The 138,141-nt window shown below is 43.4% G+C and overlaps 1 protein-coding gene across 4 annotated transcripts; it reads left to right on the forward strand.

Moving 5' to 3' along the window:
• The first annotated feature begins 33,196 nt into the window (after positions 1–33,196).
• Tnfrsf19 (TNF receptor superfamily member 19) lies at positions 33,197–121,500 on the forward strand. 4 transcript variants are annotated; one of them, XM_013141096.3, is made up of 10 exons: positions 33,197–33,781; positions 49,367–49,465; positions 51,404–51,514; positions 66,645–66,823; positions 81,711–81,796; positions 112,916–113,080; positions 113,949–114,074; positions 114,152–114,254; positions 114,836–115,242; positions 118,720–121,500. In XM_013141096.3, exons 2-9 carry the CDS (start codon positions 49,397–49,399, stop codon positions 115,212–115,214), a joined length of 1,218 nt encoding a protein of 405 aa, XP_012996550.2. In that variant the 5' UTR covers positions 33,197–33,781; positions 49,367–49,396; the 3' UTR covers positions 115,215–115,242; positions 118,720–121,500. The 4 variants fall into 4 exon arrangements, with proteins under 4 accessions (XP_012996550.2, XP_003477293.2, XP_005007076.2 ...); XM_003477245.5 differs by having other exon boundaries at positions 33,198–33,811; XM_005007019.4 differs by lacking the exon at positions 33,197–33,781 and adding an exon at positions 40,897–40,917.
• The last annotated feature ends 16,641 nt before the right edge of the window (positions 121,501–138,141 follow it).

Here is a 138,141-nt window from a genome sequence, read left to right on the forward strand (position 1 = left end):
CAACAACCAGCATCATATTAAATGGCCAAAAAATGAAGGCCTTTACCTTAAAATCAGGCACAAAACAAGGGTGTCCCTTATCACCATTCTTATTCAATATAGTACTGGAAATATTAGCCAGAGCAATTAGACAAAAGAGAGAAATAAAATGTGTAAAGATAGGAAAAGAAGTTAAATTATCATTATTTGCAGATGACATGATACTACATAGAAGACCCTCAAAACTTCATTAAAAGACTCCTAGATACAATAAATAAATTCAACAATGTAGATGGATAAAAATCAATACTCAAAAATCAATAGCATTTCTATACACTAACAACAAAATCACGGAGAGAGAAATAGGAGAAGCCACACCCTTCACACTAGCATCCAAAAAATTAAATACTTTGGAATTAATCTCATGAAAGAAGTAAAAGATCTACACAGGGAAATTATAATACCCTGAAAAAAGAAATTGAAGATGATCTCAGAAAATGGAAAGACATCCCTTGTTCATGCATAAGAAGAATAAATATTGTAAAAATGGCCATTCTCCCAAAACTGTTATACAGATTCAATGCAATCCCAATGCAAATACCAACAACATACCTCATAGATCTAGAGAAATCACTCCTAAAACTCATCTAAAACAAGAAGAGACCTAGAATAGCAAAGGCAATTCTAAGCAGCAAAGGCAAGGCAGGAGGCGTCCCAATCCCTGACTTGAAGTTTTACTACAAAGCTACTGTAATAAAATCAAGATGGTACCGGAATCAAACCAGAGCTGAAGATCAATGGAATAGATTAGAAGATACAACCACGACTAGAAACACATTCAGCCACCTTATCTTTGATAAAGGGGCCAAACATGTTCACTGGAAGAACGACAGTCTCTTTAATAAATGGTGCTGGAAAAGCTGGCTCTCCATATGCCGAATGCCGAAAACTAAAACTAGACCCATGCCTATCACCATGTACTAAAATAAAATCTAAATGGATCAAAGATTTGAATATTAAAAAAGAAACACTAAATCTGTTGGAAGACAAATTAGGTAGAAATCTTGAAGACATAGGGGTAGGTAGAAAATTCATGAACAGAAATCAAACCACATGGAACTACTTCACAGAATCAATAGCTGGGATCACATCTTATTAAAAAGTTTCTGCATGTCAAAAGAAATCTCCAGCATAGTGAAAAGAAAATTGACAAACTGGGAAAAAAATCCTAGTGAACTATCCCTTAGACAAAAGACTTCTGTCTAAAACATATAAAGAATTAAAAAAAAAAAAATCAGACCACCGAAATTCAAGGATCCAATCCAAAAATGGGCATCTGAGATGAATACACAGTTCTCAGATGAAGAAATACAAATGGCAAACAAATACATGAAAAAAGGTTCATCATCATTAGTCATTAGAGAAATGCAAATTAAAACCACACTGAGATTCCATCTCACTCCAGAAAGAATGGCCAGGATCAAGAAAACTACCAACAACAAATGCTGGAGAGGCTGTGGGGAAAAGGAACTCTCCTGCACTGTTGGTGGGAGTGTAGACTCGTGCAACCATTGTGGAGGTCAGTCTGAAGATTCCTCAAAAAGCTGAGATTCGAAATCCCATTTGTTTCAGCTATTCCACTTCTAGGCATATTCCCAGAAGAACTGAAAACATCATACCACAGTGATACATGTGCACCCATGTTTATAGCAGTACAATTTGTAATAGCCAGATCTTGGAAACAACGTAAGTGTCCATCAGCTGAGCAATGGATAAAAATAGTTGTGGTATTTTTATACAATGGAGTACTACTCAGCTATAAAGAAGGATCACATTGAGATATTTATAAATAAATGGACACAACTGGAGACCATACTCATAAGTGAAATAAATCAAAGTCACATGTATAAATACCATATAGTCTCCCTAGTGTAAGAAATGCTAAGAGTACATAAGAGTATATGGTAATCTTGATTCCCCATTACATTGCTTTCAAGCCTTATAATGTTTGCATTCATTAGTTGGAATGGGTTTATCCTGGTCTGTTTGATTTTATTGTCTGTGATGGTATGAACAGCTATTTTGAAGAAAACAAGACATTATAATAGCCAGTGCTGATTTAATATCATCCTACTCTGAAGTCCTACCATGCTTTTGTTCTTCTGTTTCCATTGGTTCTATCATGTTGTTTCTTGTTGGATTGTATTACGTGTGATAGATTAAGCAAATTTTCTATGGAAAATGAGATAAAATAGTAGCCATTGTTCATTTTTTGTTATTTGGTTCTGAATGCCCTGTAATACTTTCATTATGTTGAATGGTTTCATACTATTTTGTTATGTTTGATACTATTATTATATGAAGTTATGCTCAACTATTTCAAAGAAAGAGACATTATGGTAGTTACTGTTAATTACGGGTTGTCTCCTGGTGAAATACTGTGTTGCTTACATTGTTATGTTCTGTTCTGCTTTGTTACGTCCTGTTTTGTCTTAATCTCTTTAAAATAAATATAAAAAAATTTTTAAAAAGAATTCATTCCCTTTCTTAAACCAGTTACAAGACACATTGAGAAAACACACATTCCTGGCTCTTGACTCAGTAGAAAGCCAAGTTATTCTTAAAGATAATTTTATTACCCAGTCAGCCTCAGATATTAGGAAAAAGCCACACAATCTGACTTGTAGTTTAGATAGTTCACTGCCCACTTCAGTGAAAATTGCTGCCTCAGTATTTCATAATAGCGATCAGAAAGAGGCCAAAGGAAGAAAACAGAGACTAAGAGGAAGAGGCCGCCTTGGTTGTGACTCTAAGCCTGATTCTTGGGGCCCCAAGAAGAGCTGGATGACTAAACCCACCTGTCACCACTGCAAAAAGCCAGGCCACCTTATGAGGAACTGTGATAAGAATCATCACGACAAGAGGGCCTTGTGCCATGCCCTGTCTGCAAAGGTGACTACTGAAAGTCTTCCTGCTCCCTGAGATGGAGGCCCGGGGGACCGGACCCATCTTACCAGCTACTCCAGCAAGACTGGAAAGCCCAGACATTCTCTGCCCTGGCCAGACTGTCACCTGCATGGAGAAAAGAAACTGGCTCACTGCTGGACACTATCTTATTGTGTCTCTCAGTCCTTTTCGACCTTTGCCTTTCTTCAAGTGGTCAGACTGCAGTGAAAGGCGCCTCCAGGGAGGAGGTAATTCACTGTTTCTCACAAGCCTTAGGCTGTAACCGGGATGCCCCCCTTTTTGTATCAGGAATCAAACTCAGGACCTTCCGCTTGCCAGGGCCAGGCAGGTGCTGTGCCACTGAGCTATGTCCCCAGCCCCAGGCCTTTTTTATTATGCCTGAAAATCCAGTTTCCTCCAGAGGAGGGGTATCTTTATCTTGTTTGAATACTGTCGGGTATTTGCACCCAGGACAGATATACTACCTTTCCTTCATGGAGACAGAAATAAATCCTGAAGTATGGGCAACTAAAAGTAAAATAAAAAAGCAATAAAATCTGCCCCTGTGCAAATACCTGTGGGAAACCCTGCTATTCTTGCTCAGTGGAGACAATTCCCTCGAAGGCCTGAAGTTAAAAAATGACTATTACCTATAACTCACAAATTAAGGGCGTAAGGCTGACTGAGACCCTGTAACAGCCCCTGCCACACACTAATACTGAGAGTCCCAAAACCCACTGGCAGCGGAGGTTGGCACAGGACCCAGAGTCTAGGTAAATGAAGCAGCAGTGCCAGTCCCCGCAGTGGTCCCTAACCCACAGTCCCCTTTCTCAGATCCTGGAAGACACTGGTTTTCAGTATTGGATTTAAAAGATGCCTTCTTGTGTGCTACCTTCCATACAGATTCCCACTTGCACTTTGCCTTTGAGACATCCCGAAGACCAGGCCTCTCGATTGACTTAGACCACGCTTCCTGACGGTTGCAGGGACAGTCCTCACCTTTCTGGACAAGTGCTCTCCCGTGACTTGGCACGTTTTGAATTTTCCCAAGTCGCATTCCTGCAACATGTAGATGATATACTATTATGGGTTCCCTCAGAAGAGCTCTCTAGCCAAGGCACCCATGCTCTGCTGAACTTTCTGGAAGACAGAGGTTATCAGGTCTCTAGGTCTAAGGCACAACTTTGCATCCTTGAGGTAAAATACTTGGCCCTTATCACATCTAAGGGAAACCAAAGACTGGGTAAACGAGAATTAAACCAACACTTTCCTTCTTCAGATAAATAATCTAACCTAATCTACCTAACCTAACCCTAATCAGACCTTACTCCTTTTACTAATTACCACAGAAAGGAGGGCACTATTTCTTCCCAGTACAGGCCCAGGAATACGAGAGCCATTACCACAAACATCTTGCTGGGTGTGCGGCCTGCTCCCCTGTCAAGGACATTCAGGGCTTCTGCTGTGGGTATCCCCACTTGAAGCAAGTGAGGAAAATAAGGTATAAGACTCCACTGATGAGACACAGACTGCAGGATTCATAGCTTAGCCACAAGGTAACTGAGTGGCCTATAAACTTCACCCTTAATGGTCTAGCACATAATGGAATTTTTTTTCTAAAAATGTCACTAAATCCTCTCTACAGACTCTAGTAGAAACCCCAGTAAGGGTTGTATCACAAGATCCAGCAATCAACACGGCTACTTTCAGATACGGGTTGATTGCATGTGGGTAACTCCAACTACAGGACAACTTAGTAGAAAGGTCCCCTCATGTTGAAAACAAAACCAAACCAAAACCACTCCAACTCTCCTTGGCCTAACTGTACCAGATAGTTGGGATGGACACCCTCCAAGCAGTATATACACACCACAATTCTACAGAAGAATCGAAGACTGGTTTCCAGCAGACTGGTTTAACTTCCCTGAGATTAGGTGGGAAACTCTCAACCGTACTCTTCGGTCTTGTGGAATCAATTTATGGCCCTGGCGACCCCCTGGATAATGAGATGCACTCTGAGATTTGTGTGCTTACAAGACACAAGTGTCAGAGATAGCAACAAACCTGCACATTTACCTACCCATGATATCAATGATGCGAGAGTGTGTTTTCCTGGTATGATCATTTGGCTTCTATTTTGGTCCCTTCTCTAGGATTAGAAGACATTAGCACATCAAAGCCTGGGCCAGCTACACTCCAGGGGCCTTAAATGACACCTCAACTGATCTCTCTCTCCCAAATGAAGAATTAAAATTAAGAAGGCAAGCTGTCTTCCAAAATCAGATGACATTAGACATCGTAACAGCAGTAGAAGGGTGTACTTGTCCAATTATAAAAGCTAAATGCTGTGTATACATTCCTAATTCTGCACTAATATCTGGATGACTGTCCAATAATGCCATGTTGGATGCTGAAACTCCCTGGACTTCCTCTTTACCCGCTTTGTAGGAGGAAGCTATTACTGGCTCTTCCTGGTGGAAAGATTTGTTAATTGTATCCATAATAGTCTTGTTGATCTTATTATTTGACCCATGTATATTTAACTGTTTCTTTTACCCTGTCTCTTCCAGACTTAAAGCTATGTACCTACCCAAGATGTGAGTGCACGGCATCTATCAGAATATTTAGACACATCCTCTGGAGAACATCTCTGACTGTTGATCACAACTTTGACGCCCTTTAGCCAGAAGCACCTAGAATGGCCATTGCCTCTACCTCCCTCAGGCAGTTAGGGCACCTTTTCAGAGGGGGAATATTACAGACAGCTAAATTAGAAAGAAATATTATAGGCAGTCACAAAGTGGTAGGTCCTTGAGGAAACCAGTGCAGAGGGTGAGAATAGATTGCAGAGGTAAAGGCCAGGCCTCAAGACAAAGACAGAGTGACCGAGCCTCCATGCCCCACAAGAAATAAGGTAGGTGGTACTGACACAGGAAAAAGACTCTCCCAACCTACCAGATGTCCGGTATGAGTTTGTGTTCTCTAAGATCGAAGAATGAATATTAGGAATAATGGAAGTTAAGAGCAGAATATGTTTACTGAGGGAAAGAAAGCTTCTGTCTGAGAGACAGAAGGGGTCCCAAGCCAAAGGTTGCCAAAGACTCTGTCTTTTCTAGGGAATTTTATGAAGCAAAACCACAAAGTGAGGCAGGTCTAAGTTGGGGAAAACATGGGAACTCGCCAGGTGGACATGAGGTAGGACAGAAGTTTGGTCAACCAATAAGGTTAATTGCACAGGTAAAATTGATTAAACCAGGGACAAATGGGGAAGCGAGTCATGTAGCAAGCAGGCATGCATTCAGAGCAGTGTTCTTCCTGTAGGAGCTTGGGTTAGTGGCTCCTTTTGGCTTCCTCAGAGTGATTGAGACCTATGTAGAATCCCTGATGTTAATTCTTAGGAAGTATGTGGGTGCATTTGTTTTATCTTTTGTCTTGAGGTCTGGCCTATGGGAGGTTTTTGCCCCATCCCCCAGTTGGGAGGTATCTGGTCTTCTGCACTGGCTCCTGTGAGGGCCCAATCTGCAATGAAGTCTAGATAGACATCAGGCATGCTGGCAGGTGATCAAGACCTCCTGATCCATCCTTTCCTAAAAATTCTTTGTTCTTTCCATCTATATTTGCTTCCTGACCTGCTCCCCATTTGTCACCATTAGCTAAGAGTGCATCTTTGTAATCTTATTGATTAATCATGTAGCAGAAGATGCCCCCCACTCTGCCAGTATACTTCAGTCTCCCAGGTAATTGTTCCTGTTACAGTTCCTGTTACTACTGTCTCCTAGAAATGCCTGGTTACTGTGCTGCATACTGTAAGAACCAATCAAAGGCAGCCACGCACTGTACATCTGTACTTCCTCCTGGCTTATCCTGTATAAGCCCCAAACCACCAGAGATGAGAGTCTGACATTTTGAAGAACAATTGATTCCTAGTCAATACCCATCTGACACTTAAGAAATCTGCCTCCAGATCCTGAGTGTTGTTTCCCTTCTTGCTTCTCAGGAGCTAGATTTCCCGATAAATTGTTCCCATTGTAACCTCAGCTGTTCCTTAGACTTCATGCTTGGGTTTTGGAGAACACAAACTGGATCTGGCATCTAGCCGGTGGGAGCTATCTTACTTCCTGTGTGTCAGATCGAACTGATGAAGGGGTGTAAGTGTCACTTTTAGAGTATCATTCTTTTAAATCATGAAGCTATAGAAGGTTCTAAGGCAGAGTGGAGAGAGGAAAGGGACACCAAGGATAGATTTGCCTTTAAGGGACGACTACATAGGAAAATTAGGAAGGGGGGAAATGGGTAATTAGAAGAGGACACAGAAAGAGAATAGAAAGGCACTAGAGAGTATTCATTCAAAGTACCGAGATCACTGTTCATACACTCTAAGATAGGCAGGCGTGGAAACTCTCACACCTGCAGTTGGCTGATGAGCTACCACAGAGAAAGCCAGGCCTCAGTTCTGAGCAGAAGTTGACTCCCTAAATTTGGATCTTCCATGTTTCCAGAGAAAATCAGAATTAGAACATACATCAAACCTAGAACCCCAGCAATTGGCTAAAGTTTAAAATATACATACATATATATATATATATATATATATATATATGATGATCAACTTAATCTGAGTCAAATTCTACCTGAGCCAGAGCCAATTTGCTGACTACCCCTAGTCAAAAAAATAGAACAGAAGTGACCTGAAAAGATGTGCAGTGGTCAAGAATTCTAGCAGAGAGGTGGCTTTGAGAAAATGATGCCTAATGGTGTCAGGGTCTTCTGGCCTTCCTGGCTTTCCTGGACTAGGAGCAAGGGTCACTTGAGGGGAGCCCGCCTCCGGGGCACAAAGGGGAACCACACAGACAGCACCACTCACTAGCTTAGGAAGTCTTTGTGCAGAGGAAAGATAAAAGTTATTGTTTCTCTAAAAGCCTTACTCTGATACCTGCAGGTGCCAGAGAGCTGAGACTGGACTGAATCAGTGAGGTCACCCCATTAGCACCCATCAGTGTTATGGCCATATGGCCATCTGCAGTGTCTTTTGAAATCTTTCAGAGGCCCAGGAGTCTTTCCAAATCCTGAAGATATCTGGTCTTGCTTGTTTCCTGCTGGGAAGCCAACACTCAGGCCTCAGGCAACAGAATACAAGCTCAGACTTGCTCAGATCTGATGAGTGACCACCATCACTCAGCAAATGTCACTAAATCACCAGCTGACTGAGCTCCTTCAATGAGCAGCCCAGATGCATCTGAGAGTTATTTTTCCTCTGAAGACCAGTGGGGCCATGAGGGCAAGTGGTTAACCATTCTGGGATCCACTTAGCTCTCTACAAAGTGGAACTTTTGAAACAAGGCTAAGACCTGGTGCAGGTGGTTTCAGGCATTTATCAGAACGCAGCATGAATTTGGGTGCTTCGTAAGTGTGCATGCAGCTGGGGCGTGCACATCTGTGACCCCAGCATTCTGGGAGGCCAAGGTGGGAAGATCACAAGTTTGAGCCCAGCTTGGGCAACTTAGCAAGGTCTTTTCTTGAAAAATAAATAAATACATATTCACACACACATACACACTGTAAAGCAAGAGGGCTAGAGATATAGCTTGTGGAAATGCACTAGGTTCAATTTCCAATACTGAAAAAAAGTGCGTGTGTGTGTTTATAGAAAACATCCATCTCAAGAGAAAAATTTTTAAACCTGAAATTTCTTTTCTTTTAGTTCATTATTTCTGAGTGACAAAATAGATATCGCACTGCATTGGAGACACTATTATGGTTCACTTTAAAGATGATGGTTTTTAAAGGTTAATGGCGTATCTTACTGGAATGTTCCAGTAAATGACATTTTATTTCATCTAAGATTTCTAGCAAGTTCCTTCAGAATCACTGCAGGTGGTACAGAACATTCTTGCTTCCATAAAAGAAGCAAAGGGTGATTTATTACCTGTGGGCTGAAATTAAGGAGTGTTGCCAAAACAGTGTGAGGACTCCTGCTCAGGACTTTGCTTCAGCCAAGAGTGATAATTCTCAGTTTCATCAGAGATAAGGGACATTTAGAGTTCCTGAGATTCTTTCACTATGCAGTCAGTTCATTTAATGTTTAATCTCTTCCATCCTCTGATGGAAGGATTTGTTTGTTTTGTAATCATTTTGTTTAAAGCTACCCTGTGATTATTGGACTCCTGTAGCCATGCTTTCCATCCTTGAGGTTTTGCAAAACTACACATCACAGGCACCCTGCTGGACCACTCTGTCAGAATGGGACTCAAGTCCCCACATAGGCAAGAGTATGTAGGAATACAGCAGGGTCTTCAGACTGAAGAGAGAATAAATGTGTCAAATAATGAGTTGGCCACGGCTGGCATATGATGGGCACCTCTTTCCTCTTGCTGTTGCTGCTGGTGACAAGACCTGGTCTCGAGTGGCCCTGGGGACACTTAGGTTCTTCTGGATATTTCTCACCAAAGAGAAGGGGTGGGTGAGAGCTGCAGGCATCAGCACACTGCTCTGACCCTCCACATGAAGAAATAGCCTGCAGAGAAAAGTGGCCTGATCCACTTCCTCTCAGCAAAACTCCCGGGTCCTCCTGACGCTGCTGATCACCCCCATAGGCCAGGAGCCAGGTGTCATTCTGCAGGGATGAGTTCCAGAGAAGGGTGTGAGAGACGGCGGCTGGAGTTACCCCTGAACTGTGATTTTCCTAGGATAATCTCACATGCTTCTCATTTTGACACTTTCATATTAAAATACTGAAGTACAGAGAAATCCACTTAGGCTTCTCATGAGTTTTCACAATCAAAGTTAGGATATGAATTAATTTAATGTGTTTAGTGTGTCAGTATATTTAAAACCAAAGTGGCCTCTATAATATCATTGTTGTTTTTACAGAGTCTTCTTAATAGTATGCAAGGCATTTTTCTATGTTTTAACTCACTGGAGCATTAAACAGAGATGCCAAAGACAAGAATGATGAGGAGGAGGGGGAGAGGATAATGCTATTTATTTATTTATTTATTGGCACCAGGGATCGAACTCACAACCCTGCACTTGCCAGGTAGGTGCTTATGCCACTGAGCTACATCCCCAGCCCAGGATAATATTATTTATCTTAGATAAAGATTATGAAGTTCAAAGAAGTCCAAAATAGGTAAATATCAGAATCATCATTATTCTGACTTCCTAAAAGACCATTCCTTCCTACTCCACACCATTACCATACATTGAAATTTGAAGTTCTGTGGGCTGGTTAAATTTCCAGCCTTCTTAGCTGTAGAACCTGTAAACCCCACTTCATGTCCTGGAAGCCTGAATGTGATAGGCTCCTTTACCATGATAATGCAGTAAGCATTTAGCATCTCAAAGTTCCAGAAAGAACTTGCTGTAGTATTTCTCTGCCACATGCATATGTGTAGAAGGCTACATGAATGCCCTTCCTTGAATGCAGAACAATTGTTGCAACATTAGTTAAACTGAGTCTTATCTCCATGTACTGATATGTACAGAGCTGGCTATGGTGTTTCCTTCTCTCTTCAGCTGGCTCTAAGCAGTGCAAATAAGGCTGGCTGAAGCCCTGATATGTAATCTCTGAAGTCAGTCTCACAGTCTCCTGTTCCTCGCATAGTGCTCTCTGTAAAAGATCGAGCCCAGGAGGATTGCAGAGCCAGTCAGCTCCAGGAATGTCAGTTGGGTATGAGCCTCAAAATGAAGAGGTTATTAGTTTCCAGGGCACAAAAGTTTCTACATCAGAAACTGAAGCAACAGCCTCCTAAACCAATTCAGTTGCTACCTTCATTGAATTATGCAGGTTGATCCTTCTCCCTGCATTTTGCAGAGATGCTGTTCTCCCCACCTGGCTACCCAGCTCAAGTTACTCACATAGTTCCTGCCATCCTCACTGTCACTCGTCCTGGAGCCACCCCCTTCTTCATGAGATAAACATTTTGGGAGAGGCCTTGAATCAGGGCCTTTGTCTACACATCCTCACAGGGATTGGCTTAGGACCCCATGGCCCCCTTAACTTTGACTATGTCTTGGTGTCTTTCCTCTCGCTGTGGGTTGCATTGGAGGTGGTAGATTGGGATAAACTTGCTGGGATTGCAATACCGTCTCAATGGGATTATAAACATAACTTATGGAGTGTGAGGAAGACTGGAAAAGGGATTACAATATTCATGATTTGGGATTACAGTATATACCTGCAAACACATGTCTGAGATGAGTTAATGAAATGTTAAATTTCTCTGACCACAGCAACTGTGTTCTCTACAAGACTTCCAGACTCGATGGCTGGCACAGCACCTAGCAAAAGCACACACTGTCTATTGAATGCCTGCAGAAACATGGCATATATTTCTTTCTGAACAGTGATGCTTCTTTGATACATTTAAAACATCAAACAACAAGCATATATCATTGAACACATGGACGTGCTTCTCCTGTTAATAAACAAAATGCCCACAAATTAAGTAAAGTTGTTCTTTTTATACTGACTCATGTTCCTTTAGCAGGCAGAAATCCTCTCTAGTATTCTGCGTGAATTGTTTTGAAACTCTGGTACATATACCTGGACATATACCTTTTAACAGGTATATATACATATACCTCCTAACAGGTAAGTTCAGTGAATCCATTATATTGTTTATTTCATTCTTTATCTAGTGGCCCCTACTTACTGTAAAACAAAAACTAGCAAGCAGAGTTAATGAGCTGATAGTGAAAACTAACCCAATGTTCACAGATGTCTGATGAGAATATCAATGAATACTCAGCAAGATTTTGCAGGTATGTGATTATGCTTTTACCTACTTATGAGGCTGCTTTCTTTGGTGGTACTACTAACAACAATCTTTCTTAAATAATCTTTCCCTTTTCAAACATTTTGAACCATCATTTTATCCCTTCTCTTTTGGAATGTATCAAAGTATATTGTTTTGTGAGCCTAGTTTACACTGTCAGGTGTTTAGCATGCAGGATCTCAAACAATCCTTCCAAATTTGAGGCTTGGGACCAGCAGGTAAGTAAAGGCACCTATTACGAGTTGACACTGTTTCATCTTGAGAAAAAAAACATGAATGGTGTCACTTTTAGTCATTATTTATACGGTCTTCAAAGCATGGCCTGGTCTTTAGTGAGAACAATGAGAGAGAGAGAGACAGAGAGAGAGGGAGAGCACAGGAGTTGGGGAGGAGAGAAGGAGAGAAGGAAGGAGGGAGGGAGAGAGAAAATTCGTTTAAACCAGTGGTTTTGTCCCTTAGGACACACTGGGAATGGCTGCAGACAGTTTCCTCTGATTCACCCGGGGAACGGGACCAGCTGTCACTCTTATCTCATGTGTAGAGAGCAGGGGTGTTGCTGAACACCCGAGTTCACAGAGCAGTTCCCCCACACCAAAGGAGTGCAGCGCTCAGATGCCCAGCCCTGGCCTAGACAGTACTGAGTTTCGGGTCTAACTTGGTTTTGCTTTGGGGTTTCAAGCCCAGGGTCTGGCACATGTTAAGCACACACTCAGTCACCAAGCTGCCTCCACGCCTCTCAGAGGCTGACCTCAGACCACCGTTTATTAGGTAGGTCCTGAACTGCACAATTAGTGGAATCCCCTTTCTTTTTTGAAGAAGAAGAAAAGCAAGACTTTGAGGGTGAGGATGAACCCCATGCCTTTGGCACCAGCTGACACTGGGAGACAACACCCCCCTAGCTCCTGATTCACCCACATGAATCTGTCTATGGGGTAAGCAGACTGACTCCTATTGCAATAAATAGCCAAGGACTTGTCTAACTACAGGCATCAGGAGCCAAACAGCTTTGCTCTTCATTTTCTGAACCGATCTGACTGTGGATTAACATCATCTTCACTCTGGCTTCAAAGCCATAGCAATGACAGCTATCTGGAGCATAGCATCAGTCCTATCCGTTAATAATCACAGCCATCGTCAGACATGCGGCGGGATCTCTCTGCCTACTCTGCCTTAAACTACACAGTCCACAGCGAGCAAATTTGAAATCAAAAATGTTTTTCTTTGAATTTATGTAACATGCCTTGACCTGCATAGACCAGCAGGAAGCAATAAAAGAAAGCTTTAAATAGATTAAAAGCGTTTAAATTTAGTGCAAACAATAACCTACAGTCAAAATACACCTTTGAAATTCCAGGAAATTTTGAAGGTTGTGTAAGGTTTAACTACCCATCATGTTAAATTCTGCATGTTTAAATATTCAATTGTTTTGAAAGGTAATGCTCATAATTATGCCTTTTGATAAGATTTCTGAATAAATCTACAAAGCTTATTTCACTCACTGTCAAATATTGCTGCCTTTTAGAACTGTGTGAGGTGGCAAAAAGGCTGCCAGGAGGCTGCCTCAGGTCACTAAAGTTCTCTGCTGGAACCAGTTACAGAGGACTCTGTGTGGTGTATCAGGGAGTCAGATTCCCTGGGTTCAAACTGTTCTACCCCTTCCTGTGGAGCGTTGTGTGCAGGGTCCCCTGTCAGGTCATTCAGTCTCAATAATCTTGGTTTCCTTGTGTGTGAAATGGTGGTAATAAGAAAATTGTCTCCTATGTATTTCTTAGAACAGTCTATATGGAAAGGTTTATGCATACTTTTGAATCAGTGTTTGCTTAGTAAATGTTGCTATGTGTAGCCGAATCTTGTTTGAGAACGGCTTTCATCATTCCTATTATGCATACTGCGGGGTAATAGCTGACCACCCAGCTCAAGCTTCGCGGGGATTACAGTTTCCTCTCAAGCAATAGCTACAAGTTATGCACGACCAAGTTTTCTTAGATCAGTTTGTAATTCACTGAGCTGGGCCTGAAGTCTCAACAAAACTAATCTGAGAAAAATGTAGAGATGTGAGTGAACTCATTAATAGAGGAGAGGTGATTTTATGGTCACCTTAGATATGTTTTCATTTTGATGTATAATTTCAAAAAAGAAGTCCATGATTTGTAACAAACTGAACTATTTGGACAAAAAAAGGAATTTTTCTTAACTTGGAAAATGAGTTACCAAAATGTGACAAACAAAACTGTGGAACAAGATGCAACTATAGAGGTAGCATTAAAGATCCATGAGAATTAAACATGGTGTGCGGGGATTACTGTAATAGGATGTCTTTAACTCTTTTGGGAAGATACCTAGAAAGAGAATAACTGGGTCAAATGGAGATTCTATTTTTAGCTTTTTGATTTCCATAATGAGTGTATTAGCTTACATTCCCACTGACATACATCACACACATTAGCTTTAAAATCACATGGTTTGTCTTGTATGAGAAAGCCAAAATATGAACAAAGAGCAAGAAAAAAGGTAAGTAACATGAAAATGAGAAGTAGATCTTTTGTAAAAGAGAAAGAGGCCAAGAGATGGAGGAAGAGGGGGATGAAACAGAATTAGGGTGTGTTACGTACATGTACCGGCTCCCCACAAGGATGTAATCATTATCTACTGCAAATGTAGGCTAATAAAAAATAAAGCTGAAAAGATGAATGAGAAAAACCTAAACTGCTAATCTGTTAGTTATGCTTCTTTTACTACCTGAAAGGAATTTGACGATTTTTTTCTATAGTCCACAAGTTTTTAGCACCTTTGACAAAAAGTCTGAACTGCTTTAGTAAAAGTCAAAAAACTTTAATGCCTCATATTTTATTAATAATATTTCAAATAAAATTCTATTGTGTGCAAATAATTATACTGCCTATACTAGAAAAATTGGTTGTTTTCCAAAAGAAAAAGAAATGTATTCTATTCCTTATGTAAAAATAAATCCCAAATGTGCTTCAGTATCTAAGTGTGAAAATGAAAATATTGAAGACTAGACGGAAATATTGGAAAATATTGTTCCGATCAACTCACCAAACAATGACAAATTTTATTACATTTTAACTTCAATGTATTTGTTATTTAATGTCATCACAAGAAAAAGATATCTAAGAAAGATAAAAGGCAATTAATTGTGATCCGTATAACCACAGATTAGTATTCAAAAGTTGCATGCAATATTCAGCAAATCAATGAACAAAAGACAAAATTAGAGGAAAAGTGGCAAAACATAGTGAACATCTAGTTCACAAAAGAAAAAATATGAGGGGCTGATAAGCATTTGAAAAGATGGTCACCCTCTTAGCTGGCCAAAGTCTCAAACCAAGACCTGATCAGAGACTGAAGAGCAGTCAGAACTCAGAGCCTGAGACTGAGAACAGCCACTTTGAAAACTGTCGTGGTTTGTATCCAAATGTCCCCCAAAGCCTCATGGGGTCGTAAGGTGGAGCCTTTCAAAGCTGGCTGGATCTAGAGTGTGGATGCTGGGGTTAAGGATGTGATGCTGATACTGATTCCTGGTGCAGTGCTAGGATTAAGGGTCCCTGGACCTGGGTGTGAGTGCTACCTGCCCCTGGATGGAGCAAAGGGACAGAAAGAGGGCTACTGTAGTCACTGCTTGTCCCTTGCTCCTTGCTGCTTCCCTCCTTTCCTGTCTTCTTGCTTTCTCCCCACCATAAACAGCTTCTCTTCTGCCAGGCCACCCTGCTGTGGAGCCATTCAACCATGGGCTGAAGCCTCTACATGTGAGCCAGAATAAACCTTTCCTCCTTTAACTGTGAGAGTCAGGAACTTCTGTGTCAGCAAGGAGAAAAGTAACTAAGACAGAAGGCAACATTAGTATGTTTGGAATATCTCTAACTTCTGTGTTTAGTTTCTCTATCATGTGTCCTTATAGCCACAAAGAAAGTGGCCTGCAAAAGGCCTGGAGGGGAATAATACTCTACATACGAATTCTCAGTGTGCACAGAGCAACATCAAATGTTATCAGTGCAGAAAGAAAGTGGCAGTGTGGTGAGCTGCAGACAGACAGCCTCTCTGAGAGTCCCTGTCCAGACCTGGACTACAGCAACAGGAGGAAGAGAAGAAGCTGGGAAATGGGTCCTCTGCACCCAGGAAGGATCTGAAGCCCGTGGGGAGAGCGAAGAGAGAGTTTTCAACAGCCAAGGAGGAGGCAAGGAGTACTTTCTCCCTGAGCCCAGACCCCGGCACCGGAGGGCAGCTTGAAGTTACAGACAGGGAATCAATGCAGGGTACCAAGGAAGCCAAAACAACATAGCTCAAAGCACCCTGCAAAAGGACTTCCAGCACTACTTCAGAAAATGGCGAGGGTGATGGGACGAGTGTGTCCAGAGGGAGGAGGATTTAGAGGGAATTCACGGCAGTGTGTCTTTCACTGTAATATAGTCTTCAAATTTAAACGTTTGCTGGATTTATCCATTACATGAGATTTAAATGGTCCTAAAGACCATTCCTTCCCCTCTGCCACGTTTCTTTTTCCTTTCTTCCCCTCCTTCCCCATCCGTATTGTAATATTAGCCTCAGTCTACCTGCCAGACCAACATAGAGAATAATCTGTAAACTGATTCTGCCGTCCTGGCTCCCTCGGTACCAGCTTTCCAGGCAGCGGCCCCAGCCACAGCGCAGGCGAAGGACTAAACCCAGTGACCTTGCGTGGGCAGAAATCCGAGCAAGAGCAAAAGGCTCCAAGGCTCCTGATCCACTGGGTTCCAGAAACATCCACCTGGACCACTGTGTGAAATGCGCCATTGTGCAAGGAGGTCCTGGGCGCACGCTGGCAAACCAGAATAGACAGCTCCACTCAGCCTGGGACGAATTTAAGTCTTGCTCTTTGCCTCATCAGCTTCGGGGAAACAGAGGAGGCCACAGACCTGCTTGTGTTTAATCAGCATGCTGCAAGGAAGAAACAACGAGAGCTCCGCTGGGTGTACTTTGCAGGCTTCCTATCCAGGTACCCCACAATCCCCACTGTTGCCCGGAAAACTAAAGAGGTCATGAGAATTAGAGTCTGCTCTGTGCACAGAGAAAGAGTGTCTTCTAGGACGGAAGCCGGGCTTGCCAGGAATGGCTGTGTCCACCAGCAGGAGCCCCAAGTCTTGTTTTTCGGTTTGCAGTCTGAGGCCTACAGTGCTCCAGACCTAGCCTCATTTACATACTTTCTATTGACTGCGGTTGGCAGCCTTCTCTGTGCGTAGATTTATGTTATCTATGTGCACATCCACCTCTCTCACTGGATAGAAGCATCAAGGGCAAGACTATAATTCATGCTCTCCCCACATAGTATTTTACTAAGAAATACTCAATAAGTGACTTTTAACAAAATCAGCCCCCTAAATACCAACACAAAGTCCTTCCCTAAACATGTGACAGGTGAAGAACAGTTTCTGTCCACCTCACCAATGAGGGCCACTTCCTGTCGGAGCATGCTTCTTGCAAGTCCAGCGTGTGACACTGCAGCATAAATATGCAGAGGGAGAAGGACAGATCCTTGACTCAAAACCTGTCCGTGGAGTGAATCTTTTAAAAGTAATCTAGTAGGTGCCATGGCAGATATCTGTTCCTTTGCAATTTTCATTGGGAAATTCCTTCGGGAATTTCTTGCATTTTATGCACAAACTTTAAGAGAGGCCTTATAGTGATGATGTCTGCGTTGGAAAGTTAGATGTGCAGAAGTCTGGAGTCTGCAACAAAAGGCTTCTATTTTCCTCCTGAAGTTAACCCAGCAGGGTTGATTTAATCTGCAAAGCGCTTTGTCCATTGTCTAAAAATTCCATGGGCGCCACTCTTTCTTTGAATGCTTTTAACTGCTGTGGTGTTACTGCTAAGACAGCGAACGCTAAGCTCCAGGGAGAATGAAATTTACGCTTGAAGAAGATAATGCCTAAATATCAATAATATCACTTCACAGTACATTAACAAAGTACAATCCTGACTAGCATCATCCAGTCTGTCTTTTATGAAAGATAGAAACCAGGACTGGGTAGCCTCAAAATTTTTTAAATGAAATTGAGAAATGTCATGAGAAACAGATTAGAGAATAATGCTGAATAATTTATAAAGGAGGAAACTAAAGGTAACATCCTACAGTAATGCATATCATAGGAAAAAAGAACACATGTTAATCCAACAGAATCAAGGGGATTAAATTTGAGAAATGGATCACTCCTAACAGACATGAGTCATTTCTATATTGGGCCATCCTTTTCTTTTGGGGGCCCACACTGTGCCACACCTCATTGAGATGCCAAGGAGGGCCCCTTAAACAATGCACTAGTCCCGCCCCCTAAGGTACCTAAGGGCACAGCCGGCCCTGAGTCAGTTTTTGAGAGATGCAGTATTTGTCTTTAGTTTTCCTATTCTTTGTTTTACAATCTTCTTCCAGCCCTTTCCTTCACTCTAGGGCTCATTTTTTGATTCTAGGCCCCAAAATTTAAAACTTGCTTTGTAAATGATATGCCTAGTTAATGTGGTTGAACTGTCTGAGAATTTAAGTGAATGCCCACTTTCCATAGTGGTCAGCTTGTGGCACCATAAAATGTCAAAAACTAGGTGGCTTAAACAGCAGCACTTTATTTCTCACGGCTCTGGAGGTGCTGGCAGACTTGGTGCTTGGGGAGCGTCCTTCTCCTGCTGTGGAGGTGGACCCCAGGCTGCTGCTGCCTGAGTAACTAATTGCTCGGTGCTCTCTCAGACAGAGCGGCCACAAGCTCAGTTGCGTCTCTTGTAAAGGCCGGATCCCATCACCAGGGCCCCTAACTGTTCCCAAACATTCTCCAAACCTCGACAGTTAAAGCTTCAGCATTTAGGCGGACGCAAATAGACAGGAGGCCCACAGAGCTCCTCCAATAGTATTCATATTCTAGAACTTACCTATTTTGGTTTAAGGATTTGGCTGATTCCAGTTACACAAATCAGAGAAAGACGCAGACAAATTCATCAGCAGAAGATGCTGCTTTCAGGGCCTTTCTGTTACTTTGTAAGGAAAGCTATCCCACATTTTAATACTGCTAGGAATTTGAGATGCTGCTTATTAAACTGTAATTTTTTTCTGAGATAGTATCTCACTGTGTTGTATAGCCTGGTCTTGAACTCACAGCTATCCTCCTGCCTCACCCTCCCAAGTACTGGAAGGACAGACGGTATATGAGGCGCTCAGCACATGCATCTGTGCCCTGGCGCATTTGAGTGCTTAGTGCAGGGCAGCATCTGGTGTGCCCAGTGCCCTGCACCAGGAGAAGCATTGGGTGTTCACTGCAAAAGGAAGCACAGGGTTTGTGCTGCTGGAAGGAAAGCTCCTGGCCTCACAGGGGTTGAGCTAGAAGCCAGGGGTGCAGGAGTGTAGCTTGCTCAGGTGCACCTCAGAGATGAGGAAGGAGCAGTACAATCATATGGGTGTGTTAGAGGATCCAGACCTAGGACCATATGGAAAACAGGTTCAGGGGCCAAGATTTCACGAAGAGATCTGCTTATTTGCATTCTGGGGACAGGTGATAAGCTTGTAAAGAGCAAAACCCACATTTTCACTGCCACATGGGAAGAAATCATACCTTAAAAATAGTTCTAAAAATATCAACATCCTAAGACTGAGACTCCTTACAAACCTCCGGCAGAGGGGAGTACTTGATGCTGCTGCCAGAGCCTAGAAGACCCCTCTGCAGAGAAGCCTGGTTTTCCTCATCCCAATGTGAAACCCAGGGAAAAATCAGGAAAAGCAGAAAAGATGCAGAGCTTTCATTTGCATCACAAGCGTAGACACTGAAGAAAGGAAACAGGAAACAAATTTTAAAATGAGACTAGAAAGAAGGCATATATAAAATAAAAAGAAATAGAATACTCTCAAATAAGCAGGAAGCATCCGCGCATAGATGACGGCGTGCCCTCAGCTGAGTGTGATCGATTTGCGTGTGTGATGTGTGTACACAGGGAGTATTTGCAGTATACACAATAGATAGATACAACACTTACAGGTGTTATTCCATGTCAGCAGGAATATGCTAAGCGACAGAAAGAGACATGGCACATCGTAATAGCAGGATGCAAGTGGCGGGCACCCTGCAAACTGTGTCTTCTAATCCAATGAGGAACAGGAACTAATGTTTTTCACCTACAGAGTTGATCACAAAACTGAAAGTGATAAAACTCAATGCTAGCTAAAGGGAACTTGTAAGTAATCAACTTATTTTCATTTTCATACACCACTAACTGACAAAACCCTTTTGATAATGAAGGAACAGAATTGCACCGTTTTTGATGTACTTTCTGCTGACCTAACAATTTTCTAGGACTCTTTCCTGAAGCTGCAATAGCGCACACAGGCAAAAGTGTGAGCTATGATGTCTTCACAATAACTCTCTCCACTAAGAAAATTTAGTGTACAAAAATAAGCTGTAAAACAATGCAGCGGAGAATAGCATCACCATCTTTTGTTTAGAAAAATCAAATGTGTGCATGTCTGTATATGGTGCACGTGGCTATGTGATGTGTGAAGTGTGGTGTGTGTGAGCTGTGGGCCTGTGGTCTGTGTTAGTGTACGTGCCTGTATGGTGTGTGTCTGTGAAAGCATGTGTGTATGTGTGTGAGGTGCGTGCATGTGTGTGTGGTAGGGATATGCTATGCACTGTGCATATTTTTAGGTGAGGTGTGAGGGAGGTGTATCCTGTTATTTGAACATAGGATGCATGTGTGAGGTGTGTAGTGTGTGAGATGCATGTGTGTAAGTGTGTGGGGTGTGTGTAGTGTGTGTCTATGAGAGGTATGTATGTGAGAGAGGGTATCCGGGTGCATTAGTAAAGCCGGTGAGAGATGTGGGGGAGTGTATAAAGTGTGTGTTGGTAGGGGGAAGTGTCCCCAGGGAGCGTCCCCACACAACCTTGTGTGGGGTGTGTGTGTCTGTCTGTGTGGGGCGTGCCTGTGGAGTATGGGGTGCCTCCATGTGTCTGTGTGAGGTGTATAGGAGTATAATGTAGGTGATGTGAGGTTTGTATGTGTGAGATGTGTGTGAAGGGGTGAGGCGTGTTTGTAGGGTGTACTGTGTGTAGTTTGTGCATCTGTGCGAGGTGCTATGTGGAAGGTCTGTGAGGCACTTCCGTACGTTTCTGTGTGAAGCATCTGTGTGTGCGTGAGGTGTGTGTGTGTGTGCCTGTGTGAGGATGGTAGGAGTGTAGTGTCCTATAGGGTATTATTTGTGTGTGTGTGAGAGGTGTGTGTGTGTGAGGTGCACGTGTGTGAGAGGTGTGTGTGTGTGAGGTGCATGTGTGTGAGGTGCGTGTGGGGAGTGCGTGTGTCTGAAGTCTCTGTGTGAGGTATATGTGTGAGGTGTGTGTGAGAGGTGTGTGTGTGTGTGTGTGAGGTGTATGTGAGGTGTGTGTGAGGTGAGTGCGTGTGTGAGATGTATGAGGTGTATGAGGTGCGTGTGAAGTGGTGTGAGGTGTGTGTGTGAGGTGCGTGGGCGGGTGTGCATGTTAGGTGCATGTGTGTGAGGTGTTTGTGTGAGGTATGTGTGAGGTGTGTGTGAGGTGGGGGGTATGCGTGTGAGGTGTGTGTGTGAGGTGTTTATGTGAGATGTGTGCATGTGTGTGAGGTATGCGTGAGGTGTGAGTTGCGTGTGAGGTGTGTGTGTAAGGTGAATGTGTGAGGTATGTGAGGTGTGTGTGAGGTGCATGTTGGGGTGTGTGTGTGAGGTGTGTGTGAGGTGGGGGGTATGCGTGTGAGGTGTGTGTGTGAGGTGTTTATGTGAGATGTGTGCATGTGTGTGAGGTATGCGTGAGGTGTGAGTTGCGTGTGAGGTGTGTGTGTAAGGTGAATGTGTGTGAGGTGTGTGTGTTAGGTATGTGTGAGGTATGTGTGAGGTTGTATGTGAGGTGTGAGTATTGAAAATACATTTCAATACTCACACAGGTAGAAACATTTAAAAAAAAGAGGTGCCCAAGCACCCAGCTGGAGGTTCCTGGTCCAAGAAGCGGTTAATTTACAGAAGCTATTAACACTTCAGTTGGCAGGGCGCCCTACTTGTGAAAACTAAAACCGCATTTTAGAAAGACGTTTAATTCACAAAGAACAATAATGAAACAGGGCGATTTTTCCTCTTGGACTCCTGTGGCGGATTTTAGCCGCGTGGCCTTGGAAGCCGACTCTGCCTCTCTAATCCTGAATTTCCTGGCCTGTGAACTTGGAGGGGTGATTAAGAACCCAGCAGGGCAGGGCTTCGTGGAGACTGCCCTCAGCCCTGAGCACTGCCTGGCCCGTGCCAGGCCCTGGGTTCCATCCCGAGCACCACCAAAGACAAACAGATAAATAAAAGGACCCAGCGGCCGTCAGGTGGAGGCAGAGCTAATTGCAGGGACCAGGATGTCCTACCAGAGCACATGAAAATGAAAAGTCCCACAGCGTTGCTAGCCTCTCGGGGAACCAGGGGAGCTGACGAAGGTCCGGAGCTGGTTGTGTCCCTGCCTGTGTGGGGAGCAGCTCTGGCAGCCCCTGAGCACACTCACCTCCCCCTCTGCCTCCAGCTCCCTCTCCTGCCTACCAGTCGCAACTCCTGCATCTTCTACCACGGGGTGGGGCAGCTGTGTCGTCCACCCATGCAGCTCTCCGCGAGCACATTTCATTTCCGCACACCAAGTCCTGTGCCTTCCCATCAACTTCAGGGTCCTGCTCTTGTCTCGGGAAGCCTTCAGGATGGAAAGGTCGTGAAGGCTGCCCCCAACCCCATGGCCCTCCCACTCACACACACACAGCCAGCTCTGTGATGCAAATACTCCTGTAATTCCCATAGAAATTCCCTCTCTTCCCTAACCCTTTGCTTGGGTGCTCTTGAAGGACCAATATCGTCTGTCTTTGGGGGTTTTCTGTTCTTCTGACAGAGGGACACTTGCTCACTCTGCTTAGCTGACTGTGCACAGGAAAGTCCTGGTCAGTCACTACAGTTTATACACCTGCATGTGCACACCCCATTGATTTCTTATTTTCGAGAATCTCATTGATGATTTCCTGTGTTCTTTAAAGAATAGTACACATTCAGCCTTGAATTCTTTTTTTTTTTTTTTTTTTTTTTTTTTTTTTTTTTTGTCTTTTTCCTTTTTATCTGTACCGGGGATCGGATCGAACTCAGGACTGCCTGCTTGCAAGGCAGGCGCTATGCCGCTGAGCTAAATCCCCAGCCCCCAGCCTTGAATTCTAACATAAACAGAGTGACCTGCTAAAAGCATGTGATAACTCACTTTGAATTATGTTGTACTATAGTATCACAACTATAATTTTTCAACATCGAAGTTTTAACTTTTAAAAAATTGTAGCTTTTTTTTTTTTTTTTTAAATCAAGCTTCTGGACTGCGGATATAGCTCAGCAGCAAGATACCTGCCTGTGTTTCTAGCATAAGGGTCAAAGAACCAGATGAGGTAAATACTCTTTTTTATGGTTTGTGTCTTGGTTACTTTTTTCTCGTTCTTGAGACAAAATACCTGACACTCAAAGTGAAGCACAGAAAGGTTTATTTACCTTACAGTTTGGGGAGGTTTCAGTCCATACTCAGCTGGCTCCAAGGCGGGTGGCGTGGCTGAGGGGCAGCTGTTCATGGTAGCTTCAAGTGGCAAGACAGAAAAGGACAAAAGAAGGGGAAAGTATATAGTATGCTTCCCTCCCCCATATAATATGGTGGTTACCCACCCCTGGGCAGGTGCAGCACTCAGGCCTCCAATCCCAGTGCTAGACAATGAACCAATCATGAAAACTAGATTCAGCTGTCTCCATGACTGCATGAGGCTTGGGGAGCCATCCAAACACAACCCATAACATTGATCTTAAATGTTCCCAAAGGTTCATGTGTTAAATGTTTTGTTCCCAGCTATGGCACTAGTTGGAAAGTGGAGGAACCTTCAGAAGGAGGAGGCATGGGGAAGGAAGTTAGGTCATTGGGAGTGAGCCCTTGAATGGGAACGTAGGACCCCAGCCCCTTCTTCTCCGTTCCCCAGCTTCCATGAAGTAAGCAGCCTCCACCACCATGCACTCTTGCCAGGATGTCCTGTGCCACTGCAAACTCAAGGACGCAGGGCCAGGTGACCGTAAACTGAAACCATCAAAACAGTGAGCCTCAGTAATCCTTGCTTCCTTTCAAGTAGATTTACCTTTGTTTTTGGCACAGTTGTGGAAAGCTGGTTAACACAATCTTATTGTCCTGAGTTCAGAAATCAGGAAGCTAAGGTTTAAATTGGTTTATTCACCCACGTCTTTCTCATGAAAGTCCTGGGATTCCAGCCAGGGCAGCCTGGTGCAAGGTCATCTGTCCAAGTGTGGCTCTAGCTAGGACACTGGAAAGTAACAGTTGACCAGAACAGTTTCCTTTCTCAGAATTCCTTATCTCTATTTCCAACTCTGTCTATATCTCTTAGTTGCTTTATAGTGGTCTACAAAGCTGGAAAATAAATAGAAACTAAATTAGAAGGGAAAAATAATCAGACCTTATGAATTTTGTTTGAAAACATAATACAAGCTGTGATTCCAAATATTCTCTGGGCCAATTTCTCATTGTCTGAAAGTAAAGGAATCTCTATAATCTTACTTTGTAATATAGTTTTACTTAGCAAGACTACATCATAATACTTTTTTCCCTAAAGTATGTTTTGTATTTTCCTGATTTTAATCAGGAGTTGTAATTATTCTGTTTTTATACCCTGTGTTACACAGTCTTTCACTTGCATACATAGCTACACTATAAGTATATTGACTTTAGATCAGTATTTTTATTTTATTTATTATTTTTTGTCTTTTTGAGACAGGGTCTCACTATCCAGTTCAGGCTGGCCTTGAGTTCACTTTGTAGTCCAGGCTGGTCTCAACCTCACAATGATCTTCTTGCCTCAGCCTCCTGAGTGCTGGGATTACAGGCATGTCCCATCGTGCCTGGTGATCAGTATTTTTTAAAGTAATATATTGAAGAACAGGTCTATCTTTATCTCATATTTTACCTTCTAACAATACCAAAATATTTGGGGATTGTATGATTCTAAAAATGTGCATTAGTGTATTTTATTGTTATTCCATTGACAGTTTTGTTAGTGTCATTAAATTATACCAAGATTCATAATGAATCAGGGTAACTTAACAGGCAGAAAAGAAAAATGGGAACGTGTTCATCAATTTTAAATATAAATATATGGTTGTCTTGGTTACTTTTCTTTCATGGCTGGGACAAAATACTCAATGCCTAAAATTAAGGGAAGAGAAGTTTATGTAGCTCACAGTTTGTAGAAGTTTCAGGCCATAATCAGCTGGCTCCAAGGCAGGGTTGCATGGCACAGGGGCAACCATTCAAGACTTCAGAAGACAGAAAAAGCAGCGAGGACAAAAGCAGGGTAAAGCAAGCCTCTTTAAGGCTTGCCTCTCTTTAAGCAGGCCATCCACCCCCAGGTGAGTGTAGCAGTCACACTATTTCCATGCCCTTCTCCTCCACAGGCTCAGGGTATCTACAAAGTGAGGCCCCTGGGCCCCTGGTAAGTTACTTAATTAAGCTTCTAGACTTCTCAAGTAGGCACAATGTATCAGCCATAACAGTAGCTTATCTGAAAGTCAGCCTGGGTTCAGGAAAAGCTTGGAGAGCAATATGGTACTAAGAATGCTCTTTGTAGCATGGGCAGGGAAATGCAGCCAAACCCACTCCTCTGTGCCTGCTGCCACCATTGGAAAGTTTGCCTCCCTTAGGTAACCAGTGAAGGCAGGGAGAAACAACAAGACATGCTCTGTGCCAACAGTGAACACTCTAGTTTCTTTCAGGTCACCAGAGCTGACTGGGGAAATTGGGCAAACACAATCCTGTGTGCCTGCCACAATGAGGGGAGTCCCGGTGCAGATACATAGGCTGAGGGAGGAGGCAGCCCCACCACCATGCAAAAGGAAAAAAGCAGGTGAATCTAGGCAAAGGCTTGCCATCATTCTCAACAGTTCCTGAAGATTGTGTCATAGATCTAAAAGCAAAGCAAGAAACTATAAAACTTTTAGGAGACTGAAAAGGATAGTGGAACAGTAAGCAGCAGAGTAAACAGCCTCTCTGGGAAAAACAGTCCAGATGCTAGAATACAGCATTCTGGGAAGACAAGAAGGAAGGAAGTGGGTCCTCACAACCAAGGAAGAAACTAAAGTGAGAATTGAAGTTCACAGAGAGAATTAAAAAGAAAGAAAGAAAGACAAATTTAAACAGAAGAAGGTGCAAGTTGGCAGCTTTTTCAACCAGAACCAGAACGACTGTGTGAGAAGTGCTGTTGGAACCCAACCAGAACCAGAATGACTGTGTGAGAAGTGCTGTTGGAACCTGGAGACGCACGGTCCCAGTGAAGCTGGTGACTAGCAAGCCTGAAGTCCTCTCCAGGGAGACACAGTGGCAGTGGGGAGCAGTAGACTGGAGAACTGCACTGGCTGGCAGTGACCATGGGAGACTCATCCTCCCGTGGGAATGGCCAATTAGCCAGGGGCCATTTTGGAGTCAAGCAGGATAAGTCCTGAGCCAGAACTGCAGCCAGCTTTGTTCAGCCACTCCTAGCTTGGAGCAGAATGGTGGAAATTTCTTGGACTGAGTCCCACCCTGGTGCATGGTCCAATAGCCACTGCTGAAGTTTCCCTAAAGCTTGAGGTTCCCCAACCAACCCTGCCCACCCAGCACATACTAATGTAGTGAAGACTCCCTGTATTTAACCAGCTTGGAAGGGAGGGGTCAGCCTGCCCTGACCCTGCTTATATCCCAGTAGCCACCAGCAGGCTGGAAACAGTAGTGGCAGCAATCCCTAGACAGCACACTTCAGAGTAATTATAACCAATACAGGAAGCAAGGGGACCTCACTACCCACTCATCATGAGTGGTACATGACAAGAGGGAGAAGCAAAAGGCAGTCTCCAGCCTCCAACCCAAGCAGTACTGGAGATATAAATAGGGAAGAGATTGGGAGTCACACACCTGCAGTTTCTGAAGCAGTAACTACTGAGACAAAGAAACAACTTCATGAAGCTATAAAAGAACTTAAGACAGAAGTACTATTATAGGTAAAAGAAGAAATGAGAAACATAATAAAAGAATTGCCAAGCACCTCTAAAGAAAGCACAGATGGAAGAATAGAGGAACATAGAAAAAGGAGGGAAACCTTCAATGAAGAATATAAAAAATTTAGAATATATGAAATAGATTCAAAGGGATTACCAGGAAATTAAAAACTTCATTGAAATCTGGCAAAACTGCTTGAAAGAAATGAAAGATAGACTATCAAACCTTGAAGACAGGTTATCAGTTTGCAATCATGAAAGGAAAGATCTCTTAAAAATAACAAGGAACCAAGAAGTAACAATACAAAGAGGATCTATAACTTAAGAATAAAAAACGTGAGTGAAGAAGCAGGGCTAAACACAAATGAAATACAAAGGCTATTCACAGAAATGGTTAAGGAAACCTTCCCAAGCATAGGAAAAGGAAATGATATTCAGATGTATGAGGCATACAGAACTCCAGCTACCTACAACCAAAACAGATCTACACCCAGACATATAATAATCAAGATCCCAGAAATTCAACATAAGAGCAGAATATTAAAAGCTGTCAAAGAAAAGAAACAGATCACCTATAAAGGAAAACTTCTCGACACAAACCATCATGGCAGACTTCTCAACACAAACCATCAAATCAAGATCTTGGAGTGAAGTATTCCAAGCCCTGAAAAAAATAACCTCCAACCCAGATTGATGTACCCTGAAAAACTATCTTTCAAAATGAATGGAGAAACAAGATAATTTCATGACAAAGAGGAACTGAGGGAGTTCATAACCAGCAAACTAACCCTACAGAAAATACTGAAAGACAGTCTAGAGAGAGGAAAAAGACCATGGTTTTAGGAACGGTGGCAGAGGGGGCTCACTGAGTGGGGCAGACAATGGAATAATAAAGAAAAGTAGATAAACAATGGCAGAAAAATAGCATGGCAGAGATGAGGCAGAGAAGGTAGGCCATAATCATAATATAGATGGCCTCGATACCATAATAAAAAGAAACACAGGCAGAGTGGATCAGGAGACAGGGTCCATCAAGATGCTCTATATAAGAAATACATGTTACCTAAAAGGGGGTTTGTAGACTGAAAGTCAAAGATGAGAAAACAATGCTCTATGTGACAGGGAATCAGAGAAAAGTGGGGGTGGCTTGACCATCAGCTGCAGATTGAAACCATGACAGTTTTATACAGTGGAAAACTACTCAGCTATAAAGAAAGAAAACCTTGAGGCTCTTGTAGGTAAATGGATACAACCTGAGATCATTATCAGGGGTAAAAGGTTCAGAATCACTTAGGTGACTAGCAGATTGCCTCCCTAATATAAAAACTAAAGGAGTTAGTGGGATCCAAAATGTTCAATGTATCCTATGAAAGTGAAAGGGGAGGAATTGTGTAAAAAGGGAAGGCAGTAGCCATTGTTAATCTATTATCATAATTTGAAACCCATATTGTTTTTATTGTTCTGTTTAGTTTGGTTTTATTTTGTCTCAGTTTGTCTACTTGTATTAGATTTGATGGCATGGACAGCTATTCCAAAGATACCAGGTTATATTATGGTAACCATTTTTGATCTCCTATTAACTTGATTTGAAGCCCTGTATTGCTTTCATTTTTTTTTTTTTTTGGCTGATTTTATTCTATTCTGTTTGATAGTTTCAAGTCTGAGGATATAGGCAACTACTTTTAAGACAGTAAGATACACTATGATACTCATTCTGGTTGGACTATTATCTTCTTTTGAAGTCCTATAATGTCTCCAATGTTTTGTTTTTATTGGTTTTGTTCTGTACTGTTTTGTTCAATTTTATAATGCCTGATGATATAGGCAAATCTTTTGAAGACAACAAGAGGCATTATGGTAGCCATTATTGATCTCCTTATATTTTGTTTATAAGTCATGTACTATGTTGACCCTTTTGCTTTGATTGACTCTATTTTATTTTGTCTCATTTGGTGCTATTTTCTTCAAAAGAAAAAATTTGAGAAGAAAACATAGGAGAAATCCTGATGATCTTGGGTTCAATAATAACATTTTAGATACAACATTAAGTCTACAGTCTATAAAATTTGATAAGTAGATGTTATTAAAATCTATAACTTTTCTGTGAAGACATTGTTAAGATAATGAAGAGACATGTTACAAACCAGGAGAGAGTAATTTGCTCCCCACCTTGTGCATAGGAGATGGAGTCTGAGACCCCAGGGTACCTCACACACTGGATAGTACCGAGCTCTACACATCTGGTTTTCCTCCATGCGGATGATAAAGTTGAATTTATAAATTAGGCACAGAAAGAGATTAATAATAACCAATAACAAAATAGAAAACTATATACTGTAATAAAAATTATGTGAATGGTGTATGTACCTCAAAAATATGCTACAGATCTTAGAACCTCAGCTAACATTTTTTCTTATTAAGTCAAGAACTTCCATCTTGTCACTTAAAGAAGCTCTGTCTGGCTTCTCTTTGTCAAGCTCAGTTGTCAGCACCACTTCCCTTGTGCTTTGGAGCCGTTACTACAAGTGAAGGTTACTTGAACACAAGCCTGCTACACTGTGACAATCTGGGTGACAGTCAAGGCAGCTACTACGTGACCAATAGACAAGCAGCAAATAGACAATGAATGTGCTGGACAAAAGAATGAGCTGTGTGCTCAGAAGGGCAGAGCAGAGTGACCAGAGATCTTGCCATCCTACTCAGAAGGGCATGAAATTTAAAACCTAGAAACCGTTTATTTCGGCAATTTTCCACGTCACATTTTCAGGTTGCAGTTGATACGGTAAGTGAAACTGCAAAGAACAAAACTCTGGATGGGGACACTACCGTATTTATAAAATTACACATGCCTCTGTATACAGCCCGCATACCCCAAACAGACAAAGAACTCTTAAAATTCAACAGTAAAAAGCTATGCTGTCCAGTTTTCAAATATGCAAAATCGTCTAAAGAGGCATGACTCCAAAGAAGATGCCACCACAGATGGCAATATTGGATAATGCTCAGGACGCGTGGCAGTGAGCCCCGGAAGATTAAAACAAGGAGATGCCATCACCTCCTAGACATGCTAAATGTTAAAAAGTGACAGCACTAAAAGGTGACGAGAACAGAGGGCAAAAGAGATCTCATTCATTGCAGGGGTGGATGGAAAATGGTATATTTGTTTCACTGCCTTGTTGGTTAGATGGGGGCTTTTTTGAGACACTCTCTCCCTATATATTCCAGACCAACCTTAAGCTTGCTGGCCTCCTCTTCCCTCAGTCTCCAAGTGCTCAGATTATGGGTATATGTCATCTTGTCCAGAGCACAGTCATTCTGGAAGACAGTATGGCAGTTTCTTCTAAACTTAACCTTGAGTTTGTCATATGATCCAGCTCCCGGGTGTTCATTGCCTTTGGGTTAAAACTTTAAGTCTACATGAGAACTTTCAAAATCACTAAAACTGGAAGCAATTGCAGTGTCCTGGTATCAGTGATTGGGAAAAAAACTGTTAATCTGGACAATGGGATACTACTCAATAATAAGAAGAAATTAACTCTCATGCCACAAAAAGCCATGAAAGAACCTTAAAAGCATACTGATCAGGAAAGAAGCCACAGGGAAAGGCTGTTGGTTCTGCACCAGAAACCCTTTACATCCTGGCGAAGACAAAGTGATGCAGATGGCAGAAAGTGATTATAGGGGGTTGGGGGACCTGGAACAAATCCACAAAACACAAGAGATGCTTCAACAAAGAAATTTCTCTGCATGACACTATAATAGAGGGCACACGACACTGCGCACTTTCCAAATTCCACAGAACTGTACACACCGGGAGGGAATATTAGTGCAAACCATGGCTTTAGTTGATAATGCTGCAAATGTTTATTAACTGTTACAAATACACCATAGAAATATAAGTTGCTCATAACAGGGTTGATGGTGTAAGGCACAGGGGCATACAGGAAATCTCTGTTGTAAGCACTCAATTGTTCTGTCTAAAACTGTTCAAAGAAATGAACAGTGTGTATGCACATCTGTGTGTTATCTGAGCAGTAGCTCATTCCAATTCCTTTCAGTTTATGCAATGAAGCTTTGCTTATATGATATAATCCAGAATGTATCCTCTAAACAGAAAGTTTAGAAGACATGAAGTTAGGAAAAAATATTTGCCAGTGAGCTCTGGTGCTCTCCTTGTCTCCTGATGGCCTCCTTTCCTTTTGTGCTTGATCCGGCCCTAAATTGCTTTGCTCACCATGTCTCCAACCTATCTCAGACACCTAGGTGTGTAGTGAACGATGTACCTAGATTTGTGTAGGTGTACTCTGTGACATTCACATGACACATTTCTTAGAAAACATCTCGTTAGGTGGCACATGAATATGTGTGGGCCATAGTGACGTATTTCTCATCTCCAGAGCATCACACATAACGTAGGCTACTTGGCTTTGCTTTGCATGGCTCCCTCCGTGCTGCCGTGTATAAACAAGGGTCCAGGCCACCTCTCCTGGTGAAGGCCCTGCATGCGCAAGTCAGGGCTGCCGTTCTTGGGAGGCCAGCCTTCAGCCCCACTCTGCATCTGGGGACAGGCGGGACCTGCCTCTGTCCCCTTTCATCTCACAGAACAGGAGTTCTTGGCCACAACGACCAGCTCAAAATAATGTTCAGTGACTTGGTGAATGATGTGTTCCATTGATGGTGACACTGCATCTTGAACAACCAGTTTTTCTTGATGAGATGTGTGTAAACTGAGAACAATTTGATTGGTGTGTATGTATTTGTCCTGGCTTCCAAATGTCTCCTGTAAACTTCCAGGAAAGCTATGAGAATCCTAATCCAAGTCCTCACCCATCTCTACTGGTGTTAAACTCTGGAAGGACGTACAGTCTTAGTTACTCAGAGGACCTCACGGAGTCGTTATCTTTCGGGGAATTAATCCATGGTGAGAATTTCTTTCCGGGTGCAGGCTGATGGAATATGAAATATGAACTTCATACATGTGGGAGGGTTGGATGGCCTCAAAAAGAAATGAACACATACTCTCTTGCAAATGTTTTATGCTTATAAACATTTACTTTGTATTCATGAGCTCAGGAATTGTGCAGACTTCAGGTGTCACAGGAATTTTCCTGCGATGCTTCAAGAAAGTCACACAGCACTACATCCCTGAGTTCAAGAACCATCTCAGCTCTGTGAAATTTCTCAGCTTTGAGAAATGATGCATGACATATAAAAACTGTGAGAGAAACAGTAGGGCTTGGGGTGTGGCTCAGCGGTAGGGTGCTTGCCTTGGGAAATACCCAGGTCTCTGGCACTTCCCCCTCCCAAAGAAAACATTAAATAAACAGGACTACTCAAATGCTATAGTGAACTCATACACTGCTCAAACCAAATATTTTGCTATTAAAATTTGTTCAAGAATCATAGAAGCCTGGAAATAAATCTATCATAAAATACATTTTCAAATATTACACTAGAAAAAGTTAAATGAAACCAATTACAGAAGGAACTTATAAATAGAAAGATTTACAAGAGTATTTTCCTTTGGCCATTTAAGGGTTGAGAAGTTTCCATGATAAAACGGAAATGTTTCCTTTTGTTCTAGGAAAGAACCATCTGGGCTTCAGAAACACACTGGATTTAAGTGAAGATGAAAGGTATTCATCTCTTTTATGTATACAATACTGATCATAAAACAATTTTACTGTTTTGAATCTGGTGTTCAGGAAAAATAATATGGAAATTCTAAATAATGTGTGGTAGATTTAATTTTAAAATATAGAGAATTAGACTAAAATGGTGAGTTTTCAGCTAAAATCCACCCAGCTACCTGGGAAGTTGGGGGGCACAGTTGTGGAGTAGCCACAGGCACTCCTTTCCTGGAGTAGCTGTTTTCTTTGGTGAATTCTAAAATGCTTGGGTGGTGTTTGTGGATTCTGCCTACGAACTAGACATCTTAAGATTGCATTTTCAGAATCCCCAGTTTAGATCAAGACTCTGTTTCCGCCTCTGCCTGAGGTGGTAAGGCAGATATCTGTCGCCTGTGAATTACTGGTTTTCTCCTGTTTAACTAATTTAAGGAAAATACCACTACATGATTGCCAGTCAAATGTTCATAATTTACATTTTGAGGAAAGCAATTTACTTAAAAATTGTTCAAAATGTGTCCCACTGAAAACACAAACAAGAGTTTAAAATGAAATGCAGTCCCTCTGGCAATGTAACTTTAGAGGTTTTGAGGGAATGTTCTAATAATTCTACGTTGCTATTTAGCTATTGTGAATATTTGATAGTAGCTCTTTGTAGGAAATTCTGATTTCTATCAACCACAAGGCAATTAAAGGCTGTCCTTTGGCTGGACCCCATTCACCAGGGATCTTATCACTTCAGGAATGTCCACAGCAGCCTGTCTCTTCCAGCTGGGGACAGATAACAGAAACTGTCCTGTGTGAAGCACAATGGACTAACGTGATTAGAAATCAGGCGAACTCTGGTTTCTCTTGAGCTGAATTACGGCTCTCCTAAGTCCCACGGCGCTGAATGATGTCATGGGATCTGTAGTTCAGCGAGATGAAAGGGATAAAGCAGAGCCCGCTGGCAGTAGGAACAGCTTCCAGCACACAGCCCACAGCGAAGCCTGGGAACTGCAGAGCGGGGACCAGCCGCCAGCCCCAGCATGGAGGAGCCGCCGGCTGTGCCCCGTGCAAAAAATCAGAGCAAAAGGACGTGATCCGCATTTAAGAAAAGAATGCGTGGCCCGGCAGGCGGGAGGGCAGCTACCTACTTGCTGAAAGTGAACTTTCTGGATATCCCTGCATATATATAAGCTCAGCCCTGCCTTTGATGTTCAGCAACCGATCACTGATCAGATTACAGGCATTTCATCTCCCAGCTCCTCTGCCTTTGATCTGCATGGTTAATTTCATTTTCCTGGATTTGCAGTTTCGTCTGGGCTTGTGCTGACACACATTTTTGGGGAGGTGGAAGCATTTGGCACAGAAGTGCTGCCAAGGAGAGACTACGCTGCCCAAGGGTGCGTTCTGGGAAGAGCGGGCAGTTGCAGGTACTGCGTTTTGTGCTTTGTTGTAGCTTTCTCTGTGTTTTTCACGTGGGTCCTGGGGGAAAAAAGGTTTTAATCATTTAAGAGCAGACATTTCTGTAGCTGAATACTACATTATATTGCATGTGCGGATCAGGGTAAATTTGATACTAGATGTAATTTTTTAGTGGTTTGTACAAAAGGGTTTGCAATCTGTCATGCAAGTTTTACTTGGAAATAAATTGTTCGAACAGGACAAAACAGCACAGTGCAAACTCTAGCACGCAGCCAGAGATCCAGCCTCAGATTTGGGCACTACAGCTGCTCCAAGGATTCACGGGCCACTTTATTTAGCACACAGTCACTGGAGCTGTGCTTATTGAAAATGCGGTCCTTGTTTTCTCATTCGAAAAAGCAAAGCACGTCTCTGGTAATCCCATTTCTGTGGTTTATTTATTCTCTCACCTCCAAGATGTAAATCTATCAAATACATTTCCTTACGCAATTCATGTGCTGGAGGAAATTCTAAAAGCCATTTGTGTATGATTACAGCCTTTTATGTATAAAACTGAAGAAATTAAAAACAGACTAAAGCTGCAGTACACTTGGCTAAAAATACTGTATTAATTTTCTGTAACTTTTGGAAGTAGCACAAACCTTGGCTACAGAGCTGATGAAAGTTCACATGGTTAATATTCCTAAATGAACACTGACGTTCAATTTATAGTGACAGCTGTTGTATGTTACAGTTTGCCAACTGTTTATGAAAACTATCTGAGGAATCACCAGTTATTATGCTACAGAGAGTAAATTACTCACATTTTCACTTTAGTTAATGCCCTTAAAACCAAATTATATTGCTGCAGTGAATTTGAAAGTTAACTGGGTTTTTTTTTTTTTTTTTTGGTCAGTTCAATGATGGTTTATGCACACACACAGTAAAAAATAACTTCACACTGAAATGCAAGAATGCAAAACAGTGGACTCAGTGCCTACGCTGGTTTAGAGGTTTTAGTCTTAAGTTTATTTGAGCAAAATATTTAATCATCATCACAATTGTCTTGTTTTATGCTAGCTGAAATGATAAATGATAAGAACAGTTGTTCCTGACTCTTGACATTCTGATGAAACAGGAACTATCCAATGAGTCTCATTTCATATGTAATTAATTTTTCCAGAATCAATTAATTAAATTACTTTCCAAACTTTCTTCCTGATATTAGGAGGGTAAAGAGCATTGTTTGCCTCGTTGGAAAGCTTTTGATTGTTGTTAAGTTATTTAGAACCATGCTAGATTGGCTGTATTTTTCAAGTGTCAGTAAAAATTAAATCTAAAAGACTTAAGTGTTGTTTTTAGTCCTGCCAAAAGAGCATGTAAATATTTTTCTACTAATAATGCAACAAATTGTATTCATAATATCCTGATTTTTAAAAATTTGTCTAAAAGGTCCTCTTTCAACCTGAAAAACAGCAGTAATGTCCACATTCACAGAAAAAAATTAACTTTTAATGTCCAGAAATGATACCTTAAAAAAACCATGTTTTGGAACTTGTTCGGTTAGTACAGAGTCAGTGTTTTGCATTTTTAAAATGTCTGTTTATTCTCCCACTAGGTTCATTTTAACAAATAGACTCTCTGAGGAGCACAAAACAAAGGAGAGAATTAGCAATTATCTGATTAATTTAGGCTTTGCAGAAAACTAGCTTGGGCAAGTCAAGTCCCTGAAAATCCACTTCAGTGTCTGAATTAATTCAGTTAATGTTTACCTCTTGTGCTTTTGTTGAGAAATGAAGCCTAGTGCATTTGATTTTAAGAGAAAGACAGACGACTACCGTTAAAGAAACAGGTATAGTCTCAAAGCATTTCTTAATTAATTGCCATGAGATGCCCCTGATTGTGATTTAGTAGATACACCCCATAATACTTCTACTGAACAAAATGCTTCTATTAGGTTTTTTCAAAGCACTTCCCTATCTTGCTTCAATGGCAGCTTTGTTACGGCAGAAAGGCCAGCTCTTCAAAGGACTCATTTCTAGTCCTGATTCTGTCACTGATTAGCTATGTGACCCTACGGGAGTCACTTCACTACCCAGCTTTCTTCTGTGTAACTTGAGTGGTTGATCAGATCATTTTCCTGTAATAAGCGTGACTGGAATGTTTATAGCCATTGTACAGATGTGGAAACTGAGAAGATGGAAGAAAAAGTTGGCTGACTTTCTGAGCACTTGCCCAGTGTTCCTTCCATTCTACTGCAGTCTATTTTCTAACAATTGCCAAGACAGATGCCCTTAGCAGCGGGTCAGAGAACAATGCTGATTTGAGAGATAAAGAAAGCCACTTCCTAGTGCCATGTCCCCTTTGAGTCCAGAGCAGATATTACAGCCAGCTGGATGACTTCCCAACTACTCTTCTGCATCTGTATTTTAAGCTGTAATTTTAAATGTAATTTAATTTTAAATGTAATTCCTGCCACACATAATTTACCAAGACATTTAAATTTTTTTCATAAAAAACTGAATGTATTAACGCCTTATGAAATTGTATGTGTGCCTGTCTCTGTACATATATAAATAGGAGTTGGCATCATATAAGCACATCACTGTGTTTTTAAAGAGAAGATATTTTCTTAGGAGGGGTCAGTGGGAACCATGAAAAGATAAATCATTATTTCAAAATTATTCCTCCTCAATGTACAGTTGCGGTGGGAATCTGTGAAATTTCAGCTTATAATTTCAATATAGTTGCATCCATAGCATGCCATGTTTAATTATGCTAAGAATTCTTGAATGCGTTTTCATTAACTCTTTTTTTCTTGGAAACAAATTTCCTGTGAAGATTTTTAATACAGTTATTGATTAAATTTTGTGCCTCTATACTGCTTCAGAGGTCAGATGGCTGTCCATTATAATTCTTCTTATCACTTGCTAAGTTTCATATGAATCTTTACATATTCTTAACATTCACTAATATTTATTAATTCATTAATTACTTAATTCTGTATTGTTAGTTAATTTAATATGTATTGTGAATTTCTGTGTCAGGTATGATAACAATATATTTTTTAAGCACTATCTCACTTAAATTCACAACTAGTAAATTTGTCACCCTCCAGTATGTACATGGGTGCCACAAACCTCAGAAGTCTTGAACCCGTTATGGCAGGAGTAGAGTCCATCTAATTTCAAATCTTAGCTGCTTTTTCCAGGGCAAAGCAGTTCATTCTGTCCATTCTGAGAACTGGACAATCAACAACATTATAACCAGAATCTTGTCACATGGATATCACATTTTCCTTTCATTTTGTATACTTTATAAGAATGATCAGACGTTTTTGATCAGTAGACTCTTAAGCCAGAAAGGACCTCAATACAGAGCACACCCACCCTCTGGCTTCCTGCTGGACTGGGCCCCAGCACCTGCCACCGTGGGGCAGGATGTGTCCCTGTGAGAGTGACACCCGTCCAAGCCTCCCCAGGAAAGCTAATGAAGTGGTGTCCTTAAAAGAGTGCATCTGTAAAGCCAGGCCAGCTGGTACAGGCCTGGACTCAGCTCTCACAGAGGCTGAGGCAGGAGGATCCAAAGTTCCAGCCCAGCCTGGGCGACTTGGTGACCTATTCAGAGCTGCTCAGATTAAAAATAAAAATGGGCTGGGACATCACTCATCGTAGAGGCCTTGGCTTCACTCACAGTACTGGAGGAGAAGCATCCTGTGGGCTGGATTGAGAGGTCGGCTGTGCTCCATGAGCAGAGTGAGGGCAGCCTGTGGGCTGTGCCGTGTCCCCCACTGTGTGTGTCTCCCCACAGACACTTCGCTCTGTCTCCAGAGTTGTCCCTGCACCGCCTCTCACTTGCTGAAGCCAAGACGCATGGCTTGGCTGGAGAAGGTGTTTAACGCCACCCATGGCGACCTCACTCTGCCCTTGAGGGAAAGAGAGGTCAGGTGAGGGTAAAGCGACTTTATGAAACCGTTCCTTTCACCGTGCACGGCTCTGTGGGAAGCGTTCTGGTCAGTGTGCATCTCCACCCTGTTCAGTGTCCCGGCCCCTTGATGGCAAAGAACGGCAGCAAGTCAGAGGCAGTCCCTTCACTGATAAACTCTCGACACCCACCTGACCGTGAGGACAGAGATCGCTGCGAGGGCTCTGATTCTGACCATTTCTCTATTCATGCCACGAGTTTGACCTTGTGTAGACTAAGCTGCCTCTTTGGCCACCCTGTGTCCATTGGTTTATGCACCCACGGTACGGTGAAGTCAGATAGGATTCAGGGAGCCCATGTTTTGATCCTAGCCTTATTACTAACCTGCTGGGTGACCTTGAACTTGTCCCTCAGCCTCCCCCAGCCCTTCACTGATAGTAATTGGCAGCAGTAGGTGATGAGAACTACTTAAATAAGGCTTTTCCTTTATTTTCTTAAGCCTCTGACAGGCATTATTACCTTTTGAGACTCTCACTTCTAATTATTAATTCATTCCACAAAATTGAATGAGTACCTACCTGTACATGTTTCTGATTTTGTTGGCCTCCGGAGTCTTCTGTGTGCATCTCTCAGGCATGTCATATGTAGGGGGCAAGCACTGCAAACTCGTGGCAACTACACTGTTCTATTTTCCAAGGAGTCATGACTTACGGTAGAAATTACTGGAAGTCAGGCAATTTTCCATTAGTGACTCCAATAAACTAGTTTATCAATGATAAACTAGTTTATCAATAAGTTATTTCATGAATTTAACTTTTTGCTTCAATTGGATGCTATATAAAAAAGCCTTTAAACATAATCTTTGAAACACCTCTATCAAGATCCTGGTAGTAAGATCTGCAGACAGCTTTGTGGTAGAGCTCTTGCTTGGCATGCATGAGCTCCTGGGCTCCATCCTCACCCTCTCTCTGTCCCTCTCTGTCTGTCTCTGTCTCTCGCACACACACAGGCACACACACGCACACAAAAAGTAAATAAAGACCCTTATACCAAGCTGGCTTTTCTAGTAAAAATTCAATTCATTAATGACACCCAGTACTTGAGAGGGAGAAAATGCTCCGAGCCTTGATTCTAAACCTCGGTTTTATTCTGAATGAGCCTAGAAATGGTGCATCCTCTTAGAACTGACCAGATCATATAAACAACTAAAGCGAGGTGAAGTGGCGAGTATTTATCTAACCTAATGGGGCTTCTTCTCTTTAGAATAAGAGGCATCCAATAGCTTCAGGGCAGAGGTTCCATGGTCTTTTTTTTTAACTGTGTTATCATTTTGAGGTCATTTACTGATTGATGCTGGCCATCATGTGCTCTGTGAAAGCTCCGTACTCCTTAGAGTGGTATCATTTAGTGACCGCTTACCTCACGCCGACTGTCAGCCGAAGTGCTTTATGTATTATTACATGTTTACCGACCACAAGTGAAGTGATTCATTTTACAGAAAAGCTGGAAATCTGGGGAGACTGACCACCTTTTTCAAGGTCATACATCTAGTGAATGCCAGCTTGGCATGAAGACCAGAGAGCCTGATGCTAGGGTCTCTCTTCACCATGAGCTAACAGAAGAGCTGGGAAAATCAACCGAAGTCCCAAGCAGTGATTTAAGAACTAATGAGGCAAATAAAGCGTCACTGTCCCCCGTACAAAAAGAGGTCGGAAAGCAAAAAAAGGCTTGACTGAAGCCAGAGAAGGTGGTTCCAACTTGGCAGGTTGAGTTCTGCATAGTAAACATTTAATGAACATTTGTTTGAATGATTCATACTATCAGAGATACAAATTGAAACAGAGTATGCTCCTTCCATGAAAGTGTTTTCAACTCCCTGAGAAAGACTAAGTCCACACATAACTATGACACAAAGTAGAATATGGCAAGTCCAAGATACCACAGACCTTGTGGAGAGGGGAATTTCAGCAGCAATTAGGGGGGACTCATGGGAGTTGCAGCTCTTGAGCTGGTCCTGAAATAGGGTAAGGAGTCCGAGGTAAGGGACATGTGTGAGCCTACGGGGCAAGCTTCGAGAGCCAAGGAAGGGCAAATTCAGGGCACATCTGAGGCAAGGCAAGCAGACTAGTTTGGTAAGAATATAAGGCATGAGGCTCAGAGGAGAGAAAGATAAAGCTGAAAAGGTGGGCGGAGTCCATACACAGAAAGGTTTGCATGCTAATCCAAGGGGAGCGGAAGCCATTTTTTCAAGAAGGAACCTCCAATAACCACTGTAGCCAGAGGCTGCACAGCTATGAAAGGCAGGCCACGGGGTTGAGGGTTGTAGCAATGGTCAGGGCTGCAGCAATACCCTGGCTGCACCAAGGGAAAAGAGGAGGATGGGGGAACGGCCAAGGCCTTGCAAAAGTGGAGGCAGCAGTTCAGTAGTTAGGGATAAACTGAGTCTCCCTGCCCTATGTGGTAGGCTCTAGGATGTCCAGGAAATAACATGCATCTTCACGAGAGGGGCATCTTCTTGGGGAAGGGAGTCCTTGGGTGTAATCTGGGAGGTGCACACGAAGACTAGAGGCAAACAGAATAGGAAACATGTACAGACGCTGGCCTTGAGGTTCAAGCCTGCGGATGGACGCCGTTTGTAAATCACCCACAAATCAGTCGCCGCTGTGACTGCTGTTTGAGTGTGTCGGATGTGATGTATACCTGGAGGTATGATCTAGGAATGATGGTATTTTCCTGGTATTTTTCACAGGTAGCTCGTGTAGCACTATGCTGGTTGCAGTGTGGGTCAGTTAATGATAACTATTCATCCGTCCATTAATTCACACAACCAGTATGTAGTTAGGGTCCACGGTGGGCCTTGGGGTATAGAAAAGAAACTCAGGTTGCCTCCAGAGAGAAGTGCAGATGACTCTGGAAGGCAAAAGCAGCCTGAGAAACGTCCTGTCCGTGTCAGGCCCCACCGCTTCCTGGACAGAGGCAACTATGATCGCTTTCTGCAGCTTTCTAACGGGTGTCCAGTGCGCCCCTTTAACAAACCTTGAGGCAGGCACTGTTAGCTCCACTTCATAAAATAAGGTCAGCTACATAAATAACCTGGCGTAGCACTAGCAAGCCACAGAGCCCAGCTCTGCTCTGCACTGCCCTCTGCCTCCCGGGCTGCGCGGGGCAGGCCGGCCTGAGGTGGATGGGGTAGAGGAAGGAGTTCTCCGAGGTGAGCGAGCCCTGGAGGGCGCCAGCTGAAAACTCCATCAGTGCATCCCCGAGTACTGAGCACGCTGGCCCCAATGGGACCCATGGGAGCGCACACCCCAAAGCCCGGGATCTGGCCTTCTTTTCTTGGGGTGGGGGAGAGGGGTTCTTGCTCCTTTGCAGAAGCGGGCTCCGGGGTGCCCAACTTAGGTCCTGGGGAAGTGGCCAGGGAAGGAAAGGCAGGCTCCCTCCCTTCTGGAGGACCCGCACCCCAACACAGCCAAGCTCTGGTGCCGTGGTCTCCCCATCTGCAGCCCGCTCCCCACCCCGAGTTCACCGGCTCCGGCCCCCCCATGCTCCTCCACCCTGGACCCCAGCTCCCCGAGGTGGCCGAGGCGGAGACCGGGCCTCTGGGGGCCGGGCGGGGCCGCGGTGCGTGGGGCGGGGCCGGGCGGCGGCTGTTGCCTGGCTACCAGAGCGGAGCCGGGGGCGTGGGGAGCCGTCGGGCGTGCGCACCGAGGGATCCCACCGGCTCCGCGCCCCGCGCCCGCGCCCTGGCCGCCCGCACCCGCAGCCTCGCCCTCGCGGACCCGGACGGAGCCCCCGGCGGGAGGTAGGTGCGGGGCCCGCGCGTTGACAGCGGGGCCGAGGGTGCGGCGCCCCGGGACCTCCGCCTGCGGCCCCGGGAGCGCGCTGCGGCCGGCCGGGCCTCCGCGCCGGGATCGCGCCCGGAACCCGCTCCGGCGCGGCGGGCTCGGGCCAGCGCGGGGACCCGGGCAGGGCCAGGCAGGGCGCAGGGCCGGGCAGGGCGCAGGTCCGGGGAGCCCGGCAGCGGTGCCTCCCAGCCCGCTCAGCTCCAGCAGCCTCAGGGAGGAGGAGAGAGCTGGGATGCTGTAGAGATCAAGTCTGGGGGGATCTAAGTGCTGCGATCATGGGGGGCTGGGAGAGGGCACAGCACTAAATGCGCAGAGCTGCATCCCCAGCCGCTCTGTTTTGCTTTTTGAAACTGGATCTTGCTAAATTGCCAAGGGTGCATTCACACCACCACCCTCCTGCCTCGGCCTCTTAGTACTGAGGTTACGATTGCGTCACTACGCCCAGCCTGTGAGCTGTTTTCATGGTCTTAAACGAAGCATAAACCTAAACCTTCATCGTAAAAATAAAAAGTCACGCCACTTTTTACGCGTTTTCATAACAGGGCTTGGTTTGCAAACAAATCTATAAGCGTTATTCAATATTTCTTTAGGCGAAACAGTTTAATTCAATGTATTTATGAGGTTTTTTGTATATGACAGTCTCTTTGTATAAACAGGAAGCAGGTATTGTTAAGCATGACTTACGCATGACTTATGTAAACAGAAGATTTATTTTAGTTTTGCTATTTCGTGATCAGATGCTCAGATGCAATGGGAGGATTACACTGCGTTCAGGATTTCCTCCGTGTGTTTTCTGGGGCCGAAGTTCATCTTAGACTTTTTTGCCAGCGCTGCTTTCATGCAGTTTGAAAGTATATTTTTATTTCCAGAACTGCTTATTATCTAATTTAGGGATGAATAATTATGGGGTGAGAAGGGGGCCCTCCTGTGGAAGACAGTTGTTGACATATTTGGAGATAGCTAAGATTTAAAAAGAATTTTTCTTTGTGTATTATTTACCAAGCTGCTCTGAGAATAACTCAAAACAAGAATTCATTTTGAAAACGCTGCCCTGACATCAGTCCCTGGAGTGTTACCGTGACTTCTGTCAGTTCTCTGTAACTAGTGAAATACCTGCGGTAACTGGTAACTGCTTTATTACCACAGCCGCATGGCCGGGTGACTTAGAATTTCCCCCCCTGCAGTAGGTGTTAATGCTGATGTTGTGTTAGCTTTTTCTGGGACACTTGTGGAAGTTCCTTGTGTCTTTGGCCAGCGTGTCATGACCCGAGTCCAGGCCAGGTCTTGAAGGAAATAAGGATGGGTGAAGATGCCCACTAGAACCCAGTAGGCAGAGCCTTTCCTGTCAGGAGACTTGAATGAGAGGCGTTGCTAACATCCAGAGAGCTACTGAAGAGGCTTCTTTAAAAACAGACAACTTCAGACGATGAATCAGATTCCGGCTTTGATTTATATACATTTAAAATAGAAAACACTAGAGACATGTATTGTCATCTCTTATACTTTAACGCCAAGCTTAATTTACTGATGATGAGCATTGAGAAATTCTGCTGATGTTTGCAAAGAGAATTTGAGTCTCCCTCTTTGACTTACTGAAATCTCAGAACCCACGTTAGCTTCGCTCGGTCCTTCTGCTCCACCCTCACAGTTTAACGTAACACAATTTAAAAACTCTGTGCCTCTTTTTGCATTTGAACATCTGATGAATAAATATTTAAAGTCAAACATTTAGAAACCTGAAAAGCCAGCATGCTCTTCGCTGTGTTGACCCTGAGTTGAATAAGTAAGCCCACCTTGAATAAGTGGACATTCCAAATGAATTCACTGGCCACCGCGTATGGGGTAAGAGAGCCATGCAATACATCTGCCCCCTGGCAGCTATTTGTTAAATGTGCATAAGCTTTGTAAAGAAAACTTCTAGCTGAAGAAAAAGAAAAGTAAACCACTGGGAACAGAATTTCTTTTCTTCATTTACTGGTCCAGCAGTGATTTCATTCATCATGTTTTATCCATTAAAAATGTCTGCATTTAGAAGGAAAACATTTAAACAGAATTGTATTAGCTTCCAGTGCACACGCCATAAAATATGTACCTTTTAAAGCGACATTTGATGACCTAAGATTTTAAAAGAATCACCTGTGAGACAAAGAATTGGATGTTCAACTGTTGTCATCTGACCACTTTTCAGTTTGGATGGGTCGAATATGAGGACACTCTAAAAGAACTGTGTCTGCTAATCCTGGAGAACGGTCCGGCCAGAGGGAAGCGTGGTTTCAGAATCTCTTCAGACTTCCCCCTAAAATAAAAAAATTAGCAACTGTGTTTTACAGATAGATGGCTGTGCATAGCTCTCTTAAAATTGACTGTGTAGGTATTTGAGGTTCCCTTAATCACTGATGCTACAATTACCCAATTTTACTTTAGGATAGAAAAACACTTTGCAATATGTTTGTTAAAAAAAGAAAACATAGAAGCCTGAAGTGGCCCTTAATATTTTTTGAATGTTGGAAGAACTGGAGATATTGTACTTGGCAGCAATTTTAAAGCTTGTAGAGTTTTTAGTAGAAAATATTTCATGGTTTATAAAAGGGAAACCATTCCCCTTCCTCAACCAACAGCAATACTCTGGTGAGCCTAATGGGCCGGTAAAGTTCTACCAGCCCTGCTATGTAGGAAGAATGACTTTCAGAATCTAGTGAAATTAAAGAGTAAGGTGCAAAATATACAGAGATTTGGGGGTGCTTTTGTATTGGAAATAGCAGTACCCTAAATTTCTAACTAATTTTTCATTCATGTGGGTTCGACAGTATTTCTAAGTCATTAATTATTATGCTTCACCATTACAATGTAAAAGTCTGTATGTATAGCACTGGCCTTTTTTCAATGCTGATTTTATACATTGTAAGCCTGCCAGTTTACTTGAATGTTGATGCATTTCTTTAACATTTCAGCTTATTACATACTGGAAAAATACAGGAGTTGAATGTAGGTAGCTTCATTACCTAATGTTAATAGTTTTACTAAATGAAATCTCTTGCCTGTTTCCCTGCCTCTGTGGGATAATAAACAGCTTCTAAGAGATGAAAGCGTAGAAAACAAAATAAGTTAGTCTAAAAAAAAGCATTCCATTAGTTCAAATTATTCCCAGGTTCATATGTTCTGCTCATTCATAAAAATAAATGTAATGAACATAACCTTTGGAAAGATCATTTACTGTTAAAATTAGAAGGATAACTATCAGCTCCCCTTCCAAAGTGCTGTGTATTTGGCAATAGAGGTTGAGCATCCCTAGCCCCAAGACCCCAAATCTGAAACAGTCCAAAGTATGCTGACATGACATCATGAGTGGAAGATTTCATTTCATGCCCAAATTTATTTAAAATTTACCCTCAGGCTCTGTGGGCAGGCTACATATGAAACATGGTGCATTTCATGTGTAGGCCTGAGTCTCATCCCTAGGATATCATCACGTATCTGCACAGATTCCAAAATCTGAAAAAGCTCAAAATCCAAACCACTTCTGGCCCCATGTGTTTTGGACAAAAGACATATGCCCTTCACTAGAACATTCTATCTAAGACGTGGGGTCCCACCGTAACTTACATTTCGATCTTAGGTAATATGTGTACATTTTTCACATCTGTTGCTTCATCCCTTACAAATCTAAGAGATAAAGTGTCTCTGATGAATGAATTTCTGCATTTGTTTAGCAGGTGCCAGGTACGTCCTGGCCGAGTTACACTTCTGGGTGAAATCGGGGTCTTTGATGTGACACCGTCAAAACTCAGCCACGTGGTGATAAAATGAGAAAGGGCGTCCAGTAGGGCAGCAGGGACTGGAGGAGAGTGGCTCCCCTGACGGTGTGTCCGTCTGTAAGGGACACAGGGGCTCAGCCCTGGCTCACCTGGCCTTCGCATGGCATCCTGCAGTTGCCAGATTGTCTAGGAAGTGCTTCACTTTTAATATTGAGAAGTAAAGGTTCAATGCTGCCATGGTAAAAACATAAAAGAGTGCCACCTGCATAGGGTTTCGTGATTTTGGACGCAGGAACACAAGCAATGTTCACGGATGGAACCTGCTGGATTCTGTCCCTTGGGCGTGGGGGGGCGGAGCAGGACACGGCCTGTTGGTTGCCATATGCCCCAGGGAGCAGGCCGAGCCACTTTACTTGGTAAGAAGCCACTGGCCAGGGACCCCACAGGACGTTTGCAGCTCTGTGCCCCTTCTGTGGGTGATGTCCCTTTCTTCTGGGCTCCCCTAGTTCCAATCTCTCCCCCTGCTTGTCAGTGTGGGATGGCAGGTAAGCAGCAACCCTGGGCCTCTAGAGTCCAGTCAGCCAGGCAGAGCAGCTTTCTCTGTATGAAGGGCTCAGCCGAGGCTGGCTTCTCAGCACACCTTCTGCGAGGGTGGGTTCTGGATGCTAGGACGTGTCTAATCCAAATATTTCGGCAAACTAACAGCCCCAGTGGATGACCTGTTGTATGTAATCACGCTAGTTGGTATCTCTCATGTTCAGTAAATCATCTCCAAATAAATAGAACTCTGAAACATACAAAAACATTTTTCTGTCTTTGGGTCAGACCCCCAAATGCCCAGAATTTAAAGGCAGTGTCAACAAATAACCTTTTATGGCCTTATTTTCACTTTAAATATTATTACTTAAACACAAGCCATTTCATTAAATTTTTCTTCTTTTTGACAAATGCCAAAAAAATTCATTAAGAACTTCATTTTATTCCAGGAAAGTCAAGGTCATACTTGTAACACTCCATCAGCTGAACTGTTTATTTCTAAAGTGCTCCTTCCCCAGGCTATATTGAAAGGTACTGGGGGGACCTTTACCCCTGCCACGCTGTGGGTCCCCCAGGCCCACCTCTGTGGTTTCTCCCCAGCCTCAAGCTCGCCTCTCAGGCCCTGTAACTGTTTGCTCACAGCTGGTGTAGTAGGTAAACTCTGTGACTTTGTTGGTTACTGATCATCAGTACTGGTCAGAACCAACTTCTGCCCCTTGATCGTGGTCATCTAAATGGCTCACATTTGTCAGGTATAGGTGGTCTTCAAGGATGCTTGACGTGATAGATCCTCCTTTGGTCCTAGTAAGAAGGTCATAGTATGAAGGTCCAGGGTCCCTAACACTTACAGAGCGCTTACTGTGTGCCACGGACAGTGGTTTCCGTTAACTCTCCAGGAAGTGCTTGACAGCCTCAGCTCACTGAATCCTCGCTGCTGCAGTCTGGGAGCCGGGCTGCACTCTACCTGGTCCAGGCTGACGGAGGCTGACTCTAGGCTGACTAGTTTGGGTTTATGCACAGATAGGTGATATTTCCCATGACAACGGTGCCACAAGCAGCAGCAGCCGTCCCTGGGGAGAGGTGCTCTTACTTTGGCACTGGGCTAGTTAATTCTCGCCATGAGACGGGTTCTGTTTACCTCTTTATAAATGTGTGGTCTGCACACATCATTGCTAAGAGGCACTTCGTGCTCTTCTCCTCCAGGAGCCAGCCTGGTTCCAGGACAGCATTCTGTCCCCCTGGTGACTCCCTTGTAGTGTGTGCAGACTCTGCCACTCTCTGTTTCTCTTACTTGGCCTCAATGGGTTGGTATGACTTGTTGAAAATCTCAAATGCAAAATCCAAAATGCTGCAAAACCTGAACTGTTTTGAGTGTCAACATGATGCCACAAGTGGAAAATTGCACAGTATGGGACTGTGTTTCATGCCCAAAGTTATTTAAAATACTGTATAAGGATAGGTGTGCTGATGTACACCTATAATCCCAGCACTTAGGCTGAGGCAGGAGGATCCCGAGAGAGTTCTAGGCCTGCCTTGGCTACAAAGTGAGCTCAAGGCCAGCCTGAACTGCATAGTGAGACCCTGTCTCAAAAAGACGAAGGAAGGAAGGAAGGAAGGAAGGAAGAGGGAAAGGAAGAGAAGGGAAGGGAAAGGAAAGGAAAAGAGTGCTTAAAAATACTATATAAAATTACCTTCAGGCAGTAAGGTATGCATGGGACATAAATGAATTTAGTAGTTGGACTTGGGTCCTGTCCTCTAAATGTTTCATTATGTGTATGCAGATATTCCAAAATCCAAGAAAATCTGGAATCTGAATTACTTCTGATTCCAGTCATTTCAAATACGGTTATTCAGCCTGTGTATTCTTTTGCCCATTAAATATAAATTGTGCATTTTTAGCTTCTTGAAAATTAACACATTTTTCAAGAGTGAGAGCCATGTTAAGCAGCAGCTAACCCGAAGCATCCATTTGAGACCTGTGCCTGGCCTTCCCACCCGCCCCCAACCCTTCATCTGCATGAAGGTGAGCTGTGAGGCTGGACAGTCGCTGGGTGACTTTGACATGTGTTGGGGGAAAGCTATGACTAAGAAACCGAAAAAGCTTGAATTTACTCAAAGTGGGCGTTCCTTGACAAGTGAGTCCCTGCCGCCCTGTGCAGGGGACCCCTCGGGGTGGGCGCCTCCAGAGCCGCTGCCTGAGACTGGCAGCTCCCCAGGCAGCAGCGCAGCCCTGCCCCGCTGCACCCCTCTTCCTGCGGCTCTTATTGTTTCGCTTGGGCCCACCTTTGGCCCACCGTTCTTGTTCTGTGCTTTGATTTCTGTGTTAATCAGATGATCTACTGTCCGGGGTCTCTATTAATTTTGGAAGATTCTACTTTAAAAGAGATTAAATTCTTGTTCCTGATAGATGGAGCCATTTTTTAAAAATCTCCTTGTCTGACCTTGTGCATCTCTAAAACAACAATCAGATTTGTTGCTGCATTTTAAACCCCCCTTGGTGTCAACCGAGACACTGGGTTTATGTTCTATTAAAATGCGGGGTCACGCGGCCCTTTACATCACTTGCGACCCTCAGATGGATGCTTACTTTCTATCAGTGAGTAATTTGCGCTGTGCTGCCTGAGAGCAGAATTCACACAGGCCAAACCTCAGCTGTCTGCTTCCTGGTGGAGTTCAAGGCCCCAAGATCCTTGCTTGCTTGTTTATTTTTGTGCTGAAGCTTGAACCTAGAGCCTCCACACTGGACTTCCCAGACCTTTTTTACCTTTTTAAATTTTGAGACAGGGTCTTGCTTATGGCTAAACTGCTCAGATTAGGCTGGAACTTGGAATCATCCTGCCTCAGCCTCCCGGAGTTCTGGGAGTACAGATGTGCACACTATGCCTGGGTGGAAGCACAGTGCCTATACTCAGTAGACCACATCCAGTGGCAGAGTATAAATGACACAGTAAATGCAGGAACACCGACCCTGCAGCCACCCTGCCAGGGTGTTGCCGTAACTCTGCTTCTTACCAGCCAAGTGACCTTGGGCAGGTTATTCAGCTTCTCAGAGCCTCGGTTTCCCCATCTCTAAAATGGACAGAGTGATAGAATTAACATTTTAGAGTACTTGTGAGGCTCAGTGTGCTAAAGATAGTTCTTTGCTGAAGGTGCTAAGCAAGCGTTTTGGTTTTTTTAAATCACTGTTGGCACTGTCTACATGGAAGATTTATAAGTCACTGGTTAAATGTGATTCCCTTCTGAATGAAGTGGACTGGATACTGAAGACTTGGGTAGAAAAATAAAGGCAGGTTTACCTGAGAATTCAGAGCTAGTAGGAATTTTGCTTGCAATGTGTAGATAAGCTAGGTATCAATTCTCATTACCTAAAGTCTAAAATAATTATGCATTATAGGTCTGCTTTTTAAACATGACACTTAGTTCCTAATGTATCCAGAAAACGGCAGACGTTAGATTGGAGGTGAATGCAGGTTTGCTAAGGCTTTTCCTGTTGACTGTGACTTCCTTCCTATCTCTGATTTAGAGCCCTGCTGGGACACATTTGAGAAGAGCAATGGCTTTCAAAGTGCTACAAGAACAAGAGAAAACATTCTTCACTATTCTCCTTCTACTAGGCTATCTGGTAAGTAAACTCGTGTATTTCCTGAGACCATAGTGAAAACTTGGTCTTGTATTACTTTTCATTCCAAATTGCCTTTTGTAACTTTTGTGTTTAATAAGTGACAAAGTATTGCTAAGCTGTGGTGTTTTTAACAAGTGTTGAAATTACTTTATTTGAATTTAGATGAAGTCATAAAATTTCCTTGTTATTTATAGCCATTAGAGTAATGACATTATCATGGATTTATAGGTACATATTTCTCGTAACACATCCTAGACTCCAACAAGATTATAGATGCTAATTTGGAGCCTCTTAAAATTTAATAAGGAATTTAGAATGGATGTTTAAGAGTTATTATTTTGATAGCTATTTATACCCATCTTTGTTTCCAAAAGTATTAAAGACAGGTGGAAAGTATTGTTTCAAAGTATAACGGAAGATCTATAAAAGTGTCCAAAAGAAATAGAAATTTATTAACATAGAGATATAATAAAGACCTACAATTATAGAGAATTATTTATACTAAGTCTGGAAGACACATAAGTGGAAATGGGGTCGTATTGGAATCCAGGTCAGTAGTATATAAGGGAATCTTGCTTTTCTGTAATCAAAGATGTTAAACATTGGATAAGTGACCGAAAAGGGAGGCTGTGAAGTTTCTTATCAGAGATAACAGTCTCTGTACGGTAGAAGGCAAACTCTTCCCCTCCATAAAATCAGACACCTCAGAGTCAAGAGGAGCCCAGAGGGAAGAGAATGCTGGACCTCCCACCCTTTGTCTAGTCCTAATCTGAGTCCCCATCTTGAATTCTCTCTCCCATTTGCCCTAAGGGGTTCAGGCTTTACCTTTATTGAAGGAGGGTTATAGATACTATTACACCCATTACATGGATTCTTGCCTCAAGGCGGAAGTGATCTGTTGTTGCTTCTTAGGGTGGGCATCACAGTTTCCTTCATGCAGTGTGTGAGGGGGTTGCACACAGCAGGCTGCCTCTGCAGGGCCTCCTGGGTTTCTCAGCTTTCATTCAGGAGAACTTAATTGTGATTGGTAATGGTACTCCGGGCATTTAGGATAAGAGTTTAAACTGAATCTCTTCACCAAATTTGATGTGCTTTAATATCAGCATCTTAGGTGAAATGCCATCCATTAAGAAGCAGGTAAACCCAGTTCTATGGTAGTGGTAAGGGAGCCTTGGTTTTAGTTAAAATAAGAGAATACAACTTATTTGGGAAAATGACTTAACAAACTTTGTTTTGTCAGAGTGGAATTTTTCTAAGTTCTATGCTAAGAATCAAAATCTATAGGAAATAGCCAGGTGGTAATCAGTTAAGGGTATAAATTCATATTCACATTATACTTTTGCTTTGAAGCATTTTGGAGATTTTGGCCACGATTTTTATCCTCACCGGCATCACCACCACCGCCATCATCAAGAATGTCATTCATCTCATGATTGTGAAATAGTATTTTTTGAAAGATAACTGATAAGTAGATGTAATAAAATGAAAAACATTGAAAATTCTCCATCAAAGCCATTTGGATCTTTACGTCTACAGGATAATTGCAAATTCTTGTGGCTGTAGGAATATATTATATCGATTCAGTTACTCAGTTTATTACACTTGAATACATTTATATTTCTTGAAGATCAAAAAGGTTTTTTGTATTTAGCTTTCTTCTGTTGATTCAGAATTTTGCAGGTAGCAAAGGGACCTTGGGTTTCTGCAGGGCTGTGCTTTCATGTGTCATCTTAGAAAAGATAAAAGCAGCAAGGTCACCTTTCCCCAGAGTACACAGGGCGTCTCAGAGGAAGATAGAGACCCTGCTTACGGAATGAATAATCCAAGTGATCTTTACGCTCAGCTGTTACCTGACTGATACTGAAGACATGATTCCCTTCCCACAAGCAATACAGTAAACATACTTTACAATAACACTTGGTGGAATTTTTTTTCCAGCCATGTACAGTGATTTCTGAAACCGGAGACTGCAGACAGCAGGAGTTCAGAGATGGATCCGGGAACTGTGTTCTCTGCAAGCCCTGCGGGCCCGGCATGGAGCTGTCTAAGGTGGGTTTTGGGGGCATGGTGAATTGTGAATCTGTGTTTGTAAAATGCCATGTCTTTGGCTTAGTTCTTTTAGTTAATTATTAATGGAGCTTTGGACACTGTCATCAATACGTCACTTTAGCCAAACATTATCCAATTCCTTGTTCAGTACTTCTGATTCGTGTGTCTTAAACAGATAACTAGGTCCTCAAAACTGGAATTCAACAAATGTCATTAGTTCATGTAATTTAGTGTTTGTATTATTTTATTGAAAGCATATAAATTTTAAGTTTAATTTGGGTTAAAACCTAAAGTATTGATAACAGAAAATGTAAATGGTATCATTTACTTTTTTAAAAAGATGAATGTTACCCTTGCTAATAAATAAATAAAGTATCCTAAGTGAAGCTGCTTCAAAATAGTTCTTTTTCAAATTAGGATTTTGAAATTCCTTTGGTGATACAGATATTAGTCTCACTACTTTGAGGGTGTATTACCCCCAGGAGTACTTTAAATTTATTAATAGTGAGTTGTAACATGGGTCATTTCACAGACTTGCTATACATCTATTTGCCTTATTTTCTGATCTTCTGAAGTTCTTAGTATTTGTGGAGAGTTGATGTAATGTGTTATTCTAAATAAAGCATCAAAGCCATCCTGTTAGAAGAGAAACAATAGATTCTTTTTATGTAAAGTCACTTCTAAAGGAGAAGTCTTTTCTCCACTACAGACTACTATTCTTTAAGGTTGAGTCATTGATTTTTTTGATCAATGATCTACAAACAGCAGGAAACAAAGAATAATGCATTCCACAAGTAGATCCTGGAGGAGGGCTTTTCTTCCTGGTTGTCCAGTAAAATAAGTGGCAGCCTCAGAGTCCTGCTCAGGCTTTACTTCTGCTTGAAACTGGCTGACCTTCTAGCTGTGGGATTGACCTTCAAGTTAATTGTAATATCTCAGTGGAGAGTTTCTAGTCCCTCTTGATTATAGTAATGGGCATTTTCACACAGAGGAGTCGACACATTGGGTGGCGAAAGATTAATCTGTAGTAGATCTGTTTATCTAGCATTGGTACAAAAAAAGTTTAAAATGCCTTTAGAGCCAAGAAGAAAATAAAGAAGTTCTAGTCTTCAAAAGTCATCTGCCACAACTTTCATGAATGTCTAAATGAAACTATAAATGCTGAGAGATGAGCTTTTTTTTTTTTTGGTTTTTTGAGACAGGGTTTCTCTGTGCTATTCAGACTGACTTTGAGCTCACTATGTAGCCCAGGCTGGCCTAGAACTCTCAGCGATCCTCCTGCCTCAGCCTCCTAAGTGCTAGAATTACAGGTGTGCAGTACTATGCCCAGCTTAAGCAAATAAATCATTTCTAAAACAATATTCTCTTTCCTTTGTTCTTTCAATCTAGAGAATATAACATTAAAATTGTTTCTGGAGATTCAGACTTGAAGATAAAGGTGCAGTCAGATAGCATTTTTATAATGGAAAAATACTGTCGTCCAGTTTTTGTGTCCACATGGAAGGAGGTTGTAAAAAGCTGAACAAACTAAACGGCCAACGGCTCTTCTTAGATCTGTAGGAGAAGCGAGGTCCCGAGAGGCACTAGTGCTCCAGAGAGTGGACACGGAGACTCAGTGAAGCAAAACCCCTGGTCAGCAGCACTGGGACGGGAGTAGCTGACCAGACCTGACAGATCACTGCAGCCCAGGGATGGACAGGTCCTCAGGGCCAGGGAACCCCAGATGGGGTGGCTGCCACATTTTTGTTTCATCTTTAGAGGATTAGATAGATTCTTGGAATAAATGTCAGAGCAAAAGCACTCCATTCTTCAACAGAGGAAAGGGGGAAAGGGACTTTCTAAAACATTCTAGAGCTCCAGGCCCCAAGGAAGAGCTAAGAAAGTGGAGGGTGACTGCCTGGCTGTCACTGGAGCCCCACTGACCTGTGAAAGGGAAATAACCACTCCCAGCCCAGTAGGCAGCCCCACCAGGACAAAGAGACTGAAAGATCTGTGGCTGAGACCTAACTCAGAATGCAAAGATGCTCCCCTTTCTGAGATGCTCTGCATGTCTCTGTCTTACTAAAGACCTATTTATGGCAGTTCTCTTTACCCAGAAAATCATGTATCACTTTGTAGAAAACTACAAAGAATACTAAAAATCAGAAAATATGGTTTAATGAGATAGAGCAAGCACATCACAGCAAGAATTGTCAGAGATGCTGGAATTATCAGACAAAAGTTGAGAACACTTGTGATTAGTATGCCATGGTCCATAAGGGATAGAATAGACATTACACAAGAATAGGTGGGCATTGTGGGCAGAGCGATGGAAATATGTAGAAGGAACTGGAAAGAAAGGCTAATGATCAAGAACATCACAGAAATGAAGGTCTCTGGTGGGCTTATTAATAGACTGGACCAGCTTTGGGAAAAATGGCGGAGCATGAGATACAGTATATCAATGGAACATAAAAAAATCAGACAGATTTTTTTAAAAATTCAAGTATTATAGGACAACTACAAAAGGTATAAATGTGCATAAGGGGATTATTGGGAGGAGAGAGAGAGAAAATTAATGAATTTAAAACAATAACTTAGAGTTTCTCCAGATTAATGGCAAACAGCAAATCAGATTCAGGAAACTTAGAGAACAGCAAGCAAAGTAATTGACAAAAAGAACTTCCCAAAACAAAACAAAAAAAGTCAACCAAACAAAAAATTATACCTAAGAGAACTATTTCCAACCTACAGAAAAACAAAGATTAAAGAAAAATATTCCCAGAGTAATGAGGAGTCCAGCTTACCTAGAGAGAGCAAAAATAAAACCAACATCTCAGAGAAGAAACAAATAAGAGAATAGCGTGAATGAACTATTTAAAGTCAGCAACCTAGAATTCTATGACATTGTCCTTCAAATAAAGGAGAAATAAAAACTGATAGATGTGCTGGGAGGAGCATCTGAGCTCACTGTCACAGCAGAGACTCCAGACTCCTTTGTCAGATATGACCAGTAAAGACACATCCCAAGTGAGAAGCATCACTGACCAACTGGGTATAATTGACATCTGTAGGAAACTTCACCCCACAGCAGGAGAGCGCACATTGTTCTTAAACTCCTGGGGAAAGTCCACCAGGCTAGACCACAGTGTGGGCCATGTAACAATCCCTAACAAGGCTAGAAGAACTCAAGACAGTACCAAACAAAAAACAAGCAGAACAAAACAAAACAGACACAATGGAATCAAACAGGTCAGTAACAGAAATATAGCTAGAAAAATCCTCAAAAATCTGAAGGTTAAGTGACACTATTAATACCCATGTTAAAGAAATCACAAGAAAACATTTTTAAATTTTTAAGAAAATGAAAATGCAATTTATCCAAATTTGTGGGTTAAACTGAAGCAGTCCTTAGAGTAAGTTTATAGTATTAAACTTGTGCATTATAAAGGAAATCCTGAGTCATAGTCTCAACTTCATGACTGTGAAACTGGAAACGGAAGAACAAATCAAGGCCAATATGAGAAGAAGAAAAGAAATAATAGAAATTAGAGCAGAAACCAATAAAATTGAAAAAAAGAAATCAATAGGGAAAATTAACAAAGCCAAAAGCTGGATTTGGGAATGGTAAATAAAATTAATAATCTCAAATCAGGCTAAGAAACAAATGATAGGACACACATTACAAATACCAGAAGTGAAAAAAATACATAGCCCAAGGGTATTAAAACAATAATGCAAAACTATGAACAGTCAGTGCCTGTGAGTTTGATGACTTAGGTAAAGTAGACCAATTCCATGAAAAATACAATCTGCTAAAACTTACACAGGAAAAAAATATGCAATTTTTATGCCCATCGCTATCAAAGATATTGAAACAATAATTAACAACGGGTCATGCACAGGAAGACTCAGGATGTCAGTTCTCCTTGATATGGCTAGATCTACTAATAGGATTCAGCACAATCTCAGTCAAAATCTCAGAAATTTATTGTACAGATATTGACAAACTGACACTAAAGTTTATGTTGAAAGGCAAAACAGCTCTCAGAATAGACAACGTAGTCTTGAAGGAGAAGGGAAAATTAGAGAATTAACATTTTTTGACATCAAGACTTAAAGTGACAATAATCAAGACATTTATTAGTGAGAGTAGGTAGACAGACTGATGGAACCAAACAAAAAGACAGAACCATGTAAATACAGTTTGGCAAAGGTGCAAACATAATGTAATAGGGGAAAGATAGTCTTTCCAACAAATGGTACGGAAAGTAGACATCCACAAACCAGAGAGAGAGAGAGAGAGAGAGAGAGAGAAGAAAAAATTGAATGTAGATAAAAATCATACACTCTTCTTAAAAATTGATTCAAAATGAATCACAGCAGCAATACTGTAAAACTAGAAGAAAACAGGAATAAAGCTAGATGAGCTTGGATTTAACTGTGACTCTTTAGTTAAGGCATCAAAGGCACAAGTGATGAAAGAAAACCATGGTGACCAGGACTTCATTAAAATTTAAAAGTTTGGTTATTAGCAAAGACATTGTCAAGAGATGAAAAGCAAATCACAGACTGGAGAAACATATTCACAGAGATACCTGCGGAGACATTATTCTCTAAATACACAAACAACTGCTAAAACCCAACTATTGTTATTACACAAACAACCCATTTTTTTTTTTAAAGAAATGAAGCCCTTAACAGCTGCCTTGTCAAAGAAGTTATATAAGCATATAAAAAGATGCCCATGTCAGACCATTAAGTGCACATTAAGACAGCAGTGAGATAACACTCAACTACTAGGATGGAGCACTAGGAGGATGGAGAGCAGCAGAAACTCCTGTTCACCGCTGGAGGGATGCAGGATGCGACGGCCACTGTGGAGGACAGTCAGCGATTTCTTACAAAACTGAGCATACCTCACTATGCGGATCTGAACATTTATGTCTACACAGAACTCACACATGGGTGTTTATAGCAGTTTCATTCATAAATACCGAGACTTTGAAGCAAGGCAGCTGCTCTTCAGTGTGTGTGGATGCACAGGTCCTTCCAGACGGTGGATTATCCTCAGCCCTAGAAACAAGCACAGAACGATGAAACTGAGAAAAGACACATTAATTCCAAATGTGCGGTGCTAAGTGAAACCTGAAAGGGCTGTGTGTCACCTTCTGGAGCAAGCAAAACTGTGGAAACAGTGAAAAGATTAGCTCTTGTCAGCTAAGAGGGAAGAGGAGGGAAGGGTGAGCCCCAGGATGTCTGGGGCAGCGGACACACTCGGTGAGGTGATGGTGCATAGTAATACACATGCGAGTGTGCATTTGTTCAAACCCATAAGGAGTACGGCACCAAGAACGATCGGGGTGGGGATACAGGGACTGTCTCTGTCCCTCCGCTCAATTTTGTTGTGACCCTAACACTGCTTTAGAAAGCATAAAGTCTCAACAGAGTGGCCTGTAACCTCGGCTGCTCTGGATGCCGAGACAGGAGGGTTTTGAGGCCAACCCGGGCCACATAGCAGAACCCCCACCTCCAAAGCAAAACTAAAACCCAAGCAAACAAAAAGCCATATATACAGTGAAAACAACCCATCTTCTCAGAACGTTATTTGAGAACAGTTTCTGTATTTCATATTCCCATGGATGTCCAGAGGAAATATTTTTTCTCATTGTAACTGGTTTTCTAAGTACTGAAGTAGCTTTCCAACCTGAGTACACCAGGGCAGCCAACAGAAGCCTCTCAGAGCTCTGCTGGCTTCGACCCCCTCACAGAGCTACCCTGTGCCCTGTCCTGGGGGGCTACCCTGAGCAGGCCACCATGTCACCCCGCTTCTCACCGCTGTGGGCAGAGTGCCTGGCCCCTGAGAGACACGCAGAACCCTGGCCCAAGGAGAAAGAGAATCGCTCAACTTTGGACAGTAATATAAATTAATGTATTTGTATATAGCATAAGTAATATATTTGCAGAGTCATTATTCATGGTTTTAGCACATGGTAAATAAAATTAGCAAGTGAGCCTTGCTTACACTCAGAGGTAAAAAGTCCCAACCAATAAATAAAAATATATTTAGATTTCTATTTCTGTTAGTGTAGGCAAAGAGCTCAAACTTTTTATCAGCAATTTCATAGGGAGCAGCACATTTTAAACTGTCCATTCATTAATTTACAATCTTTTTTGCCGGACTCCTTTACATCTTCAGCAGTAACATATCTTTTAGAAGAAAGAAAAGTTGTAAATTTATTAAAATCAAATAATTTACTAAATTAATAGTTACATCCTACTGGCTATGGTTTCTAAACATTAGACAAGGAAGGAAAAGTATATTGTTTTGGTATTAAGCTTAATTTTAAAATTTTAAGGTAATTATATAAATACGTGTATACATTTTAACTTGGAATACTAAGGACATTGTTTTTAATTTACAGTGCAATAATGAATCTAAGGCTTACAAGTTCAACATTTGTGATGTTTGCAATTTTGAAAGCTCAGTAAACAAAATATTTTAAAGTCAGTTATGAAAAAGTAGAAAAGCAGAATCAAGTAACTGCTGTGTACAATTAGGTTTTATCTCAAGGATAAAAAAGGTACATTTTCAGCTGACTTCAAAGCCTGTACATAACCTTTATTCTAACAATATTAGTCTACTTGTTTCCCTATACTAAACAAACTGTTTCCTAGTAAGAGATATCTGGGTCTGAAACGGTACATGCTGAGGTCGTGGATCTTTCAGTTGTAAACTGAGTCTGTGTTTCCAGGCAGAAGCTAGCAGAGGCTTTGGGTGAGCAGGGGTAGTTTCCCTTCCTCCTGTGGTCTCATTACTCCTAATTATTATTTTCACGGAAGACGCTTGTCTCGTTTCTTCCCAAGGCGTCTAGGCTTCCCGCATTTGTAGGTCGGGTTCCACCTCCCGGACTGAGCATCAGGTTTGCCGGGAGGAGCCCTGAGCGGGGTCTGGCCCTCTGTGTGGGTCAGGTGGTCTCTGCACCCTGTCCTAGGACGGGAGGTGGTCCGTGCAGCAGCTCTGGGTCTGACAGGACCAGTAAATTTAGATCAAAATCCTTTCCTTCTTTTTAACCACTTTTTAAGGATTATTTGAACCTTTCATGAAACCCGGACACTTTATTCACCTAAAGGACATTCTGTAACATATAATGAACTGTCACATGTGTCCTTAATGTTATTACAAAATACATATCATGCTCCCAGAATTGGTGACATTGGCTAACTTTTATCATAATGAGGCAACCGGTGGCTGTGTCCAACTTGCAGGCTGTGGGCCAGGTGACTTATCTTTTTAATCCTATACCAAAAAAAATATTTTTAAGGTGAAGTTTTGAGACTTACATACATGAATCGTATATATGTATATTATTTGTAGCCCCAGACGGTTCCTCTGCATGTGGTATGTCCCAGTCAAGCCAACAGTATGGGCACTTCCGTGTGTATTAAATAATAGAATCCTTATACCACAGGTCTAAATAGGGGTCATAATTCCTGCCATTTTATGGACAGGAAACAGACACCTGGATCACTGATCTGTCCAGAGTTGATCTTTGCCATGGAGTGGTGGGGCAGGACATGGCAGAGCCACTTGGGGTGATTATCTCATCATCTTTGAGGCTTCTTTAGCTCATCAGTATGACTGCCCAGTGTTTTATTTCATTGTAGTCCATCAAATTTAAATGAAGCTTTGTTAAGTTTTGGCTGTGGAATTAGGCAGGCAGCTCTAGAATGCTGTCCCTTCTCCTGGAAATCCTGGCGTAGGACCAATGTCTAAAACAGAAGCAGCCCGATCACATCAGCCCGGCATGGAAGCAGAGCTGCCTGGCGGCCCACTCTACCACTCTGAGGGCCCATCCTCTCCCCGGAGGTCTCTGTCCCGCCACCAGTTCCCGGACATGAATGCCCATCTGTCCCATCCCTCCACGCTTCTACCCAGGCACCGTCCAGGCTCTCAGTTCCCAGGCTCCCTCCCGGAAAGCCCACGCACGCGCTCTTCTCATGGACAGTGCTTTGGGTCGTTGGGCTTCATAAATAGTTAGCATTCCTGTATTTTCACAAAAATGCAACACAGCTCACTGAGCCGTTTGGAATCTGTTTGGAGGATTTTATCCCATTGAGCCATATTTACTTTATCTCCCTTGCACTACAAAATTTTGCTTTTGATCATTTATAAGAAAAATGATTGAGAATGTTTTTCCAAACTCCGGAAGTATAAAATATTGTTCCCAGTGCTGCATGCACAGTGCCGGCTGGGCACTCACAGCCATAAATGTGTGTTGGGAATGTGATGTGGGCTTTGGGTCTTCTTAGCTCAGGAAAACAACCCTAGGTTTGGGACGCGTGAGGATGATTGTTGTTTTCCCCCAGGAACACTTGGCCTTCATGCTTACTGAGTAGAATTCGCTCAGCCCCTCATCCCCTCCTCCCCAAGTGCTAATGCCAGCAGTGTGCTTTTAACACAATAGCCTCACAGCAGTAAATCAGGAAACGAGTTTTTGCATGAACCACTTGAAAGAGGTTTCAAGCATCCGGCATGATTTTCAAAGCAAGCTTTTCTAACTGATTATTGAGATGACTTTAGTTAATGTGAAAAAATGTACTTTGGTTAACAATAAACTTTCCAAGGTACATGTCCAGCTTCATATTTTTAAAGGCATCTAATTTTTGAAAACTATATTCATCCCTATGAAGAAAGTCATCAAAAGTATATATAATTTGCAAGCATAAAAAGATTCATTTCTGCCACTTAATTACAGTGTTATTCACTTTATTTATGTTTAATTATACCTGATCGAGCCCAGGGATTCATGGCAGATATGAACAAGCTCTCGCTTGTCATTTTTCTCTTCAAAAAACTCCATTACGGATTTTCATAAACTGAAAGTTGGGGGAAATATCACTTTGGCGTTAAAGGAAATTATGTTGATTTTTAAGCACTGACCACATAAATCTGATCTGTCATTCTTATTTGTGTGGCCCTAGATTTCCTCCACAAGTAACTCCTTCCTGGTGCAAAGATGGAATTTAACTTTTAAAGTTCAAAGAACCAAATTGAATACCTTATTGGCCATACCGATAAATAGCATGTGAGACATGAGATCCCCACACAGGCTCCAGGGCTTGAGGGTCTGTGAGCTCCTTCCTGTGATCCGGGGAGCCCTTTGTCTCCCTGTTGCTGGGAGCAGCCTGTGTCTTTTTTTTTTTTTTTTTTTTTTTAATTTTTTATTTAAAGAAAAGGAAACAAAAGAATACATGGAGATTTTTAAAAAGGGTAGAAAGGATACAAACTTACAGAAAAACAAACGGTAAGAAATTGCTGGTTGATAAGTTACACATTGTCATCTTAGAAGTAGCTGTTCATGTTATGGTTGTCTTTGTTGAGGGTTGGATCTGCAGAGAGAAGGGAATTTGGGGACTGCTGACTTGGAGCCATTTTGCTATTGGAGAACTGCCAAATGTCGCTTCAGAATTTCAGGCGAGTGACAGGACCACTGCTGCCACCAACTGTGCCACCAGCTGTGGCGGCAGTGCAGCTGAATCCAGAACCAGGATAAGGAGAGTACTTACTCCGCCCCATCCAGGTCCCCGCTCAGCCACTGTCCAGCATCCGGCAGAGCCATCTTTGTGCCTTTCCCAGGCCTTTGCTCCCTGGGATTAAAAATCCAAAAAGTCTAGGAAACTGCCTTAAATGGTACCTTGGCACCTGCTTGTAACTTCTTCCTCAGTGGCCCAGTGTGTGCTTGGTTGGCAGACAGACTTTGGGGAAAGAGGGTGGGGCAGATGGCAGGGTATTTTAAAGCCCAGATACATGTCTGTTGTCGTTATTGATGAGAGACCATGCTACATAAAAATGAAACGCTGGGGTCTAAGCCAGATCAAAGGTGGGCAGTTCTATCTCCTTTCTCCTCCTCCTTCTCCACACATATTCCTCCAGATTAAATGATGGGAAGAGAACTCAGCCTGGAAGATGTCAAACAAAATCCAGAGCCGTACAGGGAAGTGACTTAACCTGGCTGACCAGCGCGCCCACTGAGACAGGCCAGGGTGACTGCCAGGAGATGTGGAGGGTGGATGAGGGCCCTGATCGTGTAGGGAGGATGACCACATATGGAGGACAGGATCCCGGCTAAATCAGCTTTGCATGATTGTTGGGCACCCAGGCTGTTAGATGAGAAGCTGTTTAGAGTTAGGCCAAGAAAACTAAACCCAAGCATAGCTTGTTCCTCACTGTCTGCTGTAGAAAATGCTAGAGAAACTGTCCCTTTGGATCTAAAACTTGGGGAGAGGGGTGATGTAGAAAGGATGGGAAATCGTTTCCATTAGATGAGCAGTTAGACCGTCAGGTCATGGCAAATGCAGGTGGCCAGCCGTGTGGATTCGCTCTCTGTCCAGATAGCTGTGGTCAGGTCAGCTGTGTCCCTCAGGAGAGCACAGTGTTCCCTGGCAGGGAGCACTCCCCACGGTGCTTGAGCCGTGGGGAAGATAAAAAGGGCACAGAACCGTGCTGCCCGGAGCACGCCACATCCACACAGTGACACAAGCACTCCGCGATTTCCAGCAGGTCCCCCAAACCTGGTGCAGCGGTTAGCTGTGCAGAAGGATGGGAAAGGAACAGAGAAGGGCAAGAAGGATGTACTATGTAATTTTTAAAAATCTTGTGTGTGTACTAGTTTTCAAAATACAAAATGCTAAAAAGAAAATACAAGAAGAAATTTTCTGAAGCCAGAGAGGCAGCATGCCAGTCTGTGCCAGCCCTCACCGGGATGGCCTTGGTCACTTGCCTTTTTCGGTTCCTCTTTCCTCTTGGTGCTTACTTACTGAACTTAATGGGAAAGATTTCAGGGCGTTTTAACCACCTGGTTTTACTAAATGAGGTACAAAGATCAAAGCAGACATTTATATTGAGGGTAGTTAATATATATATGCTGTTTAGTTTATAATCTAGAGGACAAATAATTACAGAGCCTCTGTGTTTTATATGCTTTAGAAGTAAGATACTCAACTCAAAAAGTGATTGCTGCATAGACACTGTCCTGTAATTTAAGACCTTGGAAATGACTTTTCTGAATTTCCAGTTAATTCAAGGTTTCTAGGTAATTCAACATGTACAATGGTCATCTCATTAATTTTTTAGACTACCATGAACTGCAAGCTACTTTTGTAAGCTTAAAAACATCAGATTGATTTTTCTAATCCTATCTTTTTGAAAATGGTAAATACTTAAGAAAAAAAAAATATTTTAGACCAAGTTCTCCCCCAATAAGCAATCTGTATAAAAGTTCCCAGGAGAGTGTATCATATACGCTCAGCAAATTTTAGTATTTTGTGAATAGTACTAAGTGCAAGCTTCATCCCTCTTCAGCTCACCTCAGCAAAAATCACTGTTGCCACCAAAACAGGCAGAGCTAAGCAGCCGTGGGACGTTGATATCCAGATACGACAAGAATGAGGCATTTGGCATGGGACTGTGTTTGCTTCCTATATATTAAATCATATATAGTGCAAAATGGACCAAAAACAGTTTCATAGGATGCTAATTCTACAAAATATGATGATGTATAAATGACAAAGAATGTTAGATGGTAAAAACACCTCGGCCCTCGTGGTTCACATACACAGTACAAACTCCAGGACGCAGGCAGGAATCACAAAGTAGGCACAGAACCTCCCTCCCCTAAGCTGGGGGTTTTTTGTTTTTGTTTCTGTTTTCAAAAGAAAGACCAGCAAACCTTTGGTACTTATTATAAGTTAGTGTCTGCTGGATCAAAGAAAGGAAGCCATCAAAGTCCTGTTAATACTTCTTGCCGGCTCATGTCCAGTTGGATGGCTCCTGGCTTCCGCATGGAGGGCGGAGGTGGACTGCTGGAGCTGAGGGACTCAGCCGGAGCCAGGAGCCAGTGTGGGCTCCCTGTGGAGTCTAGTGTGGACCGCTGCCTGTGTGGACGTGGGGTCCTGTGGCCTTTGTGTGACAGCCCGATGTAGCAGGTGACTCTGAGGTTGAGTTCAGTGATGCTGTGTGTGCCAATGAAGCCGCTTTTTCATTAAAACACTGCGTTCATCTTAGAGTGCTTCTTACTCAAAGAAAATATTTTAGCTGGACACTGGTGTGTTTTCAGCAAGCTGCCTAGAAAAAGCTGAAGTTGGAAGAGCCCCACGTTCCCAAAGGAAGCCTCCTTGAATCAGGAAAGTTTGTTTATTAGTTTGTAGAAAGTCCAAAATAGTAACAATTATAGGTCTAATTTATTTAATGAGTGCCCACTCTGTGCTTGAGTTAAAAGTTTATATGTTTACCCGTTTATTCTTCAAAACAACCCCAGAGGGCAGGCACTGTTGTTCCGCCCACCTCACAGATGAAAAGACTGAGTCTGAGAGTTCCCAAAACAGCTTGGCGAGCAGTGGCCTAGTGAGTGTGCAGACTCACACGCCTTTGGATCCAATGTAGGCACACACACACACACACACACACACATTAGCCTAGCTTGAGAAGAATTCAAACCTTGCTTATTTCCAGTTTACGCCCTTTGTTTTCCCTTCTCCCTTTCTCTTTGTTTTTCCATCTTCTACTTCTTTTTCTCCTTTCTTCCTTTACTGTGTTGCAACTTGTACATGAGTCTCTTCCAGTCCAGGCTGTCTGGATCAAAGCTAGATTCTGAAACTCTCTAATGCTGCCGAGCCTTTGATGAGGGTGCTTAGCGCGGGAGCAGTGCTGGGCCCACGCCTGCGTGTTGTGCCTGCACTCTGATCCCAGGAGCCCGTGTGCAGAAAGGCCCTGCGTGCTCACAGGGCAAAGCGCACATCTGTCCCTTTGCACCCACAATGACCACACACCACCTCCCCACAGACACCGAGCACTGGTCCCAGAAGGTCTTCTAGAATATGGGTCTTACTGCTTTCTTGATTTACGTAAGTATTGGATGCTTGTTGCAAGACTTAAATATATTACAGAATTTTAAAAAAGAATGAAAAACACCTCACAATTCCACTAACAGCCAAGAGGTCATCTCTGTTAACTGTTTTAAAGAAATACCCGTTCATGAATTCATTCTTTGACTTGGAACATTGTGTAGCTGGCGCGCTCAGGATTGAGAGGGTGGTGACCTTGTGCATTTTTTCTCCTTGAAGCTTTGTGAGGCTTGTTCAAAATGTGCCTTTGAAAGACAGGTGGGATAACTGAGGAGGGAGAAGACATCCCTGATCCACTATGTGGATGAGTTAATTAGTAAGATCCCTAGGTGACGCAGTTACGCAGTATCCTATATTGAGCAGTTTACTGAGTACAGGCAGTCCTTCCCTTCATGTCGGTTCAATTTAATTTCTCACCAGTAAGGCCTGCTCTGTTGATTTGGAATGCAAATATGGAATGAAGAAATTAAAGCACATAAATTTTACAGAAAAATGGGAATTTTGAACTGGCCAAGACTTGCATTCTAGCATGTAGGGCGAAAATACAGAGGCCCTAGTAGATTTCATACAAGTCCTGCTTCCTGTGCCCCATCTAGCCTGTATTTGTGGATTTGCTGGTGCTCTTCTTGTAGCTCTTAGACTTAGGTCTGTTTCTACTCATGACCAACACAGAGCACAGATAACCAGTGTTAGGAGTAGGCATCTTGTAGACATCTTCCTAGGTATACATAATGTGTGTGTGAGTGCCTGGCAGATACTTTAGGGCAGTAGTTACAAAGTCTGGGCACAAAGCTTCTCCAAAGCTCCATCCCCCATAACTGCGATGGGAATAGTGAATGTTTCCCTCATCAAGGAGTATAGGTTATTGAGATCGTGTGTATAAATTTCTTGACATGTAGCTGACACCTGCTAAAGTTAGGATATCGTTTTCATCATTGAGATTTTGTTTGTTTGGTTTGGTTTCAGGGTTTGAAGTATTGACATCAGGGCCTCTCAGGTGCTAGGCAAGTTCTCTGGCACTGAGCTACATCCTCAGCCTCCATAACTGAGATTTTATTTGTTGTAATGAGAATCCATACACAGATACTTCAGTTTGCACACAGCTTTTAAAGTACACGCTGAACACTTAAAAATTATTTTTAGATTCTTTTTTTAAACAGTTCCACTGACTTTCTAGCTTTCAAATTGGGAAGCAAGTTTTCCTTAAGAGATAATGAAAAACCAGTGTTTTCAAGTAGTGGTAAGCACTGACATGAATCCCACCAATTCATAATTCAGTGCCATGTATAGTACATACTCTAATATTCAGTCTTTCACAACCTAGTAACCAGAGTATTAGGAAAATTGGATTAGCACACTGAAAATGTTACAGAGTGTACACACTCCAAACAGGGCAGCTATGAAGAAGTGGCTTTCTTAAGGAAACGATTGCTCTAAAAACAGCGGAATAGGATTATTAATGTATTTTTAACCAGGAGGACCATGCTTCGAACTCTGTTATAACTTATTTTTAAGCGATCGTAAACACATGGCACCATTTTTAGGACTAACTATAAACCCTGCTGGAAGCATTTCCTGTCCTTGAGCCCATGGAGATGGTCATCTTCCAGTCCTGCTCTTGTCCTCGAAAAGCACACTGTGTTTCCCCGTTCACATCTGGAGATACCTGAGAACATCAGCACCAGAGTTGTGTCTGAATAAGAGTTTAGCATCCTTTTAACAAATACGTAAAAGTCTGTTTGCTTTCAGAACATGCAGAGACCCTCCACCATCGCGAGGAGCTCTCTATTCTGCAAGCTTACGGGTCTCTTGTGCAGCTACCCTCCCCCTCCACCGTACCACCCTCACGGTCCCTGGATCTGTTTTCCGCCTTGATCAGTGAATGAGTGTCTGAATGTTGCTTCAGATTCTAAACATTCACATGACTGCCTTAATTAGAAAAGAAGAAAGCGCCATAATTCTGCCTAAGCTAGCAATAGTGCCGCGGTGGGAGTCCGGGAGGCCTTTCTTATTCACGCGCTCACGGCTTCTTGAATAAAGTGCATGACTGAGCATCCTTCCCACAGTAAGAGAGACTATTAGCAGTGGAAGACACATTTGAACTTGCTGAAAAAGCCTTCTTTGTGTGGAGGAAGGGCGACATTGGGGCATTATTGGACCGGGTCTTCACCGTATCCCGGCAGCCTTTGCTTTTTTCACGCTTGTGAAGTCTGAATAGCTTTCTGTCACCCATTAATCCCCGCAGGAATGTGGCTTCGGCTATGGGGAGGATGCACAGTGTGTGACGTGCCGGCCACACCGGTTCAAGGAGGACTGGGGCTTCCAGAAGTGCAAGCCGTGCCTGGACTGCGTGCTGCTGAACCGCTTCCAGAAGGCCAACTGCTCGGTGACCGGCGATGCCGTCTGTGGGGACTGCTTGCCAGGGTGAGTCAGGGATTCCTCCCCCACCCCATTTTCAGAGATGTTTCCTTTGTTCCCTTCCAACCTTAAATGTGCACTGGTAGTGACCAGAGACCTTGGCAGAGCACTTGTGACCTCTCGTCTCCACAGACGCACCGGATTCTCTGTGCCCATCCTGTGCCATGCTGGTTACCCAGCCCCTTAAATCAGGTGATGAGGACTCTAGCAAAGAGACAGCTCCAAGAGAATCGAGAGTCTCCAAACCAGTGGAGAAAAAGCTTTGTGTAGAGAGGAAAAGGATGGAAGAGAAGGTGAGGACCAGTGACCCCTTGTAGACGTCCATCCTCCTTAGCAGTCATCACCAGTCACCCATTTCAGCAGATACCTACCAGAAAGCTGCAAAGCACAGCTCTAGGTCCTCAGCAAAGCTCACAGGGTCAAGCGGCAGAAACCTCCTGTGGAGCTCATGTCCTCGTAGGGTTTCTAAAATAACTCACTGGTAAATAATGAAGACGTAAAGTGTGGGGGAAGGTTGAAACTTGCTATGGAAGACCACACCTGAAAGCAGCCATCGGTGACTAGGCCCACAGTTACAGTTAAGCTGGAGTTCAGGGCAGGCTGGACTGCAACGTGAGAGCTAAGCAAAGACACCAAGTAGTCGAGGCAACTAGCCAAACAGGTCTTTGAGAGGAAAGCAGAGCAGATGGGGAGCACCTCGAGAGAGGCCCCGAGGTGGCCATGAACTTGGTATGTTTAGGAACTTGCAGGGAGAGCTGGACACGTGGTACATGCCTGTGATTCCTGCTGCTTGAGAGGCTGAGATGGGAGGGTCAAAAGTTCGAGCCCAACCTGGGCAACTCAGTGAGATTCTGCCTCAAAATAAAATTTTCAAAAGGGAGGGAGGTTTTTCCAGCGATGAGTACTGGCCTAACTTATGGAAGGTCCCAGGGGAACCACTGCTGAGAGTAGATGAGGAGAGAGCTCTGGATTTGAGAAGTAAGAACACAAAATAGTCTGGTAGATCGGATAGGCCTTCTGTGGGGACACAACATCTAAGGGGGTGCAAAAAGTTGGCACCTAACATAAAAAATAATCAACACGAGGGAAAAATAACTATGTGGGACACTATCAAAATTCAAATTTGCGGGGGTTCTGGTAAAGATGGCCGGAAGATAACAGCAGGCCACAGAGGCTCCCTGAGATGGTCAACTTAGATTTCAAAATAAGACAGTGTGGGGAGTCCCGAACAGAGGAAGATGAATATTCTCGATCCAGAAAGAAACTAAAACGGGAAGAACAAATCAAACAAATCAAATCATACAATCCCAGTGCTACTATTGGGAACAGCTAAAGGCTTGGTGCCCCCGCTGCAGTGCTTGAACTTGTACAACTGCGACTTACAGAGCCGCCCGAAATCCCGCCACTTTGACTCACTGGAAACGCAGTCACATTGAGGTTGGGGGTCGGTGAGCCGAGTGGAGAGCTGAGCTAGCAGGGAACCTGCATTGACCTGGGTTGAGTGATGGGAATAAAACTAATCCCCAGAAAAAGGGGCTCCAATGAACAACATTCTGGGACCGGGCAGACTGGCAAGAACAAGGAGCAGAAAAAAAAAAAAAAAAAAAAAAAAGAACAAGGAACATCAGTGACTTCTGTCAATTGTTCCCTTCTCAAACGGGATTGGTGGAGTGTGCTTGGCCTGGGTCACACCCCAGGCTGAGACTCAATAGGTTATCCCACACCAAGTCCCTATGCCCGGTGGTGCACCCTAATACAGCGAAGGCCTCAGCAGGTTGACTGGCCTGGAGGGCAGGGGCCAGCATACGCTGCTCCTGTTTGCACCTCAATAGCACACTGCAGTGGGCAGGACTGTCTAGCCAGTGCACTTCGGAAGAATCATAACCAACAAAGAAAAAAACTGGGGTCTTGTATATACACCTGTATGGAAGAAACAAACAATATGAGAAGAAGCAACAAGAAAATGTCCCTGGCCCCAACCCTGAGAACATTGATCCAGGAAAGGTAAATACAAAAGAGATTGAGGACAGCAAACATGCAATATCAGGGATGGCACCAGTGGACATAAAGAGATATATTTGGGACCTCATAGACGAGTTCAAAAGTGAAATATTTAACCATGTAAAGCAAAATATAAATAGATTAATAAAAGAAATGCTAAGCATCTCTCAAGAAGACACACATGGAAGAATGGAGGAACACAACAAAAGGGGAGAATTGTTTGATGAACAATATAAAGAAAACATAGAGTACATGAAACAGGTTCAAAGAGATTATCAGGAAATTTAAAATTCCATTGAAAGCTGGCAAAACTGCTTGAAAGAAACAAGCTTAGATTATCCAAACTGGAGGACAGGTTTGCAATGTGGGATCAGGAAAGGAAAAGTTTCTTAAAAATAACAAGAAAACAAGCAGTAACAATACAAAGGCTGGAAGACAACAAGAAGATCTATAACTTAAGAATAAAAAATGTGAATGAAGAAGCAGGGATATAAACAAAGGAACTACAAAGGCTATTCACAGAAATAATGAAGGAAAACTTCCCAAACATAGGAAAAGGAAGAACTCCAGCCACCTACAACCAAAATAGATCTACACCCAGGCGTATAGTAATCAAGATCCCAGAAATCCAGTATGAAAACAGAATATTAAAAGCTGTCAGAAACAAGAAACAGATTACTTACAAGGGAAAGCCCATCAGAGTAATGGCAGACTTCTTGACACAAACCATCAAATCAAGATAAGCCTGGAGTGAAGTATTCCAAGCCCTGAAAGAAAATAGCCTCCAGCCCAGATTGATGAACCCTGAAAAATTATCTCTAGAAATTAATGGAGAAACAAGATGCTTTCAAGACAAAGAAGAACTGGGGGACTTCACGACCACCAATCCAACTCTACAGAGAATACTTCAGGGCATTCTAAAGAGAAAGAAAGGCACCAGGATTCCAGGAAAACTGGCAGAGAGGCCTCAATGAATGGAGCAGAAAGCGAAATGAGGAAGACAAACAGACAACTAATGACGGAAAAAGAGCACAACAGAAATGAGGCAGAGAAGATTGGCTATAATCTCTAATATAAATGGCCTTGATACACTAAATTTAAGAAAAGAGAGAGAATCACAGAGTAGATCAGGAGGTAGGGTCCACCAAGATGCTCTTTATAGGAAATATAATGAACCTGCAAAAGGGCTTATGGACTGAAAATCAAATAAGAAAACAATGCTCTGTGTGACAGGGAACCAGAGAGTAATAGGGGCAACTAGACTAGTAATTGAGGATAGGTAGGAAAGACAGGCTTTAATAGGTAAAGGAATACAATTAGAGATCAAGTCCAGGAGGGAGAAGATTCAGAACCACCTAGGTAAATAGCAGGTTGCCCCCCCAATTTAAAACCGAGGGTGTTGGTGAGTCCCCAAAATGCACAGTATTCCCGGGGGGGGGGGAGTACAAGGGGAGAAATAGTCTTAAAAATGACAGCAGAAGATATTATTAATAATGTATCAGGAATCAAAACCCATATTACTCGCACTGCTCTGCTTAGATAGAACTTATTCTGTCCCAGTTTTTCTACAAGCACTAGATCTGAGGGCACAGACAGACATCCCAAAAATGTCAGGATATAGCACGCTAATCATCTTTAATTTCCTATTAACTTAATCTGGAGCCCTGTATGACTTACACTGTTATATCATGACTGATCTTAGTTAAATCTGGTTTGTTTGATTGCTGTGTGTTATCGACAGATTTTATTCAAAACTGTTATAATTGATAGTATCAAGTCTGAGAGTATAGATAACTATACTGAAAACGACAAGGTTCACTACGATACCCATTTTGGTTTGATTACTACCTGTTTTTGCAATTTAACACTATCTACAAAGTTGTGTTTCTATCAATATTGTTATATACTGATATATTCAATTATACTATATCAGATGATATAGCCAATTCTGTTGAAGATAACCACATAACACAGAAACCATGGTAGAACTCCTTGTACAGTGGTTTTACATGTTTTTAGTTTTATGTATCTATAGGGATATGTTCTGTTCTGTCCTACTTTGTTTTGTTTCCCCTTCTAATATAGAAAGCATAGAAATCCATGTTAAGACTCATGCATGCGTAGATGCTATGAACAGTTTACAAGAACTGATCTTATGACACATGATGAAATGAACAAATGCTTTGAAAGAAGAAAGACACTACAGTACCCAGTGCTGATCCCGGAGTGTCATGATGTGAAATCCAGCAATACTATTACTCTTGTCCAGAGTGATTTTAGTTTGGTTTGGTTTGTTTAATCTCAATATAAATGAAAATACGGATAACTGCATATATGTTTAAGTGTATAGGATAGATAACCATATTACTAAGTTTTTGTTGGATAGTTGAATAGAACTATTTGCAATCTCGCTGTTTGAATTCCCACTTATATGTTCCACTTTTGTATCTTAAACAATTATTTGTAAGAGGACAATGTGTAAACATCAACTAGAGGTTTATTAGTTTATTTTTTTCTTTGAAAGTATGTATTATATCTATCTGTTTACTGTCTTGTTTAGTCTTTCTTTAAATAAAAAAAATTCAAATTTGCATTTTGAAGGCCACCATAGAACAAGTGAAAAAAACACAGAGAAAGGAAGAAAATATTGGCAAATCATATGTCTGATAAAAGACCATCTGCCTAGAATATATGAAAAACCTTTTCAACCCAGTAATTAAAAAACCCAAATAATTCAATTAAAATAAGGAGGGTTTAAATGGACATTCCTCCAGAAAATATGATCAACTGACCAAAACATGTTTGAAAAGATACCATTAGCATCAAGGAAGTAGAAATCAAAACCAAAGTGAGATGCCACCTCATACCCTTTAGATCTGTAGCCAGAAATACAGACAGTAATATGTTGATGAGAAAATGGGAACCTTCAAATACTGTTGGTAGGAATACTGTATAAAATGGCATGGCCATATTGGAAATCACTCTGATATCTTCTCCAGAAGCTAAATGTACAGTTACCGTGTAGCCCAGGAGTCCTCATCCTGGATATATAATCAGTAGACCTGAAAATTAACCTCCACACCAAAGGTGTGTACTACCAGTGTTCGTAACAACATCTCACACACAGCTGAAATGCTGAAATAACTCTGCTGTGCTTTTATTGTAATCCAAATGGTGTGATCCCTTTTTCCAACCTCCTCCTGGTCTGGGAAGTTTATATTTTTAATCTCTTGAAACATTATTGAAATCCTGGCAAGTTAATTCCAATCTACCACCTCCAGTGCCACCAAGGAGAGAATAAGGACACTGAGACATATTCATAGTTATAGGCAGTCAAGGGGTCCTAAGTCCCATCTAGGTGAAGACTCTTGAGACAAAGGGCTTGCTGTAGCTTCTCACCCAGAATTTATTAATTCATGAAGAAAGGAGTGGCGCGAGGGTGAGTGATGATGTGAATGGTGGGAACTACGTGAGTATGAGGTGAGCTAGCCAGATAGCCAGAAAGCACCTTGCAGTATGCAGACAGAAGGGTATGCAGAAAGACTAATTTGCATAACTCGATTGGGGTAGCATTTGAATGTTTAAGAGGCTGTTGCTTCAACTTCTGATATGTAAACTTGTGCCCTGGAAGTCATAGCCTCTCATCTTGATGCTGAACCCAGTTGACATTCCTGGAGCTATGTGGCTCTGCCATCCTGCTGGGCTCAACCTTTTGCAGGGAGACACTGATGCGGGGAGAAACAGGAAACTGTTGGCTGGCTTCAGAGATCACACATCAGTATCGAAGCCAGCCTGTTTACATTGCTTAGAATCAATTGAAAGGAGAAAGAAACAGCTTTGCCAGCTCCATACACATCAGTACATGGAAATAGGACTTAGTTTAAGTAATTGTTCAGCAGGTAATTAGGTAATTGTTCAGCATTCAAAGAGAACCATCCAAATGGTCTTCTACATGCTTTGAATGTGTCCACTTCAAAATTCACTCCTTGCCAATGACTAAAGATAAGGATTGTAAGAGGTAATTAGGGCAGGCCAAGATGGCTCATGCCTGTAATCCCAGTACTCAAGGAGGCTGAAGCAAGGGGATTGAAAGTTCAAGCCCATCCAGGGCAACTTAGATGCTGTGACACCATAAAAAATAAATAATAATAAAGGGCTGGGGATGTAGCTCAGTGTGAAGGCCTAGGGTTCAGTCCCCAGTACTACAAAAAAAGAATAAAACAGTACTGAGGTTATAAGTACACCTCCCTTCATGCATAGGATCTGTGAGGGCTTTCCGGCCCCTGGCAGAACCAAGTAGGTGTTCTCAAGAGAGATGAAACATCATTCAGCGATAGAAAGGAAGAAAAACCAGATGCATGTTACCACATGGGTGAACCTAAGGGGCATCATACTAAGTTCAGGAAACCAGGCTTGAAGACTGTGTGGTGTGCCATTCCATCTGTGTCCAGTCTATGTCCATCTGTGTCCAGTGCCATAGTGGCCAGTCTGTGGCAGATCTATGGAAAGTGAAAGCAAGTTCAGGTTACTGAGGGCCTGGGGATGGTCTTGGGAAGCACAGGGTGACTTGGGAAAGGTTCCAAGGCTTCTTCTTGAGGAGATGAAGAATGTCCTAAAACCAGCTGTGGTTGTGTGCACCCAAGTCTGAGAATACACAAAGAGCCGTCAGAGCGTACACTGTCAGTGAGTGAACTGTGTGGAGTGTGACTGAAATCTCAATGGAGCTGTAAGGAGGGAAACAGAAATTAATGGGCCGTTCTCTGACACCGAGAAGCTGTCTGCAGGTATCATCACCCAGAGCTGTGGTCTTGTCAAACAGGAACAGAGCATCTGATGCAGGTCTGCGGTTCACAGTGCACATTCTCTGCTAAGTGTGTCCGTGCACATCTGCTGTTCATTCAGGGCAGGGAGACAGGTGGTCCCCAGGACGCACACCCACTGAGGTAGGCAGAGCCAGAGGAACTAGGCTGAGGCAAGGCCCAAGGACTTGGTTTGTCAAAGGGGCTTTCTGGCTTTGATAAGAGCCCATCAGCGACTGCAGGTCTCCTGGAATTCCTCCGTTTATCCGGCCTTCGTTTCTGCAGTGCTAGTTCATTCTTAAAGTAAGTACTTAGATGCAGGAAAGATGTAAATGAATAGACATTTGAATGGTGTTTCACAGTTTATACGATTAGTTTAAAATTACATCCTTTCTAAGCCAGCTTTAACGTGTAAAGCAGGTGATGATTATATGGCTTGTATGTAGGTCTTTTCAGAGCATTTAAAAACATATCCTTCCAGCTTGACTATGCCTTTGCAAAGAAAGCAAAGCATTTGAACCCATTTTTCAGACGGGAAAACTGAAGCAGGAAATAAGAAAAACGACTGTTGCTTCCAGAAAGATGATGTTAGAGCAGATGTGGGGTGAGCGGCATTGTCCTTTCCAGCACCTGCCATCCCTGTCTTCTGCAGCCTCAGCCATTGTTGCTGCTCCTGCTTCTGCCCAGGGCTCAGCCCTCAGGAGGCCAGCTGCTTCCCTCCCAGAGCCAGCAAGTGTGGAAAACGTCCTCACTGCCCACAGTCTGAAGGGGTGAGAGCTTAGTCTTCTTGTTCCCGGAAACCTTCAGGGACTTCAGGCCAGGAACTCTGACCCCACATCTCACCAGTAAAACTGACCTCCAGTAATCAAATCAAGCTGCAGACTTGTTAGGAGGATTCACAGTACAAGGGACGCGAGATGTCCGGCAGTCTCTGGCTCAGTGTGAGCCCTGAATTGGTATTGCACATGATTGCCCACGAGTGGCAGTGGGCCAGTCGGAGGTCTGTGTGAACCCCCAGTCTGGCATTTGGACCACCCATGCCCATGCTTTCGCTGCTAAGGGGACGAACCCAGGCTGAAAGCACAGCTGACCCCGCCAACTCTTCACCGCTTCCCAGTAGCTGATGTGGCATCTGCGTACCTCCTGTATGCTAAGCACTTCCTGCCAATCAGTTTCTCTAATTATCAGAATCGCCTTGCAAAGTAGGAAGGACTGTCATCCCTCTTTACAAAGGAGGAGCCTGACCTTAGGTAGATTATCCCTTGCCCGGGGTTCCCCAGCTGATAAACAGGGAGCTTTAGCACACTTCTGATTCCAACCTCCCAAGATCTGTGCTCCTCACTCACCCCGCCCTCCTGCCAGCACCCCGTTATGGTGCGGTCTGGGCTCATATCCTAAGGACTCATCTTGCCATTAGCATTTGTTCAGTTCCAGATAATAAAGTGCCTGTGCTGTGGATGGCTGAGGAGGATGGACCAGCCCCTGTGGAGCCAAGAGTGTCAGTGAGCCATGCCCAGGCATCCTTTATCTCACCAGCACACTGCAGAACATCCGCCATGCTGGGACCATGAGACCAGGACCAGGAGACCAGGACAGCGTCTGTGTCCAGCACTGCAATAAGTGTGGTCATTACAAACCACAGCTGGATAGCGGTGTGGCATCTCCTGGGAGAAAGCGTTCATTTACCTGAGGAATTATCAGTCAGCTGCAGGGTTTCTTGAAATAGCAATTTTCAAACAATACTCAAGAGGTTAAACTGGTGTTACATGGATTCAGTTCAGTTCAAAAATTCTCTGTATCCACTGTCAGAGAAGGATTTGCGTCTGTAAGATGTGTATTTGTGTGCTGTCTTTCATCAGATAATGGTGAAGATCAACTGTGGTTTTCTTTTGTCTTGGACACTGTCTGAAAACCTGGAGTAAAATTTGACATTCAACTCTAGGAACCAGTTTAACCAGACACCTTTGTAACATCCCTGTCCCCTTGTATTTTATTTCATGTTTTAAAATTTGTGACTTAGTGTAGTTGGACAACAAATGGAGTTGGAAATGTTCCAGTGTCTCCAAACCATGGCACTCTGGATGGAGCAAACAGAAAGGCAGGAACCGAGGCTGGGGCACGGTGATAGCACTGTGTTGCTTGCTTTTGAGGTGGCCTGGGTTTAACCCCCAGCGTTAAAAAAAGAGAGGCAGGGGCTGGGGATTTAGCTCAGCGGCATAAGCGCCTGCCTTGCAAGCAGACAGTCGTGAGTTCGATCCCTGGTACCGATAAAAAATGAAAAAGACAAAAGAAAAAAAAAAAAAGGAGAAGGAGGAGAAAAAGGAGAGATGGGAAGGGAAGGGAAGAAAAGGGAACCTCAGGGCAGAGGAAAGGAAAGGAAGCTCAATAGTTGTTAAAGATCTACAGAGTAATTATTTTTCTAATTTGAAGGAGAATAAAACCAAAATTTCAAAACAAGATTAACAGGAGAGGTAACAATGGTTAATACATTGCATATTGTTATCTTTAAATTAATTACTTAAAGATACAGGTATGTAATTGCCCAAACAATTTTAAGACAAACCTTTTCAGTGAACAACGAGAAATTAGTAGTATACCTGTCTTGTGTATATATTATTGTGTGTATATATATATATATATATATTTTTTTTTTTTTTTTTTGCTTTTCCCTTCCTTTTTCTTCTTTCCCTCATTTCAGTTTTTCTCTCCTTTTGAGTAGTTTCATCTCATTTCACAGTATCGACTGCACATTTTGGATCTTATTTACTTGTTCAGCTTCTCACACTAGTCTCTAGTTGCATCCATTTACCTATGAAAGCCTCCAGTTTATCTTTCTTTATAGCTGAGTATTACTCTACTGTGTATATATTTAAAAACACATCATTTTTACCTGCTCTCAGTTGACAGACATTTGGGTTATCTCCAGAATTTAGCTATTACAAATTGTGCTGCTATAAACATAAGTGCACATTTGTCGCTGTGCTATGCTGATTTTAATTCTTCTGGGAAGATACCCAGAAGGGGAACAGCTGGGTCAAATAAGACTGCTAATCCTAGCTTTTTGAGGACTGTCCACACTGATTTCCACAGTGGTTGCACCAGTCCACACTCCCACCGACAGTAGAGAAGGGCTCCTTTTTCCCCACAGCCCCGCCAGCGTTTGTTATTGGTTGATTTTTTTATAATAGTCATTCTTTCTGAGGTGAGGTGGAATTCAGTGTTGTTTTAATTTGCATCGCTCAAATGACCAGTGATGTTGAACAACTTTTCATATATTTATTTGCCTCCCAATTAAGTCTAAGACATATTTTAAAGCTCTGATTTCTGGATACTCATTTTCACATTAGATTCTAATTTTGCAGGAGCTTTTAAAAATTAAAACCAGTATTTTTTGTCATAAGCACTTAGTAATTTAGCAGATATCCTGTGCTTCATAGTTCTGACTCTGTATTGATAAAAACAAAAGTGAAAATTCTGTAGACAATCTTGAATTCTGTCTGTTAGCCACTGGGATAAAAAGGTAGCCCACCGTGTTGTGAGTGTAGCCCCTGGTACCACCTTCAGAGACGCCGCACGCAGCCCTCCCTTGAGCCCCTGAGCCTGTGGAACCCTTGGCTGGTGCTCATTCAGCCTTTCTGTTAGGTGTTAATGGTCATTCGGAACATGACCTGACTCTCTTGTCTTCTGGCCTCATTTGCGTGAGGGTCTTCAAACTCATCTTACATTTTAATAAACATGTTTTTGGCAAATTGTTTATTAGGGAAAGTGCAGCCCTCAAAATTATTTTACTGCAAGATAAATTCGTTATTTTATCTTTTAAATTTATTTATTTGGTACCAGGAGTTGAACTTAGGACCTTGCGCTTGCCAGCCAGGTGCTTATGCCGCTGAGCTCCACTGTCCCACATTCGTTATTTTAAAATGTTAAATCTGTATTTGATTTCCGACACCTCTCCTCTGTCTAGCATTTTAAAAAGTTTTATAGGATGTATTTCTGAATCCTCAATATATGCTGTTGAAAAGGATCAATATTATATTTTTCACTTTTTTACATAAAATAAGTTTTTATGTATGAAAAATAATTCTAGCCTTTACCAATACTTTATCAGCTATAATTTGTTAAGTTTTCTGGGTAAAAGGGTAAAAAAATAACCATCTGCACATGTTAGAAGGTTTACCGAGACATATAGTCCTGTTATTTTTAAAGTTTTATATACATTTTTCTATTATGGTTTAAAAGCACATAAAATTTACTAGCTGAGCCATTTTTAAGCACATACTTCAGTAGTGTTAAACACGCTCGCATTATTCTGAAACAAACCTCCAAACTATTGCAGCTTCCCAAGCTGAAGCTGTATACTCCTGGAACAGCTTCCTCTCATCCTTTCTGACTCTCTGTCTCTCTGTCTCTCTGTCTCTGTCTCTCTCTCTCTCTCGCTCTGTCTCTCTCTCTCTCTCTTTCTCTCTCTCTCTGAATTTGACACTCTAAATACCTCTGATCAATGGAGTCATGTCATATCTGTCTATTTGTTTTTTTTTTTTTTTTTTTTACTTTTTTTTTTTTTTTTTTTGGTCTTTTTCATTTTTATCGGTACCAGGGATCGAACTCACGACTGCCTGCTTGCAAGGCAGGCGCTTATGCCGCTGAGCTAAATCCCCAGCCCCATATCTGTCTATTTGTGACTGGCTTATTCCATTTAGCATACTGTCCTCAAGGTTCTCCCATATTGTATTCTGTGATTGGATTCACATTCTTTTTATAGTGTAATAATATTCCTGAGTAACTATCCATCTTCTGCATTTTGTTTAACCATAATCCCAGTTCCTGCACCCTCTCCAACATTTATTTCCTTAGTTCTTGTGTTATTTTATTTTGCTTTCTGATGGTTGCTATCCTAATGGTTGCAAAGTGGTGTATCTCAGGGTGGTTCTGATTTAGGGTTTCCTGATGATGAGTTACATAGCATATTTTCATACACTTATGTAGTGCTCATGTTTGCAGAAATGCCTGTTTAAGTTCTCTGCCCACTTTTAATCAAGTTACTTGATTTTTGTTGTTGAAGGACAGATCCTTATAGATTTGGGGCATTAGCCTTTTGTCAGATACATGATTTGCAGATATTGTTCCCATTTCTTAGTTTGTCTGTTGAATTGTCCTCGGATACACAGGAGTTTTAAAGTCTAATGGAGTCTCGTGTAAAGTTTTTGCATTTGTTGCCTGGGTGTTTGATGTCATATTATTGCCAAAATTTCATGAAATTTCCCTCTCTGATTTCTTCTCAAAGTTTTATAGTTTTAGAGCTTACTTTTGGGTTTGTAATTTGTTTTGAGTTGGTTTGTATATACTGTAAGAGTTTATTTTCATTCTATTGCATGTGGGTTTTCCCAGCACTGCTTTTGAAAGAGCCTGTCCTTTCCTTATCAGGCCATCTTGGCACATTGTCAGAGTCCCCTGACCAAGTCCGCAGGGGTTCACCTCTGGGCTTTTTTATCCCACTGGTCTCTCTGTTTGTCTTTATGTCAGAACCACACTGTTTTGACTGTTGTAGCATTTTACTTTTCAAGACAGGATCTCCCCACGTAGTTCAGTTGGCCTTCAACTCACTTTGTAACCCAGGTTGAACTCATAGAAATCCTACTACCTCAGTCCCCCGAGTGCTGGGATTATAGGCATGTACGATGGCATATACCAGGCGTATACCATGCCTGGCCTGGTATGGCTTTGCAGTGTGCTTTAAAAGCAAGAAGTGTGTCTTCCAATTTTGTCCTTTTTTACTCTTGCAAGATGAATAATTCTTCTCAAAGTCTGATGGAAAGTCAATGTGATATGTATCATTTAGGCAGATTTTTAGGATCAAATCAAAATAGGTTGAGCCATTACTGAAGATATCTGGGCATTTGAGATAGTTTCAAATGAAAATTTTGCTTCAACCCTAAATTATGCTGATTTGCTAGTAAATTATCCATTTTCAAAGGAAAATTGTGTCTGGAAATTATATATGCACGTGTTTCACCAGAAGAAATAGCTTTGTTTGGACAGAGACATGGAAAACGAGTAGGAGCTGAGATGGTAAATTGAGCTAAGGAACAGAAATCACCTTCTAAAAGGCAATCATCGGCCAGAGGGACTCTACTGTAATCCTCTTTTCATTTCCCCTGGCCAGTCAGGGCTGACAAGCAGGGCAAGGCCCAGGAAGGGGTTGGGGACCCAAGGGTTAATTTTCCCAGTGCAACCCAGAATTGGAAAGATGGAGTGGGGAGTTCAGAGCCTGTACCCAGAGTCACTGCCGGAAGAGGAGTGCTTACCATGCTTGTGCTGTTTCTGCATCTTTCTATGAAATGTTCTCATTTTTTTCCACGTCTTGTCCATCCTGATTCCTGGACGCACCGTGCCAGGGGCCAGCGGGTACAGAGGCAGCAGGTGGTGGCTATAGGAAGGACAGGGACCTGAGGGTTGGCGTGGGGACACCCTGGCAGGGACACAGAAGAGGGCCCATAGGAGAGAATGCTCCAGGGGAGGAGCCTGGGGCCTGGAGGAGAGGCTGATGGACAGGAGGTGGGTGCACAGGGTGGTGCCTCCAGGGCACCCGACGCTGGGTGGATGTGGGCTTGGCCCTGGCTGCCCAGCGTAGGGATTGCACATGTTCAGGTGTTTCTGCTGCCTTTCCACCCCTGCTGGACGTGGTCCTCTGCACTCTCCCTCTCTGGAAGTTACACACTTGGAAGAAAAAGAAAATCACTTGAGTCTCCACCATATAGAAGTAGCCACTGTTCATACTCGGTGCAGATCACCACCCCAGACTTTCCCGATGCAAATATCTTGATACACATTGGTGAACAAGTTAAATCTAAATGAAAGTTCATGTTTGTACAAAACAGAACCACACACTGTTTTTCTTTCACTCAGTGTTATTTCATGAATTTTAAAAATTCTGTCTGGTAGATCCAAACATCATTTCTGCAGGCCAGATTGTGCTCCGTGGTGTTGGATCTACCATGGTTGGTTATTTCTACTGTTAGACACTAGGATTATGTCTGAATTTTCGGTTATAAACAATGCTGCGAGTGTATCCATGCATGCATAACTTTACCCAGAAGAGTACTTCTTTAGGATAAATTTCTAAAGATGAAAGTAGGAGCTCAGGAGTATAAAGCATTTTTTGAACTCTGACGACATATCACTAAATTTCCTTCTTAAAAGTGGCCATTTCTATTCTGCTCGTACTTACATCAACCTTTTTCCAGTTCTCTAAGAAAAATGATGTTTTCTCTTCAACTTGCTCTTGCCTGAATTGCAATGAAGCTAAGCATTTTAATATCATTTTTAACATGTTTAATTCTATCAGCCATTTTAATTATGACATTGTATAATTGCAAAATATGCTTCTTTGGGGATTGCGTGTTCTTTGCCTGTTTTGAGTTGTAGCATTCACTTGTGCTGTAATGACTTTTGTCTTCCACAGACATAAATTGTACATATATAACCAGAATAATTTTTTAAATTTTGGTTGTCCATTAATTATGCTAACAATGCTTTATTTTTGCCCTTGGGACCTTTCTTTCTTTCTTTCTTTCTTTCTTTCTTTCTTTCTTTCTTTCTTTCTTTCTTTCCTTCCTTCCTTCCTTCCTTCCTTCTTTCTTATTTTTGGTCAAACTTGTCAATCTCTTCTATTCTGGCTCCTGGGTTTCTTCTCATGCCTAACCAAATCCAATGTCACAATTGTATGAGTCTCCACACTTTTTTGGTTTGCTTAGCTTTTTTGTCTCCTGGATTTGAAATGTAAAAACACAGCAGTTTATCTATAAGGTTTATTATGGTTTAAATTCCAACAGAGCACCAAAGACATAGGATTTTGTGCTTCACCCAGGGAGGACTGCAGTTTGGTGTGGCGGAATTGGTGTTTTTGAAGTATTCTCTGCCTGCTGGAAAGGCTCTCCAAGGCCTAAGACACTGGTATACTTCAGCCTTTGGGTCCTTTCATTCAAGTGTAGAATTGTAGTGGAGACTGCTGCTAATTTATCATGAACTTATTAGCGCCAACTGTTAAGCTTGGACGGCAGAACTAACCAGGCTTATTTTTCTTCCTCTTCTAGATTTTACAGGAAGACTAAACTTGTCGGTTTTCAAGACATGGAGTGCGTGCCCTGCGGAGACCCCCCTCCTCCCTACGAGCCGCACTGTGAGTCAATGTGGGCCTTTATGTTTTTCTTTTAACTCTCTCTTTAGTTGGCAAATGAAGCAAAATCAGCTTCTGCTGTGGGGCTCACAGTGTGTACTCTTTATCAAGCCCTTATGGAACTAAAATTCCTATGTCAGGTGCCTCAGTCAGCCAACTACCCATTGGTTTGAGCTCCCAGGAAAACACACATCCCTTGCTATGGCTGTCTGCCATTCAGGGCTTACGCCTGTTCTACATAAATTCCACGGCAACTGCAGTCAGCTAGGTGGTCCACTCCTGAATGATGAGCATGGCTCTGTGTATGTCAGTGAATTCTCAGTTTCCTTCCCCAGACCCCAGACAGGATCATGGGGTGCTTTTACCCAGCCTCGTTAAAATATCATAGCTCCCATCATTCATGCCTTCATTTTTCTCCTTGGACAACCAAAGGGGAAGAGAGGACTTACTGTGGGTTGTGTGCACAACGATGGGTGTGCTAACGCTAGTTAATCCTCTTGACCATGTATTTCCCTTAGATAAAAAAAGGTGTATGTTACTGATTATCCACCTGCTCGGATTTTGAACAGGAAGATGAGTGATTGTCGCTCATCCTTCTTAAGCTTAAGTAGAAACACGGCCAGTGAAAACCCGAAGGTGGTGGAAGAGAAACAGTCAGCCAGGGGGCTCCCCTGAGGGTCTGGGGCTTTGGGCACCTGGGCTTCAACCACAGGGAGATGGAGGGGTCCAGATGGGGATCAGGGAGCACGCTGTATCCCATGCAGAGGTCCCTGTAGCCTTTCCATTGAACACTGTTTTGATGTAACTCCCAATACCTGGGCTCTGTTCTTTGCTTTGTTCTATAATGAAAGCTCCCTCCAAACAAATTGACTATTATTCCATCATTTTATAAGGTCACGTGGTACTACTTCTTTTTCTGAGGATGCCATGGAATTTTGAAGCTCATATTATTGTGTCCTTTACTAAAAAACATTATTTTCTATTCTTCATCTGAAATGATAGAAAAGTAAAAGAAATAGAAGGCTTTTCCTAACTTTTATGGAAAATGTATATTTATCCTCATTTTCATAATATGTAAGCATGCACCAAATAATTTTTTGCAATTGACAAATAAAGTATTGGATGCCTGGTAGGTATGTCTCAAAACACTCACTTATATGTTTGACTTACTTTTATCAAGAGTCCTATCATCGGCCAGATTTGTCACTGGGAGCACTGGTCCAAGACTTTAATTCTCCACTGCTGGCTGGTAAAGAGCAGACAGTACTCAAATGCACGTCTGAAGAACACCAAATGCGATGTTCTTCCCACACACTGCTGTCTCACTGCAAATAAGCAAACTATCTGAGAAGTCCTGCAAGTTGACTTTCTCTTGGTTTGCTTGCTTTAATGTTCATAATTTACTAAACCCTATTCTACCATATGAGAAAGATCCTCTTTATGCAGCTGGGCACCCTGAAAAAGGACAAACTCTTGCAATTAAAATGCAGTGAACTTGTCTTGCTGGGGATCAGCTCAGCCATTGTTTGGGAAAAAAGTTAATTATGCAATTGATTCCAAGCTTCCATACAGAGGCTTTGTAAATAAATCGGTATTGCCCAGTTTACAGTTGTGAGGAACTAAGGGTGTTCTCCTCCTTTAATTTATTGGGTTTAAACTTAATATACTGCAGTCAGAAGTCTGAGGCTTTGGAATGTTTTGCCTTCAGGGTCTGGTTAAAACTTGATATCACAAATTTGCCTTTGAATGTAGGTCTCCCATGCCACTTTCCAAGTTTTGCGAAAGTCCTTAAATTTTTCAAAAGAAAATTAGTTTCTTTAACATACGTGTATGAATACACGCACACATTTCCATTTGGATCTTGTTAGGAAACAAGGAAAAATGAATCTTCAAGTAAGAGAGTGCAGCCTGCACAGCTAACAGCCTTTCAGATCGTGAAGCAAGAAGCCTGGTGGTCTGCAGGCAGCGTTGTTCCTTATCTCTGTTAAAGAAAGTTTGCTGCCTTTGGCTCCATTCTTGGGAAAAATTCCAGAACGCAACTAATCCCCTCAAAGGAAATCTTGAAGTCTTTGGAGGAAATTATGCAACAGTCTTCTGTTTTCATTTTTCTACTTCGGGCTTTTCAGTTCATCCACAAAGAGCTGCTTCTCAGTGATTTCCCCCGAGGAGTTTCTGTATTTCTGAAAAATCTTGCTATCAGAGGGGAATGCCTCTCGGGCGTTCTTAAACAGCAGTGTGTATCTGAAGGGATTGTCCGTAGTAGGAGGAACAAGGACTCCTCAGAACACAGCAGTAGCCCTCCTGGTTTCCTCCCGAGCACCAGGACTGCTCTGCAGCAGGAGCAGGATTTATCTGCCACCTCATGCACCCCACGGGCCACTCTGCTCCGAACTTGCCTGTTCACCTTCCTCAGGGCAAATCGGACTGGAGGTCCAGTTAAATAACATCCTCTGAGGCAGCGCTTCTCTATTGACCTCCTAAGAAGTACAGTTATAGACAATGCAAGGACATTGCAGCCAGTGACGGAGCCCACATACAGCACGGTTCCATAGGATTACAGTGGAACTGAGAAATTCCTGTAGGCTGGCTAATTTTTACTGCACTTTTTCAATATTTAGACACACAGTTAACCGTTGCATTACAGTCGCGTAGCGCAGTTTGTAGCCCAGGTGCAGGAGGCCCTGCTGGGTGGCCTAGAATCATATAAGATACTGTGATGCCTGCCCTGTGACAAAGTCACCTGACAATGCATTTCTTAGAACGTGTCTTTGATGTTAAGCAGCACAGTGACTGCACCAGGGTGCCCACCGAGTGCTGGGCAAACATGGAGTACAGAGGGACCCCAGACCTTCCCTCTTGGGGCTCACAGTCTAGTGATGGAGTTGTCACATACCAGTGCTGGATTAAGTAGCATGTGCAAACCCCATTGACTGATGCAAAATGTGTGGGGCCTGGCAGGCCCCACAGTGCTGAAAGAACATGCGGAGAGTGGTGGCATGCCCAGCCGGGGATAGCTTTCCTGTGACCTGCAGGGTCAGCTGGGGGAAGGTGCACCTGAGTGACAGCGTGAACAGGGCGGGGAGGAGGAGCAAAGCAGGTCCCGCGGCTCAGGCTTTGGGAGCAACAGAGGATTCCTTTGTTCTATAGTTCCACAACAGGGGTCTACTCCGAGAAGTGCGTCCGTAGGTGATTGAGTTGTGCCAACCTTGCTGATGTGCTTGGAGAAACTGGGTTCTACCTTGTCACTAAGCAACACAACCTGGTGGACCACCATTGTATACACAGCCTGCACAGAGCAGGAAGTGGCCACATGGTGTGTGACCATCTGTCATTGCTTAGGTGAGAGACAGATCTGCACTTGCAGAGTGGAGGGGAAGGTCCAGCTGAGAGAGACTGACCATTAGAATGAGAAGACAACAGTGTGTTGCGGGGGAGCTCCAAGCACAGGTGAGAGGTGGCCTGGCAGGAGGGAGGGAGCATAGGAAGGTGGGGCAGAGTGAGGAGCACTCTGGGACACTCTGCTGTATTACTCCTGAGGCAGAGCATGGGACAGAGGAACTCAGAGGCTTGATGGGCACAGGGTTCAGTGTTCGTGTTACAGAGAGACAGAAGATGGTTTGAGAAAACAGTGGATCTCCTGAGATATCAAGCGCCCAGCTAAGTTGGTGATCAAAGCACAATGTTGATTTGCTTCTCATGTGACATTCTCAGTGGGCTTCTGCTGCAAGGAAGAGCTGGGCCACTTCTGAGGCTTCCCCAGGATGTATGTAGGTTATTCCCTAGGTGTACAGAATCTACAAGCAGATGTTTAGAGGGTGGCCTCCTAAGTGCAATAACACAAGTATTACTTTAATGAAAGTACATTTTCTTTTATTTATGTAATATTTGAAATATGCCAAGCACCAACCTAATAAAAAATACGAGGTTGAAAACTTCCCATGTTCTGTCCACGCCCGAGGAACCATCCTTCTTCCTCGATGATGTGATGTTGCAGCAGCAGGCAGAAACACCGAAAGGACACAGGATGGGCGCCGATCAGAATCAGTCCCAGAATACCAGGTCCTGACCTCTGGTGGTCTGGGGCTTATAGGAGATGAGCAAGTGGGAAGTGCAGAAGCAGAATGGCCTTTTGTTTTGGAATTGATCTGTACAACATGCATCACAGTGACCAGCTATGCATCACAGAGAACAGTCGTTTCTAAGAGACAGCAGCAACAGAAACAGCCATCTTCTGGCTGAGGGTGTGGGGTGTTTTCTGTTACAGCCCCACCACCACCACCATTTTGGTTTTCCTGGCAAATCTTTGCTGGGCACATTACAGGTGATCTTTTGAGACAAGGCCCACCTGGAATTTCAGCCTGTTTGTAACATTATTCTGGCAAGGTCGTGAGGGCATTAATCTGATCTAGGAGAGTGTTCAGATGTGTTTTGGATGCTCATCAAATCTTAGTCAGATATTTGATTGATTGTCTTGTTTTCCTGGGGCAACCATCCATAGAGTTTAAGGTAAATAAATAAATAAAAATAAAAACAGCGGGCACAGGGAAATAAGAATGGGAGTAGCAGAATCCTGAAAAGGCAAAAAATCTTTTGTCTTTCCAAAAGGCAGCTTGAGTGTCATTAATCAGAGGTACTTTTTCAAAGAGAAAGCCAGAGGTTTTTGAATATCTGGTAGGTAAAGTCCAGAATTGGGATCTTCCCATTCAAAGGCAAAGAGCAGCTAGCAGATGGGGCCAACCGAAGGCAGAAGGCAGCGTTCTTTAGGTCCAGGCAAGTTCTTTCCCTGCCAGGGGAGCATCCTGGCTGCTCAGGTCATTGTCCCAGATGCTGTGGTCACACAGCTGAGTGCCGTGTGCAGTGCCTGGCAGCAGCAGGCTTTCAACTCTGTTGACTTCCCTCCCTGCACCTCCTGATTTGTAATGCTGCTCCGATGCTTAGGTCTCCTCCACTGGTGCTTTTGGGGAACTGCTGCTTTGAGACGGGAGCAGAAGGCTCAGTGTTAGCAGAGCAGTGGTTCAAAGGCAGGTGGTGACATGAGCACTGTGTGTGTAGGGACCGACATAAAGGGAAATGCAGCCATCAAAGACACACAATTGCCCTGGGTAGAACACTGTGCCTAACTGTATGATCATGGATGCACGAGGGCACCCAGCTGCAGGCCTGGATACTTGGGAAGCTGTGGCTGAAAGATGAGCCTAGCAGTTCCAGATCCACCTGAGAGGCGGAGTGAGACCCCATCTCAAAGAGGCTCCCTGTGACTCAGGAGGAGAGCATTGCTAAGCATGGACATGGGCCTGAGTTCCAGCTCCAGCATCACCACAGAAGACTGCCCATGTTTCACTGTGTTTCTCTTCTTTGTGGGCTCTTCCTATGTTCCTCAGTCTGTGGTTTTGAAAGCAAGAACACAGTCATTGTCCCTCCTGAGGCCTGGATTGGCAGAATCTGACGCAATGCGGTCCTGCAGCGCGCAGTGGGAGCAGGAGTTGGTGGGGTGAAGCAGCACAGCGTGGACTCACTGCCAGAACTGCGGGATCCCCACCCTGGCGGTGCCCAGTGCTGGTGGGCGCATCTCGGGCAAACCGTCTCCCCATCTCTGAAGCTCTGTTTACTCCCTGGAAAATGAGGATAATGAAGGCAGAACTCAGTGAACTCCTAGGAACATGATACCTGTAAGGTGTCATCTTAGGACACATCTACACAGTGGCCTGGCCATCCTGTTAGGATCAGGACGGGCCATCCCTGCCCTGCAGCCCAGCCCGGGCCCCCACCCAGGCAGCCCTCTGAAGGTGAGGGGATTGTCTCTTCCTGGAGCTCTCTTGGCTTTGCCTCTACTGACAAGCAAGCGGTGAAGGACACTGGAGAGGGTGGCATTGAGTTTGGGGTTCACTGAGCCCCCATGGCCAGGTTCTCTGGCTGAGAAAACCATGGCTGTTTCTTTACTCTCTTTCCTATTGCCAGGCTTCTGCTTGACCAGATGCGTGCAGAGCCCCACCCCAAAAATAATGAGGGGTTTGTGACGACAGTCAGTGCGCCCCAGCCTCACTGTCAGGTCGCTGAGGACGATCGTGGGCCATACGGGCTGGCTGGGCGTGAAGCACGGGACTGGTTAGTAACTTTATCAGAAATTGAAGATACATTTTCTTTAAAAATGGAAATCCAGATGCGAGCTTTGTGCATATTGTGTCTTCCGTTCCTAATAACGTAAGACCATTTAGAACATTCAGGAGAAAAACAAGAAAAACCGCACAAGAAATTTTAGAAGTATATCCTGCCTTGCGTTTGATAAGAAGTACAGATTCTGAACTATTTCTTTGAGCTGGGTTTACTTATTTTGGAACAAATACTGTGGTTGGAACAGATAGTTTGGAAAAAATTCAAAGCAGTTTTCACCATAGTGCAACTGCATTTAAGTGTGTTTAACCTAGATGTTTGCTTTGTTCTTGGGGGCTCTGTAAAAGGAGCTGTGTGATTCTAAGCAGATAGCAATCAGATAAATCACTGCCTGGGAGAGGAAAGATCAGGGCTGTGCTGACCCGCCGCCATGTAGGAATTTTACAAGGCTCAGTTCTCCTCAGAAGACAGCTAACAGTTCCTTGTTTCCAAAGGAAATTTAAAATGTCTCTGTTATAACAGATCCAAGTAATTTCAAAGTGAATTATTAGAAGAAATATTTGCTCAGCAAAGATAACTATAGAAGTTTAACAGAAGAAAGGGTATGACGAAAGTCCGAACTCTAAACACAATATTTTGAGCCTTGGAGTTACAAATACAGCAAATAAAATGCAGCATTTTGAGGTTTCTCTTTCTAGTCTCTCTCTCTCTTTTTTTTTAATCTATACTGTTTTTAAAAAGTAGGTGTGGGGCTGTGGGTGTCACTCCATGGTGGAGCCTGGGTACGGTGTGTGGACCGGGTCACAGCTTCAGCCCTGAGAAACATGGTTTGCTGTGCGTACTATTTGAATGCTTTTCCCGCTTCAGAGATGACTTACTCCCTGTGTGATTTGCGAGTCTTCCTATGAAGACGTTTGTGAGCAGGTTTCTGGACTTGGTTGGAGCTCTGAGGTCATCTCCATTGCTGTGCCCACAGTGGACATGGCATCTAAAGATCCCACGAGTCTCTCTTGGCAAGCAGTGTTCAGTGACTTTATAGGAAGAGTATCTGACACTCATCTGTTTTAAAGAAAACAAAAACAAGCCTAAAATGAAATAAATGGGGAGTTATTTGAAATGAAGATCAATATGGGCTCCAGATTTTCTTTCAAGTAGAAGGTACAGGAGGAGGAGAAGCCGCTTCCCTCTGGAGGGTTCCAGTCGCCTCCAGCTTTTTCCTGACTGCTGTGCCAGCCGTCCTGAGGCTCAGACCAGTTTCTGGAATCCTCCCTGCATTTCCTGTACATCGTCCTTGGGACCTCTGTGTCTGCCAAACCTGATCCGAGAGGATGACTATATAATGGAATGCAGAAGACATACCTATAATCCCCAAGTATTTGACACTTGCTGGAAATGTGATTTTAGTATGTTGTATTTATGATTTTGTGTCTTTTTTGTTTCTGCAGCGGTTTTTCTGATGAGTTTGCTAATGCTTACTGGCCGGATTTTCCAGAACGCTTCCCAGTGCCTCTGCATTGTAGGTCTGTGAAGCCAATGTGTACTAACGGAGGGCTCCAGTTACGGAGGGTTTCAAAATTGTTGCAGCCGCAAGACCAAGATGCCTGTGTGTGCAGCCAGGCATTCCTGGCAGAGCTGCAGCGTCGGGCCTGGCTGTGGGTGTGGTTTGGGGAGCAGATGATGGGTACCCACCGTTTTAAAGCAAGTTCTACTGCAGTAGACAGGGGCGCTTCCTTTAGGAGAGTCTGAAAACCTTAGCTCCTTCCTGTTTAACGAAAATGTTGGAGTAGGGGAAGATGAAGACGGATCAGAAGAAATTCAGCACAGACAAACAGCCACGGGCTCGGGGCTCAGGAAAGACCCGTTTCAAAGCCGCTCTCTGGTCTCACAGGTGAAGCAGGATGCCCTCCAAGACCCACTCACTGGCGGGAGCCGGGCTTCTCCTCCCTCTCCCTCCCCTGTCTGTGGATCCTGGCTTGTCTCCCTCCAGTGTGTCTCTTTCTTTTTGTCAATCTGACAGATTGTATCATTTTATTGAAAAATAATCCGAAATCATGAGAGTAGAAAGTCGCTTCTGTAGAAACAGTAAACAGTTGACAACCACAGGGTCCACCAGGTCCCCTGCAGAATCCCAGCACTGGGCTTTCCGTGGCACCTTTGAAGCCGTCTTTTGGAACCCACTAATATTTTCGTGTAAGCACTGCTCTCCCAGACCAACCAGCCGGGGCAGAGGGAACTGGAGGAGAAGGAAGAGCCGAAGGCAGCCACAAGGAGGGGAAGGGCAGCCAGAACCCACCAGAAGTAGCCCTGGGGCCTCAGAGCGCGCTGTAATTTTGTGACATTTGGTGTAGAACAAACAGACCTGCTCACCCTGATAACTGATCACTGAGGTTTTCTGAGATTACTCAATAAGTATGATAGTTCTCATTATTATTCTGGACCCTGGAAAGGGTGGGGAGAATGATCAGGTTACGTGTCTTTTAGTTTTTTTGTTTGGTGGTACTGGAGATATACACAAGTGCTGTCCCGTGACTTAGCTTTTTAAGAAAGCGAGAAACCATTGAGATTCATCTCAGAATCATTTCCAGTGAAAACAGTCCATTGCTTTTTAAAGCTTCTTTGACTATCGTGGTCAACAGTTGTTTCCTGAAAATTTATTAGAGCAAACTTCTTATATCCCAAGAATATTGAAAACGGTGGCCAGTTTCAGCACGCTGGGCTCTTGAAAGACTCCTACCATCACTAGCCCTGCACTGTGTGATTGTTGAGCTATTTCAAACCTGTTTTGCGTTAGCCCTAAAGGTACAGAATCCAAAGATTCCTTGAAACGCTTCTGACATTCTGCATTCATTCTTTTCCCGTAGTACAAGAGTGCTGAATGTTCACAGGACATTGGTTTTCTGTTACCAGTGGAGAAAAGAACAGAAGATAAATTAAACGCCTGGACTGAGTTCATAGCAACTCCTGAATCTGCTGCTTTGCACATCCCTGTGTGCCGCAGACCGTCGGGGTGTTTGTTGGTGGCTTGGGAGTCCAGAGACCTGGGCCAGGCCCTGGAACAAGAGCAGTTGATTATTACCCAGTCACCACTAAGTCTGACTCTTCCGGCTTTTATCTTCAGTCGCTTTTAGACATCTAAAACCAGCCAGCTGGTTTAAATATTTACTCACAACGAAACAGGCTATGGTTGTTAAAGGGCATCACTAAATTAAATGAATTTTACATTAAGTACAGTTTATCTAAAAAAAAATTTAAAACAAAAAGGCTGGCAGGCCTGTTTCACCAAGTTGTGGACCTTTGAAACTGGATCAGTGATTTACATGTGTGCTGAGTAAATGTCCAGAGTCAATAAATGTGAGCTCATGGGGAAAAACAGATTAACAGCTGATGCCAGCCCTGGCGGGGACACTCAGTGTCCGGACTCAGAGATTAGTCCTTTGTGTAAGTGAGATTCATTCTCGTGAGCTGCATGTGCCGGAAGAGATCCGTCCCCTGCGCATTGGGGCCCCAGGGAGGACCAGGTTGCGTAGCCACAACCCATGACCAGGGCCCTTTATCTTGAAACCTGGGGGAGTGTCCCGACTTCCACAAAGGTTTAACTGAGAACATCATTTTGAGACTAGAAAAGAGAAACTTACCAGGAGAGTGTGAGAGATCACCTTCCTATTACAACATTTACATGCAGTTTGTTTCCCTTTCTATCCACGGATTGTTTTCCATCAAAAGACAGTGATGGGGCTGGGGATTTAGCTCAGCGGCATAAGCGCCTGCCTTGCAAGCTCATGGTCGTGAGTATGATCGCTGGTACTGATTTTAAAAAAAAAAAAAAGACAGTGATGATCTGGAATTTTTCTCTTCCATGACTTTCTGCAAGCATCCCAGTATTAAACATTAAAAATTCATCATTTCTGCAAAGCTTGCCAGGGATCATAGGTGACCTGCTTTTCTTTAACATGAGAAACTTATTTCTGAAATTATTAGTTATTTGGCTGCTGAACTCAAGAAGCCTTCTGAGGGCCAAAATGCACCTTTTCCTGGGCTGGTGCCCTTCTGTATAGCGACAGTGTTGGCAGCCCAGGTCAGTGGGGCGGAGGGGGCACCAGGTGAAAACCACATCCTGAGCTCCACCCTCAGGCAGTTCACCACCTATTCCTCTGGGCAGGTTATCAGTTATAGTGAGTTGTTGAGAAAAAACCTACTAAGGTGAGCCTGGGACAGAGCCCAACGAACCAAAAAGAGGAAGCAGTGCCTGTGGGCAGAGGGTGGTTGCCAGTATGCAGGATAAGATCAGGTGGAGATCAAACAGGTCCTGCGCTGGGAGCTCAGAAAATAAGGCCACTCGGAGTGGGTGGGAAGGAGGAAGCAGACACTTCCTGTTTCTGCCGTGCAGAAGGTTTTCAGCTGACACAGCACATGTATGTATTTTGAAGAACAGTCTTCCCCCTCCCCCATCTCCAGGCTTGATTATTTGTTTAATTTAATTAATGTGATTTATTTAAGTTAAATAAATACTCTTAATCAATTTAATTATTATCTTATTAACTGTGATATTGGTCAGACTGTTGGCCTCCGTATCTGTGAGTTCCTTATCTGCCAACGCAACAAGCCTGAAGAGAAGATATTAAAAAGAACTATATATTGAACGCGAATGGAACTTTTTATTAGCATTATTCCCTACACAATGCAGCAGAACTGTTTATATAGCATGTATCTTGTATGAGGTCATCTGAAAACGACTCATATATACCAGGAGGATATTCATAGGTCTATGAAAATACCATACTGTTTTATCTGAGGAACTTGAATGTCTTCCACATTTGCAATCTGCAGAACAGGATGGTGGGTGATGTCCCGGAACCCTCGGGTATTGGCTGAATGATGAACCCATTTTTTTCTTCCTTTTAATGTCAGTGAAAATTAAAGAACAGTATTTGATTTTTTTTTCCTAAACTCAGGCAAAATATATGCTTTGAAAAGGTTAACAAGGTTTTTCATCACAAATATTTTCTACTATTTTAGGTCCTGGGGACACAGTTCTCCAGTTAAAATCAGAGAGCTGGGGATGGTGTTGCGCACTTGTAGCCCCAGAATTCTGAGAGGCTGAGGCAGGAGGACAGCAAATTCCAGCCCAGCCTGGGCAGTTTAGTGACTTAGTAACACACTATCTCAAAGAAAAATTTTTGATTTTTATTAGTATGTTTGCAGCACGTAAGGATTAATTCCTCACGAGGAGTTGGTACGAGGATATAACACATCTTCCTCTCAAAAGAAAGATTTACAAATAGCTGAAGACACAGCTCAGGGTAGAGGTCCTGAGTTCAGCTTCAGGCCTGCAAACCCAAGGGGTGAGGTTCTCTCGAATCGCCAGTGCTACTTGGTGCTGGAATCAAGAGCATCCTCATTTGATCACCCCAATACTAATGCAAACCCATCCCAGCTCCACGAATTGGCTCCTTACTCTTCACCAGGAAGAAGGCTTGACTTTGATCCTAACTTTCTAACAAATAATTTTACTTGTCTCCTTTCGTATGTACCAAATGAAGATTCCAATAATTATTAAAGAGAGAACGAAGGTTGGATTAATTCCTGCACCCGCTGTATGTTCTAACTTCAAGAAAAGTGTACCTTTCCACCCAAAGCCAGAGTCGTTTGCTCCTTTCTCCAAGTCCTAGTAACTGTAAAAATCATAAACAGCCACTAAGGCCTGTACCTCATCTTCCTGCTCACCACTGACCAGATCCAAGGATGCCATTTACTCTTTCGAAAAGTAAAGAGGATTTATTCAGAGCAGCCCTGAGGAGGTGGAGGGGCCCATTGGCCTCACAGCACCCGTCTCAGGGTGCACGGGAATGTTAGGGTCTCTGTTGTGGAGGACAGTGGTGCAGGCTTGTCTCCCCCCCCACCAGTCCTGGACCCAGGCCTTCCCCACCTGGAGGAACCAGGCCTCCAGACTCTTCCTCCTGTCCTGTGCTTTCTTCTGGGGTGAGGGGAGGAGCAGGGAGCTGTTTATGCACCAGGACAGGGATGTTTGGAATCGCAGCTTATCTCCAAAGGGGCTGGAAAAATCTAACTTTTAAAGTTTCTTTTGTGATACCAGTTATGAAATTATAAATAATTAATAGCAACAATTCCACTGAAATAGGAGGGGTGGGAAACACTCTCTAATTTCATGTTTCCTTTCAACCAGACACAGTTGGTCAGATTAAACTTCGCATTAGGCAGCTTTGCTTTTTAGTTGGATGTTAATGGGCAGAAATAATCTGAGTGTCAGAATTTGAGGATAATTTTGCAGTTGACTTCTTTTTAAATGCCGCTGTGAGGTGAGGATGAACAATCCACTTTACGGAAGACAGGAACCTGGGAATAACAGAAGGCTCAGGCCTGCCTCAGCCTGGCCGTAACCAAAGCCAAAGTGAGATGAGCACACGGGGATGTGAAGCCAGGGCTCCAGGAGCCGGCACTTGGGTAACAGAGTCCGTGCTCAGAACAGGGCGAGCGGCACCCTGGTTTCAGATCTTCGTTGCAGTTCCCTGCTGGCCAGCACACCTCACTCCCAGCTGAAGCACATCAAGTCTGGAGCTTGCTCTCCCTCGGCCCAGATGCGCAAGACCATAATTGTCTCTTTTATGGCATTTTCTGTTTCTTCCTGTAAAACTGTGAAAGCTTCATTGTTTCGCCAGCCAAATAAACACTGCAGGACCTCAGAGCTTGGTGAGGTAATGAAAAGCATCATTGAAAGCAAGCAGAATTCTTTTAACTCCGTTGTATTTGCAGAGAAATTCAGTAGGCAATCTATTTTGTGGCTTATGATGTTTTCAGTGTTAATTATAGTATTTATGAAAATTAAAGTACCAAGCAGCTCTAATCCACCAAGCGCCAAAGAAGAATTAGAGCCATGTGCTGGCTCCTTGGCGTAACGAGCTCTCTCTGAGCAGCCTTGATGGTGGGAGAGCCTTCATCAGGCCTGCGTCAGAGCTGAAGGCAGGGGCCGTCTCCTTCACAGCTCCCCTTGCCAGCCTCTCTCCTGTGCTGAGGTGACTGCCTTTTATGTCTGTTCGTTCCTCCTTCTCCCCTCAAAGACATGCAAGATAATACTTGGTCTATAAAGTCCTGGTGGGAAACAGAACCCCAGGCCAAATGATCGGGAAGTAAGATGAAAATAGTAGACACCAGGTTCCATTAGGTGACAGACCAAGTGTCAACTCCTGTGACCTTCGGTTTTCCGGCAGCAGCGCCCTGCACGCACGCTCTCCCGTGTGGTGTGGGTTCTGTGGGTCACACTCACGGGTCCAGCACTCTTGCACTGCCTCCCCGGCCTTCCTGAAGGTGGCCAGCCTGTCCCCCAGCACTCTCAATGACCCTGCTTTCATCCTGTGGAGCTTTAAGAGTTATTGTGTTGGGGCTGGGGATTTAGCTCAGCGGTATAAGCGCCTGCCTTGCAAGCAGGCAGTTGTGAGCTCGATCCCTGGTACCGATATAAAAAAAATGAAAAAGACCAAAAAAAGAATTATTGTGTTCAACTCTTTCTAAGCAGGATTAATTTTCATTTTCTGGATTTAAAAAAATTATCATTTTATATGAATAAATAAAACCCCAAATCAAATTTAAAGAAAATGTTTACCACTGCTGACAGAGCTCACAGTAACTCAGTCACCATGCGGTGAGTACGCATGCTCTGTGGGTGCCACCAGCTGCCACCAGGAGGATGCTGGTTCACCTCACAGCTCTCTGCTCCTCTCTGCCAGGACTCTCTTGCCCTAGGGGTCTGCTCGCCAGTGTTCAGAACAAACCACAAGAGTGTGGTTCTCTAAATCTGTGCTTTGTGCTCATTCCCTAAGTAGCTTCCCAGCCAGTCAAGGCTGGTGTAGACGAAGCAGGTGCCTGTAGCATGTGTGCTGAGGACTCCAGAGGACACAGCTCAGCATCTGAGCGAGGAGAGGGGCAGCCCACACAAGGCAGTGGGGAGGGAAGGAGGGAAGGTGGGCTCTCAGGGTCTGAGGATGATTTCCAAGGCAGCCTGCACCGCCAGATTTGGAAGGAAATGCCAAAATCTTTATTTTTCTAGCAATTAAAATACGAAGTACTTATTATTGCAGTGAGAATGAATGATGATACTGTTATTTTACAGCTTCGGAACAAAACCAAACCTCGTTGGCCAGAGCCCAGTGCTTTGTAGTTAAGTTGTTAAGTGCCATCAACTACTTTATAGTCCTCGTATTTACACGTGGTTAACATGCTGGGGTGCTGACGCACAGAGCACGAGGAGGTTCTGCTTGTGCTGTATCAAGAAAGAACGGAGCTTGGCTGCCTGAGAAGCTGTTAAAACACGCTGTTGGAGAAGATTTGCAGGAAAAATTGGGGTCTCAGTTACGCAGGGAACACCCCTGTGCACACATACCAAGTAAAAAGACCTGGTGACTTCCAGTTTAGTTTTTAAATTAGTTTTAGTAGCCATCAGGCTGCGTATACAAGTCAGCGACATAATCAGCTGTGCAGATGACGTAACACAACTAGAAACTGCGTGCTTTCTACCTGACCTCTCAGATATCTCCCGCTTTGAGAGTTTGAGTCCTGGAGGTAGGGGTGGGTGATGTCGAGGAGGGAGGAGAGGGATTGCTAAAATAGCGTCTTGCAGTTTTCATGGATCGCTTCTTCCTTGGATTAGAAATACTGCGCCGCGCAGGCGATTTTGTGACCTTCCTCCCCCTCCTCCCCACCTCCCTCTCTCTCCCTGAGAGTCTCCTTTCTACTTGTCAAACTGACCTGTCCTTTTGTTTTTTTTCTAAAAGCTTTTCTCAGGACTAGTTTACCATTCTCATTCACAGTATTCCTTGAAGATTCATTATTTTGCTGATAGCTGCTTGCTATTCTGTAGTATCGGTTAATATCACCAGTGAAGAGATCATTTTTTTTTTTTTTGGTTTTTTTAAATTATTTTTTATTTAAAGAGAAAACAAAACAGTAAAAGGGTACAAGTAATACAGAATTTAAAAAAATAAACAGTAAGAAATCGCTAGTTAATAGATTACATATTGTCATCTCAAAAATAGTTGTTCAAATTACAAAATTAAAGCATCTAAAGTGGACATTCAAACAGTGAGATTGCAAACAGTTCTGTTCAGTGATCCAACAAAAACTTAGTAATATGGTTATCTATCTTACACACTTAAATATACATGCAGTTATATCCTTTAGAGCACTTTCTTTTCCTCTCTTTTTTACAATAACAATTACCCAGAAGAGATCATTTTTATAAAGGCCTTTGAGAGTGTAGCACTTACGTCCTTCATAGAAAATGAGTCTTAACGTCCAGAGAAAACTCTTTTGGCTTGCTTTGTCGTTAGTTTGCTCCTGCACTCTTCAGTGTTTTAGGGTTCATGCAGTGCAGGTAGCTCCAGTTTATCTGACTGTCCTTGTACATAGGTGGTTTCAACCAACATAAAGCCACCAGATCCTGACGCCATCATAACTGCAGTGGCTGATTCTGAGTAATAATAGAAGGCGTGGCCAGTTCCATAAAATTTAAGAAGTTTAGTGCACCAATCCTCTGTGTACAATATTGATTAAGTTCATAGAAAAGTCCTAGCTGGTAGACAGTGATCCTGGTTTTACAGATCAGGAAACCAAGGCAGGAGGTTGGCATTTGCTAGTGGTAACCAGCCGGTTGGTGGCAAAGCCAAGATCTGAGCCCAGACTGTCGACTGCAAAGCTCTCAACCATCAGAGTGCCCAGCATCTTTTTGCAAGTTTGAAGGCAGGAAGAGAGGGAAGGGAAGAGGGAAAGGACCGATGCCTGGTCAGGTGCATGTGTCCCGTGCAGACCAGTAGAAGGAGGCTTCCGTGTAAATCCTGTTTATTGTTTGATTGACACATCATGGTCTGTAATGACAAGATGTAGTAGATGTTTTCATTCATTGTGTAGTTTGGGCTCCCAAGTCCCTGTGGAAATTTCATCTGTGATCCTACAGAAGCAAAATGCTTGAGTCAATCAACAGCCACACTTCCGATTGTTAGCAGTATCTGCCTCCCCCAGCACCTCAGCAAAAACATGGTGTCAGGTCCTCAGAGTATGTGTGTCCCCATTTTCTTCTCATGTCATAAAATCAGGTTGTCGTAAACACAGCCTTAATACGAGTTAATACGCATGTGAGGTGGTCACTACACCAAGTCTGCTAATTCAGTTTGTTGTGTTTATAATGTATCTAGCAAGCCATTGCTTTCATTTCTACTTCACCAGTGGATTTAACTAACAGCAACTGTTCTTTAGAATTAAAACATGGATAGTGCATCCTTTAACCCTTTGATTCAGAGTAGTGTTGTCAGTACTAAATTGTGAGCAGTCAGTACCCACTGCCCACCCCTTCAGGGGTGATGTCAAGCCCCAGGTATGTGTTAAGACTGTTCAAGAGCAGAGATCAAAGTCACGGCTAAGAACTGATAGAGTGAGCAGCTGTTATTTTTTTTTAAAACCTATTTTCTAATAACATACCTCTTCTGTTATAATAAAATCAGCAACATGCTTGGATGAAAGCATTCCAAAATGCATTCAGTGGCTTTGATTCATGTAATTGCGAGATTTGCTTCTATAATTCAAAAGATAACAGTGTGGTAATGGAAACCATCTTAGGACACTGGCTATACCTATATCTTTTTAACTTTCTGTGGCAGTAAATGATGCTATTAATAACCTAAAGAAAACTTTTTAAATGACTCATAAGAACTTGAGCGTAAATTTAAATATGAAGACTTAAGGCTTAAGAACAGATGTAAGTTATCTCCCAGTCTTAGGAAGGAAGGACCATGGTTTCATCATGATTTCCTGTCAGCAGACATGATGCATATTGACAAGGACAAGAGCATAGTGATGGCTGGTGACCCAGAGGAAATGGAAATGGCTAACTTAAGATTGGTGGAAGAGGAGAGACCCAGAGCTCTCCCATGGGGCCTCTGGGATCATGTCCTCCTCTGTGCCCCTCTAAATATCTACCTGAAATACAGAATCATCATCGTTATTAACTGTAGTCACCCCCAGTGTGCAGCAGGACCCTGGAACTATTCCTCCTAAGTGTGACGTGTTCCCTTGGGCCAGCTCCCTTTTCCTCTTCCGTCCCCTCGGCCCAGCCTCTGGTAACCAACCACCTTTCTACTCTCTATGACAGCAACTTTTTTAGATTCTCCACAAGTGAGATCATACAGTTCTTGTATTTCTGTGCCTCACTTATGTCATTTAACATAATGCCTTCTAAGTTAGTCTGTGTTGTCACAAATGACAGGATTTCCTTCTTTATTTAGACTGACTAGTGTTCCACATTTTCTTTATCCCCTCGTCTCTTGTTGTTGTTATTTTGTTTTGCTTTGGTTTTGGTACTGGGACTCGAACTCAGAACTTTGAGCTTGCCAGGCAGGCACTTGTGCCACTGAGCTATATCCCCAGCCCCCTGCACTCATCTCTTGATGGACACTTACGATTCCATCTCTTTCTGTTGGGAATGATATAGGAGTCCTTCCAGACTTCATTGCAGTCCATTGGAGGCTCTAAATTGTAATCCCAGGAAAAAGTTGTTGGGAGTTTCACAAGTAAATTCCAATCTGCTGCTTCTAGTACAATCCACGACCCTAGTCATATCTGCAGTTGAGGGGAGCCAAGGGGGTCCTAAGTCCAGACAGAACAATAGCTGACCTGAACAAAGCTGCAACCCAGGTTTTGTTCATGAAGAAGGGAGTGACCGTGAGAATGGCAGGAAGTAGGTCAGTACTGTGAGCTGGGCGAGGTAGGAGACACAATGGCCCTCTGTAATATGCAGAGAGAGATGCGCAGAAAGAGTAGCAGAGTCCGGTGCCAGGTAGCTTCTGAGTTTGAAGGAATCCGCCTAACCAGGCTACTTCGGCTCTGCTGAATACCTCTCATTTCCCGGGGCCTCACTTCCTGTTCTCAAGCTCAGTCCCAGATGGTGGTGTGTTGTCTCTGCCTAGCTCATGCTTTGCAGCAGGGCATCCCCGTCCTGTCCCTTTTCTTCAAAGCCACACGTGGCTGCCTCGCTGGGCTCCTTTGCATTGTTAGAGACAAACGAGGGAGTGGAGCAGTTTGCCAGCCAGCTCTGTGTATATCAATGCATGGAAGTAGGGCAAAGATGAATCAAAATGAGGGCAAATTGTCCTCTTTTGGGGGAACCATCTCAGAGGTCCTCCACTCCACAAATGGTGCTTCATGAACACAGGGGTACAGATGTCTCTTTGACATACTTGTTTCATTTCCTTCAGAGACATTACCCAGGAATGGGATCGCTCGATCGCATGGTAATTCTATTTTTAGTTTACAAACCACTTAGATGGGAGATAATACAAAGAGGATAAATGCTTGAGGTGAATGATGTGTTAACAACCAACTTGGTCATAACGCAATGCATAATATGCGGTGTTATCTTGATTGTCATCTTGACTGGAGGAAGGGCTGCTTGGGAAGGAATCGGAGAGTAAGGCGCTGACCGCAGCAACGGGCTAACCCGTCAGTGAGTTCCTAGGTGAAGGCTCTGAGAGGCAGGTCCTAGCTGGGGGAGGGAGGTCACCGGGGGCACCTGGCAGGGTGTGTCTGGTCTCTGACCCCTTGCACTCTGCTCCCTGGCTGCCAAGAAGAATCTTTGCTTCTTCTCCATGGTGTTTCTGCCTCACCAGAGACTCAAAGTAAAGGAGCCAGCAGACCATGGACTGACACCTCTGTAATCATGAGCCAAAATAAAGCATTCTTGTTTTTCTCATGTATTTTGTCACACTATGAAAAACTAAAAGAAAAAATGTATTAAGAAGACATCACCTTATATCCCATAGTATGTGCAATTATTTCTTGTATCAGAAATTAAAACTAAATAAATAAATAACCCCATCCCAGCACACCACAGTCCAGAACTGATCTGCCATCGCACCATACAATGGATTCTTTTTGTGACAGGATATCCTGTTGGCTTTTACCCTTCACGTTACTTACACTGGCACTGTGCCTTTGGAAACATCTTAGCAAGAAATCCAAGTAGAAATGAGGATGCAGAACTGCATTCTTAGGGTGAGATCTGCTCATAATAAAAGTATATTGATGAATCATCCGTGTTTGCAGGAGGAGAGGGGTGGCATGGTGCCTCCCTGGGGTTCCGCTGTGGTTCACTTGGCACTGAATGCATGAAAGTGTTGGTAATTAAAGCAGTGCCCATCAAGGGACTAAAAAGGAGAAACCAGCTCAGAAGTTCTGTGTTTATGAATGAATGTTAGAGGCTTACTCAGTACAGGGGAGAATACTCGTATGGCTGTGGGCATTTACTTTGTGCTCAGTTCAGAAATGAAAAATCGGGAAAAGCAGAAGCAGACACTAACTTGGAAACTCAGCCCTCCAAGAGCCTCGCAGGACAGCCTGGCTTCTGGTTTATGCACACAGCTGTTTGTCTGAGTGTAGATGTCAGAAGACGGGCTCCCTAGCATCGGGTACTGGCAAGCAAAACAAGCCAAAGGCACGTGTGTACCTGTCTGGGGGGCTTCAGAAGGAATGAAGAATAATTCCTCTGAGAAAAAATGTGAAGTCCTGGTTTATCCTTCCATTATCATTCATTGAAAAGTAGTATTTTCTTAATTTAAATAATCTCATGTACAGAATGGATTGTGATTACTGTATGTTATAAATTTCTCCTCTGCTTTTCCCTTCTTATTTTCTTATTTGTGACATCATGTTTCCAAAGCACATTCTGGTTTCATCTTGGTTTAGATTAATATTCAATTTGAAAGCAGCTGTTACGGATTAAAAACTGGTGGTCAGCTTAACAACAGCCGAGTGTAGATGGCCCAGCTGAGGAAAGCTGCCAACATAAAAAGGGACGTGGAGGGGAAGAGTGAGCTACTGTGGGTCCACCTAAGTGTTGTCTGAAGCCATTGGTTCTCCTGGAGGAGCTTGTCATGCTGGCTTCCGTGATATGAATTCTGCTATTATCAGAGGAGCTTGATACCTTCACTGAGAGTGGCTGTGGGAAGATGTGTATTGTTTAATCTCTAGGGGAAGCTTGTCATGCTGGCTTCCTGATATGTACTGGGCTGTTCTCATCGTTGGAGGAGCTCAGAACCTCCATGTCACTGAGAATGGCTATGGTACTTTTCGGGGCAGCCCTGGTCCTTATTCTGAGCATGACTTCTCAGCTTCTGTGTAGAAACCTTAACCCACCAGCACATCTCCTTCACACTGCTGGCATAGACTTTCCATCTCCCACCAGTTTCTTTGGGCCTTCCCAGTGCAGATCCATGCATGAGTCATTGTTGTGGGCTCTAGACCTCCAGGTGGACTCGTAGGAGGCATTGATATGAGCTCTATCTGGACTTATGCAGGATATTGCTGTAGGATCCAGACCCTTGGCTGAATATTCTGGGTTGTTAGTGTTGTGGACAGATTTCCTGCACTTTCTTGTATTTAACTCTGGGTGACCATCATACAATAATATTATAAATTCTGTGCCCTGATTATAATTGTTCTCCTTGCAACCCCTGACTACAACAGCAGCCCAATGTGCAAGGTCACAGATTTTTGTAAAATCCTAAACTAACTGTTTTCCACAAAGTTACAGTTTGCTCTCTGTGACAGATCTCCAAAATAAAACACCCTGATGCATTCCAGTTATTTAAGAATTACAAAAATTCAACCAGTTAAGCTTTGAGTTGCTTCTTTTTGGAAATGTGTTTTCGGGTTGCTTTGATACTGTGGCTGTTTGATTTTTTTCTTACCTCAAGCACTGGTTCCTCTTCTATGTGATTTTCCACCTGGGTTCTGCACTGGGTTCTACACTGGGTTAGTTTCTTTGTGCTATATCTGTAGGTGATTTCATCAGCCCTCGGGCTTCAGAAGTTACTTTGCGTTCCTGCTGTGCCGATGCATGCGCTCAGGGACAGGGCCTTTCCCGCCGCCCTGGTTCCGCATCCACCCAGATGAGTGGAGATCTCAAACTCAGCATTTCCAAACTAAACTTTTTCTTGGTTCCTTACCTCCACCAAATGCCAGTGTCACTCAAATTGTCACTGTGTCCATAAGTTAATAAGCAGTACCATAATTTGTGTGGTGGCTCCCAAATCTACCTGCTACCCTTGAGTCTATTGTCCTTTTTTAAGTTGATTTGTATTTTTGTCAATACATGTTTGCAGTACAGCGTGATTGCGCTCCTCCCTGGGAGTTGGAACATGACATAAACATCTGAGTTCTTTTTCATTCCCTTGCCCTCCTTCATCTCTTGGTCTCCTTCCTTTTACAATAGTTCCGTCTCCCTGGTTCCTATCATGTCATTTATTTTGCTCTTTACTTGTACTTTGGGCTCTCCTCTAAGGGAAACCATGTGATACTTGAGTTCGTGTGTCTGGTTTATTTCACTGGACATTATGGTTACAGAGTGCTTCCGTTTCCCACGGATGACTCAAGCCTGTCCTTCTTTATGGCAAAGTGGCACTGCGCTGTATGTGAGCACCACGTTTTCGTCACCTGTTCTTTGTGCTGCCTCCCTGCTGGCCAGTGGTGCACCGGTGGCCCTGAGCCCCGGGACAGCATCTGCACAGCTGTGACCGTACCCCACACCTCGTCACGGCCACCCAGCACAGCGCAGCCCTTCCCGCTGTGGAACTTGTCTTGTGCTGTCTGTTCTGCAGGCAGAAATCTTCCTAGAGTACAGGTCAGAGCACATCACCCTCACCCTTGAAATCCTTGGGACACTTCCTAGCGACCTTTTTTATTGTGGTAAAATGAATATAATATAAAATTTGTGACTTGGGCCTTTTTTAAACATCAGGCTCAGCGGCATTGAGCACATTCGCAGTGGTATGCAGCCTTCATACGTAGTCTGCATTTACAATGCATTTATTACTCAGGCAGGAACTGTACCCACTAACCCGTAGCTCAGTGGCCTCCTGTACCCTCCTTGGTCTCTTTTAATCCACTTTCTAGCTGGAAGTTTGCCTATTCTCTATTTCATGTACGTGAAGTCATGCAATGTTCATTCTTTTTTTGGTCTGGTATTCCTCAAGTCTTCCTTCATTTTCAAGCCTGAATATGTGGGGATTTATAAACCACAGTGGAGTCTGAGCCCATCCTGAGAATCAGTGCAGGCACTTCAGGTGCACATGGTCCTAAGGAACATGCTCCAGGACAGACCATCCCACATTTTTGTTACCTAGTCGTATGGATTTCATCTCCACAAAGAATGCTATTGAATTCAATACAGATTGCATTAAATCTGGGTAGTGCTGATATTTGAACAATATTAAGTCTTCCAATCAATGAATACGGAAATCTTTCCATTTATTTTGGTCTTTAAAATTTCTTTTAACAATGTTTTATAGCACCTAGTGCATAACTATTGCACCTTCTTAGTTAAATTTATTCATAAGTATTTTAGTCTTTTTGATGATTTTGTAGGTTACAATTATTTTCTTAATTTTCTTTTTTGGCTTCACTGCTAGTGTATAAATATATCACTGTCTTACACATCCATTTGTATCCTGAACCTTGGTTAAATTCTTCTAATAGTTTTTTTTGTGACATCTTTATGGTCTTCTGCTTATGGTCTATCATCTTCATTTCCAACTTTGAAACTTTCATTTCTTTTTCTTGACTAATTGTTCTCACCAGAACTTGTACTACTGTGTGGATAGAAATGGTAAAAAAAAAAAAAAAAATTAAGGGAGGGGGATTCTTGCCCTCTTGGTTTTAGGGGGAAATATTCAGACTTTCACAACTAAATATGATACTAACTATGAATTTTCCAGATGTGACCTCCATTATGAAGAGAAAGCTCACTTTTCTTTCTAGTGTATTTTTATCATAAACAAGATTTTGTCAAATGCTTTTTTAAGCATAATTGAGATGATCATCTAGTATTTCTCTTTCGTTTTGTTATTGTATAGTCTATTGGTTGGTTTTTGGAAGATTAACCACTGTTGCCTGAGAGAAATCCCTCTTAGTCGTGGGTGTAACCTTTAATATGCTGCCAAATTTGGTTTTTAAAGGATTTTTCTTCTTATTTTTATAAGAGACCTTGATACATACATATTTTTCCCTTGTCATGTTTTTATCTGGCATTGGTTTAGGGTAATGCTGGACCTTATGGAATGAATTAAAAAGTGTAGTTTTTGAGGAAGGTTTGAGAAGGATTGTTTTTAACCCTTCTGCAAACATTCAATAGAATTCACCATGGTTCCTGTCTGTACCTTAGGTTTTCTCTCTTGGGAGGTTTTGATTACTGATTCAGTAATCTCATTTATTTTAGGGCTAGTCATTTTTTCTACTACTTACATAATTTTTGTTAGTTCATATGTTTTTAGGAATTTGTCCATTCCACCTAAACTGTCTAATTTGTCAGTATATAATTGTTAGTGTACTTATATAATCATGAGTAGTCACATTCTCACTTGCATTTCTGATGTTAGAAATTTGAAGCTTCCCTATTTTCTTAGTCAAGGTTTTGTTGATTTTGTTAATCTTTTTAAAGAACCAACTTTCGGTTTGATTTATTCTGTTGTTTTTTTTCTAGTTCATTGATCTCTGCGCTAATCTTTATTTCCTACCATCGGCAATATTTTGGTTTAGTTTTCTCTTGTCCAATGTTTTAAAGTAGAAGGCTAGGTTATTACTTCAGGTCTTCTTTTCCAGTGTAGGCATTTGCTGCTATAAATTTCTCACTAAGAAATGACTGCTTTTGCTATGTCTCAGAAGTTTTGGCTTATGGTATTTTCATTCATCTCGGAAGTATTTTCCTACTTCTTTTCTGATTTTTTTTATTTGACCCAATGATTATTTAGAGGGTGTCATTTGATTTCCAAGTATTTGTAAATTTTCAAGTTTTCTTTCCTTACTGATTTCTGGTTTTATTCTACTCTGATTGGAAAAGATACTTTATATGATTTGAGCCTTTTCAGACTGAAGCCTGTTTTGTGACCTTTAATGCGGTCTGTCCTGGATGCGTACCTTCCCTGCGCACCTGAGAACCTCTGCACTGATTCTCAGGATGGGCTCAGATTCCACTGTGGATTTACAAACCCACATGAGCTGACCCCGCCCAGATGCTCCGACATCATCTCCCTCACCTCTTCGGGCTCTTGCTAAGGAACTGATGTTGACTGGCTTATGAATTACCTTATGCTTTAGTGTAATAGCGATGACAAATCTTTTGATATAGGTAGGACAAATATAAGGCATCTTCGTGAAAAGTTTTTTAATATATAGAAAAAAGCTTGCAGGTGGATATTCACAGTACCATTCTTCACCACGGGAGGAGACACAAATATCTATTATCTGAAAATGGATAAACAAAATGTTCCATATCTATATGATAGAATATTATTCAGCCATAAAAGAAATAAAATTCTGGTGCATTCTTCACATGGATGAACCTTGAAAACATTCGAAGAAGTAGAAGCTGAACACAAAAATCCATTTAGTGTTACAGGGCTCCCCTTCCATGAAGTCTGCAGAACAGGGAAATCGACAGAGGCAAATTGATGCATACTGGGGAAGGCGGCGATGGCTGCATAGGACTTTGTGGTCTTCTCTGGGGCCTGAAGAAAATGTCCTGCAATTAAGGTTGCCCAATATTGTGAATTCACTCACATCTCGAATGGTAAATCTTATGTATACGTTATCACAATAAGAAAATTAGTCAAGTTTCTAAAAAGAGATATAGGTGGAAGAGAAACCAGAGAGATTTCTTTGAAATAATGTCTACCAGTTATTGAAAAAGAAAACATCAAGATCTAAGTCTGTATTGAAGAAAACCTCAGTGCTTAAGATTTATTCTTTCACCTTTATCCAGTGTCAAAGTACTTGGTTTAAAGTGGATAAAAAATTTGTTTTGTTATGGGCAGAGTCTTTTGTGGTCTGGAATTCACATGTTGAATGTTACCGTAGAAATTTTCATTTAACCAGTTTAGATTAACAAGATAAAGTCTATACCAGAACTATGTCCTTGCCTCAGTTAAGATGGCAAAGATCTTTCTGCTAATAATTTTTTAATTAAAACATGTGGCTAGAAATAAATTTGTCATTGGGTTTTAATTTTATTAAATCTTTATTTAATTTGGGCTTTTGGCAGCAGTTATGGAAGAGTACAGAATGCAACGGCTTACTGAATTGTAGTTTACTTGAAAACCAAAGATAAAATATTTTACTGAGAAATATTTTTAAAATTTCTAAACAATATGCTCATATTTCAGAGCTGTTAATTGAATTACAGGTGCCAAAACATAGTCATCAGCAAATAAAAATGCTTGCATTTCTGATTATGTTGGCCTTTCCAAAGGGACATCACACAGCAGGGAACCAGATGTATTGTTTTCCTGTGCTAGACACTGGTGGAAAAGCAGGCATCGATAAATCTTAAAGGTTTAATCTATGATTTGTTCTTCCCTGTGATATTCAGCACATCTAATTACATCATATAGACCTTAAAAATAGCATTTTAAAAATAAAGTTTAAAAGTCACGTGTTGTTTTTCATTGTGGTGGAATGCAGTATCCTCTTTAATCTGAGAGACAAAACCAGTGGAATCTGCAGAGCTACCACTGCATTGTAAGTTAGGTCAAACCATGTTGCACATGCCAGCAGGTTAGCTAGAATGTGCCTGCCTACACAGATGTGAGCAAGGAATCCGAACGGTGTCAAGAATATGATACCATCTAAAAGGAAAAGCAAAGTGTATGTTTTAGAGTCAAACTCTAAACCTAGGCTCAAATCTAGACCTAATTATGTAATCATTTGACATGGGAAAATATCTATAGCTGCAAGTGACTGGTGTGCCAGATGCACCCTCTGTCTCTGTCTCTGTCCATCTGTCTTTCTCTCTCTCTCTCTCTCTCTCTCTCTCTCTCTCTCTCTCTCTCTCCCTATCTCTATCTCAGTTCTTTGGGCACTCACGGTAAGTTAGCCCTCATTTTCTATGTGCTGCTCATTAAGATTACCTTTGGCATCTAATGACTGAAGATCGCTTAGCAATGACTCTGTGCAGTGTTAATTAAACCTGCCTAAAAAAGGCTCTTTTTGTTTGACGCCCATCCCGAGGAGGCTGCCACGAATCTTTAGGGTTTACAAACTGATCAATCCAGGCAGCTTTTGCTCTTCAATCACAGTGAACTAAAATGACAAAACTATGCATGGAAGTACAACTGCCTTCTGCTCCAGGCTGTTTCTAGCTACCCTGGCAACAACTTCATTGCCAGGGGTGATGCCACACAGCAGCGGCATAATCTCTTCTGATCACTTGGACAAGTTCCCGTTAAGTAAGCTTTTCGGACCATGGAGCTGTTCCAGTCTTTCATAAACATGCGTTCATTCTATTATTTAACAGGTATTTATCAGCAACCATACAGAATCCCATAGAGGCAATGCAGGCACATGAACAAACACAAAAACAGTCCCTGCCCTGTGGGTCCTCAGTTTTGCTAGGACATACAGTTGGTCAGAGTGAAGGATCAGCTGCTGGGTTAAAGAGGCCCCAAGATACTGTGGCCTAAGACGGAAGTCTCTCTCTGTTCTGTGACAATAGAGCCATCTCAGGATGGCAGGAGGCCTACTGGATGTACTCAGAGGCCAGCATCCTGCCTCACGCACCAGATTCCCAGTGGGGCGCACACCCAGCACCCAGTTTGCAGCAGAAGGACGTCAGGCAGGCAGTGTGCTGGGCCAGGCGAACTGCAGTCCACTGGGTGAGCTTGGTTAGTGAGGGTGATTTCTGCGCCTCCCACCTAGGGGAGAAGACAGTACAAACCAATAAGTAAATATGCATAAAATGTCAGATGACAGGGCGTGCTGGGGAGGAAAGGCAAACAGGGAAACGGGGAGGAAGCGCTGGGAGAAAAATTGCAACTTCAGTTTGATGGGGAAGCCTCACTGGGCAGGTGACATCTGAGGGAGGGCTGATAGGACAGCCTGGGGCAGGGGGTCCCTGCAGCAGTGCAAGGGAAAGCTTTGGGGGCAGAGGCTGGGAGAGGTAGGTGAGGGAAGGTGGCCATGGGTGTGATGAGGGGCTCATTTTTTGGACCTGTCAAATTAAGGACACATCTCACCCCTGGGGAGGCAGCCAGTAGGCTGTCAGATGGGTGACTCTGGACTCAGGAATCATGAAGAAGTGAAATAGCACATCCTGCTCAGTCTCAGTCTTTAGTGTGAGGCCTCGCCTCTTTCTGCATGGAGAAGCCACCAGCCAGGAGAGTCGGGGGCGACACTTCCTGTGCGGACAGCTGGAGGTCCAAGGGGCTGCTGACACTAGGTGATCTCACCCTGAGGGTAAAGTTTGGGGCTCACCCCACAGGGGACCTTTGCAGAATGAGCCACCATTTCATCTTCTTTGGAGGAAACGGATTCAGAGATGAAAAGCTGGTTTACAGCCATGGTGGGACATGGCCAGAGCCAGATGCTGGACACCAGTTCTCTCTCTGCAGCCCAGCCTGTCCGAACAGGGTGCTCTGCAGGGAATGTGCTGTGCCTCTGTGTTCAGGAGAAGTGAGAAGTGTCTAAAAGTATGAATATCCTCATTTTCTGACCTCTAGAGTTGAGTAAAGTTGTGGGTAGGATTCTTTGGAAGATTCCATGTGCTTAGGGAATTTAGGCAGTGCATAGGGCCAGAATGAGTCTTTAATGCCAGTTCCTTGCCATGGGCACAGGTCAGCAAGCTAGTATTTCCTAGTTTGTAATAGAGATTTTGTAGTTGAGAAGTTCTCAGGAGTGTCTCCATTGGCCAAATGGAACAGTACAGAAGTCACTTCTTGGATCCAATACAAACCTCCCCTCCTAGCCAGCTTTTCACTGCTGACGTCAGGTAGAATTATAAGAAAATGGACTTTTAAAACCCAGGACTCTATGAATGGGCTTTTGGAGTTCTTTTAAAAGTCAGCCCTGTCCTTCATAGCCTCTGTATGCATATCCATATTGCTGTATAGGCGGTAAAGACACAAACGAGCCAGAGGGTGGCCTAACCCACTGCAGTGAGACCAGGGCTTTGCTGTCCTGGCTTTGCAGGTCATAAACGCATCACAGGATCAAGCATCTGGCTCTCAAGACTGTGGGCCTTCTGAGAGTCAGAGGGTACTGGAATTAACCAGTGGTTTTTCTTATCTGTAGGTCAACAAGTGAGTTATAAAATTTATGTGCTTTTCTTGTTCTACTATAGATGCCACTGCCTGGAACAATCAGTTGACAAGGGAGATATTGATGCACTTTTCTTTAAAACTGATATTATGGCAAGTAGATTTCACTGAAACTACAATATCAGTGCTCTACCTTGGAAAGATGTGTACTATTAAGACTTTTATATTTTGAGAAACTAAATCCTGAGTTGCAGACTACTAAATTAAAAATAAAATCCCAGGGGCTGGGGATTTAGCTCAGTGGCATAAGCACCTGCCTTGCAAGCAGGCAATCGTGAGTTCGATCCCTGGTACCGATAAAAAGGAAAAAGACAAATAAATAAATAAATAAATAAAATCCCAACTTTGAGGACATTTCAACCCATTTATAACTTAGAGGTGATTTCCTTTGGTGTTAAGACAAATAAGTTAACTAATATATTCTGGAGGAATTCTGAACGATGAAAATTTAAAGAACGCTGAAAGTTCTCTGCTTTGAGTTTAAATCCCTATCCTTCAAGGATTTTTCTGAATAGCCAGGGCTGACCAGTGGATAAACTTAACAGTTACGTGCAAGAACTTTGAGGTTTCTGCCTTGTGCCTTGTGCCTCATTTTGATGACAGCTGTTGCCCGGTGGGCTGTGTCATCTGACTAGGAGTTGAAGCTAAGGACCTGTCCCCACTCTGCAGCCAACAGTACGGTGGAATGACAGCTTTTCACAGCTTCCCCTGGTGGCCCGAAGAGATGACTCTTTCATTTCTGAGTCACTCCCCCTTCTGTGTGACCTGCTACTTTGGCTTGCATGGGACAAGAGCATCTACTAGGCTCTTCATTTGTCAGTGTTTGTGCCACTAGGCCTGTGCCCATGCATCCTTTGGTGACTCTGTCCACTGGTAAAGGTAGTTTGAGATTTAGATCCAATCTCTGTGAGGCTGGGATGTGATTTAGTCAACCTGCTGTATTATGAGCATTTAGCATATCCTATTGAATTATTATAATATTTTTATACAGTTAAAATTATTAAAAATATTTTATGAGCCAGATTGGTGGCTCACACTTACAATCCAAGCATTCTGGAATGCTGAGGCAGGGTTACAGGTTCAAGACCAGTCTGGGCAACTTAGCAAGTCAGAAAGACCCTATCTCAAAAATATGTATACGAAGGTGGCAGGGTGGGTTTTCTAGGGATATAGCTTATGCAAAGTCCCTGGGTTCAATTCCCAGTACTGCAGAAATGATCATAATAGGACTGGAGATTTAACTCAGCAGCGTAAGCGCCCACTGAGAAAGTGCAAGGTCATGAGTTTGATCCCCAAAAAACGAAAAAACAAAACAAAAGAGAAAGAATATTACACATAGTTACAAATAATTGTCCTCTAAAATATGTGATCTAATTATGGCACCTAATCATCTAAGCCTCAGGCACGCAGCTCATATGAAACAAACATTTATCTGTGTGGCTCAGAATTGTTGAGACTAAAAATACCAGGACTCAAACCCCCATGGTAGTTCTAGGTATTCCTTCTTATAATTCAGCATGATTAACCCACATACCTCCCTGTGGGTCTGGCTGGCATCATACAGTGGAGAACGGTCTTGTTGGTTGGAGGATGTGTAGCTGGGACAGGGCGAAGGCGCGGGTGACAAGCTTCATGCACACAGGAGCCATGCAGCCCAGGCGTGGTCAGGATCTCTCCCGCCCCAGCTTTGGGCACCTGCTGAGACGGCACGTGTGCCTGTCGAGCCCTTGCTGTGACATGGGCTGCCCTGCAAAATCACACTGGATTTCGAGATTCTTGTAGAAAATAAAGAATAAAAAGATTCCATTAACAAGTTCATATTGAATATATGTTAAAATATTGATTGAGTAAAGTATAAAATTAATTTTGCCTTTTAAAAAACTTTTTTAAAGGTGCTTTCTGGACAATTTAAAAGGATGTGAATATGTTTATTACATCTTCCTGAAAATAGCCCAATTCCAATTAAATAAGAAATAGTAAATGGCTACCGAGGGAGTCCAGAAATGGCCCTCCAAATGTAATACCCTCGTATGCAGATTATGTTGAATTGCAGGCACCTAGGGGTTGTTGGGAAAGGTCCCTTGCTGGGAAAGGTCTTCTCTGAGGCCCCTTCTCCACTTAATGATATACCTCAGGGAGCACAGTGGACCTAGATCTCCCCTACCCAGCTTTTATTAACCAGAAAAGATCAAACTCCTGTTGCAGAAATTGATACAGAAATGTCCCTATACCTGAACAGTCTTCATCAAGAGAGACTGTTCTGCATTTTGATCCCATTCAATTCCTGAAGAGACCCCCTCACCAACTGGTACCTGATCTCCAGTCCTATCACCCCCCCCCCGTCATCATTCACCCTAATCGTATCCTACATCCTGCTCTGGTCTCCCCCGTGGAGAAGGGCACACCAGCATCTGAGCTATGAGGTTGTTGGGCATCTGGCCCTGTGTGCAGAAATAAATGTGCCTATGTTCTTCCCTTAGTCTATTGCCAATTCATGCCAGTCTTCAGGAGATGATGGAAAGATCATTTCCTTCACCCCAAAACTACTGTGTGCCCAGCACTGCCAGGCTGCAAGGACACTGAGGTCAAGAGCACGGAGCCCCTCTTTCCTACCTGGAGGATTAGTAGCAGATTTCAGCAGCAGAATGCACTGAGCGAGCGCACTGTAGGAGTGTGAGGGAGGGACCGCCCACACACTGGGGTGCAGAACGTAGATGCGATGTTGAAGGATGTCTGGACACATTCTGGTCTCCTGTGCTGGCCCTATCTCTGTCCCACGAAGGCTGTTGCCAAAATGCCATGAACTCCAGCAAGCATTGCAGGCCCTGGATCGTTCCGTAAGTGCCAACCCCATTCTTGCTGTTTTCAGGTACCAGCAAGGTCAACCTTGTAAAGATCGCATCCACAGCCTCCAGCCCTCGGGACACGGCCCTGGCTGCGGTCATCTGCAGTGCTCTGGCCACCGTGCTGCTGGCCCTCCTCATCCTCTGTGTCATCTACTGTAAAAGACAGTTCATGGAGAAGAAGCCCAGCTGTGAGTTTCTAGTCCTACGTAGTTTCTCACTGTCAGGGTGAAGTGGGTTTATCATCACTGCCGCTGCAGTGTGCATGGGAGACTGGGACATGTGTCAGCAGCTGCTCGAGCATGGAGGGTTGTGGGGACCTCACTGGGGACCAGCATGGGGACCCTGACCACGCTGTGACAGCCCCTTGGCACAAGGCAAAGTTAAAATCACCCTAAGCTCTGATAATAAAATACCTTGCATTCTGGCCTATCTTAACCAATTATTACACATTTGGGCTTCCAAGTAAGAATTTCACACAGCTCACAACCTACCAACATTCAACTGAACAATCTTTCACTTCACAATGGTGTGAAAAAATACGAATAAAACCCATGCAACCCCTCTGGTTCTCATTTGCAGTGCAGTGCAGGGCTCAGTGCACCCCCTGAGATCTCTGGCAGGGGGATATAACGCAGGCTGTGTGCTGGATGACTTTGCCCAGCTGCAGCCTACGGGGGTGTTGGGAGCGGGTGGAAGGGAAGCAAGAGTTACCTGGGTCAGGCAGATTAAACACAATAGCTGTGCACTGCAGTGAGTTTAGAGGGATGTAATTCTGTTCTAACTCAAGAAGCACTTGTAACCAGACATTGTCATGATAGCTGACTTTCTGTTTAAAAATACAAAAGGTAGCACACCTCCAATCCCAGCACTTGGGAGGCTGAGATAGGAAGGTTGCTATGAGTTCAAGACCAGCCGGAATTACAGAGCAAGGCACTGTCTCAAATAAACCAACAAACAAATGAAAGCTACACTAGGACCTGGCTGCACTGTGGTGTCAATGTGGCGGCTTCCGACAGGAAATTGGGTTCCCTGACAGAATCCTTGTCCTCGCTGCAGGGTCTCTGAGATCAGAGGACATCCAGTACAACAGCTCTGAGCTGTCGTGTTTTGACAGACCTCGGCTCAGCGAGTACGCTCACAGGGCGTGTTGCCAGTGCCACCAGGACTCGGCCCAGACCTACGGTAAGTAGCCATGCTTCGAGAAAAGCAGTGAGCTCCTAGAGAAGAGTGTTGTGCCTCACTCTCTGCTGACTCCGCAGGGCCCGTCCACGTGACCCCACCCCTGTGCTGTGAGGGTACCTGCGGCAGTGACCAGCCGGCGCTGGGCTGTGGCGTGCACTCGGCGGCCACCCTTCAGGAGAGGTAACTGGGCTTCTCACCGCAGATCCCATCCCCGGATGCAGGCGTGCCTCTGCTTAACATGCCAGTTTTCTTGGGAAACCGTGGGGCTGGCTCTCTTTAAATATCAGGAATGGCTCTCTGCATGTTGCCTGGGGCAATTCTTTGAGCAAGAATTAGCATTTCAAAGGTGTTAGCATCCAGTGCAATGTTCTTTATACTTTTCTTTCCGCTGATTTTGCGGAAATCCATGGCACCCTCTGCCATCTGTAACTAGTACTTAACGTGTCATGCACTAGTGACATACTAGTCTAGAATTTTAGAACAGTGGAGAAACCTCCGCTAAGACCTGAGAACCTGAAGGTGTCCATGTCCCTGGCTCAGACGCCGGATGAAGCCTGTGAATGGGGAATAGATGTAGAAGTCAATTTTAAAGCCAGTGGAATCGTTGGAGTCCCTGTCTTAAGGGAGTCTGTAACGACCCCAGCCCCTAGAATGCTGGCTTCATGAGTGGCTGTCTTCATGACAGCAGGATAGCGGAAATGCTGTTGGCCATAAGTGCATTGCTCACTGTGGAGTAAAATACCTTTTGCATGTTTGCTCAGAAACACAGTCCTGGGCGGGACGTCGGTGCCGGCTGTCTTCATGTCCCTGACACACTCCGGCTGCGGAGAGTTTTCCGACGCCTGTCCTCTGATGCAGAATGCCATGGGGGGCGACGACATCTCTTTCTGTGACGCTTACCCTGAGCTCACTGGAGAAGACATTATTTCTCTTGGTCCAGAAGACGAGAGCTCAGCATCTTTGGATTCAAACAATAGCCAGGGTTTGACCTGTGGAGCTGTTTCAGTTCAAGCTCACCCTGCGAACTTCACAGAAACTGCTGGCTTCTGTGGACACAGCAGCACAGCGACAGAGCCTGCCCTGGCTCCGGACGCACCGCCTCCAAGAAGCCAGCTAGACCCCGTGCCAGGGAGCCCCTGAGCCTGCCAGCCTGGCCGCATCCCTCCAGGTAAGACTGTACTTCGTTAGCAAGGCTTTGGCTTTTGGTACCTGGGAATGGAGCTCTGATCCCACTGTGAACCTGTGAACCAAGGGGACTGGGGGAAGCTCAGTGGCTTGACAATCATGTAAAGCCCTGGCCTCTGTCCCCACCACCACAAAGGGGAGATAAGGCTTATTCCCTGTACATGTTAGAAAATGTTGTAACATAAATTTCAAGATCTTTTTTTTAAACCAGCAGAGCTCATCTAGAAGACCATAAAAGTTGGCTGCATTCTTCATTCTTCTCAAAAAATCTAACTACTCAACATAGTCTCCTTCCCTGATTGAGAGATAGGAGTCTGCTGGGGGGGCATCTCACAGGCAGTCTCAGGCTTTTTTTGTGTGTGTGATGTTGTTATGCCTAAAATTTCATTCACTGTCAGGTTAATCAGAAAAGACATTTTCTACAGAATTCATAGAAAACTCTACAGAGGGAAACATTTGTTGTTTTTTGGAGAAAAGAGAAATACAGTTTTGGTCTCAAAATGGGGAATATACAAAGAGTAAATGAAGAAATATAAAATCAATTGCATAGTTTAAAAAACAAACTATGTACATCGGCTTTACATCGGCTGTGAAAAATTATTTACTGATTTTATTCTTTTGAGCCTTTCCATTTTGCATAACTTTCATGACCACAAGTAAGAAAAAACTTAGGAATTTTCCTGGCTGTGTGTAAGTCTGTGTGTAAGAACAGACTAGGCCCTCCAAAACTCACGGGCTGAGAAGGCCCAGCAGCCACAAACTGCCGACAGCCCTGTGTACCAGCCTAGAGGGTGCACAGACGAGGGCACAGGAGCCCCACCTGCCTGGAGGCCCTGCGAGCTACGCAGTGAGTCAGCTCCCCCACACTGGGTGCACCCTGCGCACATACATTGTCGGGGAAAGTTTGAGTAGCAAAGGTGATTGTGTTACCAGATGATGGGCAACAGCTTCTCAGAATTATGTCAGGAAAGAGAATTACTATTCACCAATTTGTGATGTAAATTGGTGGGACTAAGGAGGGAAACACCTGGACACCGAATCATACCAGAACAAACTCCCTGTCCACCTATTTTTGTTTGTGTTGTTAGAGGAATAAAGAAGGACTTATAATCACTGTGTCAGGTGCATGCATGGGGAATTTCAGACACATGGAGCAGACCCCATACTGCTAACCAAGTGCTCTGCTACTTAAGACTGGCGCAAATGGCATATTCCTTTCCGAAGACAATTTATAATAACTGCCATGATCTATGTATTTTCACACAAATCATTATGAAAAAAGTTATAATTACATGTAAAATAAATCTAATGAGAAAATGTTATATTCAGCTTACACAATAGGGTTTATTAATAATATTTTAATTACCTTTTCAAAATGTGTTATCTTACAATTACTAGATTGAAATTAAAAATTATAAATCTAAGGTTGAAATTCTAAATCCAGAAAGACAACTGTAAATTGTTTTTTTTCTCTTACAGCAAAAAACACTAAGTAGTATTTTGAGTCACGTGTGAGTGTGTGCGTGTGTGTGAATGTGAGTGTGTGTGTGTGTGTGTTGCTGAGGTTGGAGCCCAGGACCTCATGCCGCTAACCAAGTGCTATAGGAGCCACATCCCCAACCCTGAGCCATTTTCAGAGATAATCCTTTCCAGATTCACAAAGGCACCTTCTCTTTAGTTGCCCCTACTGAACCTGTAAAATGTAATAAATGAACCTTCATCTTCAAAAGAAAGTAGAGAGCAGTGACATTCCAAACCTCTTGGGGTTTGGGCCTCTTTGTTTCAAGGGTCAGCCACGTGCTTCACTTAATAAGTTTTTGGTTTTTCAGACTACTGAATTCTAAAAAGCAATTCATATTTTCCCCAATAGACTCATTTGCTGCTTACACAGAATTAGACTTCAGCAGCAAGGGCTTCACATTAATTCTATCAGTCCCTCAAATGCAGATTCCTTAACTTGGCTCTGTAACGTGGGCTCACTCGGAATTCAGGAAGAGGCTGTGTTTACTTGCTATGAGACTGTGATTAAAAATGCATGATATGTTTGTTTCCAAAAACTGTTTTTACACACAAAATTTTTTGTGGATGGTTTAATACTACCCAGAGTTTGATTAGGATACTTAGGGTTCAGGAAACAGCTAACAGCTGGGACCCTTCTTTAGTCTGAATAACTGAACGCTGATCAACCTTACCCCTGTATATCCTCAGAGAGAAAAGGAGCTGATGTATCTGGCGCACCATTTCTGGGGGTATTTGGGAGAATGAAGCCAACCTGTTTAGAGGAAAAGTGTTTTTGACTTTATTTTCTAACCGTTATTTTAAATATCAACATAAAGAAATAGAATTTTAAGAAAGATAAGGGAGAACTGCGAGTCTAGTTTTCCAGTCTAGTAAAACTTCTATTTTTTTTTTTCATATTGGCAAGATGGGATTTATTTGCCTATCAGCACAGGGGCTAATATGGTTATTACATCAGTTGATCTACATAGTTGATAAAACCATCTCCTATCATTTAAAAGACCTTCAGGGACTTTCATTTCTAGGGAAGTCTTAGACCTAGAAAGAAGTTTTCCCATGAATGTATCTATGGCATTGGTGCCAATTATCAATGAATAAGTTAGCGGCTGCTTCATACATGGAATTAAGCTTTTACTCTGTATTAATCACCTTTCTTTGCTGGAACAAAATACCCGGCATACACAGCTTAACAGAAGAAAGGTTTATTTGGCTCACAGATTTAGAGGTTTCAGTCCATGTTTGCCCGGTGAGAATGGCTGCTAATCTCCTGACAGCCTGGAAGCAGAGAGCAAGGGAAGAGGCAGGAAAAAAATCCATCTTTCACCGTCCTGCCCCTATAACTCATGTCCTCCAAGGAGGCCCCACCTTCACTAGCCCACTTACTGGGTTAACCCTCTTACGAGCTTAGCATTGTCCTCTGGTCTGTGTGGATTGCAAGAGAAATCTCTTTCCCAGACTACTTCTAAATGCCGTTCAGTAATTTGGTAGATTCAACTGTAAAAACTTAAGTTGGCGGGTAAAGAATGACACGATTCATCACCATCCTTGTTCTCTGAAGGAAAGGCATCAAGAATCTTAGTCATTACCTACAAACACTTTAAAGGAGCCCCGTACAGAAGATGCAAACTTTAATGTTTGAAAGAGTTTGAAAATCAACAAAACAGTTGTTCATTAATTCATTGTGATAGCTAAAGTTTACATTATCATCTTTTAATGTTAGCAAATATTGAGCAACTGTGACTTATTACAAAAACTTTCCTTGTATTCTCAGAGTGCATAGGTACTTAGATATTTGAAGATCACTAGATGAGATTCTTGTGCAGTTGTTAAATTCTGAGATAGTCCTAATAATACTCCGATAGAGTACTTTTTTACAGTTATAATGTGAAGCTTTAATTTGTGAAGTGCTGTTTTTGAAGCTTTCTTTCTGTTGCTGTTTTAGGAAGCCTAAAGGCCATCATCTCTCTGCTGTGGAAACGGGTGTGGAAAAAAAGGGGACCCCTTGTGAAGCTTACAGACTGAGCAGTCTGGACCCTGCAAAGGCTTCTGGGAGAAAAATAAATCTGAACCAAACTGGTTGCTATTTAAGCCTTTAGCCTTACGCCTTTCAACCAGCTGCTTCTCAGGCAGACTAGCTGTAAACTGAAACCTCAAGGAAAGCAAGCAAACTGCAAGCAGACTGGTGATCCTGGGCATTGCCCCTGGATAGGGAGCTTCCGGGATTCAAGAGCAACTTCAAAGACTGAAGCATTGCAGTCATGAACAAGACACAGCAGGACATCTGCGCTTATTTTCATGATTTTACAAGACTGGCAACCCAGAGTATACATTTTTGCTGACATTTTCTTTCCAAAAATAATCTTACGTAGTCTGTTATCCTGCTAAAAGTCCATGTCAGATTCCTGATCTCGGTTTTTTGTTTTGGTTTGGTTTTGGTTTTGTTTTAATGTAGAATGGGTTCAAAAATGAGTATTTGTGTTGGGGAAGGCCACTTTTTCTCATCTAAGGGGAATTAGCTTGGGTGATTAGTACTGATTTCATTCCGCCTGCCTCAATCTTGTGTTACTAGATGAGGTCAATAGACCTCACCAGGGATCAGCTGTGTTGGAGAAAGGCTCTTGTCCAGAATCCATGCTCCTGCCCTTGGCCTCTAGCTCCTGGATACCCACTGGTGCTGGTAGAAAAAGCGACCTTGGGTACGCACCGTGGTCTGGAAAGAGTGGCCCTTTGCCCCGATTTAAACCACTAACGCACGTTTCCTCAAACTTGGATGCACAGGTTAGTATAGACGCGTTAAGACGAACTGACATAGAAGCATTTGTTACCTCTGCCCCTGGGCCTGAGCGGAGAAGGTCCAGTTTTCTATCATGGAAAAGTGGTATTTGTATACATAGTGACCTTTTGTTTGCATTGGACCTTGTACTAAAAGCTTTAGAAATTTTGGTGTATCAGGTTCCTCTACTACTAAAGTAGTCTTTGGCAAGAATATACTTGCTATGAGACACAGAAGAAAAAGCACAATTGGTAGGTGCTGTTGAGGAGACCTGGCAAAGTGTAGTTGAACCAGGATGTGGCACAGTTCCCTCTGATCTTGTAGGATTTTCACGTCATCTCTTAACTGTGGCCAGGTGATGTTGGAGGTGCCTGCTTCTGTGGAAGTACCACATCGCCTGCCTGTTACTGCTGATGCACCAGTTTGTGTGAGGGCAGGCAAAAAATGAACCCGGCCCAGCCATAAAGCGAGGCATGCCTCATTTGCTCTTAATCTTTATGCCCTGGAGAAGACTTAATTGAGCAGGACTTAATTATTTTCCTGTTCCAACTTACACAATCCGCTCTGGCCTTTGTCTTTTAACTGCTTGCTATTAGCTGTGTCACGTGTACCCTGACAAAATAAATAGACCTCGAAATGTCCATGTGTTAGAGGGGCACTAAGGTATTTGCCTGCAAATTGCCCTGCCCAAATTGGTGTCTTTTAACCTAACATTTAATCTGAAAGTTAGAACTAATTTGTTTTTCCTACATCAACTTTTTCTTCTCCCTTATTACCCCAACATCTTCTCTCTTTGTAAAGATCAGTAAAACTTGATGAGCACCTTTCTTCCCTGCGGCTATTTCTCTCCACATAATTTTAGGTGCTGATGTGGGCATAGTGGTTTGCTTGTGTCTGGATACTGCTCCATGACCTCAGCGTTTTTACCAGAAGCAGGACGTCAGAAGCCCAGAACCTTTAATGCCTCCCAACTGCCCAGTCATACGTGACTCTTTTTCTTTCTCTTTTTTGTTTTCCTTGTTTTCTTTTTTGCATAAGGCAGTGGTTCTTAAACTTTCATAGTCACCAACTCTTAAGAGAATCGCCTTTAGGAAACACTTGTAAAATATTTAGGACTTGACCACAGGCGTCTATGAAAATGCAAGTCAGGTTTCCTTGAGTGGCTTCCCTGTGTCTCACATGTGTGCGTCACTGTTTGCAGTCTGATCATCTCTGTTGTGACAGGAGTATGATCAAAGCGAGCAGGGCTGTGTTTGTGTAACCTGCATATATTTTCCATATGTACAGCCCTGAGTTGCTTCAAAGACACACTTGCTAAGGAGACTTTGGTCCAACATCATAGACATCACTGTTAATCAGCAGAGAAATGCTTCGGGTGGAAATTGACTTCATTTGAACACTGCATTTGAAAACTTCTGGGCTATTTTTATCAAGTTGGAGACATCTTACAACTACCTACTCTAGAAACATACAGAAATGTTATATTTCACACTCCAAGTCAATACTTGAGAAAAAAAGTCCAGTTTGCATTTCGCCTTACTGGAAGACCCTGCGCTACACAGAGAGCTCTGGGCTGTGGAGCAGAGGTGGGGGTCACCTGGAGTGATACCGCCCCGGGCGACTTCGCTGGTTTGTGAGGCACAGAAGCTATGAGGATTTCAAGAATAACTACATCGGATCATGGTTTCGTTTTTTTAAACCTTTTGTATATGGAACATATGTTTTATATAGAGACTTTTCTGCTTTAGGTAAAGTGTTAGTATTGCTGTTACTTAGATCAGGCACTGTCATCTCTGCAGGCAAAGATCACATGGACAAAAGCACACTGCTTTAAGGTAGTTGGAATCAATTTAGAATTCATCATAATGTTTTGCATACTGAAATTTTCCTATACAAGTAGTTTTGTTACACTTTTTTACTTGTGAATAAAATTGATACTTGTTATTCTTATGTGTTCATAAGAAAAGGACTGATTTGGTGACACGGGTATTTTTTTTCTTGCCAGAGGCCATGTGAGGGTCACACAGAGCTGGTTCTTCTGTAGCCCTTACTGCACCTTAGAATAGGAAATCCTGACTGAGCTGATTATACTGCTCAGGTTGTCAAAATACTAACAGATGCCCTGAGTTACCTTGAAAAACACTGGTTAAAAAAAAAAAAAGTAGGGTAATATACAGAAAGAGACCCTGGTGTCAAGATTTCATTATGACCTTATGATCTCAAGAGATTTTTTATGACATGTGGGGGGGAAGAGGTTCTATGTCCCTTCTCTTTGGAGGTCAGTTGAGTGTCCACCTACTAAAGAGTAAACAGAAGGAAGAAACACAGACAGGAAGGGAAAGGGGGAGGGGAGGGGAGGGGAGGAGAGAAGGGAAAGGTTAGGAGAGGGGTGGATGAAAGGGGTGGACACCGAGAAAAGGTGGTCACTATAGGAGTTTACCTTCTTTCTTCCTTAACTTCTTCCTTCCTTTCCCTCCATAAAACTTGTAAGGTCATTACTAGATTTCCAAAGAAGAGTTTCAACTTCTTGGAAGAAAAGAAAAAAATTTTTTTAAAATTTTAAAATACAGTAACAGCACGCTGCCTCTGCTGGCGAGCGAGTCCCCCGTGTTCGCGGCACTGGGTTCCATGTCCAAGGCTGCTCGTTCCTTTCCTTTCCACACGTCCACTTGCTTCCCACCTGTAATCCCTGGGCACTTTCCTAGGATCGCTGGAGACAGTGTGAGCTGTGCACAAACCATAGATCTACAGCCTCTCAGAAGATGAACTCAGAGCTCCTGCGTTCCTCACAGAGGCCTGAGGCCCCCATTCCGGGGTGCTGCCAACACCATTCCTCCCTCCACCATCACCCAGGTCTCCCCAGCCCGCTACTCAATACTCTGAATTTGTCTCCTTTTAACTTGAGAAGCTATTGCCTAATTTTTTAAAAACCAATTTGGCATCAGTGAGCTATGTAAGTAGAGCTTAAATTTATCACATCAATCATCTTGAAACCAAACAGTGGTCTAAGAATTTCTAAAACCTTCTACGCTAGCTCACAAATTTCACAAAGACATGGTAGGTGACCATACGAATGTCATCATGTTGAATCAAGTCAACAACTCACAGTGATACTAGTTAAGTCACATTTCAGTCACAGTTCCAAGGAGTGTCCAGCCTTCTGCTCTACAGGTGAGCAGGCAAACCCAGGTCCCTCATAAACCACTAGTGGTATTTGAAACAGTGTGATATATCCCTGCTTTCAAATTAAGCTTGCCAGAGACTTGAATTTTAAAAACTTGCCAGTAAAGCCACTTTCTCTACAACCACAATGTTGTTCTGAAGTAGACTTCAGTTATTACTCAGTAAGGGCAGAATTCTTTCTTTTCCTCGTTCTTTGTCTTCTTTCTCCTTGATTTCTAACAGCAGTGCGTCTTCCTGCTTAAGACTTAAATAGCCACAGCCCCATCAGTTTTGCTGAGGGTGGAATTCAGCTAGCACACCTGTGCCAGTGGTGTACCTACTTGGGGGAGTCATTGCACTCAACAGGAAGACTGCAAACATGGCCCTGCCTGCTGTCCCAAACTTCCAGGAAAGCCACTCTGCCTGCACAGGAGGTGGGCCAAGGGAGTGCTGAGGCCGAAGGACAGCAGGCAGGGCCATGTTTGCAGTCTTCCTGTTGAGTGCAATGACCTGCTTGCTTCCCGGGTAGGCAGCCATGAGCCTACCATCATGGTAGCTGAGAATCAAACATCTCTGCCCCCCATTAGCAAAAGGGAGTCAGAGAGGTCTGAGCCTCTCTTGGGAAGATGACCCTATGCAGTACAGCAAAAAAGAGTTTTACTGTTTTCAAGTCTGACCACGAAGATATCCATTCAACATGGGTGACCCATTTTCCATGCCTCTATTCGTCTGGCTCAATTTTCAGTTTTAGTATGTTGTAATTCCAAAGTATGAATACTGTAATCCAAGTATTGCAGTCCCTTTTCCAGTCTTCCTCACAATCCAAAAAGTTGTATTTGTAATCCCATTGAGACGTTATTAGAATCCCAGAAGTTAATTACAATCTACGACCTCCATTGCAACCCATGGCAAGAGTAAAGACACTAAGACAGATTCAAAGCTAAGGGCAGTCAAGCCTTATCCAAGTGAGGATGTGCAGACAGAGGCCCAGATCCCAGAGCTTATCTTGTGAAGAAACCAGTGCCTCGAGGATGAGAGACTGAAGGTGGTGAGTAACTTGAGCTGGCTGGCCAGGTGGGGAGAAAAGCATCTTTGAAATATGCAGGGAGATAAGCAGAAACACCAATCTACATGTGAAAGAATTTAGGAGGCTGTTGCTTCAGTTTCTGATATGTAAACTTGTGTGCCCTGGAAACTAATAACCTCTTCATTTTGAGGCTCATACCCAACTGACATTCCTGGAGCTGACTGGCTCTGCAATCCTCCTGGGCTCGATCTTTTACAGAGAGCACTATGCGAGGAACAGGAGACTGTGAGACTGACTTCAGAGATTACATATCAGGGCTTCAGCCAGCCTTATTTGCACTGCCTAGAGCCAGCTGAAGAGAGAAGGAAACACCATAGCCAGCTCTGTACATATCAGTACATGGAAAAAGACTTGATTTAACTAAGGTGCAGCAGTTTCCTCAATCAAAGGGAGGCACCAACGTAGGCTTGTACTTAGTATACGATCTTAGATTCGCTAATCTTGACGCTAGAAAAGGGAGAGTGGAGATAAATAGGATTTTTAGCTACTGTCTCCAGTTTATTTAATGAATTTGTCACAGGGTCAAAGTCATTATTCTCCTGGATTGCACCTAACTAGATGAGATGCTAGTGCCATTTCAAGGAAGATGTGGTTTTAGAACATTTATTCTTAATGAGCCTGCTAAATACGGCACCAAAGCACAGATTTCAGCAGACACTAATACTCATCATGTTCCAAATGCAGAAATATATAGTAGTGCTGAGACAAAGATAGTGAATTCTACCAAACCCACCCTATTAAATCCTACAAGTTGTTCTTAGATTTGCAGAATGTATTGATGGGACTCACAGAAATACTGCCAGTGACTTCTAGTATAGCTCAGTGAAACTTCCTGATGAATTTAAAAGAACTTGATTCGGTGTAGACACTTATAAGGGGGCTATAGTACCTGAATTTTTACCAAGTAGAAAACAAACTGTTGAGTCATCGGCATTTGGATCTTTTGCTATTAGCACATTAGCATCTTACTTTTTTTTGCCAGGGAAGAGTACCAGCAATTGAACTCAAAGTTGTGCTTGCCAAGCAGGCACTTGTGCCACTGAGCTACGTCCCAGCCCTCCACATTAGTGTCATATATACCCAAAAAAGGTGAAAGTGTTCTATTAATATCAAGTATGCACTCCAGTGATTCTGTTGACAAAGAAAACAAAAAGCTTGAAATTACACACTTTTAGAATGACACAAAAATCTGGAGTTGACCCTTTAAATGGAAAATGTGCATTACATTCAATGTCCAAGAGACCCAACATTGACCAGTGGCAATTTGTAATGCCATTTTAAGTGCTATGGGTGATAATTCCCATGTATTGTGCAATTTTACATAATGAGGTGAAATAATAAAATATTTCGATTTTACTAAAACCCTTGAGATGCAATTAATTGAGGAAAATCCGCATCTTAGAATGACTGCTGAAAAAGCCCATAAAAGTGCAAAAAGTCACAGCAGAAATCATGCTACTGGAGATTCCTGTCAGAGTAGACCCCAGACAACTTACTGACAAAAGCAGAAACAAAAGATACACTCTACGTTCTGGCCGGAAAGACAGAAAATCTGCTACCTAGATGCCAGTTTGTACTCAGTGCTTAAGAAGCTTTGTGCTAAGTGTCTTGAAAATTAATTTTGTTTTTTATGTTACAAATATGCAGTGTGTTTACAAATAAAAAGTTAGCACAGCCATGTTTGAACTTAGGGTGCTGGGCAACAAAGCAACCGGCTTGCTTCCCTGGTAAGCAGCTGTGAGCCTACCATCATGGTAGCTGAGAATCAAACATCCCTGCCCTCCATCAGCAAATGGGAGCCAGAGAGGTCTGAGCATCTCTTGGGAGGATGCCTGCATACAATATAGCAAATAGGAGGATTTCTTCCTACTGTCTCTTTGAAGGCAAATACTGTAATCACTGTTTTGCTTTGTTTTGATTAATTGTATCACTTTATTCAATGCTCTGTTTTGATAGGTATTATGTTCTGTATTTGGTTTGATTTTGCTATATCTAACTGACTAGACAACTACTGTGAAGATAAAGAGATACACTGTGGTACCTATCACTGTTATCCCAGTAACCTGCTGTGAAGTTCTGTACCAACTTCACTGCATTGTCTCGATTGGCTTTGTTCTGTCTTGTTCTGTTGTATTTTACTACCTTCAAAAAAAAGTTAGCACAGGTATTTTTTACTTTCATGAAAGAAGTTAAATTTGTGGGTCCTGAGGGCCTCGTGTGTGTAGGGAACTAGAATGAGTTGGAAGTAGCTTCAGGTTCAGCAAAGGATGTGACATACAACCTGAAATCTCTAGCCTTCCAGCAGTTCTGGAGATCCTGAACAAGGGCAGTCTGAGTTCACTCTGTCACTGCTGTTCTTTGGGCCTGGCCCAATGTCCAGTAGACAGTGCCAAGCTTCCACCACAAGCTTGGGACTTAGCTGAGGCCTATTTCACTGCATCCTCAAAAAGGTATGTGGCCTGCCCCTTCCTGAGCCTGGGGTGGCACCGTCCTGGACCTCAGATTGAGGTCCCCTTCAACCTGCTAGGCAGCCCCACACAGGTCTGAGCCTTCGGAGCCAAATGTGTTTGTCTGCCCATCTCTAAATCTGTGTGCAAGCGTGTGTGTGTGTGTGTGTGTGTGTGTGTGTGTGTGTGTGTGTTACTCACAGTAGAACCTGGGACTCTTACACTAAGCAATACCCCATCCCTTTTTTTTTTCAGTTTTAATTTTGAGACAAGCTCTTCTTAAGTAGCTCAGATTGGGCTCAAATTTGATCCTTTTGTCTCAGCTTCCTGAATGGCCCCATCTCTTCAGTCTTTACCAGTCACCCCTGCCTGAGCGCTCACATCTCGCCTGACATTTTCTTCTCCCCCTTACCTTGTCGGGCACCACTGCCTTTGCTGTGTGCCCCTCATCTTCAGAGCAGCACATGCAGGAAGCCTCACTGGCCATCACCCTTCCCTTGCTCAGTGGGTCCTCGGTAAGGCAGGGAAGACAAGGAGCTGGCCTTTCTGATCTCTAGTGTGCAAGACTGATTACTTTCTGGCTAGGTCTCATTTTCTGGGAAACATGGTAGATAGATGAATAGATTAGATAGATGACGGATGGATAGATAGATAGATAGATAGATGGCACAGGGGTAGATAGATAGGCATAGAGAGATGACGGATGGATAGATACATAGCTAGGTTGATGCATGAGCTCCATAAACAGTTGATACACACACACACTTCTCTTTTCTCTAGAGAGCCCTACATAGCACAGGGACTAATCAACCAGTAATTTCCCAGGCTAGACACCAGTGGTGAAAACCACAGAGTGGCGGTGTGAGGGAGATATTTCCTGAGAGCTAAACTAGCAGGAGCTCAAGAGGTCCAGGAATTTCATAAAAGCCCAAGTCACAGAGTCTAGAAGTAGCTCAGCAATCTGTCAGTCTGCACTGGTTTTTTTTTTTTTTTTTTTTTTTTGGGGGGGGAGGGTTGGTTGATTTGGTTGCTTAGGGGCTTGTTGTTTTATTTTGTTTGATACTGGGGATTAAACCCAGGACCTTCACACTGAGCTACAACTTCAGGCCTTCTTTACTTTTTATTTCCCAGAAGGGTCTTAAGTCATTAAGTTCCCCTGGCTGGCCTCAAACGCCTTACCCTCTGGCTTCCACCTCCCAGAGTGCTGAGATTGTAGGACTGTGCCATCATACTGGGCTTCAGTGTGAAATTTTTAGAACTTCTCACATTTTCCTTCAGGTAAAGATTGCTTTTTGCTCTTTCCCCTCAATAATTTGGTCTGAAGTCTTCTTATGGTACAGACTCACCTCTCAGCAAGGAGGAAATGCTCAGCTCTGGTGGGTTCTAGTCTAGATGATGACCAGACCATAGTCCGGAGACAAGGGGAAGAAAGTGGTACTTCTGTTCTGGAAGAACAGCCAAAGTGGTTCCTTTTGAGATGAGCCTTACATTCAGACCCTCTACTGTCATCTCTCCTTAGACGTGCAGAATTCCCTGTGTGTGGCTTCAGTGGCTGAAAGCTGCAGTCTTTGTAATTATGAGTCCGGGAAATGGGCTGCCTTGTGGTCACGAGAACGATGTCCAGGCAGAGCCCAAGGTCTCCCAGCAACTCAGGCAGAAGTCAAGGAGAGCTGCTGCCTCTTTGGTTCCCAAGTCTCCTTTTCCCGAATCCGGTAGAAACTTGTCTAAGACTCAAAGCAAAGTGCCACAAGCAAAATTTCTCCCTTCCTGAAAAGCCAACCCAGCTTCCTTAATCTCACAAATCATCTTAGGAGAATAACCTATGCCTATTCTAAACAAGAGCTCTCTGTAGCTTTGTGCCTCTGGGATTTGGGATCCTGGTCATAGTATCTCCCAGGACATTGCCCTCAAAGGTCAACACCTTCCCTTATGCAGACTGGCCCAGGTGTTGACTTTCACATTTCTTCTAATAAATGGTACCACATGTCATCTAGATTAGGAACTGGCAATTCAGACAGCTGTGTTTTAAACACATTTGAATTGCTAGCTTGGTATGTCCTGTATCTATAATGCATAACTCAGTGGGTACAGTTTGTTACCCATTACCCACAGTTCATCAAAATTTGGTCCAAACCAATGAACAGGTATCCTGGCTCTGGAGGTAGATGCAAAAGGTGCATGTCAAATAAGTTTTAGATAACAGCAACATCATCAGTATCATGCAGAAATGCCTGCTGCTGGGGCAAAATGCCTGACATCAACAACTTTAGGGAGAGGTTTATTGGCTCTATATGGTTTCAGAGGGGTCAGCCAGGGATCAGTGGGCTCCAGGCAGAAGTGGTATGGCGGAAGGGCCAGATGGAGGACAACTGTCCAACCCATGGCAGCCAGAAAGCAGAGCAAGCAGGAAGAGTCAGCTGGGGACAGATCAAAGGTGAGCCTCCAGGGACCCACTGCCCAGCATGCTCAGCCATGATAGCAACCGGTAACATCTGCAAACAACGTATGTACTTTGACATCCATTGTTTCATTTGATCTTCCCATCTGTCCTGTAAGTAGCGGTACTGATTCCACCTTACAGATCAGGATGTGGGAATGCTAGGAGATGAAATCCCCAAGTCTAAGCACGGTAAATGATAGGACATGGGAGACAAAGTGGTAAAAATGTTTTCAGAAGTTTCCAGCCAGTAACTGGAAGAGCTGAGATTTGAGCATGGAATTTCTGAGTAGCTAAGCCTGATTTTTCTGTCTTTGGTACACCTAGAATTAACTTTCCATGTTGCAGTGACTTGAACAGAAGCCCTCAGTGTCATATCTGTGTAGAATAAATTCAGAGAATTGCCCCAGCAAGCAAAATAACCCTTGCTTTGCCCGACAGCTCTAGGAAAGACCTAGAAGGAATCTTAGAGACTGTATCTCAATAGTTTTGGTTCAGTGGTCTCCTGTGCTCTCAGATTTAGGACACTGCCCCAGCAAGTTGGAGAGCTGCCGGGATGGGGAACTCAGGAATCCTGTTCTTACCCTAAGCACAGGACCATCTTGCCAGTGGAGATAACACACCTACAGAATCTTAACTGCATCCTTGGTCTCTTGGCTCCAATCCAATGGTCTTCTCACGTCAGGCTGCATTTCATCCGATAATTCAGACAGAGGAAGGGTCACGCGTTGGATGGTGGGGTGACTCAGCCCAGATGTGCGCTGTTTGAGAGAAAGATGAGGAACAGGAAGTCACCATCTCCATAGGTTATGAGGGAGAATTGCCATCCATGCTGCAAGACCAGTGGCTCCAGAGAACTCGGTACTCTTCCTAACAATCACAGTTTGTGTCCTGGATCCAGGGACACTGTCCCAACCTGTTCCACACTGCACACGGCACTTCCTGGCATCGTGTTCCTCCTGGAAGTGGCTCTCTGAGCTGTGAGATCTGCCGAACTCCCAGCATGGCCATCCAGGTCCTTTACACTGAGGCCCACCCAGCTTCAGTCTCTCAGTCTCCTTGCTACCTCACCAGCCCACTCCCAGCTCCACACATAACCCGCGCTGTACCTGCTGTGCGTCAGCCCCGCCTCCCGTCTGCCTGGGGATTTCAGCCTGTGCATCTCAGATGATTAGCTAATCCTTGCATGAAATCCCCCAAAACTCTCTTGGCAGCTTAAAATAGTCTGTTCTTCAAAACTTTCACTGCTATGTTTCTATTTTGGCAACATCATCATGGTATGTATGTACGGCATGTCTCCTATCCCACTGAGCTGCGGACAAGGAATTTTATCTTTGCATTTTTACATTTTGCTATGGTTTCCATTTGGCCCACCCTCTCTCCCCCGCCTTACCCCATCCCACCAACCTCAACTCATGCTTAGGTTTAATTCCTCCTTCACACACTCGTGCTGTATGATGCCTCTGCCATGGTGCTGGCACTGCACTCTTGAACTGCCAGAATGGTGAGCTAAGTGGACCTCTTTTATTTTTTTTAAATATTATTTTAAAAAGAATAAAATCAAACCAAATAAAACAATAAAGCCAATCAAAACAGTGAACGTGATACAGGATTTCAAAACAGGATAATAGGAAATCAACAGTGGTTACCATAATCTCTCTTGGTCTCTTCAACATTGCTGCCCATACCAATAAAATCAAACAAAACAGAAAAGAATAAAACAAAATAAAATGGAAGAAAACAAAACAGTAGCGATATTAGATTTCAAAAACAAGACAAAAGGAAATCCCCCATCGTTGCTATATACCATATTGTTAGCCTCTTAATAGATGCTCAGATTACCAGCCTTCTGCCTGTAAGTCAATCAAACAATATAAGCATTAAGTTGTTTTTGTACTTCCAGTTGGCTCATGTAAGGGCAAGTGGGCTTATTACTCCTCCCAGGCACTGCGTGGCTTCTGCTGACTCACAGGAAGGGTGAATTGGCTTGTTTCTCCTCCTGCGCCCCACATGGCTTGCACTGGCTCATGGCCCAACAATGGCTTCCACCTAGATCTGTTTTCTTCATAGTGTCCAGTCTTGGCATTTTGCTATGGCAATGAAAAGTGGACCAAGACACATGTCTAACCTAGAATAGTGTTTGCCACACAGTAAGTATTATGCACTTTTTGAATAAAGGAAGGGGTGACTCTCAAACCCCTTAAACCCTGTTGACTCTTCAAAACAAAAGGACAGACCTGCTATACCAGCCTAGGTATCCCTCGTATCAGCCTCTGTCCACTTCCCAGTCCCCAGTGTGCTGCTCTTTGCCTTGCTGATTCTCTTTTCTCCCTTCCCTTCCCTTCCCTCCCTCCTTCCCTTCCCCCCTACCCTCCCCCCCTTCCCTTCCCTTCCCTTCCCTTCCCTTCTCTCCTCTCTATGGGCATTTGCTCTTGCTCTGCCTTCGCCTGGGGTTGCTGATTCCTGCACCACCTCCAGGAACTTTTGCTGGCCACTTCCCCATTCACACATCTGTCAGCTTACATTTACTTCTTTCATGATGCTCAGCATTTATTAACATGCAGTGTTTGTTACTCACATTCTGCCCCCTGAAGTAACCATTACATTCCAGACAAGGAAAGATATTACCTATACTGGTCCTCTTTAAATCCAAAGACAGGAATATATTACCCTGATAAAGCAGAAACTTAACAAATGCGTGTTGAACCAATGATTAAATAAGATAAGGCATTGGTGGTTTATTGAGTTACTGGTTTGCTGTGACACCCCCAACTTCTGATACATTTATTCTGGTCTTTATGCTTTTTAGAAGTTGCGTTAGCACCACACTAGACAATGTGTCTCTTTCGTACTTGAAGATGACACAGTGAGCTGCCAGACTCATGGGGAGTTTTCCTCAATACAGGGATGGATTTAAACAGAGGCAACTTCATGCAGGGGCTGAAAGCAGCTGATCAAACATGAATCCTGACTGCTACAGGCAGCTGAGTTAGTTAGAAATACTATAGGCAGTGAGACAGGGCTGGGCCCTCGAAGGAGCCAGTGCAGAGGCCCAGATACCCTGCAACACACACTTCCTGCAGCAGGCCAGGCCTCAAGATGAAAGATCAAGCAAATGCATCCATATCTTAAGGAATGATATTCTAAATATCATTCTCTAACATCCTAAGGAAGCCAGGAGTCCCGTTCCAACCCCCTAGGGAAGAGTCACTGCTCTAAGAATGCCAGCTTTCTATGTGACTCGCTTCCATTTGTCCCTAAGGTAACCAATTTTACCTGAACTATTAATCTTATTGGCTAACCATAGTTCTGTCCCACCTTTTGCCCATCTGCCTTGTAAGTTCCTAGTCTTCCCCACCTCGGACCCGTCTTACCCCATGATTTTATCCTATAAAAGTCCCTAGAAAAGACAGAGCCTTTGGCAACCCATTCGGGAACCCTTCTGTCTTTCTCAGACAGCTTTCTTTCTCTCAATAAATACATTCTGCTCTTAACCTCCGTTGTTCCTAAAATTCATTCTTCGATTTTAGAGAACACGAACTCGTACCAGACACAGTAGGTCAGAAGTTTCATTCCCCTGTATTGTGACTGTCAACATCACTGAGTGCCCTTGAGAACCAGGTGTCCCCATTATCAAACGGAAAGCAAACAAAACAAAAACACGCGTCCCTATCTCACTACAGTTTGGGAATTAAATGAGAACTTAATGCATAAAAACCCAGAGTTCCCATTCAATGAAACTATCTCACATACATTTCCAGGTCCCCGATGAGGAGAGGTGGCAAGGACCCAGGAAAAGTGAGCACTGAGAATCAGAGCCACTGCCCCCTGCTGCTGCCGCCAGCTAAGGGAGCCTGGCCGCATCCTGCCCTTCTCCAGACCCTGGTTTCCGCACTCTATGAAATAAGAAAATCCAATTTCACAAGGTATCCGCGGCTTCATGTCAGGCAAATCCTTAGGTTATGGAGATTCTGAGGAGGTCACCTCGAGGATCCTGCTGTGAACGTTTTCCTCACAGCCACGTGCCTTCTGGAGGAAAATGTCCTCTTTGAGACCCAGGGTCCCTTCCACCCACAGGAAAGTGAAGGATTTTGCTGCTAGCACCATTGCTAGCAGCTATTGTAATAGAAACTGCAGCAGAAACTCCAGGCTCCTATAAAGAGTTCACAGAACTCACCATAATGATACCCAAAAATGTCCCTGGAAGGCTCTCTGTCAAAATGTCCTCTATCCACCAGTGGCTGCCTGGAATAAACACAGACTGTACACACAATGCAACAGTGTTCAACCTTAGCAAAGAGGGAAGGTCCAGTACATCGTTCTACATGGGCGAGCCTTGAGGTCACAGAGATACTGCGGTGGGCGTGGTGCTGCACACCTGTAATCTCAGCGCTCAGGGAGGCTGAGGCAGAAAGATTGCGAACTGAAGCCAGGCCCAGGCTTGAACTTGTGTGATCCTCCTGCCCAAATCTCCCAGGCTGCTGGAGTTACAAGGGTGGGCCACCCCAGCAGGCTCCCCCTAGAGGCCAGATACTCCACTGTTTCTGTGTACCACACTTCCCCTACCCATTCATCAGTTGATGGGCGCTTGGGTTGTTTCCACTGCTTGGTTATCGTGAAAAGCTGTAATAAACATGGGAGTGCGGTGTCTCTTCCACACACTGACTTCATTTCCTTTGAGAACATAGCCAGGACTGCGACAGCTGGGTCCTACTCTCTATTTTTGAAATGAACTGACATTTCCGATATACTAATTTACCTCTCTTCCAACAGTACGCAAGGGTTCCCTTCTCCACACACCCACCAGAACTTGCTGTCTTTGGTCCTTTCCACCGCAGCCATCCGAATCGGCAGGAGCTCGTGTTCCTGTCGTGTCACCTAAATCAGGGCTCCTAGGGGGCAGCCCAGACAGCATGAGATGCCACCCCCTGCACTGTGGGAGAGACGCCCTCCCCCGATGATTCTGCTCAAGTCTGCAGCCTGCTCGTCTCCACCTGTCACCTTAGGGGTAAGAAGAAGACGGGCCACAGCGTGTGAAGTCACACGTGGAGGAGGGGAGGAAACGGAACCAGGCCCAGCCCAGGCCCACACTGCTGCCCCGAGCAGGGCACTTGCCCAGGACTTTGCCATGACATCCTAACTTGGCGGCCTAGCTCCACTGAGGAGCTGATAAAGAGCCAGCAGAGCGGGGGCTGTGCCTCCCCCAAAACATCCCCAGGCGCCCTTGTTAGGATAAGAGGCTGAAAGCTCAAGTTATCTCTGTGCCTGGGAGCTGACAGGAAAGCTTTCTTAAATAACCCGTAGCCCATGGAGAGGGAGGGGCCTTAGAGTCACCTCCTCCTCTGGGCTCTTTCCATTCAAGGGGACAAAAGAGAATGTGGAGGTGTCACGGGGTAGAGCGGAATAGTGGGGTACCATGTTCTGCACCATTAGCAGCACTCCAAGGCAAACACCAGCAGTCCCAGCACAGGAGCAAACGGAAACACTGAACTGTCACCCAGGATTTGGAGGCAGATTTATTTAACACAGATGGGCACTGATAGGGAAGTACAGAGGCAGAATGGCTTATCAGCTCAGGACTGGTTCGCACAATGTGCAGCACAGTGACCACCCACTTCCGGGAAACAGAAGTAAGAAGAGCCTTTACAGGAACTGAAGTAGACAGGAAGTCACCAGAGCAACAGGGGGTGGGAGATTTCTGCACATGGGCCCCCGTACCCCCTGACATCCAATCCGACCCCCCCCCCAGGGCCAGCTTTAGGATGGGTCAGAGTCAGCAAGGAAGGCCAGCCACTGAGAAGTCAAAGAACCCACCGTGGAGGCCAAGACATACAGGAGCCACCAGGAGGGGACCACGGGGAGACACCTCGCCCAGCACTGCCCATTCCCAACATTCCTCTTTGTAGCTCTGGGGGGTTCACCCTATCCCAGCCCTAGAGACAAAAACTGGCTGCACTTCCATTATGTTCATAGCCACTCACAGTCCTGGTACACTTGTTGCCCCGGAAGCTGCTTTGCAGACCTGGCCTTGTGCTCTTCAAGGAGGACATTATAGACATATGCTGAGTTTCCCAGCTGGAGGAAGTGAGCCCAGCACCGTGGCAAGGAACCTGCTGGAGGAGAGAGGGCACTCAGCAGGTAGTGGAGGGTTGGCTCTCCACCAGGGGGCAGGAGGGCAGAGGTGCAGAGGCTTCCCAGAGACCTCCCAGGATCCCTGTCGGAAGGAAGTGGCCACCACAAAGGCCCTGCTTTGGGGCTGTGGATGCCAGGCCAGTGTGTGTGCAGGGAGCAGCAAGAATTGAAGGAAGAGGCACTGTGGCAGCAGCTGGGAAGCAAACGTGAGCAGGAAAGACAGCTCAGCCTAGGCCTGGGTGGGCGCCCTGTCCAGTGCGCCGTCTGCGCCATGGTGGGGGTGCACCCTGGCTTGAGAGAAGGTAGCTGGGAAATGCTGGGAGACTCAGGGATAGCAGCAGTGGTGGACTCTCCTAGCAGAGGCCCTGTCCACATACCCCTGCTGTGGGCATCTTTGCAGGGACAGAGGAGCCTCTGAGGAAGAAATCAAAGGACCATGGAACAGCCAAGACCACCTAAGAAGACACACACGGAGCCTTCTCCCATGGCACCCGTGATGATATCTCATGGGAAAACAGTGCAGGAATGAGAGTCCACAGGAGCAGTGGACACCACCGAGAGCTGTGCTCTGGGAGACACGAGGGAGGAAAGATCAGGAAACGATTCCATATAAAAGAAGAGATGTGTTTAAAAAAAAAAAAAAACTATGGGAAAAAAAATAAGATTCTGGAAAATAAACAAATAGAACTTCTAAAAAAGAAAACTACAATACAGTCATCCCTGGGGATGGGGTGCTGGAGTGCCTTAGGTACAACGGGTAGGAATTGGGTCTGAATTATGCATGTTCTGCCATGGAGTGGAAATCATTTCTGGATTACTTTTAATGTCTAATACAATACACAGGATATATAACTAGTAGCCTGATTATGCCTTATTTAGAAAATAATGTCATGAAAATATCTGTACCTATTCATGCAGATCTATATTCTTTTTCAAATATTTTCAACCTGTTATTGGTCTAATTAGATGTAAAGGGGTTATTATAATTGAAATTCAAAATGCAGTAAGTGGTCACCAAGCAGAGAGACACAGTTGAAAAGAAAATAGAATGGAAATTAGATCTGAAGAGATAGAGAAATGTACGGGAAAGATGCGTGAACAAACTCAATGAGGAAGCTTAATGTGTATCTACCAGGAGTTCCAGAAAAGAAGAGCAAAGAAGACAAGAAAAAGAAAACACCCAGAACATTCCCCAGGACTAGGCGTGCGGATCTATGCTGCTCCCCTCGGGCCAGGCAGGACCCTGCCCTGGTCCTGCACCTCAAGGACCCCACACCTCAGGGTGCCTTTCTTAAGGATTTTGGTTTCTCTGTCCACAGGTAAGGAAGACCAGGTGCCCAGCTTGGAATGAACTTGTGGGGCACAGTCCTGTCTCCCCTCAAGACTCAGGATCTCTGAAAGATGTCAAGTTTTGTACCCATGGGTGGTCCTAAGGCCATGGGGCCAGGGCTCTTTTCCATGAAAGCAGGATTTCTTTCTTGGAATCACAAGTGATTAGGCCACCAGAGTGATGGCGAGTGATTTTAGAGACTCCAGGGGTTTCTACAGCCTGGTGGCGTCCCACAGAAGGTCTTGTTCATGGCAATGCGCTCTGGCCAGCAACATGAAGTATCCACGAAAAAAACCTAGAGACTGACACCAAGAAAGAGAGACTGTCTCCAAAGCAATCAGGCAGGTGGTGAGACACAGGACAGATGTCTCGGCAGCAGTAGAGGTCGCACAGCTTCGGAATGCTGTTCTCACCTGCACAGGACACCTGCTATAGGACACCTGCACAAGCCTAAAATTACAGCCTAAAAATTTGCACAAAAATAAAACCCCATTTAAAATGAGAGTAAAAGCCCGAGGTGGCGGTGCACTCTTGTAATCCCAACACTCAGGAGGCTGAGGCAAATAGATCGTTGCAAGTTCAAGACCAGCCTGTGCTACATAGTGAACCCAAGGCCAACCTGAACTGCATAGTGAGACCCTGTCTCAAAAAGACAAAAAAAAAAAAAAGTAAATTGCAGGCACTTTGACAAATCAGAAGAAATTACCACTTACAGAGTTCAACGAAGAACCAGATATTTAAGAAAAATGAAAGAAACCTGGAGAGAGGAATTACACAGGAGAAGCAATGATAAATGATAAAGAAATAAATATTTGGGCCAATCAATACGAACTTGTTGGATGACAACACTTTTGTCTGATACAAGGTTTCATCTTACTTGTGGCAAATAAGGACATGTATATATATGTTAAAATGTATGAAATTTTACCCTTTAAGGAAGTCAATATTACTGTGACAATTACATCAACAAAGCTGCTTTAAAAAAGAAAAACACAACTAATATTCTCAACAGTAATGTCATGAAATATGGGAAATGAGGTCAGAGTTCAAGTTTCCAAGCTTTTTCTATTACCCAGAAGGTAGAAGATGCTACATTAGATGCTTCAAGTCTAGTTTGTGACTTAAAAATTTAGGTGCAAGATACTAAAAGGAAAGAAGCTGACTGCAGAACTTCCACATTATCAGAAGGAAATAAGAAAATCTGATAAATCCCAAAATAAGAGAGCAAAGGAAGAAAAGAGATGGTAAATAGAAAACATAAAATCGTATTATTTATATCTCAATCACCACAATTAATTAACCAAAATAAACACTTAAAAACTGTCAGATTAAATGTAAAATACAGTCTTCTGTTTAAAAAGGCATAATTACACTAAATAAGTTCAAACTAAATCAGTAGGCAAAAGTATCCAGGTAAAAACTAATCTAAAGAACGTGAGGACTGCTGTCTCACCATCAGACAAGTGAACTTTAAGGCAAGAGGAGAATCCTAGGGTCAGTAAAGACTCACTGTATACCACATGCACACTCACACAATCGCGCGCACACACTCGTGCATACGTAGAGGAAAGTACAACAGTGTACGAGTATATTGGCACAAGCTCAAATAAATAAGTGAAAAAATACAGTATGAATAAAATATAAACTGTGAACAGAAAGGCACAATGCAGCTGATGCACTGGTCTTCATGGAAGGGAGTTTCAGCACAGGTCTCACAATAAATCCAGTAAAGCTCCAATCAAAACTCTTTTTCAGCTGAGCTTGAGCTGCTTCTACAGCTTTTTCTGGAAGAGCAAAGAGCAGCCAAAACCACAGTGGAGCAGGGGTCAGACACTATGAAGAAAAAATAATTGTGAGCACACAAGACTAGCACAGACAGAACGTAAGAGGAGATCCAAGAGATGGGTAAGTGTAAACGTGACATGGTAGTGACATTGCCGATTAGAGGATTTTGGGAGATCTGGTTTCTTTCTCTTTGTTTAGTCTTTTGAGACAG

Source organism: Cavia porcellus, unplaced genomic scaffold (genome assembly GCF_034190915.1).
Source record: "Cavia porcellus strain 051 isolate PalLab524CR breed Dunkin Hartley unplaced genomic scaffold, mCavPor4.1 scaffold_21, whole genome shotgun sequence".
NCBI classification, from domain to species: domain Eukaryota; kingdom Metazoa; phylum Chordata; class Mammalia; order Rodentia; family Caviidae; genus Cavia; species Cavia porcellus.

What these genes read in the sequence shown, in the direction of transcription:
- Tnfrsf19 (XM_013141096.3), top strand. Translation starts at nt 49,397, where the DNA reads ATGGCTTTCAAAGTGCTACAAGAACAAGAGAAAACATTCTTCACTATT. An exon ending in TCCTTCTACTAGGCTATCTG is followed by an intron (nt 49,466 to 51,403) that starts GTAAGTAAACTC and finishes TTTTTTTTCCAG; the next exon opens with CCATGTACAGTGATTTCTGA. An exon ending in TCCTCCCTACGAGCCGCACT is followed by an intron (nt 81,797 to 112,915) that starts GTGAGTCAATGT and finishes TGCTGTTTTCAG; the next exon opens with GTACCAGCAAGGTCAACCTT.